At 41.0% G+C, this 118,217-nt stretch overlaps 2 protein-coding genes across 2 annotated transcripts; one reads left to right on the forward strand and one right to left on the reverse strand.

The window, feature by feature from the left end:
* Positions 1-21,352: 21,352 nt before the first annotated feature.
* On the reverse strand, positions 21,353-64,857 carry shisa9a (shisa family member 9a). Its single transcript, XM_040135960.1, has 5 exons — positions 64,852-64,857; positions 64,219-64,754; positions 63,366-63,472; positions 31,841-32,032; positions 21,353-22,224 (listed from the first exon to the last, which is right to left on the reverse strand). Exons 1-5 carry the CDS (start codon positions 64,855-64,857, stop codon positions 21,353-21,355), a joined length of 1,713 nt encoding a protein of 570 aa, XP_039991894.1.
* Positions 64,858-66,691: 1,834 nt separating this feature from the next.
* Positions 66,692-97,480, forward strand: cpped1 (calcineurin-like phosphoesterase domain containing 1). Its single transcript, XM_040134356.1, has 6 exons — positions 66,692-66,987; positions 70,695-70,913; positions 81,772-81,944; positions 83,421-83,552; positions 83,747-83,879; positions 97,051-97,480. Exons 1-6 carry the CDS (start codon positions 66,924-66,926, stop codon positions 97,275-97,277), a joined length of 948 nt encoding a protein of 315 aa, XP_039990290.1. The 5' UTR covers positions 66,692-66,923; the 3' UTR covers positions 97,278-97,480.
* Positions 97,481-118,217: the final 20,737 nt, after the last annotated feature.

Genomic DNA, 118,217 nt, shown 5'->3' on the forward strand with positions numbered 1-118,217 from the left:
TAAAATCTTTTAGTCTCTTTCAAGGCACCCAACTTTATAGAAGTGCAATCCTATATCACTGGAGTACCCATAAGTATCACTTTGCATATTTATTTTTTGTTATCTAATCCATTCGTACAGAAGCCCTGAGAGGCAAGTGAGAAAGAAAAAATTCTGGTGAACCAGATCTAAAAAAATGTTTTGTCAGGATAATCTCTCTAAAGTTCCTTCATTTTTTGTCTTTTCAGGTGAAAAATATTCTTTGCAAAGTGAAAAAGAGTTACCAGGATAATTTTTTAAGTTCCATATTTAAAATCTGTGAGAACATGTGGAAAAAGTTTTGGCGAGTGATTTTTAATAATACTCACATCAGCCACAAGAGGCTGAAGTGCACCTCTACTCCATTCTAAATAGGGCTAAAAGCATTCATGTTTTCTTCCAGGTGATCATTCTATGTTTGACTTAGGTAACTCATAATTTAATTTTTTTTTCTTAATTTAATTATTTTCTTATTTTCTCTTGTCTTCTCTTCTCTTCTCTTGCAGTGAATCTTCTTAGACTTGAAGTGTACGGTAATAGTTCAGCGAAGTTTTCCTCTCCCGTCCCGCTTTCCCCATCCCTGTTTCCCTTGGCTCTCGACTCTCCAGCTCATTTTGTATATTAGATATTAATAGAACAGCTTGGACTAGCTTGGAAACATGTTTATATATAGCAGCCAAGTAAACATACATCAGCTGCTTTCTGCATTGTCTTATGAGCTTGAGAACCAAATATCTTACAGATGTCAACTCAAAATAAATTAAAAAGCTCTTTTTCTCTGTCTGTACAAAAAATGGAAATGAACCGCCTTTACTCTATTTTCTTCACAGTGAACAGTTGACTGGTGATAATAGCCATGTATACAGGTGACCAAACATGAACCATGACATCACCCCAAAGGAGAGCAAAATGGTTGACACTACGCATTGAAAAAAATAATTTTCGAACTGCTTTGGAAACTTTGGACAACTTTAGATCATAAAACATTTCCAAAAAAGTTTCAAGTACAGCTGTTGCCTCACCTTTTTTTTTTCTTTCTTTGGATATAACAGATCTCAGGGTAGGTAGAATGCGGAATGTGCCTCGTCCCACAAAGTCATCGGATCAAATTCAAATCAAAATTTATTCAACGTAAAAAATATTTGCTTGGTCCAATCTATTCCTTTCCATCTATGAGCTGACCTTTCCACTGTGATTAGTATTTGCACAGCAGTGGCAAGTAGCTGATTGTCTTATAGATGATAGAGATGATGGAGAAGGCCAGTGTGACTGACCCTGCCACCAACACAGTGACTGGTGAGGTATGTTCGCGGCGCTGTGAGAGACTGTTTAAAGATGCTTTGTTGGTGTTCGTTTATATGTGTTGTATTTGCATGTGAGCATTTACCTGTGCATTTGAAAAAAAAACATTTAAAAAGAAAAAAGTATATATTGAGTGTGTGTTTGTGCCTAAAATCCTCAGTCACGCCCTTACTGTTTGTGTACAGCTGCTGAGCGTGTGTGTGTGTGTGTGTGTGTGTGTGTGTGTGTGTGTGTGTGTGTGTGTGTGTGTGTGTTTGTAAACGGTACAAACAAGAGCCTTCTGACAGCTCCAGCGCTTAAATGCACTCTGGGAGAAGGAAAGAGGAAAGCCAGATAATGGCCTTTTTGACAACCAGTGCACTGCCTGTAGTGTCCATGTGTGTTTGTGCATCCAGGTGAGCACAGCAAGCATGCATGTATTTTTGCCACGTGTATGCGTGGTGTGACTCAGGTGCAGCAATCTCTATGTGTCTGCATGCAAAGGCGCAGATATGCGTGTGGGTTTGTGTGACTGTAAATCTGTGTCTGCTTTCGTGTGTGTGTGTGTGTGTATGTCTGTTTGTGTATGTGTGGTCCCGTAGTAATTAGGTAACACTCTGGCCCTCAGCGATCCATTTCCTGTCAATGAGGACAAAGAGAGACCTGCTGATGAACCATCTGGTGTCCAGGTGCATCACTATCTCTCTTTCTCTCTCTCGCGCTCTCTATCTCTCTCTCGTTTTCTCTCTCACCCGGTTAGCTCTGTCCTCTTCATAACGTCTGTGTGTCCTGCTCAGCCTCGGCCCGGGAGGCTGCATGACCCCCGGTGGCAGCTCGCTCCTTTTCTCCCTTGTAAAATCGATCTCATCAGCAGGAATGATTGAAGTGTGGATGTTGTTGCTGTCTATTTTGTTCTGGATTGCACCATTCCTCTGTGCACCCACAGATAGAGTACTTCATCTGCTGGAAACAAGCAGAATGTTCCAGTTCACAGGCTAATTTGTTGAGAGAGGGGTTACATGTGAGGCTGAGAGCCATGTCCATAACAGTTTATTTTTCAAAATCTGTGTGATTATGTTGTATTATGTGATTATGATGCAGTTTTGACAAAGCAAGTCCTCACACCAGAGCTTAGGAAAACAGCAACTTAAAGACAAGGACATTTGTGGATCTAAATGCAACACGAGGAGAAACATGTTGGTTGCACTTTGAGCGCTCTGTAGTTCTTCTGAGTGGTTCTGTGCTCAGCAGTAACGTTTCCACAGAAAATCAGTTGTACACGGTCAGTCCGTGGTATACCAACAGACGCCTGCCAGGATTCCTTTCCTGATACATGCATACATGTTTTCACCATGCAATAAAAAAAACCACATTTATTTCGTGGTCAAATAACATACTGTAGTGTTGGGTGTTATTAATCCTATTTATGCGTTGGTTCCACTAGCATTTCACTAACACGTGCAACCTGCACCGTCGAGGAAATCACTCAAATTTGCATCCTGAACCTCCATTAATGTAACGTTTTGGTCACCCAGAGGCTGCTAAACAAGCTGTAAACACAACATTAACGTATTATCACCTTATAAAGTTGATACACATAACATATTAGCTAACAGTTACCTATTTATACATCCAGGAGATACAGAGTGACATTTTTGTTTGGGTGATAATTATCTGTCGGTTCATCACTGCGAGTTATTGCACATAGTCAAAGTCAAAGTGACAATCAATATTTTGAACTAACATGTTAATCTAAAGTTTATTCATACTGTTTCCTTCCATTTTCACAAAAGAAAAACTAACATCACCCCTGAGCCTTATTAAACCCTATTCAGTGATGGTTTAGTTTATAAATATTATTATTATTAATACATAGAGGTATTATTTTATTTTTATTATTTACAACCTTGTTTTATCTTAACCGCAAAGCTAAGGCCTTGATTTAAATTAGATACTAAAGATTAAAACTGCATGAAGAAGTGAGCATGGACTGTTGTAAGTTCACTGCTCTACCCTGACAACACAATGACACCATCCAAGCCCAGCACTTTTCGCTGTCTTGGTGTCATGCAGCTGTTTTCTTATGCACAGTCTGTCCCGTCTCCCTTAGTTTAAGTGATCTCCTATGTCTTATGTTACATGCCATGTTATGTCACCAATAAGAATAGAAAGTGAGCGTGAAAAAAAATGTCTTTGTCTAATATTCACAGTGGTCCTTGCAAGGATAGATGTGATCCACAAGAAATACACTCAAAGACACGACACACACTGCCTCTCATTTACACTTGCAAGACATTTAACCGAACAAGTGAAGAGTCTGACAAAGAAGCGTATAAAAAGGAGGACTCGTTTATTCAACTACTTCACATTGTATACACCCGTCCAAAGAGCATGGATTGGAGCCCAGCTTAGCAGAGTGCATTTTATCCCTGAGAACCCAGAGCCCACTCTGTCTCTCTGTATGTCTTTGAATACTGTATTATCTTGACAGAGTGAGAGTGAAGGCGAGAAAAATTCTCCAGGGAGATTGGCCGGTCAATCCTTTTGACAAGATGACTCATTGAACTTTGTTTAGAGGGTAGTCCCATAACACACTGCCGTCTTGATAAGATAATTTGCTGTAGCAGGGTCACGAGAGAAGAAAAACACACTTTGATGTGCAGCGTGTGTGTACCATGACCAGCCTGGCTCTGACCTTAGCTACGCTGCTCAAGTTCAGCTTTACATTTACATTGACATGTATGACAGTCAGCAACAATATAAGTCATTAACAGTACGAGGTTAAAGGTGTGAGCTGCAGTAGCTCCGTGTCTGGGGTTTATATGTATTAATATATGTATATATTCATTTAAACCATTTTTGCTCTTTCTGTGTCTTGTTTTTTTTTTCTGTGTCCTGTTATTTTTGAAGAACGTCAGCTGTCTTGTTTGGACCGAAATCCTTTTTTGGTCATAATATTTTCTTTTGTAAAATTCCTTTAGAGGCCTCTGCATCTGCAATGCAGGACTGCTCCATAAAAAATGTTCTTTGTCCAAGATGCTTCTTTGTCTAAGCATCTTTCTTTTTTTCTGTCCTTGTCGCCGTGTGTCTATTTCCGCCAATTCAAGTTTACCTCTTTAACTTGCAGAACCGCAAGCATCTGGCTCTGGATTATTTAAACCCTCTTTTTAGTCATTTTATTTTCTCTTTTTCTTCCATTTTTATAGGCCAACTAATCTGCAATGAAAACGGGAGAAAAAAAAACAAAAAAAAACAGAATCAAGCATGATATCTGACTATCAGGACATGTTTCTAATTTCAAACAGACAACATTACTATGTTATGAAGCAAAGCTCCCTTGGATCTCAAAGTTCAAACAAACAGTGTAAAAGACGGAAAGTGAATCCGTCGTCACTGTCAGTTGTATCCCTCCAGGCTGTACATCGCTTTCTCTTCACAGATTAGAGTCTGACTCCTCCTGGTCGGAAGCTTTGGAAGGGAATTGTTCACTTTCTCAGAACCTGATTATTGCTGCCATTGTCTGTGAGAATAACGTGAAATTTCTGAAAAGCTGAGTGCTATGTTCATATAATTGATGTTCTGTATACAGTGAAATCTAATGCTTCGACAGACGTAATAAAAAATACCAAAAGCATATTGAAAAAGACATTGAATCATCATCACATTATTTATGATGAAATAGACAACAAAATTATAATTGTTATTGGCAAAAGACAGCTTGGTTACAGTTTCTGAAAGCTCGGAAAAATTTCAGTCATGTTTTCTAAAAATACTGCAGTACAGAAACTATCCCTCTCTTCCTGATAAATTCTGATAAAAAAGACTTCAACAGTGGGTTGGGATCTTAGTTTTTCTGTCTCAATCGGTGACATCTTTTAGCCTCAATAACATGCAGAGGGCCAATCTTGTTTTCCTTGTATATGCTTCCCCTCAGTCATTCATACAGGGTGTTGCATGGCATTTGTTACATGCGCAATACTCTAATATACAGACGGTGGACAAATGAAAGGAAATGCCCACATAAAGTGTCTTAGTAAGGTGTTGGGCCACCATGTGCTGCCAGAACAGCTTCAATGAGCCTTGGCATTGATTTTACAAGTCTCTGAAACTCTACTGGAGGGATGGAAAAACCAAAAGATATTCCCTCATATCGTGTTTTGATGGCGTTGTCATCCTGGAAGAGACCGCTCCCATCAGGATAGAAAGGTTCATCATAGGATAAAGGTGATCACTCAGAACAACTTTGTACTGATTTAAAAGTTGTTCTGAGTGATTCTTCCCTCTGACGGGAAATGTAGGCCCAAACCATGTCAGCAAAATGCCCCCTACAGTATAACAGAGCCACCAGATCCCCTCACTCTTGGTTGTCTTGGTGTACGCCGCACATGCACTTGCCCACTTGTCGAGAATATGGTGAAGGATGACTCATCTGACCATACCCCTTTTTTTCCACACCTCTGTAGACCAGTGTCTATGGTTTTTGCACCACTGAACTCTTAAATGTGCATTCATCTTTGTAATGAGGGGTTTATGCACTGCACTCCTACTATAATATCCCTCTCTGTATAATTGTTGATGGACTGTTCTTGCTGACATCCCGTCCTGCATTGACATTCTCAGTCACCCGAGGAACAGTTGCTTTTTTTTCCCTTCCATTTCGCACTAATGCACGATCATCACGCTCATCAAATGTGCGTTGTCGGACACAATTTCCAGCCCTATTTACTGAAGCCTTTCCTGTAGATCTAAATGCAGACATCACGTTAGTCGCCATTCCTGTTGAAACACCAGCCAGTTGAGCAGTCTTTGTGACTGAAGCTTGTGCTATCCGTTTCCCAGCAATGAACCCTCTTTCAAAAGTCACTTAGATCTTTTCCTCATCCCATCGTGTACAAAATCAGAATCAACTGGCCCTGCTCAGCACTTTTATACAGACCAAAGAGCATGATTCGATGTTAATTGCTTAATTTTACCATGCAGTACACCTGTGTGGAAGCATCTGCATTCATGTTTCTCCACTCATTTATTCAGGTTTTTTCTTTAATTTGTCACCCAACCGTATCTCCCTGTGAAGCCCAATTACCTGTCTACTCTGTCTTGTCTGGTAAATGTCTAGCAGATATGAAAGATTATATGTCTGCAATTCTTTTTAAATTGAAATGCTGAAGAAACAGAGGATCTTATCATTACCGTGCATTTCCACCCACTTGGTTTCATGCACATATTAGCACCAAAAAAAAAATCTGTATGGAATATGGATATTGTATGGATATATATCAGATACGTGGACGGATAAGAAGACTGTACCCTTCCTCAAATTTTTCCACATCATTTTCATTCGTTAGAGGTTTGATTTGTCACAGTTCATTCAGTTATTCAATCCTTCTCTGCCTGTTTTTGTCAGCATTCACTAATTTTCATTTCAGACCCTACCAATCCCCCCTATTGGATTCCAAATGGGACACAAACAGCGTCAGTCCCTGTGTCAAAGTCCTGTGTTTTGTTGACCCATCTGTCCACCCTGACCTCCCCCATACGGTCTTTTGTCGCTCTTTATACGTCACCTCACTTCCTCCTTTGCGCCCGTATTAATTACTACCACCACAAGAGGTCGCCTAACAATTAAAAAAACGTAACTATGGGTCATAATAAGCTGCTTGCACAGATGACCCGTTGGGCCGTTTTTTAGGGGAGGACTGTCTCCAATAAATGGTGAGTCTCCCAGTTTGATCCACCCGGAGCCCAGAATCTACAGTACACAGTACCTGAAATAGCCAGATGAACAGCCTGCCTTGTGGTAGGATCAATTCAGTCAATTGGACTGGTTCCAGCTCGAACACACACATGTGAACGGTCAACTGACCGATCGGATCCTGGTCTGCACCGACCCGAACCAAACTGAACTTTACTAATTTGGCCCTGAGGTTATCAGATATTGAGTTGAATCGAATCCTCATAACTGTGAGGAAAAATATTGTCCAAAGACAGATCGCACTAACTACGGAGACCATCTGGTGGCATTTGTGAAGAAAAAATATGTGGCCACGAATTAATAATGCGTGGCAACGAGATCATTAAGTCATGGCCATGCTTTAATAGGATTCGGATTTAAATACTTCTGCCTGGCCATGAAAAAATTATTGTTAGTCATCTCCATGGAAAGGCAGTTGTTCGTTGATCAACTGGCAGGGGTATCATCAGTAACTTAGCCACTTGCAAACATGGACAAGTTTGAAGTGATTTCGTTTTATTTTAATCTAGGAATGAAATACAGTGACATACTTATGTCACTTGCAGCTAGGCATGGAGTAATTCTTAGCAAGAGACACTTAATTTGGCTGCTCAAAATGCACAGGCTCAAATGCAAACAAGATGCTGGCCTCTTGGAAATTATACATGTCATCATGCACCAGCTGGAAGGGCCTGGAAGACTAAATGGCTTCAGGTGGATGTATAACAATTGCTTGAAAAATGGCGTTCATGCAAAAAAGGAAGATGTTTGTTTGATTCTTGCAGCTCTGGACCCTAATTCCTCAGCCATGCATCGTTCCAGGCGATTGATCCGCAAGCAGTATTTTGCTCTTGGACCTAACTATATCTGGCACGCAGATTCTTGCCACAAGTTAAAACTGTACGGAATCTGTACAGTGGTTGCATAGATGGCTTTTCCCTCAAAATGATGTGGTTGAAAGCTGCACACACAAGCAGCGACCCACATGTCATAGCAGGATACTTTACGGAGGCCGAGGAGCAATTTGATGGTTGTCCCGGATTGTCCAGACAGATCTAGGAATGGAGACTGTGGTTGCCCGTGACATCCAGACCTACTTCTGCCACAGTGATGCTGACAGTAAATCTAGTGAACAAAGCAGCACCGCAGGAACACGTACTACAAATCCAAGGATCGAGAGTTGGTGGGGGTTACTGCGCAAAGAAGGATTGGGGTACTGGATACAGCTTCTGAGTGAAATGAAATTTGAGGGCCTGTTTGTTGGTGACTACCTGGACAAATCGCTCGTGCAGCTGTGCTTTCGGAACATTATTCATGTGAGGTTGAGGAAAGCCTGTGGCTTCTTTGGACTGCTCTTCCATCCCTTGAACAACGTATGATGTATTTATGATGTTAAACAAAGCACAAACATTAACAGTTATCTTTGTAACACTGTATTTTTATTTAGTCCTAATGAGTTATGAGTCGGGGACAAAAGTAAATGATTTGCTTTTGCGTTGCATTTAGCCTATGTCGTGTGCATGTGAAAATTAGATTAATTGTCTTCTGTTAAAACTATACAGTATATAGGATTCAATGCTGCAAAACCAGAATAATATGGCGATATAACGGCTTTGGACTAATTCCCTTCCCTGCGTGAGAACAAGTTTCAAACCTCGCCGACTCCACCCCACCTTCTAAAAGTGTATTGTTAAAATTAAATCATCAATACGATGTAAATCTATACATGCGATCAATTTAACTTGCGTGTAGTATGACCAGTCACGTTCTGGCATGTTATATGACAGGCAACAGGAGTTCATCCACCCTTGTTTTTTCCCCGGTCCCTATTTGGGGGCCGGCCTTTATTTGTTCGTGTGGACCACACCTCCATCCATTTTAGTGGACCCAGCTTTTCGTTGACTGCTGTTTTTTTTTGAGGGAATATGGTACATTTGCGTGCTCATAACCGTTTTTACTCGAGTTAAAGCTCCTTCATCTCTTATATGGTCACTAAGCATCTGCATATTTGATATTTCTTCATACATCAGTTTAGGTCAGTTTCATTTTGTGAAATGTCATGAAGGCCATCAACATGATCCTCTCGCTTCAGCAACCTGAAAAGACCATTTGGTGATAAAACAGGAATTCTGCCATTTCTTTTATCTCTGACTGTAGTGTATCTGTCAGCACTGACATGCCTGGTTCCAACTCCCTGCACCGTTCGTACCTGTTTTAAGTCGTTTTTTGTTTTTTTTGTTTTTTTGCTGAAGTTCAACCATGTTCTTTGCTTTTCTCTTTGCATTTATATTTCCTTTTAATTTCTCTGAATACTCTGCTCTTTCACCTGCTTTGCTATCTGGAGCAATGTTTTCAATTAAAGACAACTCAGGAGCAAAAGTATTTGGCAAATTTAACCATAGCAGAAAAAGTTTTTTGTTTTGTTTTTTAAACGGAAGATTCTTCTGTGGGACCCAAACAGAAATGGTTATTTTAAACCAGCAACAACAAACCCTACACAAATAATGATTTTAAATCAGACTATCTTTGGCTACACAGGCTTTGTTCAGAAGGATTTTATTCTGGTGAACTTATTTTAGGAACCAAAACTCTACATTATAGATAGAAACACACCAGCAAACCTTTCCTCTTGATTATACCACCACGTGTTAGGGCAATCTTCAATTCTATGGGCGTCATATATTTTTAAATGAATAAACTCAGTAAGCTTCACATGACAATCAGCACGTTATTTAGTTTTTATCCTTAGACTCTTTAATTTAACATGGATTCCTGTTGTGGGATATGAAATGCATGTTACCTTATTTTTAACTATTTCAAGGTTTGCAAGAAATTATTCTTTGCTGTGGGGCGAATTTTTTTCCTGTCTGTGAACAACAAAATGGGCAAGACACTTATAGACACAATGGCCTCAGACACTTAACACATCTAACTCATAAAACATTCATGAAATTCCCCTCACTGGACTGAAGCATGTTTTGATACTGCAGCAAAGTTTATTAGGGTTCATTAACCAGCAGAATCGATGCAGACATTATTTGGTTTGTTGAGCCACAGATTTGTGTGTTCTTTAGTAAATATGAAACGTTTATCACATTGTTCATCCACAATTACAGTTTAGTCAAATACGTGATTGTTCAAATGAACTGGCTATATTGACTGTAACTCGTTGCTGTATTAAAGCTTCTGTTTCCTGTGAACACTGTTTAACACCACTTGAGCAACAAGAACAGCAAGAAAATAGTTCAGCAAAACATACAGAAAATCCAAGTAATATAATATTCATATTAGATCAAAATTAGGCTGTTATGAATTAAATAGGAATCTCTCCAGCTTCTGGCAATGTTGGTCTGACCATATTGCCAAGTCTTTGCCTTTTATCTTTTGATAGGTATAAATCAGAGGCATTCTAATGAGTTTGAATAAAGTCTTATATCTATGTATGTTTAGTCATATGCCATACTGTATATAAGGTCTAAGGTATCAATATTAACCACTGTATGACATTCTTAATGGTACAGATAATTTCAACATTTTGGAGCAAAACAACTTATCATTTTTTGGTTAGTTTATGATTTCTTCTTGAATTCCACGGTCCAGCAGAAATTGCAGCACGGCATCCTCCTCTCTTTGCATTTCATATGTAACCTAAAGGCTAAACATCTGCAAAATGTAATACCATTTATAGATTTACACCACAAACAGAGTTTAATACTTGTAGTTAACAGCTTTAAGCTAACAGGTTTTCAGAAAAGAAGGCCCAGCACTCAATGAGGAGAATACATGACGGCGCCTTGCAACCAAATTAGTGACAGAAACATTATTTTAAAATAACCTTGAAGGAATCACAAAGTCGTCTAAACAAGAATCTAAGTCACCGGTAGGCGATTGGCTGTTAGCTTCTACTGACTCCAAGTGTCACTGTTAGGGTCTGTTAAGACACTGAGACACTGCAGCTGGTGACCAGTCCAGGGCGAAGTCAGTTAAGCCACTTATTCAGTAGCTTCCAGCAGGTGAACTACCTGGCAAACTAGTGGCCTTGCTCGGTGAGTGGTGAGGAAGAGACCCTCCCGGTCTCTCATTTACCAGCGCTGTCTTATTTCGGTTTCGCCTACACGTAGACGCAGTCTTCACTGGCCCCTAAGTAGCCTTGCTAATGGCATTTTCACTGCGGCATTGAATAATGCTATTGAGACGGAACAGGATCTCATTCCCACGTTATTAATTCGTGGCCACGCAATATATTTTTTTCTAACAAATGTCACCAGACAGGCTTCGAAACTAACTATGGTGATCACTCAACCAAACCACATCTTTAAAGGAGTTTTTACAAAATAAGGACTCTTCTGGTTTAAAGGGCCCGGTTTTGTATTTTTATTACTGTTATAAATCTGACGCTGGTTCAACTGGCACCAACTGGAAACTAGTACAAAGTGTAGCTGCTAGACCATTAACTAAAAGCAGGACAAGAGAACATATTATTCCACTTTTAGCTTCACTATATATCTGTGAAATTGGTTTTGCATAACACTGGTTATACAATAAAATGTCATTGTTATATTTCTATCATTATTAAAACTAAAAGACAGTGGAGGTGATTGGAGGATGATGATGGTGATCATAATATGTTGATGATGATGTATCGATAGTGACAATGTCGTTGACTACATTGATGAAAAAGGCCAGTGACAGCAAAACAAAGAACAGGTACCCAAAGATTTATGAGGATGATGCTGAAGGTGGAAGTAGAGATTGGTGCCAGATGGCTTTAAACACATAGAGAGCTCATGTTGTGCGGCTCTGCTCTACCGAGCAGGACTCAGGAAGGTAGAGGGATTGGCAGTGGAGCAGGAGGAAAGCAGGTTTACTTTGTTTTGAGTTAAATTCCCTGGACTGTTTCCTCCCTGCCAATAGCCCTGGCAGCCTGAGTAATTAGTGTAAAGTCACATTGTGCAAATGCATGTGTCTGTTGTGGAGTGTATTTGTTTTCGGAGGGGTGTGTGAAAGCAACATTTGTGTGCTGTTAAAAGATGTCTCTTTGGGTTGTTGTTGTTTTTTGGGGTTTTTTTTTTTTTTTTTTTACCTTGCACGCATGGTTCATTTGAAGGTTAAAAAAAAAAAAACAACAACTATATTTATAAACGAAACAGTAAGTTTGATTTTGCCTGGCAATGATCTTCTGTTTGAAGCCCAAGGACACATTAGCTCTCTGGCTTCAGCTCTGCATGCATGCAGAGAAGCAGCAGGGAAAGAGGTGTCAGAGGAGAGGAGATATTTTTATGGAGAATAGATGTCGATTGAGTATAAGACATTGTACAGTGAGGCAAATTTCATCTACACTGAGACCTGTTATGTCTGAAGTTACAATTAATGAAAGGCAAACTGCTAAAAAAAAATACACAGGTAATGTAGCTTTAACACTAACATAAGGCTGAAGAAATATATGTTGTTGCTTGAATTATTTTTTGAAAATTTGGATTTACTACATAATTATGACTAAGGTTTATTATCTAACTTAGATTATAACCTAAATCCTGGTTGGTGCGCTGCTCGTGGTAAATAGTGGCGACAACAAGAGCAGCTGGTGTGACAAACTCATGTTGTTTAGATAAAGAAGAAAGCCCATTAATGACCTTTTTGCCATGAGCGACTGTAATCTGATTTCATGCTATGCATGGCATAAGCAATGTTGTGCATAAGCACAAGGTCAATGTGACTGCTCCTTCCTGTTCCATTACTTCACGCAATATTTAAAACTGATAAGCAGCCAGAAAATGCGGACAATGACAGTGCCTTTCTTTGGACTCACATTTTTGATGAACGATCACTGCCAATACTAACATCCGTATCGCATGCATTGTTTTTCCTGACACTACTTCCCAATTTAAGTTCAAAGTTTTAATGTGTAGCAGCAGCAGTAGGTGATGTCAGGTTAGCATTAACAGTAACTTAATACAGTCCCGATACAGCTACAGGAGAGTTAACAGTAAACAGTGAGGCTGATGTCCACGAGATAAACTTACAAACCCCCATGTAGAGGTAGGGAATTTAAATCGTGTGCGGCGCTGGCGGACCCCACCACTAAAAATAAAAACTACTGTATGAACAGATAATTACTGGATGCAAAAACACTGAATGGCTATGGCTTAAAAAAATTTATACCATCGAAAGTATCAAAAAGGGATATGATTTCAGGATTATAACTTTACTGTCAATCTTGAGGACATTGCCATCTGTTGAATGCTGGCTGTGAAAAAATTAAAGAAATGTTGCTAACTTAGCACAAATGAATGGACAGGAATAGGAAAGAGACATTTGGAATTTCTTTTGAATTGACATCTGTGAGACATTGTGATGTTAAACAGTTCCTTCCACTTTTACTTTGCTGCTATATATAAACGTGTGTCAAAAGTAGGACCAAGACAGAGTAACAACATCTGTTTAACAACCGATTTTTTTTTCTGGGGAGTCGAGAGCCAAGGGAAGCAGAGAGGAGGGAAGTGGGAGGGGAGATACGAAGACAAGAAGGAGGGGAAGTAAAGAGGAACTGAAGGACTGTACAGTATGAGGACAAAAGGACAAAGAAACAAAAGAGAATAAAAAGAGACACCAAAGGAAGGCAAAGACAGGAGCATTTTTACAGAAGTCATCTTTTATTGCCACGTAAGAAAGTCGTATATAGAACAATGGTGATATACTGTCAGATTGCAAATCAACAACAAAAGAAGAACAAAAATATCCCTGTCATCCCTCCCCAAAATAAGGAAAACAGACTAATTCATAGCAACACTATGGTAATATATTTCTTGGACAAAACGTCTGCTATACCTCTTTTTCTAACAATATTTGAATAGTACCAAAATACAGCTTTTTCATAACATAATTTCACAAATTATAAAGTCAGTAAACAGTAAAAGGACGATGGGGCAACACGGTGCATATTATAAGCTACTGTGCAAACAATAGTGGGAGATGGGCTCTACCATAGAAAATATGCTTTACTAGTCACGCATAAATGCAGTGTTGGGGCCATATGTATCCATATACACATATGCATAAATACCACAAAATGGTCTGGACATAAAAAATAGAAAATTGGATCTCATATAACTTTGTATGTAATGCATGATTAACACCAAAATGAGTTAATCAATGAGTTATTCTATAAAAGGATATGCTTGCTAATGGATAGTAGTCATATCGCAAATAGCTTATTGATTCTTCAAAGGTAACGGAAAATCTCTTGGCTCTGAACCATAGCAGATGTCAATAACCAGAGTGTTTTTCACATCCACTGTGATTGATATCCTTCCCATAATGCTAACAGCAGGTATATTTAATATAGGCTTATGATCAAACTCATACATATAAAGCACACCATAGGAGCAAACCCTTTTAAAACAGGTGTTGAGCGTTACTGGACAAAAAAACACTGCATCTCTTCTGTCTCTGTGTGCATAAGTAGACAGCTCCGTACTGGTGAAAACATTGCGCATAAAGACTGATGCCGTACAAAGTCGTAAACGTAGCTGACAAGGACCCCTTTGATGATATAGTGATAAATTGATTTTTTTGATCATACAGATGCTGTTCGTCGTAGGCTGTAATGTTTATAACACTATCAAGTCCAGCAAACGGCAACAGGAAAGGATAGAGAAGAAGAGGGTGGAGGAAAATCTGGTAAAAATGTAACTGGTGTTTGAGCCCTTTAGTGTCATCTCCGATGTAATGTACATATCCCGCTCTTTCTTTTCTTTAATGAAAAGAGTATACTGCATTTTATCTGTAATGATTAAGGGAAAACGACTCTTCAGTACTTCCCCACCAAGAAATGAATATTTACAGATAATTGCATTGTCCTGATTCAGACTGACATCAAGAACAATCCATGCTTCACATCTTCAACTTTAAATGGGATACAAAGCGTAAAAAAATACTCAACTCAGCAGGAGATACACATTCCAGACAAATATGTTCCAGTCAATAATAGAAATGGCTAATCTGTCTAGAGGAATCAGTGACTGATTTGAGAATCTACTGAGCTGCTGCATCAATGATCAATAGTCTGAGACTCTGCATGTCTGGGTAATAATACTGTCGCAACATGAAATCACTGAACAGAGGGGTTTTCGAGTGTGTGGATGTGTGTGTGTGCGTGTGTGTGTGTGTGAGCCAACAGTCTCTGATTCACAGCTTTCTAAATGGAACTGATTGCGCTCACGTGCCGTTCACTGCCATTTTGCAATATCAATAATTCAAATCTTCCTCCCTATCGAGTGTTGACATTAAGTCCCTTTTTGGTCTTTGAGTGCAACTGTGGACTGAGTCCCCGTCGCAGCACCAAAGCTCTCGCCCACTTTTCTCTGGGTGTCGGTGATTAAAGACCACAGTGAGAACTCATAAACCCCCCCTGGCCACTGGTCCCAGTACAGCTCCTGCTCTGCCTCTTACTGAATATTCCTCATAGATATTCCATTGAACGGTGCCACCCCCCTGGCCCCCCTGCTCCTGGCTGCTCTGCTGAACAAGACAGCTTGATTTCGGCACAACTTGTCTGATGGGGTCAATTTTGTATTAATAAGCGTCTCTCTGACCCAAGCCAAGAGAGAAGTTGGACCGCAATCCCCATTTTCAAATCCTATTCACATCTCCACTAACAGCCTGCCTCTTTCTGTCTCCCAGTGAAGCCTGTGTGACCTGGGGGATCAATAACCAGACTAATTTTCAGTGAAGTTCCTCACTGTTAGGGGAGAAGAAGTGGCTCTGTATCAAAGGATACACGCAAGTCTCCACAGGGAAACAGTGGGCGGCAGCAGTGACAAGGGCCACAGTCTGGCAGAGTGGTCAATGCAAATTGGAAAATGCAGAAAAATATATATAGTCGAATAAAATCATTTGGCATGACGTCAAACTACACGTAGCACTAGATAGTTAGCATGCATTCCCAAGCTAGCTGGTCTGTGAAAGCAACGTAAATCAAAGGGAATAAAGAGGAAAAAGACCAGAAAGATTAATTTGGAGTGCAACATGTTCATGCCAGACAAGGGAATTTACTTGTCTGAAAAGATGGGTGTAAATGCAGTCAAAATATTGCATCCACGAACAACACAGTATAATAGTACTTATTAACTCCAGGTCACAAGGCCAAAGCATATTCAGCACAAGCGTTAACACCACATAATTTCATGCCTTATGCTTGACTGACCTGATTCCTGCTCCTGCCTCTGTTGCTGATCAATGTACCGGTGAATCGCTGCACCCTCTAACCTGGGTCTGATTCCTATAATTAGGCCAATTGCACCTCCACTTTTCATTTGACTTCCATTCAGCCAGGGAAGAGATAGAAAAAAAAAAATAGTAAAGAAAATGCTTTAAGATGTGGCAGGCAGTGCACCCGAAGGGCAATCGGGACCTGGATGGTTTGCAGCAATGAGTTCACACTGAGTGGTCATCCTAAATATGGATCTCTTCACTAAGAGGTGAAGTTGATCACTGTTTGTCCACAGAGTGGCCAGCTGGTAGACTGCATTTTTGAGTGAATGGTAGGCTGATAAAGTAATTGGTGACACCAGAAATTGGCACAGTGAAAATCATCCATGTGTCTTCGCAAAATGTTTGGTTCCAGAAGTTCAGTGACTACTCGCAGGGCTTGTTGGTAAACCAGAGTTGAACTCAACACAAAAAATTGCCATGGATTGCACCACAAAAATTTGCATTTTGAAATGCTTGTGTGACCAAGCCACTGTGAAAAATCATTTTTGCAGTGTTATACATTTATTTTTGTGGATGATACCATATAATAGTTATTCATTCTATACCCTGTTCCTGATAGCCTATGCTGTTATCCAATTGCAAAAAAAGGGTTTCCTCTCTTTTTCAGAAGAATTTGTGGAAAAAATAGGTAGTGACCATGAGCAATCAACATAAAAAAAAATAAACTGTCAGAATCTACAGAAAGTCAGACTCCATCAACAGAAAAATCCAAAAAGATAAAGCTCATTGATGGTTGGGGTAAACATGCTAAAAAGGGTAACAACCATCTCTGAGCTATAAAATTGTCAATCAGATTACAACAGCACTCCCAAGTGAGAAGGTTTAATGAGAAAAAGGGATACTGACCTCTTTTTCTTTGGATCTGAATGTACTGAACATATTTAATATTACAGCATCTTGAGACAATATTGAGAATAAGCTCAAAAACTACATTTTATCACCAAATAATGTTGTCAACATGAACAGGAACACTCACTGTTCTTCTGGCTCTGTCACTGAATGGGCCTTTTTTGGCTTGTAGACTACCTGTGTACTTCTGTCTCTGCTGTGGCATTTTTTGTCCGACTGACTCGTCTGATGAAAAATTGTCAGACATGACTGCCTCCTGAACCCACTCATCTGTGGCCCTGACCCTATCAACTGTGATCCTGCCGGCGCAACCAATTCCCCACTTTCTATCAGGTTTATTTTGGCTGTTATGGTGAGGGATGAAGGGGTTTTTTTTCACTGCCCTGCCTGCTTACCAATTGTTCCAGTGGCTGCTTTTGCAGAGCTGAATGGTCTTTAAGGATGGAGCACTACGGGGCAGCAAGAAGGGTTCACAGTACCACATTTCCACTTTGCTGGATTAAGTCAATTGGGTCTGATAAAGCACATCCTGAGCAAATACTGAATTGCTTCTCAACTCTGTCAAAAAACAGAACCACCAGCTGTCAAGAAAAGGAGGAAATAAAAGCACGGCTGGGGGAAAAAACAACAGAGTTTGCACAGGATTATTATTGGAAGCAGACATGTTTATGGGATTGTGAACTCTATTTATATATGATTCACTTTTGTTTCGTTTGTTTTTAGTTTTGACTCCTTCAGAAACAATAGTCATATGCTAAAGTTGGATACAAACACACACACAGGCGTACACAAAGTTATAAAGAGTGTAATGTGCGCAGTGTTCAAGAGGACACACAATGGTACAAAACTGCAAACTGAAGTACATTTTCTGGCCCAAAGAATCAATCACTTATATTTCCTGCTAGAACAATGGGAAGACAAATCATGCCTTTCAAAGTGGGGGGTGAATTATTATTATTAGCTGTCTCATCATGACTGTACTCCACTATCACACCACTATTGTTTCTCTCAGATATTTCTCCTCTGAAGGTCTTCCAGTCAGACATTGAGGGAGCAAAGAAGAAGAAAAGGGTGAAAAGAAGTGTAGAGGAAGAGAGCATGAAAAGAAAGAGATTAAGCGAGAAAAGCTATGTATATTTATATATATAAAAAGCATAATATCAGTTATCGCTACAAAGGGCCAAGGTCTGGAGTTTCACAGTCTTACATGTACAACAGGCGCAGCAACAGTACTGACTCTTCTGTGTCTCTCTGCTGTGATGACGCCTGCCGCTCAGCACTGTGGGAGCACAAGGAAAGCAGAGTCCACCCTGTAATGTATCCTGTGTGTGTGTGTGTGTGTGTGTGTGTGTGTGTGTGTGTGTGTGTGTGTGTGTGTGTGTGTGTGTGTGTGTGTGTGTGTGTGTGTGTGTGTGTGTGTGTGTGTGCGTGTGCGCGCACTTAGGTGTGGGTGTATAGATGACACATTTTAATGCTCTGATGACTTCTTAAATCCTGTTCCGTGGCTTGAATTTGGTCTCAGGTTTCCAGTCATGTGACCCTCAAGGCAGCAGGGTTTCCACAGCATGAGGCAAAGTATCCCCTCCCATAGACCCCCTTATCTTGCATTCAGCTGACTTATTTGCTTCATCTAGCTTTTGATTTAGAAAGACCTGCACACACATTTCTAAGCCATAACTGCATCTACACTTACGCCAAATGCTTCTCTGACCACCTCCAGAGATGGCTTAAGCAATCAAATCATAATCCTTCCTCACCATGTTTTGGGTGCATTCACATTATTTTTTTTGTGGCTAAGCACTGTCTGATTACAATCTGATCACTTAAAAATGCATCTTAATTGCAACCGTAAAGAGGGTCTTAGAGGTGGAGGCAGCACTTTAGATAACAAGGTTAAAATGATAACAGTGGCTGCAGTTGCTAATAAGTACCACATCATTACAAAACTAGCAAACAGGCTCAGAGAAGCTCTTGGAAGATTTGGCCTATTTGTCATACTTAAGGATTTATTTTCACATGTGAGTCATGTAACCCAGATATTCTTTTTTTTCTTCTTTTTTTTTTTTTTTTTTAGCTAGAGCTTGAGTACTGTGAGTGTCTTCCATTACCAGCAAAAAATAGTGGTGTTTTTTTTTCCTTTTATTCCCAGTTTTCACATAGTTTCTTGCTTTTGTTGAAAACTAGAGAAGTAGAACATTCAATGCAAAATCTGCGCAGAAATAAAATGTTGAGAAGCCAAAGCTTGCATGTGGTCCACTTATTGAAATATTTTAGGCATATAGTTGCTCAGCTGGCCCATATTTTATGTGCCCTGTCTGTGTTTGCCTAAAACTGATGGATACATAAAACATATATTTTATATCTTTATATATTTTAAAAGGAATAGTTCAACATTTTGCTGCCTGATAACCTCAAGAAAGACTCCAGGAATTAACTATTTTCAGCAAGAAATAGTCTGGCACATAACCTTCCATAAAAGCACAAAGTGCCGTTTATACACTTTGATTTTTGTATGGATTAAGCAAACAAGATGTAATGTGTTAATTAGTGAGCTTTAGAGTTGCTAGTAGGCAGAGTTTGTTCTGTACCACTGGACAGAGTCAGGCTAGCTGTTTCCCCGTTTCCAGCCTTTGTGCTAAGCTAAGCTAACTGGCTTCTGGCGGTCGCTTCATACTGTATTTAGTGTACAGGTACGAGAGTGGTATCGTTCTTCTCATCTATGTCTCGGCAAGAAAGCAAATAAGCATATTTCCCAAATCGTCAAACCGCCTCTTTAACGGTGCAAATCTTTTGTAAATATTTTCAGATTTAAAAGTACTTCAATTGTATGCACCCTGTCATTGAATGGATAAAGTGGGTCATTCTGACTCAGCTGCCAGTTCTAAAAGTTAGATTTTTCAGGGTCTCATAAGAGAGTTTTAGAGTAATACAATGGTCTAAATTCACTGATGAGTATAATTTTGGGGAAACACTGAACATAATTTTTGGAATACAAACAGTCAATTGTAAAGATAACAAATATACATAAATAAACTAAATTATCAACCATTTATAACTTAAATCTAAAATGTCTGGTATCATTTTTCAAAAACCCTTATCAGTTAAACCCTGGTGTGTGTGTGTGTGTGTGTGTGTGTGTGTGTGTGTGTGTGTGTGTGTGTGTGTGTGTGTGTGTGTGTGTGTGTTTGTTTGTGTGTTTATGTGTTTGTGTGTATGTGTGTGTGTGTGTGTGTGTGTGTGTGTGTGTGTGTGTGTGTGTGTGTGTGTGTGTATTAGAATGATGCTCCAAGGAGCCTCTGCTAGCTGTAGTATCATCCAGATGCAGCTTCCCTGCCTCCTTATCCCTCCTCTCGGCCAGCTGTCACCACACAGATGAGATCAGAACAGAACAATGCCAGTTCGACCGCATCCATTCTCTGTTCTGGAGCCTTGTGGAAAAGGGCGACCTTCAACTACAGAGCTTATGAAGGCGCTTCTGAATAGCCACAGTACAAAGCCCTGCATGTCTGCAGTCCAAAGCCCAGCTCTCTCATCGTGTGTGTCTGTTTCAAAGCCCTCAGGAGATTTGGGGGTGAATCATAAGGGAATGTTATTTCCTCCAAGCCATTTGATGCTTTGTTGGGTAGATGAGTAGTACCCTTGTTGCAGGGTTTGTTGGTAAACTTGTTGTATTTCTCCTTTCCCATGATGATTCTGTGCTTTACACTTGATCCCTTATATTGCTTCTCAGGTTTGGTTCGTACAGTAAAGCCAATCCATTTTATTATTAGCAGTTTCCCACTTCATCATCCATGTGTAGTTGCACTGTAATGCTCAGATATTGTTATCATTACAGAGTAGATATTATCCATGAGACAACAATCCAATATCACCACAAGTGTACAGACATCCCTGCTCTATAGGCTCTTTTTTTTTTATGGTTACAGACGCCACCAACTTGGATGCCATCCTCTTGACAGCAAAGGTCTATTCAGTGATGTGATTAGTGAACTCTCGGTTTGTGAAATGAGGAACACTCAGACACAGTGTCACTGTCGTACCACATTCAACAGTATACCAACGAGCCTCAACTTCTTCACACAAACACACACACAGATCTGCACCTTTGACCATCCCAGGAGTTGGTGTCTCCAATCAGAGATTACTTTTGCCACCACTCCACATGCATCCTTTCCCTCTTGTTCTCCCTTTCCACCTCTCTCACACAGTCACCTCTGTCTTGCTGTTGGTCACAAAGTAGGGCTGTGTGGGGAGGAAGTGTTGGCTGTGGCTGTGGCCTCTGGTGCTGTGGAGCTGGTTCGGCTCCAGCACGGTACACTGAGGCCTCTTGTGCCCATACGTCTTCCTCCGGCCCACAGTCTCAGTCCCATCCCAGCCCTTCAGCCCTAGCCCCATCCCGTGCCCAGCCGCAATTGTGTTGGAACTGTACGCCAATGGGCGGCCCATTGTAGCCGAGCTGGAGCCAATGGTTGTCACGGCGGCCCTGGAGATGCCCAAGGACGTTCCACCTGGCATGGTCCCCGCCATGTGTGCCAGGGAGGTTGCCCCGAGTCCTGGCGGCTTGCTACTGTGGCTGTGAGCATGAGTGTGAGAGCTGTGAGAGCTGTGGACACCGTGGCCATGGCCGCCTTTGGGTTTCTGGCCGTTGGGCTTAAGTCCTCCACCTCCTCCTCCACCAGCTATGTGCCGTTCTGTTGGGAGGGTTGAGACGGAAGAGATGCTGGGCATCTCTGTGATGTAGGTTGCAACTGGCTCTGGAGTCAGTGGACCCAAAGAAGTCATAGGGGTCATGGACGTCATTGGGGTGAGGGATGTCATTGCTGTCATTGAGGTCATGGGTGTCATAGACGTCATTGGGGTCATTGAAGTCATCTGGGTGATGGTGGGGTTCATGGGATTGGAGGTCATGGGGTTTGAAGCCATGGGATTGGTTGTCATTGGAGGAGTCATCGACGACATGTTGCCTATAGAGGGTCTGGAGTTGCCCATTGGTTGGAGAGGAAGACCGCCCTTTGTTGGCAGCTCCACCATCAGCCGACGCTTGTTGTAGAGTTCACCGTTGTACTTGGCAGCTGATGGGAGAGGGAGAGAGAGAAACAGAGAGCTAATGAAAATGTTAAGAGTTGGTAAAAAGCACTAAAATCTTGGGTTAAATGTTGAAATCTAAATGAAATTGCTTGCCCCAATTTGGGTGCTCTTTTTTGACTGTCAGTTGGGAAAAAATAATATCCTCAGCTCATCTGTTTTTGCTACGGTGGAACAGAAAAAAATAAAACTGTGATATAGAGTGACTCAGACATTCACTAGTTTGCAGATCTTTCACAGACATGTACATGTGAGCACACACACACACACACCAACACAAACACACACACACACGGGCAGAAGTTTGGATAGAAAACATCCCATCCCTTTTTCTCCCTCAATATTATAACAAATACTTTAACTTTTTTAGTCAGCCTCCCCCCATCAAAATGACCAACCAGGGTGTAAGCGCTACTGTAAACGCCTGCATATAGAGACCTGTTGTGCCACCGGAGGAGTGAAATCAAAAGGAAAGCCCAGAATGTCTCTCCAACCTCGCCTCTTTCTCCCTTACAAAGTCAAGAAAACATCTATCTATTTATGTGTGGTGGGAAGGTGTTCACTATGATAAAAAGAGGAAGAATATCTGTGAGAAATATGTGAGGCCATTGCAAATTTGCACTGTGGTGGTCATTTTTCCAACATTGCACATGTTTTTTCTCCTTCTGACATATTATAAAGAAAACATTTTAAGAATGCTTTGTTTACTGCTCTTTCTAGGGAGCAAAAAGTAGTGCATTTCTAGAGTTAGAATGCTTTCTGATACACAGTTATAGATCTGGTTTTGTGTACACACTAATTGACATTTTTGGATCAGACAAAAGAGTTACAGAAAACCATTACAACATGCACTACAGTGGTGATTCTTCCAACACCTGTGCCTTGTACTCGGACAGTCTGAGAGTTCAAACATTGAGTGAAAAGACCTAATTTTCCTTTCCACATACAATAAATTGAAGACTTGAAGACCTTGTGGACTGCTTCAATTTGGGATATTGTTTTAGAAGGTATAGATCTGGTTTTGTTTACCTGTAATAGAGGTCTTCACGGATCCACTTAGTTCTGAGGAACCAAGATCCCGCCTGGTACCCGAGTCGGACTGGGTCCAAAATTCTACTCAGTCTAATAAGGTCAGGTAAGGTCTAGTTTTACTGCTTCGGGTCTCGGGTCTGTGTGTCGATATATCCAATACTCGCGTTGATCAAAATACTCCCAAGTGGAATCAGGTGTGGGGGGTGAGAGGGTGTAAGAGAGCTGTGAACTTCACAGCTCACTGGAGCTTTGTGTTGACAAGAGAACTGAAGCCAAGTTTATTTTAGGAAAATCACTGGCCTGCAAGATTTATACAACTAAATGATAGTTTTTAGGAATCTGATTCACAGATATAACATTCTCTTTTGACTATCTATCGCCTATTTGGCTAAAAAATGTTTTATTGCTTGTGCAGGAGGTGGAAATTGGACTTCAAATTATTCTTCTTATTATTATTTTTTAATCTTAATTACTTTGCATTTGTTCTTCGGATATTATTATTACCACTGCCAAGGAGGTTATGTTTTCACCCGTGTGTGTTGGTTAGTTTGTTTGTTGGTTTGTCAGCAAGATTATGCATAAAAAAGTACTGAGCCGATTTGCACCAAACTTGGTGGAGGGATGGGACATGGGCCAGGGGAGAACCAATTAAATTTTGAGGTAGATCCACATTCATTTACTATGAATTTATATTTATTCTTGGATCTATTTGGTCTTTCCTTTTTGGTTCGAATGTGTTTTCCGTGGGTCAGTTTCAGATCAGGTCCAAATTTTTGGACCTGTGAAGACTATTGTGTAACAATGTTTGTATGGTGTATGATTCCACTTGCCATGTATCCAGTAGCGTAGGTTTACTAGCTTATGGATGCCCTCTTTCAAGAGATATATGCTTGTGGGTCGCTTTATAACTTTGCTAGTTCATGAAAGATTTGCCTAAGGTAGGTTGTTAAGCTCAGTGCTCTGCACAAATGTAGTGAATTCATATCAAAATGTAGCCTGTATGAACATGTTAGCTCCCCCAAAGTGTAACAAGTGGATATAATGCATTTCAATCAGACCAGAGAGTTGCAGAAAAAAATCATTTGTTTTTTTTTATCGGGTAAAGAGTATGAGGATGTATATACAGTATAAACATAAAAGCATGCACATACAAAGTCTCACCCAACATACAACAACATGTATCTATCTAGTTAAATGCAGACTGAAACAACACACAGAAGTTTCAGCCTCGCTATGATCTATGTGCCGTTTAAGCACCATATCTACGGTATACCTGTGTGTGTTTCTTTAGCCTTGGAGCAGTCAGCTCTAATGCCTCACATTTATTCCTCCCTCTGTCAGCCACTGTTACCAAGCTACAGTCTCTCTTATCACTGCAAAATGTGACCTTTTTTTGCTTTTGGAGTCACATTCAAAGTCAAGTCATTACTCTCTAGCCCTTGTTGGCATCAGATCGTTGAAGATAAAGTTAACATACTCAGTGAGTTTGCTTTGCCACTGTAACTATAAATCTAGTTTATCACTCCGTGAACAGGGAGAGAAGCGAGTGGAGGGATAGCAGAGGGGGCTGTGGGTGGAGGGAGAGCAGCGTCTCACCCGTTGCCGCTAGACCGCCCCTGGGGAGCAAACTTGCTCAGGCGACAGGTGAATCAATCCGGCGGCAGTCAGCTCAACGTTGCACACATCCGGCGGTGTACGTGAGTGGAAATGGAAAACACTGCTGTTACGCAGTATGGGCTCTACATGCCTCTGCCTGAGAAAGGCCAGCACCCCACAGAGACTAACATACATTATGCATCACGAAAAAAAATAGGCAGTGCTTCTCTGAAGTCCCTCAGCACCAATAACATAAAGACCTTATTGGGTCAGACTAGTGTGTCAATGTGCTTTCTATTAGACCATCAGGTTGTCTACTGCCAAGGTGATGGAGGGCTTATTAGTTATAAAACATTTAAAACCAACAGTAAATTTCTTTTTACATTTTACAATATCTTTATGCAAAATCAAAGACTTTTTTATTATTTTTTTTATTATTTACTATAAGTGGTTTGATCTCCCTGTGATGGAGCTGCCACCCTAACAAAACAAAAAAATCCAATAGTCTGGGTTTTCAGTGGAGTTTTATGGTCTTATGGTGAAGTAAATGCTCTTAGAGGCTTTTTCCCTTTGAAAAGTAAACTCTTTACAACTGAATGGTTATGTTCTTTGGCAGGAAAATGGTCTAATGTAAATATATTCAATTTTGGCATAGGATGTGAGATGTAATCTGAACCTGCTCACTGTAGTAGATCAGCTGCTGTCTCCACTGTGGAAATACAGTTATGTCAGGCAAATTGTAGCCTATAAAATAGGCTATTAGAGACACAGGTGCAAACTACTTGCACTCTGTTATAAAATACTAGAGAATGTGACATTTTAGTCACCTCAGCAGGGTGGCTATAGGAATGACAGTGTTGGTGTCTCGGGTTGATGCACCGTTTTGGCCAACTGTAAAATATGTCAAAAACTATTGGATGGACTGACATGAAATTTTGAGCAGACATTTGTGACACCCAAAGGATGAATCCTACTGGCTGGTGATCCCCTAACTTTTCCTTTACCACCACCATGAGATTGACATTTCTGGTTTTTAGTAAAAACCTAGTGTGGATGTAGACTATTAAACTTCAGGAGGATGCAGGACAGGACCATGTGATTAAAGCGTGATTAAAAAAAAAAAAAAATGCAATTCATCCCCCAAATACTACAGACCTACTTTGCAGAACATCTGTGGAAAACTAACTTTTTAACAGACATGTGGGAACATGCCATCCATCTCTTTAGGGTTTATGGCAGTTGCTGAAATGGGGAGAGCAGCAGATTTGCATTAGATGTGAGCCATAACTGGTCGTTTGTACTTGTAGGAGAATGTGTCCTCCTCTGAGGCTGAGTTACAGGTCTACATCCAGGGACCTTTATTAGTTGGATTTTGCCTTGGTTGCGTTAAAATTCGATAAAGTGACCTTATATAGATGCACAGGGGGACAGTGGAGATGGCTATTGATTGACAGAAGTGTGGCTTATCAGCTGGACGGGAGACCATTGGGAAAGTGGCAGATGCAATTAAAGAAAAGGGGAAAAAAAGACAGGGGAAATGGTGTTGATCTTAAACTTGGTTCTATTTCTCATGGGGTCAACAGACAGTGAAAACACCAGACTGTGTAGCAGAGGAGACGAACAGAAAAGGAAAGCAAAGTCCTTTTATGTTGCTCAAGATTAAGAGAGCTCACACAAAGGTGACTTCACGTTCCCATCAATGGACTCAGAGTAATGGTAGTTTGCCTCCTGGAATCCAAGGCTCCTATGCTGTATTTATCTAGACAGGTTTCAAATGCTTTCATAGGTGCCTCTTTGAATACCACTTGTGGAATGAAAATCTGTCAGTGAAGTGTGAGCATGGGGGGGGGTGCAGTCCTTCAATTACAGTAATGGAATCAGATATAAGTCGCTATAAGGGAAGATCGAAATTAGCAGCCCGATGATTTTTTTAAGGAGCGATACGGAGTGTGATGAATTGGAGGAGGGTTTCGGGGGTGAAGAGGAGATGGTGCGTGTGGGAGGGAGGAGACAAGAGAAGCAAAAAGAAACAAGGTGAGGGGAAATGCAGAGGTGCAGATGAGAGGGCAGGAGGCAGATGATAAAGGCGACAATATGAAAGAAGAGTGAAGAGAAATTGGGGAGTGGGGAGAGGTTGGCGGTAGAAAGCAGGAGAAAAGGTGAGAAGAAATGAAGGAGACAGCTAGGGAGACAAGTGGAGAGGGAGGGACTGGAGGAGAAAAATGAAGAGGTAGTGAAAAACGAGCCAAGACATTAAAGGTTAGAGGATCAAGCAGGAGGAAGGAAAATGGTCCAGGAAAGGTAGTGAAGGGAAGATGAGGGCCATTTTCGATAAAAAAAAAAGAGGCACAGAGGAAGAAGTGGGTTCAATAGGAGCAAATGAGGAGGAACGGGACAATATTGACAGACGTGTGCTAAAAGGTTTGAATATAATTTCTGCGTTACTGCCTGGACTCAATTCAGTCTTTGCAAAGAAAGCTATATGCAAACCCAAATGTAAAAAAGTTGCCTCATTGTAAATGAACCATACTGGTAGTTTTGCACTTTTTATCTCATTAACTTGAAATTGTGTAGACTTTAGATTACTTACAATCAATTTTCAGAGCATACTGCAGCATTTTAGACTGATTTTATGACCTCCAGGCAGACTCGGCTTTCAGAACACATTAGTACATTATAAAAATCTTAATACGGCCTCTGAATAGTAAACAGTCAGAGTGAATATTTTGCTCAAACTTATTGTTGGATAGTTATGCAGGACTTTTGTGAGAAAAGACACACTGTCTTTGTTCATGTGAACAATAAAACACTGGATTTTGAATTATAAGGAGGTACTGCACACTTTAGCATATTTTTTGAGCTGAAAACTAAGTAATATGACTGTACTGTGATTAAATACGTCAGTGCTTGTGCTGATATTGAAATATCTTTCCAAAGTTATAAAAATCAGCATTCCATAGGCTGAAAATGGTTCAGCACGCCACCTACTGTTTTAATCATCCTGAACCTAGCAAGGTGAATGCTGACATCAACCATTTGGGAGTTATGTAACGTCATGAAATTTAAATTAAAATATAATGTTAACGCCTTCCAATCAAAGGTGGGCGGCCCATCTCCCCCAGCGTCTGTCCCTGAGTGGGAGTCTGTGAAACCGAGCCCATTTTCAAATATATACTGATCGAGACTCATCATCCACAGGAGTTTACGCTATTTTTTCTAACCCTCTACTTGTTATTTTTCAGTTTTGGCACAGTTGCTTAGACTGGTGTTTTTGACAGCTGTAGAAGCACCGCCAGACTGCATTCTTTCCCTTCAGACCCTCATATGGCTCTGCAGTGGTTGCAGATAACAGCAAGTCCCTCTATAGCAACACACTCCTATGTACATTTGCGATCTGCATTTTTCACAAAAGTGCTATTCTAACTACATGCTACTACTCTGAGAACTCCGGCTTCGGGCATTACTGGGGCTGGGGCCAACAGCTCGAATTGATACGGCTCGGGACCACCACGGTCCTCCACCACACTAATGTTCACTTCAGAGGATTCTGGAGGTGAAAAGACCTCCAGCTCAAAAGAGCCCTCTAGCATAGGTGCCTTGCAGTCACTGAGCAACTCCTGCTTCACACATCCATGCCTCTTGACCCCCCTCTCAGCCCCTTGCCCACTTTCTAGCATTTTTCAAAATTATGGTGTGGGTCGAGTTAGATTCATAGCTGGAAGTGAATAAACAGCTAATATTAATGTCCTCCTCCACTAATAAATCTAATTTTTTCATACCAAGAGTCACAATTTGATTCAGATTCTTGATGTCGTGATTCCATTCGAGAATGATTTTCAATTCAAAACTGATTCTTGATTAAAAAATTATAAAGGGGCCACTAGTTTCAGGCTCTTGCTCCAGCGCCAATACATTCACTTGTGTTTCAACTGAAATGCAACGTGACACAAAAGTGGCCTAATTTAGCTAGATGGTCTTCATGTTGGTTGTCAATAAGAAAAACGCAGAAAATCTTATGTGGGTTGCTTTTGGATTTGAAAAAGCAAATTACGTTATTTTGGAAGTATGTTAGAGTCTTCAGTCTGCATGAGAATATTGAAATCAAAAAGTAATTCAGTAACTAAATGCCATAAACATAAGATGGTCCGTGTGTTCTGGAGTGGACGGGGACACTGTTTCTGCTGCAACAGTAAAACTCATCGCTATCCATACCGCTGTACTGTCACAGGTCTTAGCAATGAAACTTCGGGTTGAGTCGTTTCCTTTGGCCGAGCATAGTAGGGTGAAGTTTTGTAAACAGCTGAAGTGAGATGGATAACTGTAGTTTGTTCATGCTGCACTTTGCCCACACAGTTGAGTCGTTGCTCCATCAACATAACTTTACTAATGACGTGACAAAATCTATTAATCTACTTTTTGAAATTTCTGAATCTATTTAGAATCATAGAAGATAAAAATCATGATTCTTATGTTAATTGATTCACCTGTTAGAGGGGGAAAGTTTAAGACGTGTATGTACAAGCAGGATTTTGAGACATCACAACTAGTTCGGAAGCCAATAATGGTCCAGTATGTAACGTACACAAGTGTGGTGTGGAAACTTAAAACCTACAATGCACACATACTGAGAATGGACTTTTCAGTGAAGTAGGAAGCATCTTGTGCCCAGAAGTTAAATGGACTATTTATGTATATATTTCCATATTCATAGATTAGGATTTTTCAAGAAGGAGTAGATGCACAGTAATTTCAAGATTTTTTAATTAGGTAATTAAATTAATACATTTTTGTGGGGCAAAGGATTTTGATCATTTTTAATGCATGAAACAAAGCAGCAAAATATACGTGGGCTTCAAAGAAAAAACTACATCTTTCAATACTGATGCTGTATAGAGTACATTCTCAATCTGGAATGGTTCACAAATCCAAGGAATTTTTTCTAGGATTTTCTTTTTCTTGTACCTGTTTTCCATCAACCTGCCTTATCTTTTTTCACTTCAGTAATGGATTTCCCATATTTCCCGAAAATGCTATACTCAGTCCCCAGAGCAAGTGCTGCATCAATCTGTTGGTGTTATGTGCCATTAGATGAAAGGAAAGCAGGAGCCTTACATCAGAGTGCGAGGTTTCCAGTCGGGAAACAGTGGGGTTTCGTCCCTTACTCAACTTGCAGCGTGTCTTGTGGCTGCACTGCACTCTGATGTACTGAAGCTCCTGTCAGTGGAGAAACTGACAGGAGGCATCTCTGCCTCTCGTATGATGGATTCCTTCTCTCCTTGCTGAATATTGGTCAAAAATGTTGAGCTGAGAAAGAATCCCTCTGTTCTTTGCTCCTCGGAGACTGCCACCAAGACTGCTTCTTTTGGCATTTTAGATAACTGAACAATTTTCTGCAATTAGATACAGTCGTAGCTGTGCTGAAAATATCTAACCATTGTCTGAAGTCTATATTTCGCCAGTTAAAAGGGAATTCTAAAAATACACCACCAAACAATAAACATGCCAGGCTTCCTTTAATCTCAAAAACGATGTGTCCACTTATCACTTACAGTGTTATTCATCTGTTTCTCTGTTTTCAGTTTTGCTGGCAGTTATATAAACCACTACCGTAATTCAGAACATCTACTTGCTCCGGGGCATAAAGCAGTACTCAGCATAAACAAGCATGATCTATTACTGCAACATGCCGACAGATGAGTTAGGACCCTTTACATGCAGTATGGTGTAGGGAGTAACATTTATGATACAGAGGAAGTTAATACCTACATTTGTAATCTAAATTAAATATTTTACCTTCTGCTGTTTGGCATGCAGAAAGAGGCTTTTCAAAGACAAGCTCTGAGTATTCATCCAATAAGGGGCACAAATGCAGACAAATAGCAAGTTGTAGCTGTTTATTCAAATATGCCATTGTGTTAGTAGATAATATCTTGCATGAGTGGGCTGAATTCTGAATCAAGTGAGGGCAGGGTAGCAGAGACAAGCTGACAAGACACACACTGAAGGATTCAATCTCGGATCGGTTCAGGTTATGAAATAGTGATGCCACTGCCAATAACATACGGGCATGGTGACGAAAATTCAAATCAGCTGCACTGGCAAATGACCTCCTTGAATTTGGTGGCATCCATTAAGCTGTCAAACAGCTTGATAAGCGTGCTGTTTCTGTTGCACACTGGGTCCGGTTTGGTAATCAATAACACCTGTAAAACCAGCCTGCGAGACTGCTGTAGTTGCATTGTTCCTGGAGACCTCTGGAAAAACCCTCTGCTGCCCTTTGTGTTTGGGACACAAAACGTTTGGGGAGTGTACGTAATTTATGGGGGTGGGGAGGTAAGGCAAGACTATGTAATTTTTTGTTTTGCTGAAGGGAGTGTGGAGATGATCTTTAGTTTTTTTCTTGCCCCAGGTTTGAAATGTATTCTTTCTTTCTTCTTTCTTCTTTTAAGACTTATTGAAAAAAAGACAATATAGCTACATACTAAAAAAGTATGCCATAATATCAGTTTTCAGAAACAGCAGACATGGAACTTTATACTTAGTTATACTGTAGTTAGAGGAACATGATGCTTTTTTTTTTTTAAAAGTCAAATGCAAGATAAATGCACGCCAATAATTTTAATACACTCCCTTAGGAAACTACAAAAAAGGCAAGTAATGAATAAATCACACCCCTAGTTCTCCATTTCTCAAGATCAAGAAGTTCTTACTGCCAACTCAGGATACATCCGATGGCGACCCTGCTAACAAGAATGGGGGAAGCCCCGAGATTGACTGTGACGATGATGCACCCTCTCCAAACACTGCTCTAGTCAGATCCACTGGCAACGGCTGGTAAAATCAGTTCCTTTTTTATAACCAGTCGTGCAACATCAAGTACACTGCCTCTCACTTAAACTGTGAAAATGTTCTCTGTTCTTCTTCATCTATAACTTGAAAGATGCTAAGATAATAAGGAGCTTGACAGACACTCACCCACAGCCTTCAGGGAGGCGTACTTGTTGAGATCCTTGTTTTGCTGCTGCTGCTGCTGCTGCTGCTGCTGCTGCTGTTGCTGCTGGTGTTGCTGCTGTTCATAGACGTGAGCCAGCTGGCTGAGGGCAGGGTAAGGGTGCTGCTGGCCCATGTTTGAGCCCGGTCCCACGTTGTTGTTGATCTGGCCACCCTCTGTGGACAGGGATACATGACAGGACAAGGTTACGATCAGGTTTTAGGCTGGTTATGTGGGAGCGTCAACATGAATATCTCTCATTCACATTTTCCAGCATCCACTCACATAATCACCCCCTATTTTATATTGTAGGATCTGGTGCTTTAGAAATTCTGTCCTCATTCCTCAATTCTCTGGACACATGAACATCTATTCTTTCAGTACCATCAACAGATGAACTGTTGCCATCATTCTACAGCTGCAGCCCATTGTATGCCATGCTGCCTATTACACGAGTGTATATATGTACAGTGATTAGCTGCATCTGCTGGGTAATACATGAGATTTTACCAGTAATTTCACCATGCATGCCAGAACATTTGTGTCATCATTAGAACTGAAATACTCATGTCCCAGAATTTCAATTTCAGCACATTACTAAACTGGCATTTTTTATGTACGTTTGACTTATCAGCCTAAAAACGGAAGATGAACTGCGTCAAAAAAGAGCCTTTGTCCTTTCTATCTGAGGTAACACATCCCAAATTCCGGTGTCAGGTAATGTGTGAGAATTGTCTGTAGTGAGCACTCGGACTAGACTGGGGTTGAAGAATTTCCAGTGAGTTTTAAAAGTATTTCAAGGGAATCTATCAGTCTTTTCTCGGGATTATCAGGATTTCTCACAATAAAAGAAGTTTAATTTTTAAAAACAGAAAGTAGAAAGTAGAAAAATAATTCTCCTTAAAACTTCATCGTCTTTGAGGCGGAAAAAAAACAAACAAAATGCCAACCAGGCAGAATTCTCTTAAAAGTATTTTTTCTGAGCAGTTTTAAGGGACCGCTTGACCATCTTTATAGTTCTGACCTGAGGTCATTACTGTTGCAGTAGCAGGACAGAAAATCATCAGCCCTTTCAGCATGCTGTTTGGAGACCATTGTTCTTGGACAGAGTTGTAACTTTTGGGCGATCTTCAGCACTCAGTGCTCCACCTGTTGATTGCTTCACAATCAGCCCTACTAAAAATCTTTCCACTACAGTATAAACGGCCGTTTCAGCATGAAAAGTAGTTGGGGTAAACCGCTGCGGGCGAAATGTTGATGCAGTTTACTACGATACTACTACGTGTATTTACAGGTTGCATGGAAGAATTATCCTTTAAACAGCTTTCAACTGTTTCGATTGCTTTCTAACTAGCTTTGATGCACTCTCAATTGTAACCTGCAGTGTTCATGTATTACAGCTGACTCACGATGCATATATTTGTGCATATATATTTTGATATCAAGCCATTACCTGTGACATAAACCTCAGCTTTTTCAAAACATTACAACACATCTTTTTACTATTACTGTTTATGAGTATGTGAATTTGCCTGTTGTGGCTTTAACAGTAGGAAGTTGCAGTAGGAAGTAACAGATTTCTTATATTAATCACAGTATGATGGTTGCAGAATTTGTTGACTGTAATGTATTTCCCTAATTAAATAAGTGATATTCAATTTCAGTCTACTCTCCAAAATCATTCCGCAAAAACAGCTAGAAAAAATCCAGTGGGTTTAAATTGCTGCCTCTAAACTGTAGTAAACCATTAGTAAAACTTGTGTTTTTGATTTACCACAAAATGCAGTAGGCTTTGTATTCTGATTGTGATTAGCAGGTAATCAGTCCTCCACACCCCAGCACATTTTAAAAGTAGTCTATTCATCCATGGCCAAAATCGACTGGTCAATGGATCTCCATCATCCTTCAGTTATACACTTCAGTTATATAATGCTGCCTAAAGCCGCACCTCCTCTGGAAGATACAGAAACCAGATGGCAAGATGACACATCCACCAATGTACAGATGGAAAGGAAAGGCAGCACCAGCAGCTCAACAGAGTTGTATGAGAGCGGCGGGGAATTGCTCTAGCAGAACTGCGCAGTCTGACTTTGAGGCACAGCCGGGTGTTAAAATATGTGTCAAAATTCAGAGGACACCCTCTCCAGCACTGTTCTCTCGCTGCGCTGAGCCTGACAGATAATTGCAATTTCCTGTTGCTGAAGGCAAAGGTATCCTTGCTAAGTGAACACATTCTGTTAAAAGCCCCAGTACTGCCACTTGATAATTTGAAAAAGTAAGTAAAACTTAGGAGATAGAGAGCAAGAGGAGAAAGTGAAAAATGAAATAGGATGAAGGGAGAGGCATGAGGATGCATAAAGAAAGAAGAGAGTGAGAAGGAAGTTATAGAAATTTCTGGCAGAGAAATAATGGAGGTGTGTGGTGCTTCACACATCTCTTGCTGTACAAAATCATTCACACAGACAGTGCAAGACAAGAACATAGACACACCTTAAAAGATGAACCATCTCAACATAGTCCTATAAATACAAGCTCTTCCCCCATCCTTCTCCTTCGCCCTCTTATAGGTGCTCAGACAGATGGCCTTGTGTTGCCCCACAACAAACAGACGAGAACGCTGCATGGCCACAACCCGACTACATTGATTCCCTCCACCATTTTCTCCACCAGCTTCATCTCAGCGGTGCATTGTTGAGCCACGAGGTGCGCTCAAATGCCTTAAAGCTCCACCACTTAACTGTCAAGGCAAAGCAAGTTGTGTTGTTGCTAATTAATCACTTAGCCCTGGCACTGACTCAAACCACACACACAGACACACACGCACACACATACACTGACTGACAAGGAAGACAGGGAGAGACAATTAAAAAGAGCATCAGAGTAAGAAACAGTGTCAGGCTGTGTAGAAGAAAGAATAAGAGACAAGTATCCCCGTTGTGATGAAACATCCAATGGTGCTTAGTGAAAAGGAAAAGACATGTGATGCAAATTCATATTGACAACTTGAAAAAGCACATCCAAAACTGGAAATTCGATGACTGCAAAATGCAAGCTTGAAACATTTTCTGACTATTTTATTGGATTTGAATGCCACTCATGCAGTGTCTCTCTGATACACTTCTTGGGTAAACACTTTGTGATGTACTGAAATGGTTTAGCAATACTGGCTCACTGAAGGCTACATGAATTTAAGTAAATTGAAATGGAGGCTGAGTGAAGGGGGCCGGCTGTACGCTGTGGAGGGGGGAGAAAAGAGAGACGGGAAGAGAGACATCCATGTATAGCAGGAATAAGGAAGAAATGGAGCTAAAGGCATTGAGTCATTATGATGATGAAACCCCCATCTCTAGTGAATTTAATAGAATTTCTCAAAAAAAGAAAACACTCACTCTAGTCATGATGAAAGCCAGTCCGCTGCTTTCATAGGACGCCAAAATGGCTGGCACGAGGTCCCCAATTTTCATAATGGATTTTGTCTGGTTGAGGAGCGCAATTAAAATGCAATATCCTATCAAAGTACAGGTGCACCTCCGTATTTTCAGGCACTCTGCCATGAACTGGTTTGCAGTGAATCCATGAACATTCACAGAAATGCCAGCACAGTTGTAAGACCCACAATTACAAGAGGAGACTACCTCACATTTGTACTGTATACTAAATTATGATTGTCTGCAAATGATCCTTATGTTGCTAATAAAATTCTTGTGAGACAGAGTTTAGTAGTCTGATAGCAGAGCGACTACAGAGACAGTGCATTAAATTGGACACGTCTGCTCTGCCAAGTTGGATGGCAGTTATGTGTGACAAGCTGGCAAATCAAATCATAGTTTCACAGGGCCACAAATAAACATCTGGTTACAACTGTGGTGCACTCTGGCTTAAGCCATAGTGCAACATTTTGAGAAAATCGACTTATTCACTTTCTAATTGAGGGATAGATGAGAGCTTACATAGCACTTAAATGTCTGTGCTGTAAATATGAAAATACAGCAAGCCCAGGAGAAGGTTAGCTTATCTTAGTATAAAGACTGGAGAAGGGGTAAGAGCTAGCCTGGCTCTGTTCAAAGGTAACAAAATTTGCCCACAGTACCTCTAAAGCTCTTATTTGTTTAATCCATACCTTTGTAGAGATCCAAATTAGCTGTTTCCCCGTTTCCAGTCTTTGACAGACATAAGAGTGGTGGCAATCTTCTCATCTTACCCTCCACCAGGAAGGAAACAAGCAAATTTCCCAAAATGTCAAACTATTCCGTTAAATGTAAGTGGAAACAATAGTATAGTGAACTTTGTTGTAAGGCAAAAGACGGATCTTTACACTGTTCATTAAGCTCCCATAATAATTTAATTACCTGTTGCTGCAACTTTTCCACGATGGTTCAAAGTATTGTAGTTACAGATAGTAAAAATTATTACAAGGGCATAGAAATGAGTGTGCTGGTTCAGATTTTGCCCTTAATACCACTTGCTTTATCCAGCACCTGTTAAAACTGTTGGATTTGCATCAGCCATTTTTAAAAGTAAACCAGGTTTGAAAGAACCAAATTCAAAAGCAATTCAACAACCCATGAAGGCTTACAGTACGAATGTGATTCATACAAGAAATTCTAACGGCACCATAGGGTCAGGGCTTGTGGTTACAATAAGTATACCAGTGGATTCATTGGACACTCAGTATCCACTTTGGGAAGAGCATTTTCTGCTGTTTATCACATTATAACACAAAAATATAAGTGTTCCAGTCAATAAAATTTGCACTGCTAATTGTCCCTTCAGAGACCTTTTTGGTCCGTTCATGTCTATTGCTTCTAAGAACCATGACAAGAATTAATATTCCGTGCTGCCTGTCTCTTTGAATCACACTAACATTCACCTGTAGTCACCTCCAGTACTGACTCCCGAAAACAGTCAACAATCTTTTCTCCTCGCTACTGTTTGCTTACAAAGTGCTGTAATTATTTAAGCTTCATAGAAATACTTTGTAAGCTCCTTTGACATGCTCAGTAGCTTGACAAATGTGACAAAGATGACAGGAATTTGAACCAAACATGGATGATTGCCAACCTGGCCGCATACAGTCTTGAGAGAATGAATAAAGAAATGTCCAATTATTATACTACTTCCATCCTATTGTTCTACTCTCCCATTTAAATCTGGCCCAGGATCCATCTCAGTCAAAACCCTCTAATCCCTGCATTTTGATCTAAGTGAAAAAGATCACACACACTCAGCGGCTCAGAGTGAAAACAAACACAGCACCCTGGATGACATCATCAGACTGGGAACCTATTTACCTGGATGACTAACAGCTGACTCCAGGATGTCTGTCAGGATGATGGAGGATTCCAGTGGGACTGTGGGTTTGGTCACAGTGCCTCACCTGAACCAAAACAAACTGATCCTGTAAGGTCATGACAGTCTTTGGGATTTTCCCCCAGGATTAGGTAAGCAGCACAATACAAAGAAAGGAAAATAAATTGGATATAGTTGGGAATCCTTAATGGATATTACAAGCTTAAATTGTTTTTAGGTTTTGGTCAAATAAAATGGAAAATAAAGAGAAAACTTAGATCCCACAACAATTCTCCTTTACATCTACACAAATATGATTATGATTACACAATCTGGAGTTCTTAGTGGAGGTACAGTACAGTAGCTATTACCACCACTACTGTGTAGGAGATTTGTTACAGTGATTTCAAAATAAAAGACTGATGATGGATGATTAGGATTCTTTAAAGTGGCAGCCCAGTCATCCTCTTAATAGAACTCCTGCACTTGGGAATTTAGTCTTCTAAACCTTGCTGCCTTTCATTTATATGGACACTGATACTGCCATGCCGTGAATTATTTTACAGACAGTGATGTCAAGTGTCTTTGCAGTGACAGGATGTGGAAATAAAACTGGTCTTTGGTCCCTGAAGTAGCCATTGTGGATTCTATTGAAAATATTTATTGTTGACTGTGGATGTAATTCTGTAAGGGAATGTAATCCTTTAAAAGGGGTTTTACACAATAGAAAAAGTGGCTAAATATGCAGGCTCCTCCGTTCATTTCATTGAGGCTCGACTGGTGCAGCAGGGGTTCCTCTGCAGACAGTTCTGCCAAAAATTGCAGGGTACTGCAGCAAAAACGTTGGTCCAGGCTCTACCTTTCCTGCCGTGCAATGCGCGCCATTCAGCAATGGACTGCCCTAGCCAATCGATGTGCAAGCATGGATATTAGGTAGAATATTGTGTAGTGTGTACATTGTAGCAGTGTGATGATTCGCTGAAATAAAAACGTGCATGCGTGGCGTGAGGTAGCGGACAAGCTACAACACATTAAGTTACAAATTAAGTCCACTGTAAATAAATCAGATAGCCGTACAACTGACATGAATAATGCGCTACGTCAAGTGTTAACATCATAAAAGGAACTTATCATTCAGTTACAAGATGTGGGTTTAGTATAAATCATGTTTTAACGTGATATCTTTATCCTCTTGTATATTGTTCACCTAGCATATGGCATTTTTCTATTATAAGTCCTGGTATGGTGGAAGTGTTGAGTAATATCTCCCAGATTTCCTCTTCAAGTTCTCAATCTTTGCACTCATGTGCCAACAATAAAAGTCAACTTCATATCAATCAGAATTTAATGGTAAAACTGGAATTTGACTAATGCAGTTGTTTAGGAGAATGTATCCATGTTTACCATTGAAAACAATGTCCTGTCCATGCATAATGCATTCTTTGTGTGCTTAGAGTTTGTTTGGGCGGCATTATATTCTTCATTTGCAATGATGGTAAGATGGCTGCCAGGTTGTGCTAGCTGGAGTGTTCTCCTACTTATTTTAAACTAGCCACTGTTGCTATTGCTATATTCTTGCTTAGCTAAAGCAACATCTCAAAGAGGAAAGCTCAACGAGGAAGCTCAGAGGTTAGTTATATTAGAAAAGGTTAGAGGCGGAGTAAGAAATCATGAAACACAACAGCGAACTAGCGTTTGGTTTATAACATCTGCGCATTTTTAGCTGCATGGGAAAGGTGGCAAAACAAACCTGCCGTGCTAAGATTGTAATTGTAAGGGTTAAGTTTAGCACACAGACTTGAAAAAGTTATATTTACTGCTGGCTGTGTGGGAGTTGTTTTCAGTTAATGCCATGTCACTTTTGAGAAGACATACAGAAACTCACATGAAAAAAAGGTTTATTGTATTTTCCAACTTAAGTATGGAATCCATGGAATTCTGACTTACAATCAAATCCATCCAGGTTTATTGTCCATCGGAGGGTGTGTTCATCTAACAGTCGGTTGAATAGCTGTGAGAAGATTTCTAAAGGTCACTTATTATGATTTTCCTCAGACCTCCGTTAGCTTGACAAGATGGATGTCTGGCTGTGCAAGATAACTGCTGACCAATATGAAAGATTTATCACTTCCTGTACACCATTTTTTCCAAAGAACCACTCGCAACACTCTCTGTTTGCAAAAGTATATCATAAAATTGGCTTTAAATTGGCTTAAGGCTGAATTATTGCAATGCTACATCAGTCACTGACAAGAGGAAACTGGGCATTTATTTATATGAAGTCATCATAGAAGACTACGGTAAAGGTTTTTTGGGGAAAGCATTGCATTGGTTCTGAAATGTATGCCAGTGAGACAGGAATGTCAGGAATACAGTAAAAGTGACTGCACTGATGAGACAGCATCTGATGAGCTTATGACCGCCAGGAAACAGACAGTACAGTCAGCAATGCACAACATGAGTATGCACTATATAACTCTGCAGATGCAGAGTCGTAAGGCACCAAAACACTGAGTGATTTCAAAGCCACACTGTCTCCCTCGTGGGAAGCCAGACATCCAGCATGGAGCAGAGAGGCAATCCACCCGGGGCAGAACGGGTATCTGTGCTTTTCTCAGGTCCCAAACAAGAAAATATTCTCTTCTGCTACATACTGAATGGGGGGAAATATGGTAGACAACACATTCAACTCTGTCCCTTAATGTATACTGTATAGTTGTGTTTGTGCAAGAGAAAATGAAGAAGAAAAAACACAAAGAGAGACAGAGACATCGTGAGAGAGCCAGAGCACATGTATGTAGGAGTGCTTCTATCTCATGCTTGGCCTGGGTCCATTGCTACTGGCTGTACAGTGTAATTTCGCTGCTTGTTTGATTCGGCACTGAAAATTGTAAGCAGCTGACTCATCTATTATTCCCTCTTTCTCCTCACTCTGCAAATGGATAAATCCTCTTCTTTCCTTCAGTTGCAAAACTGCCTCTTTGTCATTACTCAACCCTCTCCATCTCTCTCTTTCTCTCTCTTGTCATGGCAACCGTATTCTCTGGTGTAGTATTTGCTCTGCAGCACACGGCGAGTTCGCATTGTCCCGCAGTCACCCACGCCCACATATCAACAGGCAGGCCGGCTGTACTGTACTGAAAAAGTCATTGTTATGCAACCTATGTTATGTTGCCTGCTGCTCTGTCGATCTGTCTGTTCATCTCTCTCCGCTTATTCTTCACGTGTCTGTTTGCCTCCTCTGAGATTGTTCTAGGTCACATCCTAACAGCTTTATCAAGCATTGTCAAAAAAGCACACATGTTTTATTGAAAGACTTGCTCTAGTTTGGTAAAAAGGCAGTTTCATGAGTCATCTTTGCGTATAACCAAGCAACGTTTGATGTTGAATAGATGTTGACACAGAAGTCTTCACCGACGATGAAAACCAGCGTAAATAGAGCCTGACAATGAAAAGATGAGATGTGCGCAGTTGTCTAAAGCTGCTGCATGTTTTGTTCTGTGAAAATGGGATCGACGATAAATATCTTTGTGATATTAGTTCAGAACAGTTAGTATACAAATTCTGTGACCATAACAGCTTCCTGAGACTACAAAACATTGTTTAAAGTGTTAAGTCTTCTGTATTGATTATGTAGCTGTAAGAGCTCTTGACTTGTCCAGATAATTCACCCTTATGTGACAGCGTACACACATCCTTATGTGTAAGTAGGAGTGTGTGGGGTCCTCTGTTTTTCTGCATATGCATATTTAGTCACACTGAAAATGATAAGCAGGTTATGTGAGAGTCTGTGTGAGGCGGGAATCGAGTGCTTTCTCTTTATTTGCCCTCTTGTCTGTATGCAGTACATAACAAGCACCACTTCTGTCTTGACCTCATCACTTCGTTCCATATATGTGACCGTTGAACGCAATGGAATTATGCCAGGAACCAGGTGTAAAAACCCTCTGGGTATGGCGGGCTGTGAGGTGAATGAGTTCATGTGGAGGCCTGAGTAAAAAAGGCGTGTTTGGGCCCTGAGGTGAATAGGTCGGCCCTATGTGATTAGTGGGCATGGGGTCATCAGAAGCTTGTGATATATAAACAATAAAGTTTGCTGGCATGAGAGAGAGACAAAAAGCGAGACAAGAACATATGTCTGAGGCTCCCTGGGTCTTGCTACCTGCTGGCACTGTCTGCAGAAGGGTTGCAAGTTTGAAGTGTAGGGACCAAAAAGCTCACAGATAGAAACTATTTGACAGCGATGCTTAGACCTTGAAAGAGTGCCGGCTTTATGAGAGTCAAGCAAACAGCTCAAAGCTTTTAGAGGTGCTTCAAAAGTCACTGAATAGCCTTTACATCCCTGATTCCTAACCAGGGCTACTTGTACTCCAGGGATTGCAGTTGCCAGGGGATATGTGGAAAGATTTCCGAGTAGCTCAAATAATTTGAAAATTGGAAATTAGGATTTTACTGAAAACTGTATGTACCCATATAGCCACCTGTAACGCCTCAACACCACATGCTGGGATTGAGAAGGTGTTCAGGTAGCAAGCAGATAAGTCTAAACAGTTACTTAGAAATAATGGATACGTGGTTGAAATAGACATGGTAGCTAAAAATGGTGAATAAAAGTTCAAATAGTTAGCTTAACGTAATGGGTAAACTGTTGAAACAGTTAGCTGAAAACAATGGAGAAATAGTTAGCTAAAAGTAATGACTAAACAGTTGAAATAGAGAGTGTAGCTTTGGGATAAATGGCGAAATAGCTGAAATTAAAAGGTTAAAATATGGAGCTAAGAGCTGTTTTCAACAGCTTATCTGCTACGGTTTGCTAAAAGGGATGGATACATTGTCGAAAGAGCCAAAAGTAATGGCTAAATGGTTGAAACGTCTAGCTTCTAATAATACAAACTTAACTAAACCAGCCTAAAAGTTGAAAGTTCAGTTGTATAAAAAAAAATACTGTAGCAAAATAAACTTTTATATATTTATAGTGTTAAATAACATCCAGTTTTGAACAAATTTGTAATATGTGGAGTGGTGTCTTTGAAGGGTTACCTGAGTTCTTCTGACAGCTGTGGCGGTACTGTACGTCTGGGAACTACTGCTTTGAACTGCAGGACTCGGCAGTTTAGAGACACATTAAGTTTCAGAGTACCAAAATGAGAACTTGCATGAGCACGCGGGGGCAAATCTAGGCATTTGCAATAGGATAAAAGGATCTTGTGATTTTAAAGACATGTCACTGGCACCAGCATCCATTTATTTGCGCAGAAACAGTACCTTAAGGACTTGGGTGTGCATGGCCATGAATGATATATTTCATGTAGCTTAGCAGTAACGCTGCTGTGTTGCATTCAGCGGACAACACTATCTGTCTGCTCCAAAGTAATGTGTCAGATTCTCAGTGTTATATATGGGCTTGTTTTCCAAACATTGTTCATCTCATTATCATCAGCATATGTTGCTAGCTTTGTCTATGCTCATTAGTGCATCAGTACACTTCCATTTAAGAAGAGATAGAGAGAGAGAGAGCTCAGAGGGGTGACATGAGGGAGAGGTTGTCGTGAAATGCTCAAGAGACACAGAGAAATGTGTGCAGACAACTCTGCTCCATAACCGATCACATATCTCTGAATAATTCCCATGAGGGCTGACCATTAAACAGACAGGAGTGCGATACAGGGAGACCGTATTACTGAAAAGTCTGTCATGGGAAATGGCGGCGGGAAATGATAGCAGAGAGAATAGCTTATCTACCCTTAATTGGTCCTCCCTGAGCCCTTGAAAGCACAATGACTTCCGCTGCACCCTTTTATGATTACGGCCTTCCGTCATACCTTCCTCATTATGATGAGCTATCGATTTCTATTGTTCCTTATTTTTCTCTCTCCTATTCACAGTGGAGCATTTGCAGCTGGATTCAACAACTGTCTCCCTCTTGCATTGTCCTGTCACAGGACAATGCATTGACTCGTGTCTCACAGGACATTGTTAGAGCTAGTCACTGGTCAATAGTAAGATATCACTCTGATATCTATAAAGACCTTATGGCTGTTTAAAGTACAAATATCTAAGTCCAAGGGAGTTGTGTTTTAAAAATAGGCTGTGTGGGAATAAAAGTTCTGATAATGGCCATCACTGTCCCATGAGACCCTTCCATTGAAAATTCATTTCCCGTGAATCCATACTGTATGCAATGACAGGTTTCTTAGATTTCTATCTGTATCAAATCCTAAACTGTGGCAGATGGGGGCACCCAGTTGTAACAGCATTGCTAAGTGTCACTGCGACTGACTTCACACACATATTTAAACAGAAAAGAATCTACATTGTGGCATCTACACAGCACAAGTAGATGGAAACAACTGACATGTGAAGGGCACTAGAGCAAATGAAATGCAAAATAACACCCCCGGATAGCAAGAACTGTTTATCAGAGGCTTAAAACCAAAAGTCCTCTGCACTGCTGAGTGCTGGCAGATATGTGGGAGAACACCGGGTAGAAAACGGAATGTGCAAAAAGTTTTTTAGAAAGAAAGCTGCGAACTACTGTCTAATAACTGCAATTCAGGCATAATCACATTAACAAGAAATCAAGTCAACCAGAAATCAAACAGCACACTGGCCTTGTAATGGTCGAATGAGCTTCAATTAATACATAAGTGGCATGGCAGGCTACCAACACTGAGGTTTGCAATACTAATGTAACTTCAATGCTAAAACAACCGCTGAAAAACCTCAGATTATAATGAAGATTCAGTAATTAATCTGACTTTATTTCTTACCAGTTACCAGATACCTCGACTGAGGGTATTTGTCGATACCAATTCCTGATCCAATACTCGCGCTCTCTTTTTCCCAAATTTAAAATCTGTGTAGCACATTCAGTGGAACTCATTGGGATCATTTTATGTAAGGTAACATGACGCTGTGTTGCCAAAAGCTATGACTTAATGAATATAACTGATTGATTGAATGACATTGACAAAGAAACTGTATTTAATGTGGATCCGTCACACCTGGCCGAAGTGCGGATGCTTAATAACATCAGACTCTGCCCCAATGTCGATCTGGCAATAGAATCCACAATGGCTACTTCAGGGACCAAAGACCAGTTTTATTTCCACATCCTGTCACTGCAAAGACACTTGACATCACTGTCTGTAAAATAATTCATGGCATGGCAGTATCAGTGTCCATATAAATGAAAGGCAGCAAGGTTTAGAAGACTAAATTCCCAAGTATGATCTAATTTACAGTTAGTGGAAAAGCAAGACATATATGAATACATGAGTACATGTTTAGGGATGCACTGATCGTTTATCAGATCAGATCACCTTAGGTAACTGATCCAAATCTAAAAAAGTCTCTTTGTCTATGTCATTATAAAATATAATGGAAAATATATATATATTTCTGTTATCAGTTACATATATTTAGTCAAGGTGGACATGTCAACTTAGTTTTTGTGCAACAGAAATCCCTGGTCTCATGTTAGCTTACGTAAAAATTATTCCAATGAGTTCTGTGCTGTGAGGTATACAGACTTTGAACTTGGGAAAAAGAGAATGCTGGTATCGAACTGGTACTCAGTATCTGCAAAGTTATGGTATCGGGAGAGAAAACGTTGGATTGGTGCATTCCTGCAAACAATTTTGTGGTAAGAGGGCAAATGTAACCCTGAAAACAGATTATGCGTTTTCAGACGGTATGCATGTTTTCCTTCACACACTCCTGCGAGCCCCAAAATATTTGAAAGAAATTTTCTTTCTTGGTATTTCAAAATACCAGTATTCAGGTTTCTGTCACATGATTGTATCTCTCAAGTGCCTTGGGCAGTCAACTCTGGTGTCTACAGACTGGGTGTTTCTCCCTGTGACAGGGCTCATCAGTCAGCAAGCCACAGAGAGCGAGAGACAAGCAGACAACGAAAACAGAGAAATAAATACCTGCTCCACCAAAACACATGATTGACAAGGCGGAGCCCTTATTCATCATGATGATGGATCACCACTCAAGGAAACAGAGCATGTCTGCAATAACATCTGGGCCTATTGTTTTTCTCAACGATCTTCTGTCTCGCTCACAGAAAAATGTTAAATTTTTAAGTCATGCCCTGATTGTTCATGAATTTTTGCCAGTTTTGAATGTTAGTGTCCTTTATGTTTGTCCCCTTCTAACCTTTTCTTTCCTCTCCCTCTGAGTCTCTTTTTTCAAGAGCTCGTTTAAATGTTTGGCTTTAACCGAGCGTTGTTTGCTTGATTGGCAAGATGCTACCACTGCAGTGCCACCTTGACTTACTGAGCTGTGCTGTTTCCCCCTCTTCCAGGGTTATGATTCAACAGTGGGACTGCCGCTCCATCAACTCAGGGCAACATGCTGCTAGAGACAAAGAGAGACAGACAGAGAGGGAGGGAGGCGGTGGGAGATGGTGATGATAATGATGTGTGTCTCCACGGGGGGCTGACACCTCTGGCAACATGTCAGCAGTGCCGACCCAGATACCACAGCAGAGAGACAGGCAGGACACTGCTTTCCAATGGTTGCCTATGAGAGCCTGTCGGGTAGTTATGGTATTCATGATGACAAAAGTAAAGGAAAACATATGTGATTTAAACTGAAAGAATGTGACATTAATCTGTAATTTACTTTGTAATCAGCAAAAGTCCAGTATACAATAGTGTACTCAGTATCCTTGAATTGGAGCCTAATTAGAGGGCATTGATTTTACACATTTCAGTTTACTTGTCACATGGAGTAATACTCAGACTGTGAAAACAGTTGTGTAATGTCTTGTGTGGCTCCGGAGGGAGCTTTCCAAAGTTTGAAACAATAACCCCGATGACATCATCAGGGTTATTTTTTCAACTTGGCTTGAAACTTGAAAAATTTTAGCTGACAGCCTGCATTACAAACTGGAGATGTGAAGTTGGGAAAAAGTGGACATTTTGGAAACAAGGAAGATGGATTATGAGTAATGTAGGATCCAGCCTTTTTGGAGCTTGATCCATTAAAACTTAGAAACTTTAGAAAGTGACAAAATCACTGGAGTAATGCTTTAATATTTTCTCAGAAAAGTCTCAAAAGCACCCTGAATAAAGACCATGACATGCACTTGAAAGTTTCAAAAGCTAGCAAGTGGAGCTTTGATCTTAGATTATTTTGTTAAAAATGCCTAATTACATTTTATATATTTTATTTAACTAATTGCTGTTAGCTGTGTTCTACAGGCAACAGTTGGTATCTGATTTTTAATAGAGGCTAAACTCTTACATCGTTCTCACCGTAATACTTAATCCAGCAGCCAGACTGAAGGCAGGATTCTGATAGCTGATAGTGTTTAATTAAGTGTAACCTCAGAATTTATTCTCCCTGCAGTCTCTGACCCACAGGCTGCTCCACTTGCTCTGCTGAAGAGAAGCTTTATGTTTAAAAGCTTTAGTCTGCTGCACCTGGCCCTTGGGCTGAATCCCTGGCAGGTTTAAGTGTCGGAGCAGAGCTGTGAGGGGCTTTTCTTGGCCCGCGAAGACAAGACGGGGCAGTAGGCTGATTTCCCCTTGCTCATCCCTCCGCAGCCAGCAGCAGCAGGATGAGAAATGCATGACAATAATTGCTGAATTCAGGCGAGCCGCGGAGTTAAATGCAAGCAGTTGCACTTTACATGGCATCAGAACAATCTAATCAACCCTAGACCGCAATTAACAGGCTTTTGTTTGTTTGGGAAGAAAGAAAGGAAGGGCTTCGAGCTGTACGTCTAGAGAGCTACAGTACAAATAAGCCTTGTTACACACTTTCTAGAACTGGCTCAAAGCACAACAGCTCGATAACATGACGCTTTGTCATCATGCACAGACGTAATTTGCTCTGCTCGCAGAGTTTCTGACATTTAGGAGTTTCCTCAACAACAACATTCTGACCACAATCCATTCCTCTCTTTGTTTCTCTTTCAGGCCCCCCCCCCAAAAAAACCCACAAGACAAAACATCAACAATGAGTGGGAGTGGGTCAAAGCGAGTCAGCAGCATAGCCTTGCATCCTGAACATGGCTCCATCTGTGAAGTACAAAATCTGTCTCATGTTCCTCTTCTCCTTTAGTTAAAAGCACTGATTTTGCCTTCTGTTCGCCCCCCAGGGGTAACCTGACGGGAGGTTTTTACGTCACCCATTCCGCGGTATGTTCTTGGATGCGGGTTTGTGTGTACTCCCTACTGGACTGTGAAAGTGGTACTTGCTTAATGTGAATGTGATTGGGTGCTTTATTGTAGTGGGATTAGTTTACTAGCGGGGTAGAGACGACCATAGGGCCAGATTGAGAGTCTTTGTGTGTAGAGTAATCTCTCTTCTCCCCCTGTCTCTGCCTCTGCGTTGCTGCCATATGCCTGTCTGATATCAGCACATGGTAGGCAACACACTCTTATCTGTGTACCTGTTTATCTGTCTTCTCTTTCTCTCCGTGACTCCTCCTCTCACTCAGTTCCCTGCTCACTCCGTCCATCTGTTGTCAAAAGCATCCTGAGTATTTATCTGATGGTCTCTCTGCCCTCTTGTCTAGCTGCAGCTCAAAGAGCAGGTCAGAGCACTGTGACTACCCTACCACACATATCCAGGGGCATATGATCCCTTTCTCCTGCTTTCCTCCAGCTCATGAAAGATATCAAATTTGGGGAGAATGCAACATTATTACCTCAGAGTGGCCCCAAGGGATCTCCGCACTTAGAGGGGAGGCTTAGCCTGTTAGTGAATCCCACACTCTGTCGCAGGGACTGTCGATTCATCCAGGCCTCAGTGATGTTCTAATATTAGTGATATAAACTAAATACAGCACATATTGATGGCCCTTGCTGCAGGAATCAACTCGAGAAAGATATCCATACTGCCTCCGACAGTAAGGGATGCAAGTGAAAAGATAGAGGGGAGAGAAAAAGTAGGTTACTGAAGAAAGACCGGCCGCTTCGCTCCATTTATAAGCAGGAGAACACAACCACTGGCAGTGAGCATCGGTGAGTGTACGTCATTGTGTACTGTTTAAAGCGTACTGAGTGTTGCTGTGTCTTTGTGAGAGAGACACTGGCTGGAAAAACTGTAACAACAGAATGAACAACAGAAATGGAAGCATATAGGGATGCATGTAAATAGATGTACTACTTGAGTGTACATGCTCTTGCACTTTTATCTCTAATGAATGGGCACACATTCTCACATGGGTGTTTGTACTTGTGAGTCTCCATTTGTGCAACAGTTGAGAGCTTCTTTCTGTGCAAATTACCTTCTTTGTTTTTTTTCTTTGTGCTTTTGCTTTATGCACATACTGTACTTTATATCTGCTAAATGCTATTTGATTGCACTCATGTGATGGTCTATGCAAAGCAATGGTTCTGCAGAGTGGCAATGAAACTGTCGGCCCTTCTGCACCGCTCTGTGCCTTGGCAACAGGGAGTGCGAGGGAACCAGTGCGAGCAGAGAAAGACACCTCCTTCTACCTGAAGAATGCTGCTGAGCGGGTGAGGCAGGCGATGAGAGATGCCTTCTGTGCAGCAGCACTTGGGTAGGAAGTGGGTCATAAGGAAATCCCCATATGGACGACCCCCCACCACCTTATCCCGCTGGGCATTGTCTGCGCTGCCAGCAGCCCTCCAAAACTAACCCAGAGCCCTGAGCAAAAAGCATTGAGGGGACGAACACTTGGCTACATTTATATTGTTGTGCCAATTTATTTGAAACAATCTCTGCTTTAATACATTATTGTACATTCTAACCAGTTATATGTCACATGACTTCTGGTGTGTGAAAACCAGCAGTTCATGCATCAGTTGATGTTAGCCATTGTAATTGAATCAGTAGGTGTAACTTAATGTTGGAAAGGGCAAATGAATAACCTTGGTGGTTTTGAATGTGGCATGATTGTTGGCGATAGGCTGGTTCTATCATATTCAAACTGGTTGCTGCCTTTGGCTTTTCAAGTACAACTGTTTCACTGATCCACCAAAAACAGTGAGAACAGACATACTATAACTTGTGGATAAGAGGAGAAAAGGAGAATTTCATCAAAAAAGTGTTCCTAATGCTGATGGACAAAGGAACCTGAATCAGGATCCTGGTTCAGAATAATGCTCAAGCATCATATGCTCATACTGTATATGTTCATGCAGCCATCCTCTTTACATAATAACAGACCATGGAGCAGAACTGGCATTGTCACCGAATGGCTCCAGGAGAGATTTCCTAGCGTACCTCCACTGAACTGCATGGTCCCCAGATATCAATCCATTCTAGCATCTTTGGGGAAGTGTGGAAAGGTCCATTTTTACATAGTACATTATAATGTTTGTAGAGCCAGCACCTTCTAGGATCCATGCGCAGACCCATACATTCTCTCTGCTCTGAAGGCCAAAAGACAAGCAAATACTAAAGACAGTATATACACTTAATGAATCAACAGCTCACTGTAGTTCCAGAGCAATGCTCCAGTCTTCACATAAGGTTATAAACAGTCGCATTGTCTGCAAACTGATGAGGGTTTTCCCTTAGAAATGTATTATTCTCATGATGGAAATGCTTCCTCAGTGGCATTTAGACAAAAATGAGTCACTAACACTCCATATTGAAATCCAGACTATGGACGTTCTGTGAGTTCTATACCTGAAACAGGCCCCTCGAGGATGAAAGAATAACACAGACTTAGAAATACGCACACATTTGCATGTGTTCTTACTGTACGTGCATATGTGCATATTATTTCTTTCTGACATTTTATTTTTCATCTCTCACTTCTGTTTTTACTATGCATGCATACGCACACTGGAAACATGCTCATTCACATAAACGCTTCTGCACCCACCGCCTCATACTCATGTCTTCCCAAATGAACCAAATCTAAACTGGTTAATTATGAGATTCATCAATGTTAGCACCTGTTTGGTAATTAATGCCAATCACTGCCTTCTGGGGAGGAAAATTATCCTCCATAAAAACACGGCTTAGCTACCATCACTCTCTGTCTCTCCCTCTCCTCTCTTTTTTCCTTCTTCTATTCTGCCTCCCCTGCTTATTACCTCCATGAACCTGTGTGGCCTGTGCCTGCTGTTAGCAGATCATCCCAGAAAATAAATAAGGGCTGCTATAAACAAATGTTGCAGCGATGGCCACGCTCGTGGATTAAGCAGTCGTGGAATTCCTTCAACCACAGATGGGTAGACAGTGTAGGAGTGTGGATGTAGCGATGGAGAAACCTGAGATGTCAGTTGGCAAACACAATCAGAAAACAGTAAATAATTTAGGACTGAGCTAATGCTGGTATGGTAAAGGTGGTTCTGGACAGAGTGCTGGTTGGCAAAGTAGGCTTGTTCTGCATTTTCACAGCTGTATTTTCCTATTCAGACTAATATTATTCTGTAAAAAATTCAAGTTGTGTGTTGCAAATTTCAGCAGAAGTCAAGCACTTGTTATTAAAACATTCACTCCAGGCCTGTTGGAGCCAGCGAAGGATACTTAAGCATGTGTTTAATTTTCTTCTCAGAACTGATGTTGATACATGTCTAGCAGGTTGCAGATGTGCACTGAAATCACGTATTTCTGAAGATAATGATAATAATCTTCTTTTCAAACACTGGCTTGTACGAAAGCTGCAAAAAATGCAATTCCCGGCAAGTAGACAGGCTATTAAAGGTGTTGATTTTTACCATCAATAAACCATTAAGCAAACAGGACGCATACAAACAGATTGTCACTGGCAGCCTCTGTTGGACAGAGGTAGACAAAAGCACTTCTCATCTCTAGCTGGTGACCGGAATCAGTTTTTGCACCTGAAATAATGTCTGTCACTGGCAGATTTTATCAGATGTAGTTGGCAATCAATTTAAGCTAACATTAGCTCCATGAGCTGTTTGAAAATGCTGTCTCTGGCTGACCTTTTAATGTTTCCTGTTAACTTGTTCTAAAACTAATCTTGTAAAATGGGTCTTAGATATGTACTTGATGGCTACATACATCATAAAAATGATCAAATGTAACTTGTAACCCTACATGCTAATGTCATCTGGTTAGCTAATGATAAGCCCCTTTAGAAGTATCATTTGTTTGTTACTGTAGGTAATAAGCTAGACAGCTGGACAGGCTAACGTTTCGGCCTTCGTTAGAGCAAATAAACACACAGTTTAATCCATGCTTTACACTTTGCGTGTGTGTTTTTGTTTTGTAAAGACAAAAAAAGACACCATCCTCCAAACTGTTTAAATGCCAAGTATCTCTCTTACTACGGCCCCATCCACACCACCTTAGCATGTGGAGAAATCTACAGTTTGGCTGGCAGAGGGGTTTCGCAAACATTCAGTTGTTTACAATAGTCACATGAGGGTACCACACTCATTATGACAGATATAGATACAGTGTATAAATGTTTTAAAAACCTTAATGTTGTATACAGCTAATCAAGCTTTTCAAATTATGCTGAGAACAACTTCTGAAATCAGACAGGGCTCCACACAAACCTCAGCTTAACTGAACTTTTTACCAAGAAATTCCAAAGAAAAGTGGCTGGTTTTCACATTCACAAAAGAACCTGGGATGATTTGAAATGCATTATAATTTAGCAAGGTACCAGGAGATAGATATTGTGGGTCAGGGGAGGCAGTCATACATAAATCTAATCTGCTGTGCGAGCAGAGCTGCATGGAATGAATTATACATCATTTATGGCTTTTAAATGTTGATCTGAGAGTGACACAGAGCCTGATGGAACAAAGTACACAATCAGAGAGGAGGAGAGGATGAGAAAGAAGAATGCGATGGTTGGAGAGGAAGTGGCTGACAGTGGGGATGTGTTGAGGGTGCAGATTAAAATCAGTACAAACATACAACTGGACTAAATGACTCAGGTACAGCAAGAAAAAATTAAGTATGATAGTGAAATAACATGAGGAGCAGACAGGCAGCTAAGTGAAATGTTTGCACTCAAAGCCGTTGCTGTAAAATGTCACATTTACGCCTACCTACTGTACAAGTACACACACTCATGGACTGAGTACTTGTTGCTTGACTGTTTAAAGACTTAACTCTAATCAAGTTATGCCCTCTAAAAATCCCAGAAAAATTAAACATTAATAAAACAGCATCAGGCAGGCTTTTCATAGCCACTAACCTTGAATGCTTAATTATTAGGCCTATGCATTAAAATGACTTGGTCTCGGCTAAGTACAAAACACTATCACAGCTAAAATAAATTTTTCGGATGCCCTAAACTTGAGTGGCACCAGACATGTTGTAAACCACCAGTTTTTTTAGACTACCTCAACCATTTTATTTGGAGGTAAAATTTTGGTTTTAATTGTGGGAGAGAAGTATGCATCAACAACACGCTCAAAAAGCCAGTATTTTTTTAGTATGCGAACTGTTTTAGTATACAGTACTTTATTTTATTTTTTCCCAGTGTAAACGCACATCATACTCAGAACCTGCTTAGAGTAGGTGTGTAGTATGGAATTGGCACACAGCATGTGATGGATGTTTAGAGTGGACCTGTGGCTAACAATTTTACCCTTAACCTTCTTTTCCAAATAAAATAGGTCAACCTGGGTATTTTTTTAAATCCCGTCTGATTGCCTGAGTGCTCCGGTTCCTTCCGGTTTCCATATTCACAGATTTCAGCAATTCATTTGGTTAGTATAATGATATTATTACCAACAAGAAGATTGCCAAAGCTATGCAAATAAGACCTCGGTAATAATAAACCCTAAAAACAAGCTGGTAGAAATGATAATTTGGTATGTGAGAGAGAACTAATTCAGAATAGCTGACCAGCATGTTTGTACCGATTAACCCAAATTCATACAATCATATAGTTTACACATTCAGAACTCAATTCTCTATGCCTCTGTTGAATTCTCCATCTACCGATCTACTGACATCTCATTGTCTACCAGCAAAACAAGAAATCAATGTCTCTTGTCTTCTACCCGTACTACACAAGACTGATGCACCTGCCACATTCACATCAATGCTGTTTGTTCGCACATGACATGTAACAAACTGGCTGATGCTACAGCAAATGGGGACTTTGCACACAGAGGAGGTTTTGCCCAATTCAGGACTAAATGAATGTCAAAGCACCAAAGACACATTGGCACAACAGAGGAATGTTGCCATTGTGTGCATGAAGGCTAAACGCAACAGGGAGCTTTGTCTGAATGCTATCTGCTCTGTCTTCCCCCTTTCATATCAGGAGAGGCCTGAAAGATCAATGGCCTCAGTATAGATTTCCTCACTCGTCAAACACTCTCAGCCTCCCCTCTGTCTGTTCCATTCTTCTTTCTGTTTCACAATCTTTCTTTTCTCATCTCTCGTCCTCAGCTTGCTCTCTGCCTGTCTCAATTTTGTTCCTTCACTTTATTTCTCTATCCCTCTGCATTTGTCTTTCAGAGTTGGCACATACAACTACTCTCCATCAGGCTCTGCATATCAGTATATGGGGGGGGCACTTTCAGATCCCCTCTGCTTCCATTTCCCAAGATACCTGAGGGGGACTGATTCAATCGCTGCCTGCTACTGAGGTTGACAGTGACATCTAAAGGTACCTCTCCCTCTGGATGTTTATCTCTTATGCTTCTCTATAATTCCTATTCCTCTGCTCGTTGCAGCACTCAATGCAAATGCCATCTCACTATAGTGAAAAAGAACCTTTCTTGTGTGATCGGAGAGGGTTATGCTGTGTGTTTAAATGTACAGAGTTGTATGATTATAGGCTAGACATTTGAGGAAAGTATTTAATAACAGGTACTGTGTATTAAACATTACTGGGCAGCCACCTAAATTAATGTGCCTTCTGATTTTCCAATAAAGTACGGCCCGTTGGGATTATGAAGCTCATTAAGTTTCTTTGTGTGGCGACACAGTGCCATGTTGTTGCCTGTGATCTGATGAGAGGATAGTGAAATGATGCATTTGCATATATGCATGAGCCGAAACGTGGTGGCCAGTTAAAGGGAAGGAAAACAATCCAATTTTCCATATTGAATCAACAGGTTCAAAAAAACACCAAGAGTGCACTTTTGGCAAGAAAGGATCTAAACCATCAGCTTTGAAATGCACATTAATATTATTTATTATGAGGATTAATGGCATGCACAGAATTTTCAACAAGCTTACAATTTTATAGTGATTTACAGACTTATAAAGCTCACTAATTAACATTTTAGATCTCATTTCTCGAATTCTTACAAAAACCAAAGCACAAAAAACAACGTGTGGTTTATGTGCCGGACTATTTCTTGGCTGGGAGCAATGACATCCTTAAATCCCATCATTGCCATGAGATTACCAGGCAACCAGTACCAGTTTCCCATTATTTCCAGTCTTTATGCTAAGCTAGCCGGCTACTGGCTGTAGTTTTATATTTAACATCAGACATCAGAGTGGTATCAGTTCTCTCATTTAGCTTTTGGCAAGAAAGCAAATAAGCGTATTTTGTAACATGTTTAACTATTCCTTTAATGCTGTGAAACTGGGTCACCATTGCAATCCATTGTAACCGTTGTTAATTCAAGCTGTCTGTACAGCTGTCTTCGTTCTTTTTTTCCGAGGGAGCAAGCTCCATACTCATACTCTCAGAGCCCACTTTAATACTCTAAACATAGGTTTTCACATAGGTTTTGGACCTGTCCTTTAAAAGATTTCAAAGCAAGAGTAGTTGCAAGTCTTACTGATAAAGGTAAGTATTCAGTTGGTGTGTTCTCCTTGACTCTCTTCATTGACACTGAGGTGATTCTGGCTGTGTGATGCTTTTACTAACAGTGTCAGGTTATAGTGGATGAAACTAATAAAGAGCACCTGACACCTGACCTTTCCTGAAAGAAAAGCTCCCGAAACAAAAAAATCCTCTGAGGGAGATTTGTTAGGAATTTTTAGACGCTACTCATTCCCAATCTCACAGCACAAAATATATGCAATGTACCAATCGGAACATATTATCAGTGCCTTCTAAGTCTGTTGCATACATATAGTGTATATGGCCACAGATAGACACATTTTTGATACTCTGGGGAAAATAGTGAGAATCTTATCTAGAAACTGCAACAAAAGCAATCTCAGGAGTAGAAAGAAGAACAGATTCTGTAACCAAATACTGCCATAAGAGACAAGAAATGCCAAGAGAAAAGGCTACAGTGGCCAGAAGCCGAGGGGAGCTGAGAGCAGGGCGATTGCTGCGATCAGAAGGGTCGAAAACAAAACTCCTTCTCTGTTTTAGTGAGGCGTTCCAGGCTGGTAATTTGCAGGCAGGCAAACAGGCTCAAGATCTGTCGGAGCGAGAGCCCAGCATCGTGACGCATTTCACCCAGCCACATGTCCCATATCCATGGGCCAGCACCCAGCAGGATGGGGGGGTGCTGGGAGCGGGGGTTGTAAGCTTGTCCCTGACTTTGTGTGTTTCACTGTTTGTGTGTGTCCATATGTATGTACGAGGATGGGAGGGTGAGCGGCGGGAAAGCTGCCAATGTGTCCCTACCTCCTCAGGGCAGGGTGGTGAGCGAGCCAGGCCATACTGAAGCCCGGAGGCAAGAGAAAGAAAGAGGTGGAGCTCACTCTCTTAAGTCCGCCACCCTGAGTTTGGTGATGGGTTTCCAAGCATGGGGAAGGATGGCATGGATGGTGCATGGGGAAGGGGGGGGGGCTTCAAAATTGTGCTCCAAGCATGAGCTTTCCCTGCCTGTGACTGAACATCGCTGGTGGCATAGGTCAGCTAGCCAAGCAAATCTGCTACCTGCCCCCGGGCCGTGTGTGAAACACAAGCCTGGAGTAGAATACATGTGTGTATATGGAGGCTTTACACGTGTGGGGCGCTTTGTGGTGCCCATGTGTGTGCATAAGGAAGAGAAGAGAAAAAAGGGCCTTCAGCACTTCAGGGACATGGGAAGTGATCTGTTGCTTTGGCCGGTTCCTCCAAAACAGACTGTTCTCTGTCAAAGCCAAGACTGTGAGTGGCCAGCGCACAGCTTAAGTCCTACAATACTGTAAGTGTGATAAGATGTACTCTGGTGGTTCCCAACCTTTTTTTCTAAAATATAACCCTATAATCCTTTTTTTTTTTTTTTTTTTAGGAAATTAGTTGTGCCAGTCCACAGTCTTCACACTCACCCCCTGGCTACTGCAGGAGTGCCCCCTGCATTACAAGTACCAAGGCTGGGAATCACTGATGTACTGTACTGCATGAGAGGAGAGCTTTTCACTGTGAATACTATTAGAACACAGCTGGAACACTGGCGGGAAGTGGCAGGAATATATATACTATTATTGCCGGCAACACAGGAGATTAGAGTTCTATTTCCCCATTAGAAACAGTACAAAAAGGAAAACTGTGTGACAATAGCAGCAGATTACTGAGGATTTCACACAGTGCAACACAGCTACATGTTAGGGGCATAAATAGACTTATAATGCCACTATGTGATTCAGCTTGCATAAGTCTGACAGTGAGCTTGTTATTGTTAAAAGGATCATAGCTGCTTTCTCAATAGTTCCTCTACCGCAATGGGAAATATAGGGATGCATGCATTGAACCAAGTGCCTCTTGAAACTTCAACAGCCTGAATTACCAAATAAAATTAAAAAAAAAAAACCCTCAGCTTGAAAACTGTTTTCAGTTACGTTCATTAATAATTAATTTTTTGTGTGAATTCATATGACATAAAATAATCACATTTGCAAAAGGCTCATTAATTTGAATAGTCGATTTAGAAGAGTCAGTGTAGCAGTTAATTAGAAACCAGTGGTGATAACCACCTGTTCAAACATACAGATGGGAAGGCTGTCTGCTTATCCCATGACTGCCTGCAAGTGCTGTACGATTACGGATAGTCAAATGTAAATGAGACTGAAATAGATGAAGATAGATGGGTCTAATATTGCTTGTCGCGCCCAGGATTTGACTGAAGTGCACCACAGGTTTTTTGCAGCTAACATACGCGTGCATGTGCCTGCACAGGGGTATATGTTGAGCACGTAAGTGAATATAGACTCGGACACTTGTGCACACCCGCAAACACACACACACACACACACACAGACACAGACATAATTACCTGTCAAATGCAAGATGTGACTTCCTGGGAATAAATGAACTGATTAATATTCGTGAGGAGGTTGGAGGGATTGGGGGTTCGGCTGATTAGAAGTTAAGATATTCACCGTCCCTATTGCTTCTTATATTACGACACCAAAATGACAAGATGGGAAATTAGACAGTGGAAGATGCAAAACAATTAGGACTGAAAGCACAGGCAGCAGACATTGCACCGCTCTCTCTTCCCTCTAAAATAGTGTTTGATTTTCTTTAAATGTCCACAGAATGAGTGCTTGTTCCAATTTACAATATCTTTTCACAAAGAAACTAATGCTCAATAACAGGAGCATGATGTAGCTCAGGGTCGCCCGCTGCTTTGTTAGGATTTCGCAAAGTAAGTTAACGGGAAAACCACGCTTTTTTCTTGAGTTTTTCTATTTCTCTCCTCTCGTTTTCTAAAATCTTTTTGCCTCATTTCTCCTGCTGGTCCTCAGGACCTCCCTGGCCGAGGCCTCCCTCTGTGTCTAACCTGAGTGGATGTCTGCCGTTGGTTGATGCTTTCCGGCTGTGCAGCCCCAGAGCCCTAATAAACAGGAGTCTAATGGCATCCCCGGGCTGCCGAGGGGCCTCACATTAGGATAATTAGGCAGAGAGAAGGTGCAGGAATGAGGCCCTGGAGAGGAGGAGGAGACACTGCTGATATTTCTCAGAATCTGGGCTTGTGACTTACTGTTTCTTTGCCTTGTCAAAGAAACAGTAAGTAAAGTAGCCCCATTTACTCCTTTACTTTATTCTTGTGGTAAAAACAATGTTGGAGCGTGTGATATGCCAAATAACTGATGTATGAAAATGTGGGAAAGCAATGTCATTTGTTAGAAGTGATGAGGTATTCAAACCAAGTAAATCACTTCAAATGCAAAGTGTTGTGAGGAGACTGAATGACATCTGAAAGCAAGAAGGCAAATTTGAATTGAGACGAATAAACAATTCTTTTCTATGTTGCAAAAGTTACAATATGATGACTGAAATCTGATTAGTTTTGTCTTTCACTTGCTGCCAAAACCTCAAACTATGAAATATAACGGCATGAGTTTCTCTTCTTATCATTTCTAAATCCGAGTGGCTAAATGCAAATGCGCCCTAAAATGCAGTTCTGCTAATGTCCATTTAACAGGGCACTGGGTCTTAACAGCTAATTTAATTTATTCTAATGTGTTCGGTGGTAATTTCGAAAGTTATCATCCATTAATAAGATAGTAAGTCCTACAGCAAAGCAAGTTTATGGGCATGTTTGTTTTGATTGGCTGGTGTCTCAGACAGTTTCTCTGACTTGTGGTTGCTTCACGTTAAAATAATTCGACTGCGGAAACACGGCGTGTCTTTTACTGTGAAGCACAGTGTATTTGTCACTGCGGCTTACTCTAACTGCAACCGCTGATGAGAAATGTGTTTAAAGACTAGTTATTTTCTACATTTGGTCGCCGGCCAACTTTACTGTGTCCTGCTGTTGTGTGGAAGACTATGCACACCAGGCGTAGCATGAAATCAAATCACGGTTACAATTATTGAGTAGCTGCTCAAGAAGTGTTTGCTGTAGTATTTACCAAGGGTGTCACCAAATGAAGGACTGAAATCTTAAGGAATACAACTTTGCATCTTCACATTGTTGCCCAAATTAGAATTTTCTGGTAACAAACAACTGTGTGGGGGTGAGCGCTACAGCCAAATCCAGGGTGAAATAACAGACATTGCGTTTTTGTTTTTCTAAAGTGTGTGTATGAAAGGTCCAATAAATAAGTTATTGGAGTGTCTGTGTTACTTTCTGTTTGTGACAAGCCTTGTTTTCTTGTAAACAGGCAGTGTGAAAGCAAGTATATCAAATTAAAAAAACCGAACAAGCAAACATTTTCCTCAGTGGTTTGGATCGAATAAAACTAGCTGCGGATATAGTGGAAGCTTTACTTTCGCTCCAACGGGCTATGAGCCCGAAAGACAAACTCAGGGTTGGAACTTCAACTCCAACTGCTTTTCTTTCCTGTTTGAACATGAGGACAGAAGCTGAGCTTCAAACGGAGCTGGAGCTGGAGTGATGCCTCACAGATTACTACCTCCAGCTCTGTCATTTTCTCCTTCACGGCATCTCTTGGCTTGTTTTTGCGGCCCGTGCCGCCGTATGCAGGTTCACTAGCTGGAGCTCCTCTTTCCGCTCAGACACTCTGCAATCAGATGTAACGCACTGAAGGCTCAGATGACAGCTGGGAAGACAAGGTCACACTCACCTACTTTTAATGAAGGATATGCACAGCTCCTTTTGACAGGCCTGCACTGTGCACAAGCATACACTTGACACACGGCACACACTCTGGGATACATCACATATACCTTCACTTGCTCACACACACACACACACACACACACACACACACACACACGCACGCACGCACGCACACACACACACTTTCATACACACATTCACAGTCACAAGGCGGAGCTGGAGTATTTTGCAGACAGGGCCTTTTCTCGTGCCTGTGCAATCTCAGAAGCAATTACCTATTAAAATTTCATCCTTCCCATCTCAGAATGTTTAGGAAAAGATTATAACTGCTGGGTAGGTAATTAAGCTTGCAAATGGTGAATTGAGTTGTGAATACAGAGTACTGTGTACGTGTGTGAGTGTGTGCATGTGTGCATGTAGCTGTGTGTTTTGTCTTAATAAAACTAATAGTGCTGCCCACCTAAAGCTCTTTAGTGTGATACCCAAAATGATAATTACAGAACTAAAAAGTAATAATGTAATAATTCACAAGGATAACCACTATTTTTCAATTACATTTCACATCTAATTTCTTCATTAGATTATACGTTAGGTGTGGTAACGATGAGATCGGCTGCTGCTTTGTCAATTAGAGTCCCATAGTTTCTAGTGCTAAAAATTATGTTGAAAGTCACCCTGAATTAAAAAAAAATGTCAGACTTTTCCAAGGCAATCCAAACAATAGCGTCACTTTAACAGTGCTTTAATATAAAACATATGACAAATACAAAGCCCTGTCCTTCAGAGCTTCAGACACGGTTGCTGCCATCAGTCTGGATGTTGCCACCAAGATCATTTGTACCGTTGGCTCTCCTTCCCCGATCTCGCTTTCCCCTCTTTCTCCACTCCTCCCATCTTTGTCTCTTCAGCTCTTTGATGCTGAAAGTGAAGAGACACGGGATTTTCAGCCTTTTAAGGATTCAAACAGAGTCTCTGGGTTTTTGAGAAGACATGAAAGACTGCCAGTCGGCCTAACTGGGGAATTGGTAGGCTGACTGGTTCTGTTTCACAGAACAACCAAAACGTCCATTTTTAATATGCGGCAGGTGGCGGGGGCCCCTGCTGGATTCACATGGGGCCCTCAACATAACAAACACAAACCTCAGGCTTTTGTATCACTAACAGATACTGTGCATCTCTCACTCGCATGGCACGGGAGATGATGATTATGACTTATCAAGACACAGCAAAGCACACACTGGGAAAAACAGCTTCACTTGCCGTTCTATACCTCTGTTGCCAAATACACTAAATAAAATGCTTCAGGGGAACCATATAAATGATACAGCAGTGCTGGTCAGCAGTGAATCCTTTACAGACAAATAGCATTCTGTGACTGACAGTCTCATGAGCCCCTAAGGAGTTTTCTCCTGTATAAACAGCAGAGACCTGCCAGACCACATTCATTGATGCCAGTAATAGGGCAATCTGGCCATAAGCTATAATCAATATGTGGTTTGCACCAAAAATAGATTTTCCAGCGCAATCCTGCACTATATCTGAACAAAATCCCTTTGTGTACACCTGCATGTGCACAAGCACATCGCCCTTTTAACCCAAACAGTTATCTTTACATTGCAATTACTACTCTTTTCATTCTTCTCCCCTCCTTCCCTCATCCGTCCTTTGCATTCAGAGCGACGTTCTTATTGAAAAACCATCTCACCCCTTTCAGTCTATTTATCTTCTGTTAATCACTTAAAACAAGAATAACATGTCCATATCCGGCAAGTCCATATCTAATTCCCCTCGTCTCCTACAACCTCTACCTGTGCCCCCATGTTAAATCGCCTCCCTCGCCAGCTGAGGCTGACCCATAAGGTGACTGTCAGGGAGGATCCCACCAGCTTACAGAGGTTAATAACATTCCAAATGATTACCCACAAGCCCAAGGATTAGCAGGTTCAGAGGAGCAGGTTCCGCATTGCAAATAATAATCACTATTTCACAGGCAGTGTCCTGCTGGCCACTCGGGCGATAGGCCACCCAGCTATCTCATCTCTCCCACAGCGAGGAGAGAAAAAAACTTGTGCGGACCCAGCACCTACTCAAAGTGCTATTTATCTCTTTTCATGGTAGAACTTTTTTGGGACTTAGACCCCTTCTTCTCTGAAACCAAACCTTTTCAATGAATGTAATCTTTCACTCCCCCTTGTACATGAGATGTGCTCTCATCATGATGTTGATGGTGTCTGTGGGCGTAATGCTTCATGCTGAGTAGGGTTATGTCACCTTGTTGTTAGGCAGGGGTGCTGTTGTAGGATTACATATTTATCTCATTCTCACAAATAGAAATAGTTACTCCCCCCACCACCACCACCACCACCACCACCTCCTTACATGTACACTTCCTCCCTCCACGGTGCTTCATAATCCCAGAATTTCTAGCCGGATCTGTGTTGCATTAACTGTAAACTGGTGGGAAAAATGTAAAGATTTGGGGATGCTATTGGTGTTATACACTAACCAGGAATCGTACCTATAAAAGGCAAGAATGGCATAAAGAAAGAACTTTTTTATCTTTAGTGTTTAGTTGCAAAAAAACTGTGAAAACTAGTTGTGACTGTGGTCATAATACTTGGTGCCGCTTTATTTAAACTGGAAAATAATCATATCCAACTGGTAAATCTTCTCAATTTTCATAAAGACCAATTTTAAAACTCAACCCCAGATTAAATTACAATTTGAGAATATTTACTGTTCGTGGTCCACCAAAGTGATGAAGTGCACTCAAAAAAAGCCAAGATGAAGTCACTTTGGTGTGGGAGGATGCCGGCTACAGTCAGGTGGAATTGAAAAGGAGGCCATTCATGTATAGCTTGATAGTAAAACAGCAAATGAGGAAAAAACTGTCTACTAACGCGACAAAGTGAGCACAGTCTCTCTGCATCTCAAACACGTCCTTTAGGGTGAAATTCATCTCAGATCTGCTTTTTTGTTTTGGCACAAGAAATAAGCAGATTGGAGATGCAACTTTGAGGGAATCTGAAGGCTGTGTACCGACTGTTTCCATGTATGTATGATGTCTGTGCATGCACTGTGTGCGCTGGTCTGTACATATTTGAGTGTGTGTGTGTGTGTGTGTGTGTGTGTGTGTGTGTGTGTGTGTGTGTGTGTGTTTGTGCGCATTCATCTGTTTGGTCTTCGGTATTAAAAACACAAAGAAGCTCGGTACTGTAGCAGCCCACGGGACGCACCAGAAATAGATGCCATTCATACACTCTGTATTCTACCCCCCCAAACTCCCAGCCCACCCCAAACCCCCTACACACACGCACACTCACAAACACACTACCACCACCTCCTCATCGACTCACACACATACTCCCACTTCCCCCTTTCTCTCTCTCATTATGTCATGTGGGCATGAACCAAAATAAAACAGTGAATAACGGTCGGATTTGGAAAGCAGCAGAAAAGGCAGGCAGATCCAGTGCGTTATGAAATGGATGGATATCTGGCTGGTGCGAGATAAAACAAAAACCCAATGCCGTCATTTGAAACAAAATAGGAAAAAGCCTAGAGGGGTGTGTGTGTTCTCCCTCTGCACATACTCTATCTTTGAGAATTTTTCTGACTACGCACCATCGACCAAATATGAGTTTGGTGAGTCCAGTCGAGATGACCGACTTAATCCCAATCTCTCACACCCTCACATCACTCCGAATGCCTTCATAGGGACCTCTGCCATCAACCAGGACATACTCAAATTGCTTAATATAAGCAGCTTTTTTGCTGACACACACCCAACCCACACTTTCATATGCTGCTCTAAAGTTATACACATAGTCCACATCAGCCAGCAGTGAGCATTCCAGAACTCCCAAACATTTTTTCAAAATTTAAAAACAAAAAACCCAAAAAAACTCACGGAGGTTTGTGGCCCTGGAAACGTAGTGCTGCGAATGCATCCCAAGGGCCTCTTCCCCCCGATACTGCTCACCTGGACACCCGCCCTGCAGCACACTGGCGACGGCCCTGTCAGGCAGACAGAGGGGAGAAGAGGAGAGGAGAGAGACAGAAAGGCGGTGATGGATGAGGGGTGCAGACATGAGGAACTGTGCATAACATGGTTAATTCAATTATTCAGTTGGGCTGCACTGCTGCACAGCATCTTTTCATGAGACTGTAAGGTGTAGCTGAGTGTAAAAAATGTGGTTCCCTGGTGAATGGGAAAGATTTTGTTTCATTTGTCCTGTTTTTGCTGCAGTCATTGCACATACACTCTTGACTATTACACTGTGAGGGTGTTTAAAAGCATTTGCACTGATCTCAAATCAGACATACACAATTGTCCGCGATGCAGCCTCACTGTGGGGGGGGGGCGCCCACGCCTGATGAGAGTAGTTCACGTAATGTTATATCACAATGGACAGAGAGACTGGAGTGGTGAAAGCATGCAGTATCCGCTCCTGTTCTTGAGAGTCTCAACATAGAGGATGACATAAGTTGTTCTAGTTGCCCAGAAACCAGGGCCGTGGTGTGAAATATAATAACCCGAGTGCATTTAAAGCAAGTTGTAGCTTTATAATGTTATGCTATTATAAGCCTCTTAATCCTCGTCGCATGCATATAGAGACATACACAGAGGCAGATGAAGAAAAGAACAACACGTTGCGCGCTCCAGATCACTGCGTGCGTAGGCTACTACTGCAAGTGTCTGTAAACAAGCGCACTGACAGAAGCAGAGAGGGAGAGAGACAGAGAGAGAGAGAGAGAGTTACCTGGACATGTTTTCTCTCTGGGGGCGGTGCGCCTTCTCCAGCCCCAATTTGGTGAAAATCCCCACAAGAGCCATAATGGCCACTACTCCACATATGATATAAACAATTAAGTTCGTCTTGTCTTTGGTGCTGTCGTGCATCTTGTTCATTTTGTTGTAGGGAGTCTGTCCGGCCTTCATCCAGACCGGAGTGTCATAATTTTTACAGGTGCTCTGGTCCAGCCGCGAGTGCTTGTAGGAGCAGCAGAAGCGGAAGCCACAGGTGCCGCAGCAGTACAGATAGTTGCCCGTTTTGCAGATGAACGGCGGGTCCCACTGGCCCATCACGTCGTAGTAACCCCGACATTTATCCTCCGTGTGCGGGGTCTCTTCGGACACGCTCTCCTCCTCTCTGGAGCCGTTGGAGGTGGCGATCATGACGAATCCTCCGAGCAGTCCTGGCTCCCCGTCTGCCTTGCACACTAGAGCCATAAGTTTGAGCAACAAGAAGCCGAGGAGAAAGTATTTCCCTCTCATGGTGTTTTCTCCTCCGTTCAACTTCACGCGGGGACGAAAAGACTTGGAGAGAGGGGGAAAGGCGCGCGGGCATGATATGCTGAAAAGTCCAGAAACATGCATCTAAATAGCAACGCACCGTCATCCGCGCTGATGAACATCTTTACTAACATATCACCATCAAAAAACAAACAAACAAACAAACAAAAGAAACAAGAAACACGCAGATTAAAACCAGTCTCCGTGGGATGAACTTGACTGGACCTAATTAACCGCTCTGCATCGCGCGCTCTCTGCTGCGCACCTATAGGTCTTTCCAGAAAGACATCTGCAGGCTAAGATTCTGCGTTTTCGGGAGTGCAACACTTTACACATCCATCGGCGCGCTCTTACGCACAGGAGTGGGCAGGGACACACGCCGCACCGAGGATGAGAGCGCAGTGAGCGAAGAGAGAGGAACCGAGGGTGGGAGAGACTGGTGCGCAAAAGGGAGAGGAGGAGGAAAACAGGGAGAGGGAGGGGGACTGCTAGGGCTGAGGACAGCGAGAGAGAGAGAGAGAAGCAGAGAGCTTTTATTGTGAAATATTATGAGAAAAGCCCCGGAATACGCACACCACTACTCTGTTTTGCCGTCGAGGAAAGGCCTGAGAGCCCCCCCACACACACACACACACACACACACCCCACCACACACACACACACACACATTCACACACACAGTTTACGCATTCTCAGTCGTAGGTTGCAGTTGTTTTCAATCACAAGTAGCTTAATATGTTACAGTAGGAAGCCCCTAAAAAACAGGGGACACATTTTTGAAAAATGAGGACCCTTCAACAAAAACGTGGCCTCGGGACATCATGTTTATGACATCCCCGGGGACTTGCTGATCTAGAGCCAGTCCTTAGTTCAAATGTATCCCAACCAAGAAACACGCCCAAATAATGAGATAAGTGCTTTTTAATCCTCGAAACAACGGGCACAGTCCTTGACACAGAGTTTTTCTATAATCAGGAAAAGCGAACGACCTCATTCCCAAATGCTATTCGATTGGAAAGTGTCTCTCGCTTAGAATGAATACTTTTACAAACAGTGATGGCATCTGGCAAACACAAAAACCCCTACGATATAAGTTAAACAAGCTCTTCGAGTGCAGTTGTTTTATTTTATTGACACATCGAGAGAGAAAAAAACACATGAACATGCAAGAACGAAAAAAGGGTTGTAATTTTCCGCCTGTAAATCATACATATAAAGCTGTAACAAAAGTGGTCTATGTTGATGCATGTTGTGGTTAAAAAGCAGACCTCGAAACGACGTTCGAGGGTTTTTTCTTTTTTTCGTTTGTTTGTTTGTGGACCTTCTCGATGCCGTGGAAGTTAGCAGAACGAACAGTTAATCCTCATTCAAATATTAAAAATTTTCTTTTAAAAACAAAAACAACAACAACCAGATAAACAGGCTCCCCTCTCCGGTACACGGAGGGTGGGGGGACGATGCTGGGTTGGGAGCGACCTCTCTCCATGGTGCTGAAAGGCTCCAGCCTCTGTCCAAGGTCCCTCATTTTTGGCCGAGCTGTGGGCGATCACAGGGCTTCCTGGAGTTTTTAAACGGACGGCAACCACGATTAGGACTCCACATGTTCAGTTTAGAAAGGTTTATGCTCGGGAGCTGTGTTTGCTTGGTGCGAAGGCTCGGACAACCTGGTTATAATGGTAATTTTTTACAGAATATCCATGCAATCGTGGTAAAGTTCGTGAATAAAATGGTAGGATAATTCGGCTTTTTTTTTTTCTCTCTTTTTCAGATATCCTACAGCACCTTCAGTGACCCCCGGGCCTCCCTGTGGTGTAGTTTGGGAATCACTCAAGAGAATAGGGCTAATTCGGCCTACATTAAAAAATTAACCATATGTTGTAGGCTATAAGTAAACGTCAAAGGCTGTACCCGGTTTGGTGGATACGTACCTAGTCTGTATACATGTTAGTTAGACCTGCATGTTGCAGCCACACTGGGGGCCGCTGCAGCGAAAGTCACACAGATTCACAGGCAGGCAGTGGTAGTCGATCACCGATAGTCACCAGCGTGAGCTAGCGGCAGAGACAGCTGGAGCGACACAACAGCCACGCAACCAACCTGTTCGGAGGCCCGCTGGCAGGCTCACAAGTGGCAGAGTAGTTCGCTCAGACAGCTCGTTAATCGTTGGATCTTATGGCTGAGAGTGAGGATATCTTTCTCAGGGCAAAACATCGGACATTCAGCGGACTGACTGAAGGTAGCCGACTGTTTTAGCTTCTTTAGCCCCGGCGGTTAGCCAACTTACAGGCTATCGCATCAGCTAACGCTTTCTGTAACTTGGCTGTTACAGGGAGTTGTTTCTGCTGACTCCAGGTCGGTGATCTGACAGAGAAAACGCTGTCATTTGACAGCTTTGATGTAGCCTTGGTTTGACAACCGGGTCACCGTTGTCAACCAGAGCCAGGCTAGAGGGCTAGCTTACTAGCTTGTGTGTACATTCTTTATCCGTGGTGTTCTGTTGTGCTCTGTTTCAGTAATGAATCAAATCAGCACAGTGCTTACGTCTTTGTTTTGTTTCTTTCCAAAGTTTCGTATAAATAAAAATTGGCATAAGCAATAGTGTTTGGTAAGCAAATATAACACCATTCCTAAAGTGGAGGAAGGCAGTTGTGGCACGGCTTGAAATGTTGTCTCTGTGGCTGAAATTAAGTTGAGTAAATTAGCTTCAGAGGCTTCACTATGACGCTGTGTGGTTCAGCCCTGCAGTCAAAATATTCAAGGATTAAAAACATAATCATATTTCCACGCTCAGTTATGTGATCATCGGTTTTCTCCCTTAATATCTGTTTAATTCTTCAGAACTTTGTGTAGAAAAACTGCTAGTATACAGGAACCCCAAAAGAAGGAAAATGAAGTGTCAAGTATTTGATTACTTGCTGCAAAAGCAAACCCCCCATGCGCTTTGATCTCGAATGATGATTAGTTTTGTTTGGAGTGCACCATCTGCCACCTGAGAAATCTCTATGATTTATGTTTGAAGTTGTGCTCGCACAGCGCAGGCACACAAGGCCGATGCCTCTTATCTCCTGTCATGGGAGCTTTGTTGATCCCTCCAAAGTCCTTGTGTGTGTGTGTGTGTGTGTGTGTGTGTGTGTGTGTGTGTGTGTGTGTGTGTGTGTGTGTGTGTGTGTGTTTTTGTTTTGTTTTTGTTTTTTTAATTTCTTTTTCATTTCTCGGTGAGATGGTTCACACATCTGACTCCAGAGAGAGATACTGTATATTCAGTGCAACCAAAAGATTGCAGGATTTGTGTGTGAGTGCCGTGCAGCTTCCTGAAATCTTTACAGATTGTGTCTGTTGTTAGGGGCACTGACGAAGAAGATGCCTCGTAACTCAGGAGCAGGAGCAACATGCATGGGGGTGTACAAGCACACTTACATATTTGGGTGCATGCCTTTGTGATTTGAATACATTCTTTTGCAACGAAGAGCTGGACTTATCTGCTTACTGAGGTATGTATTGTTAGGCACTGATTTCCATATGCAAACACGAGCAAGCTGAGAGAGTTTAGAGAGCATTCTGCTGGGCTGCAGGAGATCAAGATGTGCTGATGAAAGTTTTTGATCCGTTTAAAAGACAGATCTAGTGTGAATTCTCTCAAGAAGTAAGTGCTGATGGACTGTCCTAGACTGCTGAGCTAAAGTTCGGAAATTTCATTTCATACTACAGTGGTCATAGCAGCAGGTTTAAATTCAGAATTCATCAGCAGTCCTCACTGTGTAGTCATAAGTTAAGATCAAGGCCAGGCTAGTTTGGACTGAAGGCATTCTTAAGTAATTTGGTTGATGAGATGATGATAATCACAAAAGCAGAATGTGTTTCCCCTTGTGGTTTCATAAATGTCAGTTACACCGAGGGGATCATTGTGAAGTTTATACTCATCTAGTTCCCAGGAGCAAGACACCCTTTGTTGTTCTTTCTTGTCTTATCTTTGCTCAAGTTTCTCTGGAGGACAGAATTATCATAAACTCATTTGGGAGAGAGATACATAGAGAGCATGTTAAACACAGAGGATGCTGAACAGCTACTAGCCCCTGCTGAGTGTGAGTGAGAGGACTTGTGTAGAATGCAGATGCAGACTCTCCACAGTGACAGCAGTGCATAACTACAGTACTGTTTCCACATCCTCCAGAAACTAAATGAGTGGAGCAGAAAGCTTTTGTTTACACCTGCTCTTAGCATGTCTCCATTTCCATATCACTTTGCCAGGCTGTCTCTCGTATCCTTCATGTCATACCTTGTCATTACCATCAGCCAAGCTGCGTTGAGTATCTGCTTCCTTTCTTTACATGGATAGCCAGGCACAGTTTGCACCGTTAAAGAATATTTGAGGGTGATTAGATTGGAGGGCCCTTCTGTTACGTAATATCAGCAATATGTAAAACACTTGTTCTTTGCCATTCATTCGCCATTGTAAATTATTTAGTATTGCTTACTGAAGTGATCATGTACAGCTTTAACAAAAGGTTGTATATTACCCCCCCCTCCAATATTCAGTACTCAGTCCTTAATCCCAAACACAGTACTTTCAACAAACCATGTGTTGTGTTGATTCCAAGAATGAATATGATGAGGTTTCTACATGAAGCTTTCACACAAGGCCCTATACTGCTGAAAGACTAATGCTGTGATGACATCTAATCCTTACAGCTTTTATTTTTCTGCTTATACTATGTGTAGTACTGAAGTGAAAATGAAAATGTTGGGATGCTGCCAAAATGTGATGTTACCAGTTAGATAAATCCAAAGGTTGACTGTTAGTAAAAGTTTTGTCCATTGTGTGTGTGTGTGTGTGTGTGTGTGTGTGTGTGTGTGTGTGTGTGTGTGTGTGTGTGTGTGTGTGTGTGTGTGTGTGTGTGTGAACAAGTTTAAATTTGAACGAAAGTACCTGACTATATGTATGTTCCATTAATAGCTAAGATGGCTGGAGCTGCAATGATAGGTAAATAGAAGATAATCATCTATTTTAGTGGGGGGTTTTTTTGTTTAGCTTTGTTTTTCTTAGCAAAATGCTAAACATTTGATGGTTCCAGTTTCTCCAGTGTGAGGATATGATGATTTTCTTTGTCTCACATTATAGTAAACTGACCCTTTTCTTTGCTGCAGACTCTTGGTCAGACACGAAAAAAACACATTTGGGCTGTGGGGAACTATAACGAGAATATTCACTATTTCTGACACTTCATTGACAAAAAAATAAATTTAAAAAAATCGTCAAATTAAAGTAATTGGTAGTTGATGCCCTAAAGGTGACGCTTTTTTTTGTTTTTTTTTATATCCATATATTTGAGTAAGGGACATTATATGCCATGACAAAATTCTTCTATTGAGATAGTTGGTGTGCATACTAACTTCCACATCAAGCGCTCAAGCTGTAAAGACTGATAATTACACCTTGAGGTCTTGAGATGAATGACTAAATGAGAATCTAAAAACTTATGCAAATCATTTTTTGAAAAATGTTGTATTTTGTTCAAGTGGAACACTAAAAAAACGTTTGACGTACTCAAGTGAAGTAAATATGAGTTTGTTTGATTTTGTTTAATTCTGTCATGTCGACATTTATAAAGCTGTATCAATTTATTTTTTTAATTAATTTATTTATTTTTTTGGCCACCAGTCACTTTATCACTTTATAAAGTTGTTGTGGCAGACCTCTGAGTTTTTTCACTGAAAACAGTAGCTTGCTGTAGCTGGTATCCAGAATGAAGAGAGTGCAAAACGGTATACCTGCAGGGCATAAAACAGAAACAATGAGCCAAAAGATGCTAAAATGCTCTGGAGAGCTCATGGCAACTGCAGAGTTAGGTGGTTAATTCTTTGTGAGTTTGTCTCGCTGAGCAAAAACTTTCTTATTACATAGTAACATAGCTATTAAGTTCATGTTTGTCTTTTTTGTTCCAGATGCGGAGCGTGAGTGGACGGGACCATTTTGCTTCATCCAGGCCGCAGACCCCCAGCTTGGGCTGATGAAGGCCTGGAGGGACGGCGACTGCGACGGCGGCGGGGACGAATGGGCCGAGGAGGTTGAACTCACCAAGCAGGCTGTGGAGGCTGTTAACCAGCTAAGACCCAGGCCGAGGTTCATGGTGCTGTGTGGGGACCTGGTCCACGCCATGCCAGGTAGGGATAGAGCGCATTGAGGAAACTTGAAACCCACTTGAAAGAACTACATGAGTGTATTACTGTTACCTTCTGTCGTCAAAATAAAGACGATATAATTTCAGTTTTTCACCTGGTAAAGTCTTTTTCTTTTTCAATTTTTAAGAATGCACTTTTAGCTAGCAGCTTTCAACAGGTGTTTAGGGGAAGCACCAAGTGTGGCTTCTGCTGTTGCACTGTGACGAAACTCTGTTTGAAGTACATTGCATTTTTGCTAAACATTAAAAATACTTTGAACTTCCCTGAACAATAAATAAATGCCTAGTTCTGAGGGCTGTAAAGAACCTACAACAGCACATGCTTGCTATTGAAAGTAAGCCACCGCAGTGAAGAGAGGATGCCAGCGGACACACAGCCATATGGACAGTAGAAACAAAATACTGGCATCAACAAGGGCAGCTGCCAGTTATCTGCCCTATGTTGGAGGACATAATGTGAACTCACAGATGCCAGTTGTGTGAGCTTTATCTCTGTTCAGGCTCTTTTAGTCAAACCAGATGATACAGCAGTGGCCCCATGAGTGTTATCTCATGGCATCTGGTACCTCACACAGACTCATACAAATACTGCACTTATTTCAAAGTGTTTGAAATGGCTCAAATGGCCCAAATTACTGATAACAGAAAACTGTTTAGAAACACAAGCTCTAATTTCACGCACTATACGCTGTTTCACAAGTCAGCTTGTTTTGAGCCTCATTTGTATTCAGCAAATTCAGTCATGTAATCAGCCACCAAACCAAGTCATGTCTTTTATGTCTTTTGTGGTACAATGAAGCAATTGGTGACTTGTGTGGATTTGTGGACTGTGAAAAATTTACACACCAACTCCAAATTGTGAGGTGTCACTCTCTGCAAGCTAAAAATACACCACCAGCAACACCCAAGCCTTCACCCACAGCTTATTTGATGTATACTGTATATATCTGAGGGCTTTTTAGTTGCTAGTAACGGCCACTCCTTTGCCAAATGAAATTCACTTTGCTCACTTTAAGCGGATTACTGGATTATTATTTTAACTAACCACATATATGTCATACATCGACCATTTGTTCTGATATTTCAACCTTTTATTATTTCGTGATGTGTAGAGGTCAGACTGATCAGCAGTGTTGAACCTGGCTTGCTCACTCTATTTCTACTGCGGGCTTTAGTTTCTGACCTGCCCAGCATGAGATGACTTACTGATTGGCCAGGAAAACTGATCTGTAAGGCGCTATTATGCCAATGCCAAATATATCTCTCATGATAGTAAAATGTGACATGAATGGTTCTGAATGAAACCTTTAGAATTTAATGTTATTTCTGTGATATAGAATTCCAAATAGGCATGCAGGGTAATCGGAGTCTCATTTTAGAGCCTCAGGCAGAATTGATTATTTGTGACCCCAAAGCAACAGGTAGAAGAGGTTTATGATGACCTTCAAAGTCAGTGTATGTATGTATCGCTGGAAATGGTGACTAGCATTTGACCAAAATATACAATATAACCATAAAGGACACCTTTAATAGACACGGTGTGTTGTTATAATGAGTTATTTCACATGCCATGTATAGATGTACCTGTCAGGAGTGAGTGAATACACATAAAGTCTGTAATTGTCAAACCGTCCTCATACTGTATCCATTGGTGCAGATTTTTTATGTTGTTAGTAGTAGCCGAGTGAGCTTTCTGACATTCATCCGTCTTTAAAGAGAATGGAATATGTCTGATATATATACAGTGGGTTCCCAAAGTCTGAGGCAGGAAAGTGTTCTTAGACTTTTTGACCCCACTGTATTTATTGATTAATGTATTCTCAGCTGCCCTCTGAGATAGTTCTAATCTAATTAATGCAGTCTGAGAAGAACATCAGTTTAGGGATGGTTCAGCTTCAGAATATTACTCATTGAGGTAGGTTTAAACATTAGTCTTTTCTGTTATAAAGCCAGAGTTTGTAAACAACGTACTTCCCTAAAAGCACATGCTATTTCCAGGATGATGCTGATGAACATTTCTGCTATTGATCAGACCAGCCAGTCTTTAAATTCTAAAAATCTACAGCATAGCCCCTAGTGTGTCCCTGCTGCAGCTGGAAGATAAAAAACTTGGTTCTCTGGACTGTTCATAAAGTCTAGTTTGTTTAAAATCAGCCCCCTTGTGACAACACGCAATATTTATCCATAAAAAAAGCACCTGGTTGCCTTTAAGCTGTTTGCATGAAGACAAGATTCAGCAAAAGAATACTGGTTGCAGATGGAGAATATGAGGCCTGTGTATTCAATCATTTAGTTTGTAAATAATATCTAACTGTAGTGTATGCTGGTTTCTCTCCATCGGTCTTATGCTCTGAGTTAGACCGCGCATAATATCATAAGTCCTTTAACCAGGACAGCAATCCAACTTCTTTTTCCACAGTGGCAGCTGGTTTCCCCAGTTCCCCAGACGCTTTCACATTCCATCCAGACAAATTTAGATTTTTAGAATAGAACCTGGTTTGAAAATAGGTGGATAACTCCAGAAATGGCTGGCCAAAGAAACAAAATAATCATTTTGCTGCTCATTTACCACCTTATTTGGAGCTGACATGCTGTTTTTGGCTCATGCTGTGTTCATTTGTGCTCCCCTCTGTCTGTCTGTGTTTCTGTTTTAGTACAGATATGATGATTAATGCTAGCTTGTAAACATAAACCAGCCAATTCCTCTTACAAGGTAAAAGACCTTTTAAAGCTATAGACAATACTCTTGTGTTTCTCAGTAAAAGACTTTGACTGCATAGCTTGATGGACAATAGTGGCAAATGGATGCTTTTATTGAAGTAACTGTAATGAAATGAGTGACTACGGCGTGGTGTGAGTTTTTCTCAATGTCCAGCTGCCTGATTCGATAACTGGGTAAATGAAACAGACTTACAGGACCCACTGCAGAGTTAATGTTCAGCAAAAGGAGCCGCAAGCTGCCAACCAATGCAAACTACCTTTGCATGACAATTAGGAGGCTAGCATGAGGTGCTTGCCTGGCTGGCTGGCCTCAAGGAATGGGCACTGAGAGAGAAAAGAAGTCGGCAGGCGAACCTGTCTATCCCTCCATCTCTGCATGTCTTCTCTCTCAGTGCATCTGTTTACATGTTTGATTGGATCATGATGAAAGTATCACTGAGCCTGATCCTGATTGGAAGATTATGTAAGATATTATGCAGAAGCAGAATATTTTGTTATATTTGGTGCAATATGTGTAGAATGTCCTTGGCCCCTGTTTCTAAAATTTGACTCAAGGCAAACTATTCATATGCAACATGGACTTGGCTTGGCTTAGTCACAGAGCAACTCTTGCCTTCTTCTTCTCTTTTTTTGGGTCATTGTGCCCACCAATTTTAGCTGCACAGGGACAGTCATGAACACTCCCGGAGCGGTGTCTCCCTATCATCCAAGAGTCTTGCTGTAGGCTTCCGAGTATCCTTATCATCTCCATGGCTGCACCATTTAGACCAGAACATAGCGGCCATCCATTTTCCGTCACCCTCCCCGTCTCCCTTTGATCAGTCTCATTTATAGGTCACGGTGAGATCTATTTCAGATGCACAGTGGGACAGTAGATGGTGTGAGCATAGGGTTTAAACTGTAAGGCCTTGGGGACCTTTAAACGCCACGGCATCAGCCCTTGTTACTTTCAGCCCCAGCAGAGCAGGTCTTGTGTGCCATCCTCATTATTTGCCATGTCCGTCACTTGCCTGGCAACTGGGCTGCTGCATCAGTCAGGAGGAGGGAAGAGATATTAGGAGCTGCTCCTTCCGTCTCTCGGCTGACATTTCCCCTTAAACTGTTTATTTACAATACAGAATGAATGGGTGGCAGCCAGGGGATGCTGGCTGTCAACCGGCATTGTCAACACTGCTGCCTGTTGGCGTTGGGAAATTGGCAACTGTATTTCTGTTCCCACGGATTTCACTCTTTATTTCTCCTCTCAGTCGCTCTCACATTCTCTTTTCCATTCTCTCTTTTTCCTCTATCATCTGTCAGTTCTCTTTAGAAAACAGCTGCAGCCTCATACCTTATTTTGACAACCTTCATTTGCAAGTCTGACACTGTACACAAGCACACTCACTTATTCTGCCCTCTGGTGATTCTGTTTGATACATTAGTGTGAATTAAATCTGGTGTCAAGGAATCAAAAGTTCTATTTGTTCTTGTAATTGTTCTGGAACAAACAATGGGATCTTTGTGTTCATCAGTTCTGGGTTTTTTAACTTCAGATCTTGATTTGACGGCATGAAAATTGAAGGCTGACTAGTATGTTGCCATTTGATAAATCCCCATTCTTATCAAAGAATCATTCGTGAAGCAGTGATCAGAAGCACTCTTGCAGCCAATATGGAGAGGAACCCTGATAGACTTCATAATGCATCCCATCACAGTGGTCCACAAGGAACAATCCCATTCCCAAAAACTAAACAGGCCATGCTTCCTAAAAGAAATGCAGCCTAGAATTTGCCATCATGTCATCCAGACCTTTACTGACAGGAGGTCCTTTGATCCCAATTCCCTGTCTCTTCTCCAATCCAAGCTAACCCCCAGGAGACGTTTTCTCATCTCAAGGACTTCTTTTAATCTCGCCGTTCGTTCTCTCCCTATCGCTGCCTCTCCCTCCCTCACTTTCACTCTCTTGTGTCATTCTCTCACTTATTTTCAAAGCTGTCAAATGGAGGGGATAAAGAGTAAGGAGGGGGGCAGCAGCAGAGGTAGGAGGCAGGGGGCTAAGAGCGCGATAGAGAGCTGATTAGAGAAACATGCTGGACTTAACACTCTCCTAATGAACACTACAAAGGATTCAAGCTGTGTCTTTGGGGGTTCATGAAGGATGATACGCATGATACAGCAGGGAGAAGTATTCAAGTATGTGAGCGCATCTGCATGTGTTCAAAACTCACAAAGGTGAAGTAGAGGTTACCTTGGGACTTCCTGTCCCCTCTCTGTAACTGTGGAAACCTGTTTAATTAAAATGGGGATCTCTGTAGGATTCTGAAGCAGAGGAGAGGAGAGTATGAAGGATAGACTGCCTAGGTAAAATTTGTTTTTCCGACAGGTGTAAGCATTTTGGATGGTTTTGGAGGGGGATGGATTAGTGGGGACATTCTGTGTGTGTTTAATGGGTTCATCCAGTAATAGGTTTCATAGGGGGTTAGGACCTGCCAGAAGTGTATAAGTTCAGATATGCCTCTCTGTCACCACTTTCACACATTCATAGAGACCCAGGAGATACACAGTCCAGATGCAGTGTTTCCCATACATTGATTTATTTGTGGCGGCCCCTCCTTGCTCCTCTCTTTTGATCTCTCTCTCTCGCAAACACACTGAAAACAGACATGTCTGTCATAGTCGGATTGGCAATCAGGAGCACCGGGAGAAATCCGGCCGCATCAGTGGGCTGGTGGAGCGTCAAAAATCCATGAAGATTTTACCATCCTTGTGTGTCTCTTTACCAGCCTTCTCTGTGTGTCTGTCATTATTTGGGGTGTGCATGAGAGAGTGCTAGATGCATCTGCCGGGACTGGTCTCAATGGCCAATCATAATATGTGATCAACCCTCACCGACCTGACCCGAGTCAGTGTGGGTTGTTATTTGACAGAACGTGAAGCAGTGGAGCTTTATATATTGTTCAGTTGTTTATCTGTCAAAAAGTACTTGGCAATTACAATATTTGCAATGGAAAACCTTATATATTAAATATATTATTTAATAGGTAATTTAAGAACCCTCCAGGCATCCTTAGGGGGCCAGTATACTGGCATCTGACAATTTCTGAAGGTTTCTGAAACCAACAATCCAACATTCTTGCTCTTGTCAAACAGGGTTTGGCCAGCTTTGAGGAGGTGAGAGTGCTGGAAGTCACTTTTTATGACATCTATGTCATACAGACATGTTATGTCTGTATTACATAGTTATTCTCTACCATAACCCAGCCCTCATCAGATGCCCAAACCACCTCAGCTGACTCTTTTCAGGGTGAAGGAACAACAGTTCTACTAACAACTCCCCTCTGACAGCCACCTAAAAAGCAAATTCATTTTAGCTGCTTGTATCAGTGATCTCATTCCTATGGTTATTACCCTAAGATCATGACCATTGGTGAAGGTAGGTAAATCAAGACCTTTGCCTTCAGGCTCTACTCTCTCTTCACCACCACAGTCCGGTCATGCGGGCTTTGTACTGGTGCTGGATCCGCCTGTTGATCTCATGCTCTTCATTCAATCTTCAGCCCAAAATCCAGTCTTCAAATAAACTCAGCTCAATTTTGTGTGAAGACTTCACTTTTGATGACACGTCAAATTAAATTTATGTAAATAAGGAAGATCAGACTAAGAACACCCATTCCTATCAGCCTCCTGGCAGGAATGGGATTTTTAAAGCTGCCAATACCTTGATGTGAGTATATGACAGCACTAGAGACAAGCACTGCACAAGTTTGTTGACATTGGTCCATTTCTGTTTTGGGAGGGGATACTATCAGATTTGATCTACCTTGGTGGTTATGGCTGCCCAAGTAGAGCCTATGTATGGGAAATGCTGTAGAGTTTTTACAAACTTTACACAGTACGGTGGTATGTTCTGCATCAAACCTTGCAAAACCAGACCATTTCCATATCACTGAGGTAATATGAATACCTTTCTTTGGTATTATTTTGTTGTCTTCAGTGGCTCCATCTGCCATTACTCATGTTGTTGTTGTCCAGCAAAGCTCAGATGTGCAGGTGTCTCCAAGGAAACAGTGACAGGCTATGTTACTGTTGCAACTACAGAGAACTGCTGGCACTGGTGTTTGAGTGACAGCAGGGGAAGCACTAATCTCGATTTTGCGATTTAAGCATTTTCCACATCGTTCAAAAACAAAAACTCAAATTAATTCGATATATCGCCTAGCCTTAGTATACTGTAATGTTACTAGGTTGTGTTTGAGAGGTTGTAGGATAGAGTTAATATGACTTCATCTCATCTACCACCTTGTCATTAATTGTGGGCCAGCTCCACATCGGCATAACCTGTCAGTGCCAGTACTGTACATGCTCGAGTTAGGCACAAATATAGCGGTCCCCACACAATGAAAATATAGTTGTTCAAGTGAGGAAAATGTATACGACAGCAAGACCCCACGCAATGAGGCCTATGTGCCGTGTCGACAGCCAGTCTTTAGAGGAAATTGAGAGAAGTGCTTACAGTGTTGGACAGGCTCAACGAGAACCTGCCAAAGTCTCCTGTCAGGGTTTGAGAAACACAGTGTTGCAATCTCATTAAATGAATAAGGCCTTTCAGTCAGAGCTACAGAGAGAGAAGAGAGCCACATTATTATTATTTATTTTATTTCCGTATACCCCACTCCCTGCATGTATTGCTTATTCCAAAAGAGGAAAGCAGGGTGGGAAAATGTATGCATAAAATTAATTTTTTCATAAAATGTTTCACGATTTCTCATTCTTTCCTGAGCAAAAGGAATCCTGCTTATTTATGAAGTGAACATATCTGCAGCATTTTATTAATTCTTTTCTTATTTTTAATTATTGGGCATGCTTAAAGGGCAAACGGGTTCACATCACAAGTGCGCAGGCTTTCTCTTCAACTACAGCAGGACATGTTCATCTGAATAACCTATGAGCGTTTAACTTGACACTACCTGTTACCTTAATGGGTTTACCACATCCCACTAATCTGCAGCAAGGTGTCTCAAATGCAGATTGATGGTCTACTGTGTGATTGAGTATCGGTTTGAGCCATGTAGTGCTGAGGAATGATTCATGGATATGCCTGTTAGTGGATGGCTGCGGTTAAGAGCAGGCAGCTAGAGGTGTAAGGAAGCAGAAGGCAGGACAGCATCCCTGCCACCATGTGAAACTCCCAGTGCTAATTATTCACATTTAATTATCTAGAGAAAGTTAAGTGTAGCTAGATGCTCTTGACGAGTCCCACCCTGCTTCAATCTTACCTAATTACACACATTCACACTTGGGTGGTGTCAAGCATGAAACATTTTTTCTGTTCTTAGCCACTGAGCAGCACCACTGGAGCAGCTGACAAGGTCTGATGCCTTGCTAAAGGGCACATGGATGGTGTTTAAAAGAAGGGAGAGTGCTTCTCATTCGATTCCCCTTTGAGATTCTCTAAGCATGTTGTACTTGAAGAAACGGACCTTATCAAAATAAAAACAAGAAAAATGCTCCACTTGTGATTAAATTGATACAATCTGTAAAAATCATCTCGTCTGCAACAGCAGGGTTAGTTGAGAACTACCAGATGCTACAATTGCCTTTGCTTTTCAATTGACAACCTTTGCACCCCCTATTCTCCATCCCAGCTTCATTAATGAGCCTGCATTGGTTTGCATATAATTGAGGCAGCAGTCAAATATTGTGATTGTGGAATAATGAGTCCATAATGTTGTTGCCTCAGCTGTCTTTGCCTTCATCAAGATTCTGTTTCGGACTGTTAGCTCACAAGAGAAGAACCTGGATGTTTAGTTTTTTTCAAATATTCACTCTACATCACCTGCTGGAGACCATTGCTTGGACCACTTATGCACTTATTATAATCACTGATAACACTGTATATCAGTGAGTTAGGTATTTTGTTTTATGCATAACTAAATCTTCCTCAAGCAGTGTTTATCCACACTTAAAACTTGAATGACACTCGGTAGAATGCCGAGGCCACATATTGACAAAACTCAATCTCTGCCCTATATCGCAATGTTTAGGAAAGTGATAAACAATTCCTGGATCCACCTCTTTCACCACATCTGCCCCAAAATTTAATAGGTTCTTCCCTGAACCATGCCCAATCCCTCCACCAAGTTCAGTTTAAATCAGTTCAGTACTTTTTGTGTAATCCTGCTGACAAATAAACGAACAAACCAACAAACAACCAGACACATGTGATAACATAACCTCCGTGGCAGAGGTAATGATTTCAGTTGGGCTTTATAGCATCCCATAATTACAAAAGCGAGGAAGTGTCAAATATCAAGTCTAATTGTCAGAACGTTTTTCTGCCACCGCATGAAAAATCCAAAAGCATCATGTGTTTAGGTGCCAGTTTACGACTTTACCTGACATTAGTCAGGTAAAGTGAGAATAAGAGAATTAGTCCCCTACAAAAAAAAAAAGGAAATTAATTTGTAATAATTGTTATGTAATTACAATATCAGTTCATATACATACATTACAATTAGGGCTACAACTAAAGATTATTTTCATGATTGATTATTGATTATTTTCTCGATTAATCATTTGGTCAAAAAAACGTCAGAAAAAAGTGAAAATTGTCCATCATGTCCAAGATTCAGTCTTCAAATATCGTGTTTTTTCCGATCAACATTTCAAAACCAAAAGATGCTAAGTTTATTATTCACAGTAAATATTGACATTTGTAGCCAGAACTGAGGCTGTAAGCTTTGGAGTTTTGGCATTTTGCTTTAAAAAATGATTTTTTTTCTCAATCAACTTATCATTTCAGCTCTAATTACAATATAATTTTCATAAAATTTACGACAAAATGGACCTTCACGACATTTCACCAGCATGCATAAAATACACTTACACTTGCAAATATACATTATTTTATATTGAGACACATTGCAAACTATCGCCCACATATTTCATGCCAGTCATGTGCAATACTTAAAAAGACTGTAGATTGCTAGTGATGATCTATGAACCTTTATAGCTAATGTAATTGTACTTGTTGAAATACTACCTGTTAGACATGAGGATATTAATATACTGTATGCAGTCAGGCATAAGCAGTTACTCTACAAATCTGAATACAAATGCAGTATTAAAAGTGTCACGCAGAATCTGTTTTACATTATAAAATGGCCTTCCTGTCTCCCTTTGCATTTTAGCACATTTTGTGTGTTGTATTGACGATTTGAATACTGTCAGGTTCGCTTAATTATAAAGCCGAGACGGGTGAAAACAACGTTTTACCTTTTTATCTGGATTTGTTTTAAACTCTGCATTCTCTCACACTGTCATGCACAAGATGTTCTGTCAGAAAAGGCTCTTATGTAATGAGTCCTATCCAAACATCCAAAGAAACGTTTGCTCCAAAAGTAGGCCAGTAAAATAATTACTCAGATGAATAAAAAGGAAAAGAAATAGAGTGGAGAAGAGGGAGAGGAGGGAATTACTTGAGAGCCGGGCCGATAGGTTTGTTTGATATACATTCTAAATTATAAATAGATTTGAGTCTCACCCATTCTCTGCCTCTTACCCATACTGGGACTGAATTAATTTGACTCAAAACATTTCCCCTTCGTTTTGCGTGCTTCGGTAGTATGGCGGATTTTTATCACAACAAACAACTGAACACATTGTAAAGATCTCGTAACACAGGTAGCCTCATGTATGTTAGACCGGTGAATCTGACAGGTGCTCCACAGAGCTGTGGCCGGCGCACAGCTCAGCGGAGAAAGGTTGGGTTTGCTGTGCCGACCGGGGAGGGTTCCACCAGAACACTACTCATCATGTCAGTAACCATGGTGATAAGAAGTCGAGCTGTACAGAGGAGCGATCATTCTCTGAGCTGTCATCATTATCATCTAAATAATCCCCCTTCCCTTAGGCAACTCTTACCTGTACACCCCTCACACTCTCAAACTGACACTTTTCATCAACATTCATACGCACTTCTCTCTCTTTCCGTCTCACTCTTATGTTGTCCAAGTTAGATGTTATTGTTATCGAGCACGTGCTCTTTCAAGTCAATATTGTTTTGTTTTTCTATGTGGATTGTAACCACTACCTCATTTGTCCCAAGGACAGAAGCTGAGTTCCCCTTTCCCCCCCCCCAGATACGCTGTTCAGAGAAGGTCAGGAGAGAGACCTGAAGGCAGCCTTGAAGGGAACAGATCCCTCCATTCCACTGGTGTTTGTCAGTGGGAACCATGACCTGGGCAACACTCCCACCCCCAGTACAGTGGAGCAATACTGCAGTGCATGGGGGGATGATTATTTCAGCTTCTGGGTAAGCAGACACCTAAGACATTTAGTAGTAGTAGTAGTAGTATTACTAGTAGTAGTAGTAGCGGCAGCAGCAGTAGTAGTAGTAGTAGTAGCCGTAGCAATAGTAGTAATAGTAGCAGTAGCAGTAGCAGCAGTAGTAGTAGTAGTATTAGTAGTAGTAATAGAACATTTTGGTTCTGTTTTGCACTGTGCATACCATGTACAGCATACATTATTTATATTTAAAGGAGTAATCCAACTAACTGGTAGCACTCATTTTTAAATTCCATACCTCTAGTTTGTAATGCAGGCTTTCTGTAATGAATTTGAAGTCTGCGGTAACCCAGATCACATCACTGTGACCTCATCAGGGTTTTTTTTTTTTTTTTTTCAGACTGTACACTTCAGACAGCTTCCTTCAGAGCCATAGTGCATTATAAAACAGTTTTTACAGGCAGAGTAGGACTATTCATGACCAGTTAATGATCTTGCATGTGTAAAATCAGTGGAGTGCCCTTTTGAGGCTCAAAACAAAAACCATAAATGAATAATGATATCTTAATAAAACATCAAACTACTGACTACAAAATAAAACATAAATGAGAATTAAATGTGGTGCAGAGCAACAGCTACAACAATACGGCAAAACGTACACAAAATAGCACTGATAAACCGAAAAATGTTCTACCTAGACCGCAGGCTTCTTCTGGCCTTGTGTGAAGAGAGGTCAAAGATCAGAGCACACCACCCAGATGAGTTCATATTCAGTGGCCATAAGCGACAGTATGTTCAAACGTCAATGTTGTGGTTGTTTTTTCAAATTAGCATTGTGTTTAGTAGCTAGTTTTGATGGAGACTCACTCTGTCTGTCAGGCTCAATCGAACATCTGAAGTGCATCAGTTCATCAGAGAGACGTGTCTTAATCAGAGGGATGTCAGTGTTCACTCTGTCAGTTATAACGCTGTGTCATTCTGTCTCCAGCTTGCATTTGTAACTTCTTTTTCTTTTTTAAGTTTACAATTTCTTGACCCACTGGTTGTGTGTTTTTTCATGTTGCAATCATAGTTGACACGTCACAGGAATTTCTTTCAGTATTTACATGTAGGCCTACTCCCATGTATTCAGAGTCCCTTTATATATTTATGCCCACTTTAAAAAAAATTTAAGGCCTCGAGCCCCCTTCAACTCCTGGGCCCTGTTCACTTCTGCTCATGCAATTATCCGTGTATAACTGAGTAGAATTTTTAAAATAGGATGATTATTCGTTGATCTTCTGCGGAGAAATTGGGTTTTTGGAGCAGTAAAGATTATAGGAATTAATCCAGGAAAAGAAAAAAAATAATTATAGGAATAGAAATGTCTAGGTAGAAAAGGCACTATAAAAATAACCCTTTCTTAGAACTATACACATTGTTGTTATAGCTTAAAAAATGAATGAGGTGCAGGTCACTAACAAATACCAAATTTCTCTGTCTTTTCTCTTTCCTGTGGTCTCAGGTGGGTGGAGTCCTCTGCCTGGTTCTGAACTCCCAGTTGTTCTACGACGCCTCGGCCTGCCCTCAGCTGAAGGAGGCTCAGGAGACGTGGCTGGAGGAGCAGCTGAGCAGAGCCTCCTCCTCCTCTTCGACGGTAGGATGGTGTCCACGACATGATTGAATTCTCATTTGATTTATGAAGACTTTCAGCTAGATAATGTCTTCTTTTGCTGTGTCTGGACGTTGTGGTTTAGATAATTGCTGCCGTCTGCAGCCATATGACACAACAATTGAATTTTGTCTTTGGAGTTTGGGGATCCCTCATCCCTCACGTCTGTCTCTTTTCAGGAACACAAACCCAAACACATCTTGGTGTTCCAGCACATTCCTCTGTACCTTAAGAGCCCTGATGAGGAGGATGACTACTTCAACCTGCAGAGGGTAGTGAGACAAAACCTGCTGGACAGGTTCAAGAAGGCAGGTAAGAAAACACCGAGCCTTTATACGGGGCCACATGGCTCCAACGGATCCTTGATATCCTTGAAAGTTTGTGAATTTCAGAAAAAAAATCAGGACATTGAAAGTTGTTGAAAATAGATATAAAGAGACATGGGTAATAGAAAGTGCTTGAATTTATGTATTCTGTGCAAAAATTTAATTGTACGTTCTTTTGATATTTTTTTTATTAGTAAATAGGCTACATGCCGCTGTCTTTATGCGTGCAAGAGCCTACATAGTCTGCAAAGTGTGTAAAGCCTGCTAGTTCTCATTATAAAAATTCTTAATGTTGTAACTTGTAATTAACTTGATCCGGGTCTCAAACTATGCCATGTTGGGTCCTCGAATTTGAGGGAATTTGGAAAGTCCTTGAAAAGTCCCTGAATTACTTGATGTTTATGGGGGTGGAGCCAGCTTACTGTGACTGAGGAGGTTTGTGTCCAGTATTTTTCTCAAGGACACTTCAACATGACACATTTTTTGTCTCTCTTTTTGTCTCTTTTGTCTCTTCCAAGGACTTGGAGTCCAGTTTTGTTTTTATTTACTTACAATTAGAAGTCACTGAAGAGATAAATCAGTTATATTGTTTTAAAAGTCAAACAGCTGCCTCATCCAGAACCCTGAAATATCAGCAGTATTTTCCGTGATTATGGATTTAAGCCACTACGAAGGGGTCTTAAATTTCTTGTCTATATAATTCTTCGTTAATATTCTTGTTAAACCTGTTTATTTCTAGCATATCTAACTGAAGCACAGTTAAGATCCTAGCCCAGAGGATTAATATGCCATTAGCCAAAAGCACAGGAGGAGCTTCTGGCACACACACAGCACACAAACAGCACAGGCGTAATTGAATTAATTAATGCATTGACTTCCTATAAGAAGAATAATTCCATCATCAAAATCCACTGTTGTTGGCTGTAAGTTTGATACAAGGGTGCCGGGCAGGGAAACTTTCCCAAGGACAATATGTCTGTAACTACGCATTAGCTAAACGCATACACACCCATTCAAACATGTACACACCAATCTATCCAGCCATTTCTTCACAACTGATTGACGGAACCTCTCATGCCGACTCATGCCATGCTTCTCAATCATGCATCAAGGTGACTGGCGGGGGATGGTATTAATTTCATTATCCAGCCATTATTCCAGCATGTTATTAACCATGTTGGCCCGTTTTGGTCTGATGACCCTTCTTTCTGTCATAATGAATTGCTCCTCTAAGGCAACACTGGTTAAAGATTTAAAGGGCATTCCGTACAGGCTTTTTGTATGGAGGAACGGAGGGTGTAACTGTATGTGCAGAACATGCTATGTGCACGTGTCCGTTTTCATCCGCGCTCGCACATGTTTTGCCCGCAATTATAAATTCAGAGTGAACACAGGGCATGTACTGTACGAACTATATACATACTTACATGCACATATTTTTAATAATTGATGACAGACTTGCTGCCGCTCACTGTAAAGCTGCATACACTACATGATTTTCTCATGTTTGTATGCATATACATGTAGGTTTATGTGTGTGTGTACAATATATGGTACTTCCTATTAGAGCAGGAGAAAGGATGTGATTTCTGTGATTTTTCTACAAGCAGCCACGTTTTCCTCATCATGTTCATTTACCCTCTCTGTCCAGTCCAATCCCATACCTAACACTCGGTACAGGGTTACAGTGAACTTATCCTTAATCCTTGGCATGTTTATGAATATAATTAGTCATTCAGATCATAGGAGCTCTAGAAGCAGTAAGAAAAAGCCCACGTTCCATATGAAAATTACAAAAAAGCTAGGAAATACAGCACAGCTTTGTCACTGTTAGTGGCTCTTGATAAATCAGCTAAATGTATTAAATCTAAAACTGAAATCCAATGACTTGACAAAAATCATCACTCGCGTAAAAAGAATCAAACCATTTATTGTTGAATAATAAAAAGGCTTTGTCACATAGTTCTTTCTGCTCTCCTCCGATCCCGGTTTCTCTTTCATGCTCCCTTTGCTCTCTCCTTCATCTCCTACTAGGAGTGTCGTGGTAATGACTGATGCTGTAACATCTGTACTCTGAATCTACTGGAGTCTGTCCTGGAGGCATGCTTGTAAAAAAAAAAAAAAAAAAAAAAAAAACAGACTGTGATCATCTCTGTACTCTGTACTGTCAGCTTGTGATAGAGCTGCGAAATTCGTACCAGATACATTGTAATGATCAGGGTCACTGCCAGGGCAGGAAATGACACAGTGACTGGAAAGACAATATTGTTTGAATATACTCTTGTAAATTAGCCGTAAACTGTGGTATTTAGGGACAGAGAATATACCGTAAGTCATTGATTTGTTTAAAAATACTCCGAAAACAGTTTTGGATTTTTAGCCATGCTAGCGGCGTGGCTCTATGGAGGGAAATGCGAGTTGGTCGGTTTCGGCCCAACAATTTGCTTCAGTCTTGAAGTTTGATATTTCGTTTTTTAGGGAAATATCAACAAAAATTGGATTAATTGCTGTACTATTCAGTACAGATATTCATTTGGCCCAGAAAATGAATCCTAATGACTGCAGTGATACCCTGATTTTTCATCCAGCTGCAACAATAGGTCATAGTTTTTACTTCTCCAGTAAAATATCATTGGATTAGCACAAAATTTGTTACAGACATTTATGTTTCCCAGATGATGTTCCTAATGACTTTGGCTTTGCCCTGGCAAACCGCCATGGTATTTTGTGCTGACATTCAGTAACTGATCCCTTTATGACTTGCGCCATCATCGGGTCAAAGTTTAATTTGTCCCATAATTTCGTTACTCAACAAATACATGCAAAACTAAAGACAGTCCCATTATCTTCAGCTGTACTTTGTGTTTACTGCTAATTAGCAAATATTAGCATGATAACATGCTAAACTAAGATAGTGAACATGGTAAACACATACCTGCACCTACACCATTACATTAGCATGTTAACATTGTCAAATTGAGCATGTTAGCATGCTACCATTAGCATTTAGCTCAAAGCACTGTAGTACCTGAGTACAGCCTCACATAGTTACAAGCATGGCTGTGGACTCTAAATATTGTTGTTTAATATTTGTGGTTTTTAAGGATTTGAGAGACAAGCTTATGAAATTATTTGGGAATTTTAATATTTAAAGATAATATATTTTTCACAAAAATGGCTAACACTCCACTTTTTCACATTTTAATGTAGACAGTCTACACTGATACATAATCAACTACACCCACCCACGTCATACAAAGAAGATAAATTATTACCAGGTATGTGTATGAACTTCACATAAAACAAAGTTTCATGAAACAAATATTTACTTGTCTTTCTTTTTATGTTAGCCGCAAAATGAAGGACTCTATGAACTTGCATGAAGGAGGAGTTCCCTACAGGGCAAGCAAGCGCCTGGTGAAAATATACCAACAGAGAGACTACAGGCCTTTTAGAAGAGAAAACAATCAAAACAAGTGAGGAATTGCAGAAAACTAGGATACGTTATTTACTGCATATTGAAGAAGAAAGGGAAAGTGTTTGTGTTGTTTGTCTTCCCGTCTGCACGATGAGGGGCTGTATTTCCTCTCAACCATGGTAAATTATGTCTCTTCTGGACAAACATTGGCCATGGTAATTTTCTCTTCTCTTTGCGTTGCTTTATTCATATGTCATTTCCCTCTGCTGTCGGTCTGTCCTCACCGCTGCACCGTGTGATCCTTTATCCTCCAGATGCGTTCTTGTACTCTGGTGATCATCACTGTCATTACAGTAAAGGGCAGTATCATTAACCTCACACAAACAGTTCTGTATCCAGTCTTATTCTCAGAAAGATCCATGTCCACACAGGAACAGTTAAGCATTGACACAGATAAAGCATGAATTTCATTTTTCTACTGAGATTTTCAGTTTAAGTAAGCAGCTCACAAGGATAAGTCTCGGTCACGTTGGTGCAGCTAGCTCTCATATAATTTGGCCTTGAAGACAAATGCAGCTATACCAGCAGCTGAAGGATCACACATTTTATGGTGTAAAAAGTATTGATCTTCAAGATCCTTTATTCGAACACTTGATAATGCTTTAACAGTGTTTCTTTGTACCAATAACACATAGATGTTGTTTAAAAAAAAACTCTTCAAGTTTATTTGTCTTTGTTGGCTGCCCTAAAGTTCTTACTTGAGGAAAGCGAAACAGGAGTCTGGCAAGAACAAAGAGGTAAAATTGGACAACTTTCCTCATTCTTTGTCTAGTAATTCAAATTCTACAGAAAGCGGCCATGTAATGGGATAGCTGGATGTAACAGAAATTTTTCTTTGGCATCAAATCAGTCTTCATGCTATAAGTACGTATACACTTCTATGTGTAACTGAGTTCTCCAACCACTCCAGAGATGTCTTTTTGTGGTGTCAGTTAACTTGCAGCAGCTGGGGATTTGGCTCAGCATTGGTGTGGTTGTTATTGCTGCTGCTGGGCTCCTGCAGCCCCCCACCACTCCACTGACATATGATGGAAATAGAGAATATAGGCCCCTGCAGACAAAAAAATACATTTTAATTGATTTTTTTTTTCTCCCTGAGGTATTTTTCATTCTACTCCCTACTTCGGGAGATGTTCGAGTAATTGTGTGTGCACGACTGTTTATTTTGTACATGTTTTGTGTGTGTATGCATTTTGCATATAAATTGCTATGCAATGGTGCATTTTGTATGCATGATGTATTCTACAGTAAATATCTATATGTTATCTCAGCGACACAGCTGCACATGGGAAAGGTGTGACACCAATTAGTCTTCCTCTGGCTCATCAGAGCGAGCAGTTCCACCCTCGGAACTGTTGAGTGCAGTCCAGCTCATATTAATGATCCACTGTCTCTGTGTGATGACACCCTCATGGGCAAGTCAAGTATTACACAGTCCCTTTTTTAATTTCATAAGCAATTACTACGGTTTGTGATTTGACAGTGATTTGGTTGATATTAAATCTTGCCTTTAATTGTGCACTTGCTCTCTGTGTTTAATATCTTTTGAGTGTAAACCAAATACCTGATTGGAAAAGGACATGTTTCCAATATACAAGTAAGTCTGGTCTGACAACCAGAAAACTAGATAACAACTTCTTTACGGTATCTACTATTTGGTAGGAGACTTTTCAATCAGTACAGTGTGGTCAGTTTGTTGGTAACAATCACACAAATCCCTAAACACCCAGGAGGAAGTTCTTTACTCTTATTATGGGTACTCTAGCGCTGCCTCGTCACTGTCATACCTGTAATCATAGTAAATAATGCTCTCTTGGCCTTTATTGCCCCTACCTATGCCAATTTGTATGAATGCACCTAAGCCCGCAGTTAGTTACTGTGAGCGAAGGAGGAAAGACAATAATTGTAGGTGGCTTGCTAGTTGAAGATGTTGAATTTAGAGAGAACGGGTTTTGCACGCATTCTGAGGCTCTTCAGAGAAGATTGAATTCCCATGGCTAGGGACCGGTGTGTCTTTTCCAAGAGGCTAGTGGAGTAGCGGAAATCCCAGCAGTGCTCTCAGCCTCTCCCACTCCTCATAGATGGAGTACTGTAATTAGATTTCTTTGCACCCCTCCTCCTCCTCCAAGGTTTATAGCCTACATTCAGGATACCTTCAGCACACATACAAACGAGGATGAACGAACACGTGCACAGATAGACAGACAGATACACCCTTCCCCGCTGTTTTTCTTTTCACCTTCAAACCCTGTTTATGTAGAGACAAAAAATAAAAAATAAGAGTGCAGCTGTGAAATTCAATGGAATTCCCAACATCGCTAGCGGCTGTAGAGTTGTACATACAGTAGCTAATTAGAGGCAAAGATAAGCCGTATGCTGCTCCACATAGTTTCTCCATCTTTCCCTCTCTGTCTCTCACTCTTTCTCGCTCTCTTGCTGCCGGTTGTCTTTATCAGCAACGATCCTACTCTGTTCAAAAGCGAGGACACATTTATCACCCACTGGGGATTTGATAAGAGGCCATGGTTAAGCCTTTAACCCCATTGTTTTAATGATGAGGCTGAATAATGCTTTTGCTTTTTCTGTATCTTGCTCTCTTATTCTGTCTTTCTCTAACTCTCTCTTTCTACTGCAACCAAAGGTGGGGGTTGGTGGGGACGAGATACCGGGCATTCAGACTGAAAACAGGGGCTGCTTTGGTGGGGATATCTTGTTTCATATACCGGTGAGATGATGAAACGCGATCCAGGAAGGCCAGTTTGAGTAGTACGTTAAATGGTAGAATGTTACAAAGGATTCTAACAGTAACAGCACTTGCATGTATTTGATTGGCTATTGAAGCATCTTACCAGATGACGTCCACTGTGTCAAATCAGCAGCTTCTTTGAATGAGTGAATGAAGGCTTGCACTGATCCATCATCTCTTCATGCTTGAAATAATCGTTAAATTGGACAATATCCATGACGTAATCCTCAACACTTCCTCCTCATTTACCGTTTTATTGATTTAGCTGTTGATGAAAGTCTTGCCCTTTTTTCATCTTGATTCCAAAGTTAGTTCCCCTTCTTGTATTATTAGGGTCTCAATACCTGGGATTGTTGGTCTGGTCAGATACCTAATCTTATTAACTTATTTTTAGATCAGATAGCTGCTGATTTCTCCAATTTTTGCTCATTTCAGACATAGGGATCAAAGCTTGGTGAAATCAGGATGATTAGGTGCCACGTTGGGTAAACTATGGCCAAAATGCATGTATGCTCATAGCGGGATAGATGACATGCTCACTACTTTCATTTCCCAGCTGCCTTTGTGATTGTGGTTGTGTGTGTGTGTGTGTGTGTGTGTGTGTGTGTGTGTGTGTGTGTGTGTGTGTGTGTGTGTGTGTGTGTGTGTGTGTGTGTGTGTGTGTGTGTGTGTGTGTGTGTGTGTGTGTGTGTGTGTGTGTGTGTGTGTGTGTGTGTGTATAACTGGAGGACACAGAAAGGGGATGCTGCTCAGTGACTGCTGGCTGAGAGTGATTTATGGGGAGCTGGGGCTGCAACATGCCTCACCACGCTACATCATTTTGTATCCCTCTGTCATGCAAATTATCAACAGCCACCATTTCATGGTGAATTATTTCACAGACCTGCACTTTAATGACAACCGCCCTTCAATTCAAGCGCACATGTTGCATGTTCACTCCTACGCAGCCCACAGATGTGCAGATGACAGCTCTGTTCAGAACTACATTAGGAGTTTGTGTCAAAGGCAAAGAAGGAGAAAAGATGGAAACGGTCTGAGGGAAAATGGCGTCTCCTAGAGGTAATCGCCAACAAGAGGAGGTTTAGTGGCAAGATAGGACCTTAGCTTGCAATTAGCAAATCCAATCTTGCAGCCAGGAAATCGTGACCAAGAGATGAAAGGGAGATGATGGAGAGTGGGAAGAGAAAGAAGGGGAGGGCAGATTGAAGGCAATGGCGCACACATCAAACATGATTAGATGTGGACGGACGTTTCTTCACTTCTTTTATTCCTTTATTTTGCGGACTACATCAGCATAGACTATTAGCATTTAAATAGTAAAAGGTATTTCAAACACATCAACCAATTAAGGCGAACATGGCGCAGATGATTTCAGCATATAAAAATTATATTACACACAAAATACAGGCATAATTGGAAGGGACTCCCCTCTCATTTCTGTGCGTTTTTCTGCAACCCCTGACCAGAATTCAATTTGACTCTGGGTAATTTCCCTCCGTTTGCATTCAGTATGTTTTCATCACTCTGACTGCTTACGCTGGGTATTTTCTGAGTGCTCTAGCACTCCTTCCTCCCTCCCTCCTTCCTTTCCACCCTCCCCACCTCTGTCTGTCAAAGCAAAGGCCAGTCCCCAGATGGGAGTCTGTATCACAAAGAAAAGCACAAAAGAACCAGCACTGTTTCAAGTCTGACAGGTAAATGGGATTTCCACAGAGACCGAGACAAGACGTGGAATTATCAGCGTAGAGAGTGCATGTTTTCGCAAGGGCACCCACTCAGCAAGAAAAGGAAAGGGGAAGAATGCAGCAAAGCATGGAGAAGAGATAAAAACGGGGCAAAATCGTACTTAACAACCCTTTACTGAATACGATACTGCTATTTTACACACTCTGAACGCGTACCGTGCCCCCCATCTGTATAAAGCTCGGTGGGTAAAGCAAGACACTCACTCTTTACACAGTTACATGTTCCATTCTCTATATGGCTGAGTTGGTTTAGAATGGTATTGTCAGTGGAATTAGCCGAATTTAATTCTTGATGTAGCTCAGTGACTAGAGCTATGGCACACAGTTAGGAGTTTACGTACCACCAGGCCACCCATGCTGATTTTACCATGAGGGACTTTGGATAACAATGTACAGAAGGTGATCCTTGCTGCTTTGGTTGGAGTGAAGGGAAATAATTTGTGTATCGTATTTCGTCATTGTCAAATCAAGTCCATTTTCCCGGAAGGCTGCCAGCATTGCGGTCGTGTATCTGCACTTCACGTGATCCACCAGTGGAGCGCAAAACTAAACAATTCTATGCTTCTGTTTCTGTCTGAATCAAAATTAGTGCAACCCAGACTCTCACCCAATTGTCGCTCTCATTGCATAGGGGGGCATTTACATAAAGTTGAGCATTTTCTTAAATTAAAAATGCTGCAAAAGGTCTTTGAAGTAATGCTTGGGTATTTTGGGGTTTTAATTTGTCTTTTTGCTTATTTTGTTTATTTTTTAGTTCCACGTAGGCGATCTCAGCCTCTAGCCCTCATTTTGAAAGAAGGCCTTCCCCATTTATTTTCTGGCAGACAATTTCAGAGGTCAGCTTCATCTTCTAACTGCACTGCAAAGGGGACAGCTTTTATCAGCTTCTTTTTTCTATTTTTTTTCAGTTTATCTTTCATTCATACAATCTTTTGGAAATTTGAAAAAAGGCATCTTTTCTCTCAGAGTGTTTTTTAGCCAACAAAGACCCAGGTGTAGTGGTTTGAGTCTGCGTAATGATGCCCCTCTGGAAGGGACGTGCTCAAATTAATTCAGGTCAGGGTGTTATCGCTGGGCCTGTGCAAAATTGTTTCTATGAAATCGGTTTTGCTCCATAAGAGCCAGTGGGACAAACCAGCGGAGCGGGACAATTCATTTCCACGACATAAAAATTGTCTGTTGGTTCCGTCCACTTCAATCCTCAGCTATACTTAAGACCTTGAAAGAAAGCCTGTAGTGTGTAATGACGACCTAACAGAGATCCCAAGCCTGACAGACATTAGAGAAGTCAGCCAAGCGCAACTCTCTCATGACCTCTGTGCCTCAGAGGAGAAAACTAGAGGATGAATCTCTCATAGAATGGGGTATGAATCTGTTATTCTGGTATTTGAATAGTAATATTGAAAAAAGGGGCATTCAGATTTGCTGAGAGATGTTCACACATAGAATACCAGCAGAGTGCAGATCTGTGTGCATACAAATAACCAGATATCACCACTTACACATAATTTTATACTATACTTGTTGTAAATGCTAGTTACTTATACTTAATCTTCAAGGAGACTTATTGGGATTGTTATTTGTTTATAATGTGTAAAGGTATGAATTATTAATTTGGTACCCATTTTATTAAAGGACTAGTTTGACACTTCTAATTCACTTCAAATTCTTTTACTTGCGTTCTTGGTGAGAGTTATATGAGAAGATTGATACCACTCTCATGTCTGTATGGTGAGTTTGAAGCTACAGTCAGCAGCCACTTAGCTTAGCTTGGCAGGAAGACTGGAAAAGGTGGAAACGGCTAGCCTGGCTCTGTCCAATGGTAACGAAATTCGCCTACCAGCACCTCAAGAGCTCACTGATTAATACATTAGATCTCGTTTGTTTAACCCATACAAAAACAGAAGTGCAAATTGTAAATCTGTGGTTTTACCAGGGTTGTGTGCCGGTTGCCTTTTGCTAAGCTAAGCTATTCAACTGCTGGCTCAAACTCTCAGCAAGAAATCACATCAGCCTGTTTGCCAAAATCTAGAACTATTCCCATTCCCAAGTATAGCTATTAAAGGTATTAAAGTTAATCAATTAGTCGGTCAACACAAAATGAATGGGCAAATATTTTGATAGTTGATGAATCAATTTGAGTCTTTTTATAAGAAAAAATACCCAAATTCTCTGGTGTCAGCTTTGCCAATGTGAAGATTTTCTGCATTTTTTTCAGTTTTATATCACTGAGTTTAAGACTGTTCTTTGGGCAAAACAAGACATTTGATGACATCGCCATGGACATTTTTCACTATTTTCTGATGTAATATATACTAAATGATTTATCAATTAATTAAGAAAATAAATGACAGGTTAATCGATAAATAACATAATTGCTTATTGCAGCCCTATTCCCAACTTTTGTCGTGTCTAGCAGCGCCTCCTACTGTAGGTGTTGTAAAAACACTGGGTCGAAGGGCCTTTTGTGAATTATTCCTTAATTTTTAAGCTATGACCAACAAACATACAGCACAACTCCACTACATGGATGCATCGCAAATGTTTCCCATACATATGGGGGAAGATCACTGCTGCTGTGACGGCATCGTGCAGTGTGTGTGTGGGATGTGGATCACCCGAGACGTGGCGACAGAACTCAGACACGCTGACACATGTATACATTTGCACACTTACACAATCCCACACACGTTTTATTTGGCGATATGATTAATCATGGCATCTTTGGGAGTTATAGAGGAGGTTCAGAAAAACCATTTCAGTTTCAAAAAGATTTTTTTATTCTCCTGGTGGTTCATTCATCATCATTATTACAGGATCAATACTTGTCTGTCGCTTCTTCACTATTGGTCTTCTAGCATCTTCCTCCCACTTCCTCATGTCTCTAGGATGACAAAGAAGTCACAACCCTCTTGTGGATACTGTAACAAATCCAACATTTCCACAATCAGCGTCGTTAACTGAGTCATCAGGTGATCCCATCAAACATTTTCCTTAGCTCACACTTCTGTTGCTGTTTCGCTTTGTTTCATTCACAGGATGTGGGTAATTATAGATGAGCGGTGTAATTCCTCGAAGGACGGATAATAAACTACTTAGGTGTCTCTCAGCACTGAAGAACTACACCACAGAATACTTATATGCACCTATATACACAGACATACAGAGTAATGAGTACATGCCTTTGGCCTAGAGGCATAAAAGGGAATTTGTGGCCTTTTGGCCCCCATCTACAAACACCAAGGATGCACATATACACAAACATTTATGTACAAACGTTTGTGACTAGACATTGTTGAGCCTGGCCCGTTACTCAGGCACCTAGAGCAGTGGCAAGGTTATATGAAATGCATTATTCCTGGCCACACACACAAACAGATTCATGAATGTGTGGTCCATAATGATATAGCTGCAAGCCCACCCACAAGTCACAGGAGGGTGGGCTTCACACAGTGCTGCCCCAGGTTTTGAATGTAAATGAATTTAGCCTGGGCACATACAGGCCAAAATCATCAATTTCCATTTATGGCAGATTAATTATTTAACAGTCCAGCATGTGCAACTGTTGTCCTCACATAGCCCAGAATATTAATATTAATAAGAATATTTAGGTCACATTTGTATTCTGGTGCTGTTCGATTATGCAGAGTGGCGGACTTGATGATGCAGGCCAATTTCACAGAAAGTGAAGTCGAAGTAGTATCAGCAGTAGAGAGAGAAAGAAAAGAGTTATTCGGAGGGATCTTCCTTGTCTTTGTTGTGCAGATTTCTGGGGCAGACCGATGTCTCTCTCATGCACAGGCTGCAATTTATCCTCTTTTGTTGCCAGTTTTCATTATTTTTTTGGCTGGGTGTCTCTCTGGAGACGAGGCAACAAGCAGCCAGACTCCCCTCCATGGCAACACTTGCAGTTAGAAAATAGAGCAGCTCATTTTCTCTGCCAAAAGCCTGCAGTAAACTAATTTGAAGATCCCCTTACCTATGCACATGCATGCACAGTTGATAATGCCGGAACGCACATATACTGTAAGTAGATATTAGAATACACACATGCAATCATACCTATACACATTCCATCCTAATCTTAAAACGTTAAACCCACAACCACCTTCACCTTGTCCTAACATAACTATAATTCGGATCTTTTCCTTCAATCTAACTCTTAACACAATGTGAAAGACAGCCAAAAAGGACACCAGCTTTTCAGAAAGTCAGTGTTTCTCCCCAAAATAGGGAAACAAATTCAAACTCAGACGAATACTAACTTCACACACAGAAAAACAATTCATTTTGCACCCCTCATTCAAAATGAGGCTTGTTTGGCATGCCATTTTAAGTGTGTAGTCATTTCAGCTGTAGTGACAGAGCATCAGTGCCGCAGGGACAAGCCATACCCGCTCCTTTCTATTAACCATGTAGTTTGTAATTGAAAATAAATTGAATATCGTGGCTCCCTTAATGAAAGTTACCTGGGTTTTCAAAATATTCCACAAGTGGAAAGCTCCGGAGTATATTTTCTTTCTGTCTTTCTTTCTTTCCTGTCCATCTCTCCTTTCCTGTTCGTCCATTCTTCTTGTCTTCTACCTTTCCAAGTAATGTTATTTATAATATCATTTGAGCAATCGCCACACCCTAAAAAAAAGCCAGTGTGGCAGAGTGCAGTCCTATTAAATGTATGTATGTGCTATACAGATGCCACTAATAATGATATTATAGTAATACTAAGTGAGCTTTTGCTAAATGTAAATCTGTCCATCAAATACCAAGAAACTGAGCAACAGGTTATTGTTTAAAAATGCGCCAGAGGCTGTAAAGTGAGTGAATTAAAGCCCGACATCTTCTGGTGGAGCAAACATTGAGTCACTGGTATTGATCACTAAACCTGTCAACTCCTAGTAGATATATTTAGGTCATTTTTCTGCTACAAGCTGTTAATAATTGTGCGTGTTGCACCTTTATTTGGGATAAATGAGGGACAAAGGGTCAGAAATGCGGTGAATTACGTGGCACCTTAAACAGTATATTGCTTATTATGGTAATATCCCAGTTTAGATAAGTGATGTAAATAGAGACAAACCAAATCAAGCTACCAAAAAAAACGAATTCAGGCTTTTGTTTTCTCCTATTTGATGCTCCGAACAAGTAGTATGTACCAAACTCAGCACTCACACCTCTCTCTCTGCCACAGGGGTGAAGGCAGTCTTCTCCGGCCATTACCACCGAAACGCCGGCGGTTGCTACGGCGGCCTGGATATGGTTGTGAGCTCGGCCATCGGTTGCCAGCTTGGCAGCGACACCCACGGTGTCAGGATAGTGGTGGTGACTGCCAATGATGTCATCCATCACTACCACAGCCTGGAGCAGCTCCGAGCGCGGGGCATGGACGAGGACCTCAGGAGGCTCCTGCAGGCCTGAGGCCTGATGATGGAGGGGAAACTGCAAAGATTTGGCTCCTTTTTTTTTTTCTTTTTTCTTGGTAAATGGCTTTGTCTGGATTTTAGAGTTTTCAGCCCCTGTTCTTAGAGGCACACAAAAAGTTTTTGGAGTTTTGTGAGTTGCTCAACTCAGGTCAGCAGATATGAACATGAGATCCCACTAATAAATGGAAAAATTCTCTATCTGTCTGTCTTCCTGTCTGTCCTTCGATTTTCTCGACAACCACTCATCTGATTGACTTCTCGTGTGTATTGTTGAGGACCAAAGGAAGTGCAGTGTCGACTGTGAAGGTTTTTGGATGAGCGATTCTCGAGAAGCATTAAACGACAGTTGGTTAGGGCGGGGGGGGGCATCCACGTAACCGAAGTCATCGATGACGACAACGGCACATCACAAAGATGGCTGTGCCCGGTCAAAGCGGGATTTCCCTGCTGCAGCTACAAATCCTGGCACAGGATGATCCAAAGTGTGGGAGTATTTTAGACAGAGACCCAAGCTTACCACAGCAGTAAAACCGCTACGCACAGTCATTTGAAGCGAAAGTATCCCAGAGCGCCTTGTTTAAGACGCAGCAGCAGCAAGACAGCACTGTTTTGTTTACTTTTTATCCCCACCCAAGTAGGATACTTCAGGGTTATTAACAGGCCGAACAAGTAATTTATGCACCGCTGCTGTATGGTAATGTAACATTACACCATGCGTCATGTAACTTTGTTATTCGATGGTTGTATATTTTCTGTTTCCTTTAACGTCCATTGTATGAGTGAGAACATGGCTTAAACTAATGTTATATCTTTTAAAATATTTTTTCCTTGCTGATGCAAAAATACATTTGCAGCTTAACTGCATATTACTCCAGTAATTAAATAAATCCATGTCATACTCATTTTAAGTTTTAAGTCAAGTTCTTCAGTAAAAATACTGATTCTCCAGTTCAGGGAAAGGGTTGCTATGACACACAGTGATTCAATTAATCTCGACAGACTTGCCAGTTTATTAGGCACACCTAGATAAAACTACGAAGAAAGAAAAAGAGTTGTTCCTAATATTTTGTCAACCTTAATTCATATTATTGGGATGGACAGAATATTAGGAACACCTCTCATGTAACCAATTACAGTTCAAAGCAAAATTACAGCCTCCAAAATGACCATTAAGATAAATCAGCACCTCTCTAAAACAGATTCAATAAAAACTAAATATTATAATCCTCATGAGGGAAGGAGTTATTTCAGGCCTGTCCGATTTTACTGCTTTAGTTTTATCTAGGTGTACATAATAATTTGGCAAGCGAGCGTATGTGCCACAGCAGTCCTTTTAAATTTATGGTCCAGTATTTTTCTGATCAAGTATTTGACATATAGAGTCTATTATGATTATTGTTATTGATATCATAACGCATCAACAACATGGAAATTACATGATGATGATGGAATAAAATATTGAACTATTAATGAGATGGCAAGCATGTTTTGAACGGGCCCTGCACTAGTAATGTGGAATATGACCAATGGCCCACTCTCCAAAAAATCTGTGCATTCATTAAAGTGAAAAAAATAACTTAGAGATTTATACTGAGGCATGCACTGTATATTTGACATGAAATAAGAGAAAGGCAGTGAATTTGAACCCATAAAGACGAGACCACATGCCAACCAAACATTATAAATTATACAGAATATTATGATGAAATTAAATTGGGTTCATGTTCTGTCTACTGAATGTTTTCCCGGGACAGTCTCTCGGCACTATCTTTCCGCACAGTCCTCCTGTATCCGAAGTAGCATCCCATCCACTGACACCCACTCTGTCTGTCTGTGCAGTGGAAAGAGCTTAAAAGTTCAAGACAATATGCTCTGGTGTAGTCAGATGTCGCCAGTGTAACTGTAAATGTAATCCATCATTAAAGGAAGCTTCCACCCTAGTACAATGACATGTCGATCAGAACAACTACCAGAGGTGTGGAAAGTGAAAAAATACAGTGTCAGAGGGTGGAATTTTACTTCAATGATCCTGAAATACTCTGCTGCAATAGATCTTACTACTATGTTTGCTGTTGCTGCGGTTTAATGCCTGGCTGGCCATCCTATGCAAGCTAATCGCATCACCATATTGTGCGTGTTTTTTTTTTTTTTATGTGTCACTTGGTACGTTGTTCGGCAGACCTGGAAGGTGTGGCGCTGACTCCTGACCTCTGATCAAACTTTGAGCTGTTTGTCTACAGCCACTTCCACTGCCCTTGCAGGAAAAAGATAGAAACTGTTGTTTTTTTTTACCCTCCAGCCTGTATAGTTTTGTAGATAGTTTTCGAATTTATGTTGACTTGAGAGATTATTTTTAACCCATATTAATTATAACAAAAACTTAAACGGATTTTAAAGTTACAATCCTTAAGATTTTTGGTTGATAAATAAATACACCTGTGGAATTTTTTAAATAAAATTGATCCATAGTTGATCCAAATGTTCCTTATGATCTTGTCTTATTTTTTTGGAAGCATTTGTAGTAAAATATTGCTCTCTTCCTGTGACTGCTTCTCAATAAAAGCCACCCAAGATTTTATAGACTTTAAATGTGAAGCAGCAGCAGTGGGAAATGTGTGGTTTGCACTGAGACAAAGTGACCGGTAAACAGTGAGGCTGATATCAATGAGATGGGTTTACAAACAAATTAGTTCCACGTGCGTGTGACAGCAATTTAAAGCCGTCGTGGGAATGGCAACTCTGCCACTAACAAGGAAGGCTATTATACAAAGAGGTAATTACAGAATGTAAACACAGTGAATGGCTATTGCAGAAGATGTGAGCCCATAAATAGTATCAAAAACGGGGTTTCACTGAATGAAAATCTCAAGGATTACAACTTTAATGCAATTTTCACCCAACTGATCACTGAGCTGGAATGTGTTTTATCATCAGACCGTGGCTTCAGTCAAAATCTGTGATGCAATCCTTCACATATTAATCACACCTAACCAGTTTAGTCTGCACATGCTTGAGATCCTTGCAGTGAACTCTACAGACACAGAGGTGCTCGGGGAATAAGATGGAACTTTGATTGTGTAGTTAAATGCCACATTAAAGGACTGGTGTCAGGCTGATAAAACATTGATAGCGATGTGATCGGTTGGTGATCAATGGTGTGGGGGGGGGTCTAGTATTTCCTGGCTGTTTTGTCAGAACTGAAACAGCCTAACAGTGTTACAGCCTACCGGCTGCTGACTTATTTGGGAGCTCAGTCCTGAAATTGTCTTTAAAATGAACATTTCTGCAACAAAATGACTTTCTCTGTGAGTCCTAAATGACTCTACTCGATTACACTTCAGACGTACACACACACACTCTCACACTCGCCCCGACTGACTGGGAATGGAAGAGAGTTGTCATGGCAACCCTTTAGCAACACATCTGTGTGTCTGTGTGTGTCTCAGAGAGAGAGTGCGGGTGTTGGAGAGAAAGTGTACGCACCCCTCATCTTTGTGTTTGTGTGTGTGTGTGTGTGTGTGTGTGTGTGTGTGTGTGTGTCAATCCCTGGTCTGATGGGTACTGTAGGTGATTTTCCATCAGCGACGTGATCACTGACCTCATTTCGCACTGACGGATTCTGTCTCTTTTCCAAAAAGTCAGCATTTGATGGAGGGAGGAGGGGGCGTCTGAGAGGAATGGATAATGACTGGGATGTGTGAAAGACGACTCAGTCCATCTCCTTCATTTCCTGTCAGGGAGGGAACCTTATGTCCTTATCTATTTTTATATCCTCATGGTAGCCGAGCTCAATCACATTGTTCTTTATCTTTTTGTGTGTGTGTGGGAATTTGTTTTAGAGCACACTTGCTATATGAATGTGGGGGACATCACACACTTTGACTTGCTCCTATCTTCCTACCATGCTGAACACCATTATCGTGACATAATTGGTTGTATTTTTATAATAAATGCTGATTTTATCTAGTGATTCCTGTGTGGTATTGTGTGAATTTGCAGTGCATGCAGTACCTCTGATGATTCTATTTTGGGGCATAGTGACGATCTAAGTTGTTGAACTACAGCTCCCATAAGGCTTTATGGGGATGCAAACAGGAAATTCATTTTTGCCACCAATTCAGTGAGTTACAGAGTGGGCCTCAACTTGAGCCCTGTTGTTTAGGCTATTTTTGTTTACATTCTGGCAAATTGGCAGCCTTCCAAGTATGCAGATTTAGCTATTAGCAGTCCTTGACTGCCCGTGATGATTCTCAAGCAAGTTCTGGAGTATTACTTTTTTCTCTGATTTCTAAGCCGATTTATGGATTCTTATTTGCAATGGACATCGGACATAATGCTATCTTTGGAAAAATACAAGTCACACCGAATCTAAAAACATGTGTCAGTTCCATGTTTTCACATTTGACTGAGTTATGACTCCAAGAACGAGTAGGATTTTTGATGCAAACTGCTAGAGGCAGGTTAAAGTGAGGTTAGCTTAATTGCCTCCATAAGCTGTGTGGGCGTCCTAGTTTGTGCCTTAGTTTGAGAAGCTCTGGCTAAAGTATCTGTTCAGTATTTCTGTCAACATACGGTATGTGCTTTTAAAGGCACTGGAATTCAAATAAATGTAAACAACTAAATAAACTAAACTAAATAAACAAAATAACTTTGACCTATTGCTGTGGCCTCGCAGTAAGAAATATTTTCACAATTTTTTGTCTCTTCAAATGTGACTTCAATGAAATTAGTGTCCAGACACTCAGAAATCTGAGTCTGTTAGAATTACAGAGGGGTCAGACAGCTAGTCTGAAGGTATTTAAGCTGTATTTTCACCACATGGAAGTTGTACAAACCAAGTAGAACTTAAGTTTCTAGAAAAAGCTGATACATCCTGTGCACTCATTGTTAGCACTTACGATACAGAGCAAATTCCCCCTACTCACATGGGACTTGAATCCTTGATGACATGAGTCAACAGAGGTGTTCAGCAGCAAGAGGTTCTTCTCCGCTTGCTGTCAAAGTCTGAGCTCACTGCTGCTCTACAACACGCTGCCAAAAGCGCTCTGTTGTTTTTTTTCTCTGCAAATTGTTTTCTTCGTTTATTCATTATTTTACTCACCGTATTATGTGTTTAATATTGCGCTGTTCCTTGACTGTGAATTTATGTGATCTGTGCCTGATTTTTCTCATAAAGGAGCAGGTCTTAAACCAGACATTAGAATTAGTCCAATCACATTAGCAACAAATTGTTTTATTGCTGTTGTTAGGCTCAATAAAGCCAGGCTTTTCACACTAAGCCCAGCTTTTCTTAGGCACCTTTATGAACCACCCTTCAGGATGAATCACAATCAATCCATGTTTTTGTGATGTAGACTGATCAAATTTTAACAAGAGTGTGGCTCAGTGTCACAGTTTGTTTTTAGTATTCATGTGACACAGTTTCTGTTCAGCCTCTTCAGACAGCAGAAACATGTCTTGCTCCAAAAAAAACGCCTCCTCAGTTCTGCTGGCTAAAAGTATAACGATTCTTCTGACATGTATCCGTCATATAAAAGTTCCTTCTTTTTAAACTTGTGTACATCAAAACACACACAAATCTAGAGATCTGTCATCAGCTTTGCATAACAAAAACATACGAGATCACCGAAGCTGCTGATAAGATGTGGCAGTTTAAGATAAAAATATCAAAGCGTTCATCTTCAACTGAATCCAATCCACACCTGCTGCATATTGTATTCATATTTTCTCCATTCTATCTGTGTTAAATTAGAGATAAGCTGACTCCAGCGCCGCCTGAGGGGCAGTGAGCAGGTGGGAATTTCTTGCTCATGGACTCTGCAGTCGAAACAAATGGCTGTTATTGGACACAACAGCGAGAATGAATGTGGGATCTGACTGCTTTACAGGACGGCAACCCCACACACACTGGTGCACTTACACATTTAGAGCTGATCTGCTCTGAAGTTGAAGTTTAGTCTCGTACTTTACTGCTGCAAAATTTCTGATGATTTGTAAAATCGCCATTCCTCTCATTTCTTTGAAAGAACACGAGGGCTCATTTTTTAAGACTGTCGGCAAAGATTAATATTACAAAAAAAAAAAAGTCCTCACAAAATGGCGGCACTTAACGTCTGTCCAGAATTTTCTCTGCTTTGTTCCTGCAGATTTATTCTACTGTGATGGATGAAAGCCAGATGTGTTTATTGATCCAAAGCGCTGTGGCAGTGTCCTCCAGTGCGCACACTCATATAAATACAGACATACACGTACACATAAACGGACTACACACACATTAAAGACACACAAGTCTCTCCAAAGCACTATCATCAACACCAGGGTGTAAAATCCACAACACTGATGTTTTTCGTCACTATTTTTCTCATACAAGAGCCCACTTCGAGTACATGTGGGGGACTCAGGTCATAGGGCAGCAGCTTTTGAACACATGAGAGGCTTATGTACAGCTTGATAGCATGAAGGCGATGTTAACATTTCAGAAGTGAGCTGCGCAGATCACTAGAGACACAAATAAGAGCTTATTTTATGTTCACCTGACTGTTTTGGCATCTAATGGATTCCAAGATGTTATCATTACATGGTGGAAAGGCAACAGTGGTCATCAGATGTTCTTGGCTCCATACTGCGAGCTGGTATCTGAAGAAACTTGCGAGGCATACAGGAGGTGAAGCAACCAGTTCAAAAAGCAAAGACGAACGGTTTCATTCATCCAAGGTTCAAGTTTTCAAACTCAGAGTAATGTCAGCTTAGGTAGTTAAATTACATGCTCCATGAGTTAGGTCTCTCTTTCCGATTGTTGGAATGGAGAAAGTAATTTCACAAAACAAATCTTCTGCAGTATAATTCCCCAGGACTTAAATCCACTTTTGTTTGGTTCACGCAAATTGCTTCGTGCCAGAGTCTGAAAACACTTGCAGTAAGTGGGAGACTTATGCAGTAAACAATGACAGCACTGAGAGCTTTATCAAAAATTATACCCAAACTGAGAATAGCTTTATAAACGGATTTGTGTAGTTATGGCATAAGTCCTGATAATTCTGTGATATGATTATCAGCTTAAATAGAAGGGTTTACTTGAATTGAATGTCTGGTCGCCGCTGCTCTGCTCCCAAGAAGTTACTGTACGTATGAACCAGTAATTCTGTATTCAACCAGTTAATTCAGCAGTGTGTCCAGTCACAGGATCACATCATGTGCAACACAGTGCAGTATGTTTAGTTAGAAAACCCTGAGACAGGCTTTAATTAGTGCTGGTGGAGACACGCATGCTGAAACACATACAAATCATACGATCATCGGTTTGTAACCTACATAACTAACATTGAAAGTTTGTGGGTCAGACAAACAACTTTTAAAAACTCATTTTAAAAAAAGAATCAACAACCTTTAATGAAAAAAATCTATATTTTGGAATTCCAACAACAGAGACATCCCATCAATGTCAAGAGTTGTAAAATAAAGGACACAAAAAATGGAAAGAATGAAGAAAAATGAGTTGAAATAGAGAAATATTATTAAACTTACCATCTGTAAGGAGTGATTGACAACATCAAGAGAGCAACAAGGGTCACAATATGAAAAATAAAATAAAAACTATTGGATGTCGACTACTAATCACTCCTATATCTAATCTGACTAAACTAGCCTAAATTTAATTCGACATTTAATCTGAGCATGAATTGAGTTGACAAAAAGGTCTGCCCAGAGGGTCCATTTATTGGCTGGGCCGGAGCTTTTGATTATATCACATGGTTTTCAAAACAGCTGCCTGATGCGTCTGAACACAATGCTGATGAGAGCAGTGAGAGTTAAGCAAAACTGTAAAGTAGCGGGCCAGAAAACCAAACAATGAGCTAAAAGACGTGAAAATGCTGAGAGCTGAGGAGAACTGGAGAGTCAGGTGATAATCTGATGGTTGTCATTTGGTTTTTCATTACAAACTGCCCCTTTGACATTACACATATTTGATTTAATCCATTGTTGATATAAAAATGTGGATTACAGCAGCTTTGAATTGCTCAGAGAAATGGAAATTTTAATGTCTACAATTTCATGACAATTTGGTAAACTCCATCTGCTTAGGAAGATGGTGTGATATGATAGAAGGCTCCAGGACAGCTACTAAATGGACCTCGTGCTGAAACTGTTTTGTCAACTTCGGTTTCCAAAGGTAGGAATGAACTTTAAATCTGAAAAAAGTCCGTTTCGTAAACTATCACCAGAAAGAGGTTAAAATCTGCCAAAATGACCCTCAATATACAGATAATATCCTCATTCCACAAGTTTAAAACTTAGGTACAAGGACAATATTACACACAAACACACACATTCGGCCAGTCGCCAGTATCACCACCCCTTCATTTCTCCACGCAGTCCACAGGTGCTGTGGGGGAAGCAAATGAAAGTTGCCGTATCCAATCATGGCCTGATGCGAGGGTGCCACCCCTTCTGGCGGAGAGCCCGCTGACAGAGCCAGCCATCTGGGCAGCAGAGAGCCTGCGACAGGCCCATCCATCCTTGTGCCCTGCCCTCTGGGCCTGCAGCCAGCGAGACAGACTGGGAGAGCTGGCGGGCATCAGCGCTCCTCGCTCGCCCGCCAAGCTGGAGCATGTTTCAATGATTCTAGTATTCAGCGGGGTCAAAAATGTCCATGATTCACTTTATTTAATGCAAAGGGTTGATTTCAGCCATGCGGTCTGACTGGTCGCAGATGTATCCCAACTGTTGCATTAAGTGCACAAATAATACTTCATATTTTTACATAAATATGTATATGTTATATCACTGTCCATTACCAGACAATTTAAAATAGTAGATAGTTGTCTATACGCTCATACACTGCCCAGTGATCTGAAGTAAATGCAGCACTGAAACAAATTAAAACATGCCAACCAAATATGTAGACGGATTCACAAGATCTCCCACTCACTTCTCTCCTGTTTTTTGAGACATCTTCCTATATCTCCATCACACCCAACAGTCTCAGCGATAAATCTCTGGGGGAGACACTGCTGATGGAGGGCGAGCCAGCAGTGATAGCAAAAAATATGTAAGAGGGCTTTAATAACCTTCAGCTAGGTTAATCATGGTTGACAGAGAAGTACGTGCGCATAATTTAGTGAGCTCACTGGTAATAATTAAGAGGTGGAGACCAGGTGTGATGAGAAAATTAAAATGATAATTGTCTTCCTGCTTGAAATAAAAGCCTCCTTTTCTTATTTGAATTCTGGAGAAAAGCTTTTTTATTTTTTATTTTTTATATTTTATTTTTTTATTTTTTTTTATAGCTAAAATGTCACACGTGATACTGTCCAGAGAGCACCCTAAATAGGACCCGTGTTTAAGCATTCATGGTGTGTTAAATCATCCACCCTCCTGGAGTGTCTTTTAGCGAGACATTTCAATTTTCCACATCTAAAGGTGCTGTTCTGTAGCCAAACAGCAGACACAAAAGCCATTCAACTGAGTTTTGATCCCACAAAGGTTAATTTTTTGACCTTTGAACTAATCCACCTGCCAAAAATGGCAGCATGGCAATGTCGGTCCTCCACTTTTGTCCAGACTGAAATCTGTCAACAACTATTGAGAAAACTAATGGCATTCCCATCAGCCTCAGCTGTACTTTGTTTTTTGTGTTAATATTGTTTGGACCATAATTACAAGCAGCTTTCAGTCGGTCTCCAACTTGTAATTGTGTCAGGATATCGGGAAACTCTGACAACGACGAAATGTCCTACTTGTTGAAAAGAACTATCGGAGGTGTCAAGAAACCTATGGTAAAATGGCTACAAAATTTTGACGTAGCTGTGAACCATTATTGGCAGTTACAACTAAATATAATCCAATATTAACACTTACAGTAGATCAATTCAGCAAAGGCCTTTACTTAGTTTGTTTGCATTTGGTTTCAACTACAAATAGATAGCACAGCAAAAGTAGCTAATTTAGGCTATTAAATGGTGCGACTACAATGCTACTAGTGGAGGTAACCATATTCGAATAATGTGGGAACCCTCCCTTGTCAGCATAATGAGAGTTTTTCCTGTTCTTCCCACTCTGTCCACTTGCTGTGAATTTAGCATTAGCATTGTCGTTGTGAACCTGTTACCACACTGACGTTTGCTCATATCATCGCTGTGCTTAAGAGCAGCCTCAAAGAGCTGCTAGCATGGCAGTAGACTCTCAGACCATATCTACGCCGGAGGCGTAGTGTGAGCAGCACGTTAGCCTAGCATCAGCGGCGGCTCCCACACTGTGTGTCTAAACAGGACGCATTCAGGCACTCACTGTAGTTATGCCAGTAAGGCTGTGTTTACGAGCGTATAGTGCAAGTAAAACACTAAGCATTACGCAGCCTGTGTAGATAGCTGGATTGATTAAAATAGAAGTGTGTCTGTTCCATCAGATGTACACTATATGTATAGATGAAAAACATCTGAAATGTCTACTGTTGTTTCCTTGAGTTTCTCGGATGAGGACAAATCTGCTTTAACTGTTAAACTGTTTAACTGTTGATGCTTGTTATTAAACTAATATTCAATCTTTACATGTCTTCATTATTTATATCTGACAGGGCTCTGATACTCAGAGCAGTTATGTCATGGTTCATGTAATATCTAAGTTGACTTGTAAATGACGTTCACGTCAAGATCCAAGTCATAAATACGACTGGGGAATCCAAATTTTTCTGAAAGCTCCTATATAGGCTTTACCAAAGCAGCCAAAACCCATATATCAAGGTAATTTATCCAAAATTTAATGATTATACTGTTCAATTGTCAATTCACAGTACTGCAACCCTCGCACAGGCGACTGTGCAATCATACAGCCAGTGATGTGAACACTCGCAAGTTGTGAACATGAGAATCTTTTCATCTCCATCCATCCCAAATGATGTGAGCACAACAACAGGAAGTGAGCCATATGTCTGCAACAGTCAGCGGTTAGATGAGTCCTCAATGTGCCTCCTGTATGTGCCCACAACGCGGGAAGGGATACTGTACAGTGTACACCAACCAGAACTTTCGGTAAGAGGAAGAACTTAAGTCACTTTTCTGAGAAATGTGTTCATGTTAGGTTTATATAACAGTTGGACAGTATGTGTGTGTCTTAGTACTAAAAAGATGACATTGACAGTCCCCAGTCATATTACTCTGCAGAAATCCCCTCCTCTTCTTGATACTTGTTTTCTCACTCTGTTGTTATAGACAAAGTGGTGGATATGCTTGAGGAATTTTTTTTTTTTTTTTTTTTTGTTCACTTAGTCACATACGGAACAGAAGGCTCTCTGTGACATTTACCCACAATACTGTTCTTCACACCACCACCAACTGGACTCCCACTCTCTCAAAGTGAAGATGGAAGATTGTTTCAACAGTTTGTTTGGACATAGAACACAACCTCCCCAATAACTAGCCACCTGCTGACTAAAAATGGCCGAGTGCTGTTATTTACCAGCACACAGGATGTGAATGTAGTGGCTGAGAGGCGGAGAGAAACAGGAGTGGTTGATCAGGACAACAAAGAACACCTGCGCCCATCTAGCTACACGCTTTATTGTGTGCTTCACTACATCTGTGTGCAAGTGAAATCTATGCTTGTGAGAAAGTGGCCAGGAGAATATTGTGACTGCTGGATGACTCCCTAAATTGAGAAATTTCAACAACTGCTGCATATTGACGCAGTACTCAGATATTTTTTAAATGAACACCAGAAATCAACACCTTTAAGCAAAGTTTGGATAAACCAGAAATGTTTTGGGCCAATGTTGCGCCAATATACAACAGTTTTGTGTAATTTGGGTCCATCTGATGTGCAAACTTGACATGGTCTCCTGCAATTCCTGCGATTACAACACCACAGTTACAGTATGACCTCAGTTGCCAGGAGGGCCACTTATTGAAGAGCCATTGGAGAAATACATTTTCAAACATAACATTATTTAAATGAACATAAACAAAGGAAGCTTTTAAAATGTTATTTTTGCTCATTTATAGCTCCAAGTTGCTCCTGTTCCATTGTTACAAGCCTGAACAGTGAAATCACTGGCCAAAAACTGCTCTTCAGTTTGGTATATGTGGTTCAGAATATGTGACCAAACCACTATTTGTATTACAAAAAAAGCACATTCAGGCTACTATCTTCTGGCACATTTGACTTAAATGATGTTTGGTAATATTTCACGATTTTTTTTCATGGCTTACTTACAGGTAAATGAAGTCATAATGGCAACTTATGATTATAATTAGGCAAGCCTAACCTAAAAACACTTCGGTAACAAATGGCATTTCCTCTGATTTTAGCCACACTAGCAGGATAGTTCTGGGGATGGCAATGTCGGTCTGTGTGTCAGTGAACTGTCATTTAGTCCACCACTATGGTCCAGACTGAAGTATACACTACAACACAAAGTACAACCATTGGATGGATTGTCATAAAATTTGATACAGACACTCATATTCCCCAGAGGATGAAGCCCAATGACTTTGGTAATGACTCCTGACTTTTCCTCTTGCGCCACCGTATGGTTGTTATTTGTGGTTTTGAGTGAAATGTCCCTACAGCTATTGAATAGATTACCATGAAATTTGGTACAGACATTCAAGAAGTCCACTGGATTCATCGTAGTAACTTTGTTGATCCTTTTTCTTTTTTCCTGTGCCATTATCAAGTCAATTTTTGAACTTTGTCCAGTGTTTTGGTTTATGTCTGAATACTTGTAAAAGTCACGAGCTAACACGCTTAACGAGGATGTCGCACATGGTATTATCTGCTAAACATCAGTATGTTAGCATTGTCATTATAAGCATGTTAGCATGCTGAAGTTAGTGTTTAGCTCAAAGCACTGCCGTGGCTAAGCACAGCTTCACTGAGCTGCTAGCATAGCAGTATAGACTTTTAGTCTTGTTAATACTTACATTTAGCCTATTCACTAAAAGTAATTAAATTAAACCACTATTTAAAACTCCTGCCTGACAGGAATCCTGGAATACTTTAGGAGAGACTGTGAATATATATGTCCGCTTGATAAGCTTTTAGTGTTTGCCAGACTAGGTGCCAGACTAGCTAAAGTGTGATATTGCATATGAAGAAAGGACTTTGCCCACACTTGCAGTTACAGAAAATATCAACATCCCTTTAAGTTTTACTTTCACTTTGTTGGTTTTGGATTCTATCCAAATCCTTATTCAAATTATGAAAATTAATTATCTATAATCCCATAGCATGTTCTGTGGCTCCTGTGTGAACCAATAGGCATGATGGAGTTATTACATTTACACAATTAAAAAAAACAACAGGGACAGATACTGCAATGTTCTCATTTCAGTGTTTGTTATTCTCTCCAAGCCAAAAAATGTTCATCTATACATATTTGTCCCTTAGTCACAGACGAGGGGTTGCATCATTAACAAGACATGACAGGTTATTGATTTATTTCTGTCTTTTTTTTCATCAACATGCTGCCAAAGCAGACCTGGGTATATTTCACATTATAGTAGCTGGAATATGCCCATTGAGTTTGAAAGTTCAGAGTTCCTGCAGGCCATCACTAACCAACTTAAAGTTTCTTTTAACCAGCAGAGCAATTTGTAGTGTGGCATAGCAGCCATTTCCCGCTGTCATCACAACACTCTCCCCTCACTGCTGCAACACTTCTATAAGACCCCCGAAGGAGCAGCAGAGTGTAATAGCTGAATAGAAGTGAACACATCTCTACACTGCCTGCTATCCCCTGAGAGGAGACAACATACACATAAACATAAAAACACAAAATTTTATATATATAAATATATATGTGTGTGTGTGTGTGTGTGTGTGTGTGTGTGTGTGTGTGTGTGTGTGTGTGTGTGTGTATAGATGCTGACAAACATGGTACATTTTCTTCATACTTCCATAAACAGTTAGGTCGACATTCTGACTTCCTGTCTGTCAGTCAACGTTCCCTCTCACAACTTTTAGCTGGCTTTAGCACATGGCAGCCCATCTGCATTCCATTACTGTGGGTTTCAACACTAATGGAGCCATTTCACCAAGCAATAAACTGTGGAGGAACATTAGCACCCAAGATGCAGGCTAACAACACACTTAACTGACGGATGCCAACATGATGCGCTTCGATGAAAGTGCCTCTGGGGCAAGGCATTGCGAAGCGAGGCAACAATCATTCTAAATAATAATATTCTTCATTTTTTCATGGAAGGACGAAAAAAGAGAAAGAAAGCCCAGGCTTAATGTACATATGCACTTCAGTTAATTGCATTCATCTATTATAGTGGAGTAGAACGTCACTCAACAGGAGCATGTAGAAAACATAAGGGGGGCAAAGGATAAACAACCTAGGTGCTTGTACATATGTTCATACACAGTTAAATAATATATTACAGAATACCAATTACATTCATGTTACTCTTTCGTTTGATTTGTGAACACTCATTTGTACATGGTCAAGTACAAATACACTCAAGTCCTCACAAGGAGTTAAGTACTAACAAACACTCACATGTGGCTGATTGATTTAGAATGACACCTCCTGATTCCCCTCTATGTGTTTATGGCCATCATTGCATGCCTTTACCATGTTGACATTCAAATTTAATCCGTACTTGTAATTAGCCAGGCCCAACCACCACAAGCAAAAATAGAGGCAGAGTGATTAAAACAGGAAAATCCAATCAAACATGCTTCTTATGATAGTGAACATCCACTGATGAGGTGGCGGCTCCACATATAGAATATAATACAGTAACAATTACCCTCTCACATACTGTCAAATACACAAACACACGGCCACGCACGTATACTGATACACAGGCACATTCTGGCACACGTGTACAAACGGCTGTACAATTAAACGCACACATACACGTACAACAACAATACTAATTAATCCAGATATCTTTTCCCACACAGGATATCCTTGGCTTTCATCCCTTCTTCAATTAGACTGAACTTCCTACTGTTATGTTAGTGTTTGGATTAGGAGGAATTATGGAGGAATGCTAATGTTTGAAATCCTCCTTTGCCTTTGACTTACTGCATCAGACGCTTGACAGCTATCTGGCTTTTATAAGGAGAAGTGTGTAATTCTTTGTGTGTGTGTGTGTGTGTGTGTGTGTGTGTGTGTGTGTGTGTGTGTGTGTGTGTGTGTGTGTGTGTGTGTGTGTGTGTGTGTGTGTGTGTGTGTGTGTGTGTGTGTGTGTGTGTGAAGTAGTGTTTATGCTGCACATTCACGTTCACTAAACCTTCACTATGTGCTAGCACCTCCACTTACTCTCGGTAAATACACTGGCTTCATGCAGACCTTGCATCACTCCCCCAGCTACCCTTCTTTTTGTACTCCTGAGCTGAGAAAGGTCAAAATAAGAGCAAACGATTCTTTAGATATTTTCTATTTGAACTTTGACCCTTTCTCTCATCTCCTTTGCAACTCTAACAACTTAAACCTAAACTTGAGTCTTGATAATCACATAAAGCACTACATACCTTACTTTTTCTCTGTTAGCTAGTGTGAATTCAAATCAGTAATATACTGTAGTTCTATACACTAATGTTAATTAGCAAACCTGCGCATCTTCCAAGGTGATAACATGGTCATGAATAAGGGATACAATAAAGTATAAAATTATAGCTTTCAGCATATTGTGACTACTACTAATCACTTACATATAGATATAGACAGAATTAATTGGGAACTACACACCCACACAGGTCTATTCAGTTATTCTGGCTGATTAGACCTGGGTTCAGCTATTCTGGGAATTATGTGAAGTCACTGGACTCCATGTAAAAAAAAGCATAACCTGTCCCAGACCTATTCCATTGCAGACATTTTCACATATTAAAGCGGGGAAAAGCAAAAGTGTAACTAATAACATTAATGAGTGAATAAAGAGTGAACCAGCATGCACAACACCAGGGCCTGGAACAAGTGCATGTGTGAGGAATACATACCTAATCCTGGCATACTGTAGGAATGGAATACAGTAATTGTCAATGTTATTAGTTACAGCTGTGTTTGACGGGTCCAAATGTCGAAAAAGCTGTTGTGTATATGATGACACTGCTGTATTCAGTAATAGGTGCCTGTGTATTTGTCACCTGTGCTTTTCAAGCTTTTACATGTCAAAATGTCTGCCCTGAAAAAGGTCTGTTGCCATTAACAGCAGAGTCAGAGAGATCAAGCACAATCTGCATGTGTCGACACAGTCCCAATGAGAGGTCTAATTAGGCAAAGTGAGAACGTGGGTGTAACAGGAGGCTTAATGGTACTATCTATAGTAACGTTTGTCAACAGACAAAGAAGACAGAGACGTAACAGTGATTTAAAGGATGTTTGCTCAGTAAATACTTTTAATTCAAACTAAGACCTTCAAAATAGAAAATTGTTCCACATATTTCAGGAAGAAGAAAAAACCATGGTAATCTTTGATACCAAATTTCACTATCTTGACCAATTTCTGTCAAACATTTTTTGACAGTGTTGACCACTGAAACAAGTTGGGCCAAAATGGAGGATGCTGTAGCTTATTCTGTTTCGTTCTCTTCTTCTTTAGCAAAATACAACTGCATTTCCAGGGCCATATGGGATAGTTTGCTGTCACTAAAGCTAGCAAATGGTGAAATTGTGTGTTGTTAAAATTGCTTTGCTTTCTAGTTGCTAAGCGAGCCAGTGATGTAGCAGGCACACAAATAAATTTTGGTCTTAAACTTTAAAATGTCACCAGATGTCCCAATAGTCGGGCACTGTGAACAACGATAAAGTTGTAAGTAAACTGTAAGTGCGGTGAGAACAACAGTTCACGAGAAGTAGCTTGGTGGTTGATTAGTCTTTTATCGTTAGGCATAAAGAAATGCAGATTTAACTAAAAATGTAAAACATTGTACTATGGGGGAAAACTTTTGCAAAGTTCTCTACAAGAATATTAACAGTGGCAGGTTTCAGACCCAAGCCTATAGCTGCTATTTCAATGTTCACAGCTCATCTACTTGTCCAACTGGTGTGGAGGGGGAAGGGACAAATGATACAGTTCCCTGCTTCATGGCAAGACAACTGGAGAAACCTCACAACCTCCACACCACACACACACACACACACACACACACACACACACACACACACAACACAATCACCACCACAGAGATTGGAGGTTTGCCACTCCAGGACATGGGTAGAGATCAAATCAGCCTCTGAGCTGCCTTGATCTCTGCCTCTCTCCTTTGGTTCTCTCTTGTTCCTCCTCACCTCTCTATCTCTGGTCCAGGAAGTGCAGCAGTGTGCATTTGAGGTCTGTGGGTCGATAACGGGTCTCTGATCTGTCAGGATTTAGGGTTTATTGGTTTATAGACAGAGGAAAATGTGTGTCCGCAACATCAAACAGAAAGCCTTGATGCCATAGTCTGCGCTGGGGAAAAAATACCATGACAACAATTTCGGTTCTCCCATGATCGGTCATGACAGGGACTGAGTGAGATATGTTAATGGATTCCTGAAAACTCTGCATGTGAGTCCCTCTGCAGTGTGGGTATTTCTATGTTCCTGCATGGTTCTGAATCTCATGAACACAATTCCTTCTTGGCTCTGTATCATTTTTCCAAGCCTCATGTGTTTCTCCCATTGTCACACACACACTCACACACACACACACACACACACACACACACACACACACACACACACACACACACATACACACACACACATAGCGGCCTTCCCCTCTAATGCATCACTGACCTCCACTCCAGCAGGCAACATGTCTCCCCTGTCACCTGCTGACACCATCCTCCAAACTTCCAGTCTGCCAGCCGCCTTGAATTATTCATCTAATATGTCCATTTGACAAAGCCAGCCTTTGTTCTAGTTCACCAACATTACAGGCAAGAAAAATTTGTTTATCTGTCTCTCTGTCTCACTCCTTCACTTCCTGTTATTGTCTTTTCCCTCTCCCTGTTATCTCCCCAGCTCTCCTCTCTGTTCCTTTTTCTCATCTTTTCACACAGACGCCACATTCCACTCTTCTTTATTGGCATCCAATGTCACAGTGATTTGCTAAAGTGGATGTGACAGGCAGCAAGAGTTTTTCATGCCTCTTATAAAAGCCATACATTTGCGTCAGTGGATTTTTTTCATCTAATTTCTTCTGCTTCTTTTGCATGCCGTGTTTGACCATGAGGGAGTTCCCTTTTTTTCTCTGCTATAATGTTCATTCCATTGTTTTGTCACTGATAATAAATGCAAATTGCAGCTCTGGAAAAACATAGGTTTCTTGCCTTTCGGTAATCAGCTCCCACCATGACGTAAACAAAGAAATTACTTGTGTGTGTGTCATTACGGTTAAGCATTACAGAGGCTGCTTGACTGGTGCTGCTTGACCCAGCTCGGAGTGTGAAAATGCTCCTCTCCCTCTTCTATATTTCAGTGCACCGAGGGTGTTCTGTAATAATCTCAATTTGTGAACATGCAGCGGCACCACTCTGCCATTTCCAAGCACCGTAATCTTCAGTCACATTCCGCTAAGGTGCTGAAGTAACAAGGGTCATGACAGCCTGAAATGCTATACATGTAGTGCCTACAGCAGCCATCTTCTGTAGCGCTGGAGTACTTTTATGTCCACTGAAACTCAGCTCAGCTTGCACCATTTTCTATATTCGTGACTGCTATTAGCACTAAAAGGCTTTTCAGTGAGTCATACATTTCACAGTTTGAACCCCAAGTTGCTTGCTTTACCCTGAGGTGCAATCTAAGAGTTTGTAGTTCAGCAACTTAATTACGGTCACTTAAAATAGCACCATGTAAATCTGATATTATTTGGCAAATACTCTTTGCATATTTGAATGGACCATAATAGTTTCACTAGGAGGGCTGCCCTTTGGCTTTGTGATTGGAATCAGACTGAGATTTAAAGGAGCAGACAAATCTGGGTTGAGGGCAGAAGTAAAAGAAGCCGCCATTTCTGCGGCAACTTACTTGTGAACTTGCACATAACACTGTGACGTATGAAAGGACTTTACTTTTTGAACTGCCTTGACTAAGAAACATTTTCAAACTAGTGTTTTGAGAATGAAATACTTCCAAATTTATATGGGCTAATTTATTCGCTCAGAGGGGGCAACTGTTGACGGTACTAACGTCTTCGCTAGAGCGCACAACAGATAAATCTGCCAGCAGATTCATCTATAGATTGATATTTGTGGAAATGCACTCATTTAGTTTCTTGCCTTGAGTTAGATGAAAAGATCATTATCACTCTCATGTCTGTACAGTAAACATGAAGCTACTGCCAGTTAGGTTAGCTTACCAAAAATAGCCAGGCTCTGTCCAAAGGAAACAAAATCCACCTTCAAGCTTTTCTAAGGCAATCTCATTAACATATTATACTATTCAATCTCCTCATCTACTGTAACTCTCAGCAAGAAAGGAAGCAAGTGTATTTCTCAAAAATGTCTAGCTATCCCTTTAAAGAGTGAGCATGTTAACCTCCAGAGGCTTCGTGTTTGGCCCTGAGAGCCTGGTGGGATCTCAGGCTTAGCCCTCCATTTACAACAAAAACCTGGTGCGTCTCTCTTTTCCTAATGAGGGCAGGAGGGATGTATCAGGCCTTTAGCTGTTTTCTCTTCTCTCTCTCTGTTTTCTCTCTCTCTCTCATTTCCCTCCTACACTGCAGTCAGGCAGGCAGTGTTAAATATCTTATCTTATTTTATCCTCCAGCCTGCCATCAATTTCAAGCTGTTCTCCTCTCATTTACAGTGGTGCCAGACCATCCATGATATCAAGATGCACACCAGCTGCCAAATGTAGACTTTTACTCATCTCGCTTGGTGCAAAGAGAAGCGGATGAACAGTTTTTGCCGCAATCCTTCACTTGTGCCAACCAGCCTGACGTTCCATACTGGTTCCTCCAAGCACATTTATGGACCATTTGATTCAATTTCATGTACCATAAAACTGCAATAACAGCACAATCAATTATGTTGCCTCTTTTTCGTTCCCTTTCTATTTAGCGTTCATGGTGTCGTGTTACCACTCCAGCCCAGATGCATGCTATGTGTTTTCAACCTGACATGAAGCTAATTGATTGTCTCCCAGAAGAATCTGGATGGACACAAGTGTTCTCACACACACATCACCCCAGAGGTAGGCTTGTCTTGTAAGATGCATGAGTTTGCAAAACAAAGTGCTCCACTGCTCCCTATAGGTTTGTTTATGACAGTGCATTAACTTTATCCTCGGTCATTTCTGTGTCTGTGCATTCAGTTGTTCAACATTTTTGTACCATTCTATGGATACTCAGTTTTTCTCATAGCACAATTTGTCATTTGTTGTTCAACTGTGACACACTGAAGTCACTTAATATGTAAGATTGCGCTGTATTAAGTGAACAAGGGACCTTTTTTGACTACATATTGTAGATGCTGTGACAGATCTTTATATCATGTTTCATTTCTTTAAAAATATCAAATGACCTTTTGGAGTCAGAGGAAGTTTTTTCTCTATTTAGCAAATGAATCAATTTAAAAATCAACTGGATAAAATAAGAAACATACTTTTCAAGCTGAACACAAGGTTGTAGAAGACATTTAGGAGATGCAAGTGTTTCACCATGTTTTCTGTATAACTTTTTTGATTTCGTACTTGACTGAAAATCCAAATAATGTCTTTTCTGCCCTCATATTTCTAGGCAGAGTCTCATTTTTCTTGTCATGCTGGCTTTCCTTTAGCTTTCTCCGCATTTCTATCAAGTTCTCAGTTTCTGTTGAAGGCACCCATAAACCTCCCCAGTACCATTGCTCTGATCAGGCGAGGCAGCGTTGGCCCCGATGTTGTGTCTCCTGCTGCCTTCAGGGTCACCCTTGATGTTGGCTAGACTGATGGAGCTCTTTTTAAATTTCTCTCTCACTCTACTACTACATCTCCTTAGCCTGCAGTTTGTGAGAAATG

This window comes from Xiphias gladius, chromosome 9 (genome assembly GCF_016859285.1).
Source record: "Xiphias gladius isolate SHS-SW01 ecotype Sanya breed wild chromosome 9, ASM1685928v1, whole genome shotgun sequence".
In the NCBI taxonomy this organism is placed as follows: domain Eukaryota; kingdom Metazoa; phylum Chordata; class Actinopteri; order Istiophoriformes; family Xiphiidae; genus Xiphias; species Xiphias gladius.

Bases quoted from the DNA above. Each gene is read 5' to 3' on its own strand.
- shisa9a (XM_040135960.1), bottom strand. The intron at 63,473-64,218 runs GTAACTCTCTCT...TCTGCCTGACAG, and splicing joins CAGAGAGAAAACATGTCCAG to GGCCGTCGCCAGTGTGCTGC. The intron at 32,033-63,365 runs GTGAGTTTTTTT...CCCTGTCCACAG, and splicing joins TTCCAGGGCCACAAACCTCC to AGGGTGGCCAGATCAACAAC.
- cpped1 (XM_040134356.1), top strand. From the start codon at position 66,924: ATGGCTGAGAGTGAGGATATCTTTCTCAGGGCAAAACATCGGACATTC. The intron at 66,988-70,694 runs GTAGCCGACTGT...TTTTTGTTCCAG, and splicing joins ATTCAGCGGACTGACTGAAG to ATGCGGAGCGTGAGTGGACG. The intron at 70,914-81,771 runs GTAGGGATAGAG...CCCCCCCCCCAG, and splicing joins CCTGGTCCACGCCATGCCAG to ATACGCTGTTCAGAGAAGGT.